This window comes from Acomys minous, assembly GCF_964271855.1.
Source record: "Acomys minous genome assembly, chromosome: 7".
In the NCBI taxonomy this organism is placed as follows: Eukaryota; Metazoa; Chordata; class Mammalia; order Rodentia; family Muridae; genus Acomys; species Acomys minous.
The window spans coordinates 41,468,052-41,579,907 of NC_140488.1; the positions used below are offsets into that span (position 1 = coordinate 41,468,052).

Consider the following 111,856-nt stretch of genomic DNA (forward strand, 5'->3'; position numbering starts at 1 on the left):
GTTTTTTTTTTCATTACAGAGGCTGTATGCTGAAAGTTGCCAACTTAGCATATTCAAAGAATAAATGAGAAAACAATGATAAAATGCCTCATGAATCCATTGATTAAAAGTAAGACCTGCTACCATATTTTCTTGCAGGTTTTTAAAAATTATTTTTCTTTTTTACATATACATTTATATTATTACACATATATGCAATAAACTACCTACAACAAAAAGAACCATAAATCAGGAATTATGTAAATATTACATTCATAGTGTTTTGACTATTTGTATTTGGCAACATTGAAGAAAACATGTTGGTAAATCTTGGTAAAACGAAAATTCTGAATGTAAATAAATATCTATCATATCTCATCTCAATCAACTTAAAACATCTACCTATCCCTAAAAACATATTAACCCCTGAACAACTAAGCTTAATTGTAAAACTAAACTATCTGGTCTTCAACCCATCAGAGACTTGAGAAGGAATATAATTAATTACCTGAGTAAACAGGAAGTGCAGGTTAGCAGCTTCCCAAGTGAAAAAAATTACCTAGACAGTTTGCTGCCTGAACAGTCACCCAAAACGCTCTGTGTGGGACAGTCTGAATTGCTGGACCAATTGGCATTGGAAGCGTTCTCTGAAGCTGTCCTGTTCTGATGGGGAACAGCAACTGAAGCATTTGATGCTGGAACATGAAGGATGCAGGATTGTTAGTGTCCAGCATGTTGAGAGGAATGAATCCTGTCAGGTTTGATCTGGTGTCAATGTCCGCTTCTTTTGTTCTAAAAACAAGCGTTATACAGTCCTAAAATTATAAATACATGAGGTGTTCATGATGCACTGAACAATTAAGGCTGGTTCTCTGCTCTTTCTATGAGCAGAAGAAAGACATCTGCAAAACTTCATTCATGCCACACGAAGAATGGCATCTAGTAATAAATCACAGGGTTTGTGTAACCAATGCACAGGCATTCATGTCTCAGCCAGTCTCAGAGCTATTCCCATGCAGTGGGATCAGGAATATAAATTACCTGCTTGTTCTGCAGTTTGAATTGTTCACATCCTGATTGTAGCCAACTCCCTCATTGCCTCCCGATCCCCCTTCCCGCCCTCATCCCCTCTCTCTCCTCCCCTAGAAAGGTGAGCCCTCCTCCCCTAACATCTGACCTCATCTGTACTACCTATATCCTCTTCCACTGTGGCCTGGCAAGGCTGCCCTGCCAGGGGGAAGTGATCAATGCTGGGGTGCCAAAGTCCATGTAAGAAGTAGTCCCTACTCCCCATATTGTTGCCCACAATATTCTAATGTTTATGTTATTGCCTCTTTAGGTGAATAGGCTTGGACCTTCCTAATTCTCTACTTGCTGCTGTCACGGACTCATTCCTTTAACGTATCTGTATCTATATGAGTTTTGTGTATGCAAAATGGAGTTGGGATTTGATTTTACATTTACTCTGATAGTGTCTATCCTTATTGTACATAAATCATTTACATTCTAAATGAATGTAGTTATAATCATATCTCCGATATTTGTAACTGTCCACCCATTGTCCTCAAATTTATGATTATTTTGCATCAGCTTTCCAAGTACTAAAATTATAGGTATGCCTCACTACACCCAGATTCTGGGATTGTTTATTTATTTTTATTTAAAAATTATTCATTTAGTATTGTTGTGCATGTCCACAATGCGGGGTGTGTGTTTTCCAGGGTGTCCATGTGGAAGTCAGAGGACAATTTTGTAGAGAATGTTCTCTCCATTCATCTTTATGTGGCTTCTGGGCATCAAACTCTGGTGGCTAGGTTTATACAGAAAACATCTTTACAACTGCTGGCTTCCAATATTCCAAACATCTCATTTTCTTCTTCCTAGTTATCTAACAATTAGCTTATTGTTATGTTTGAGTCTCAGTACCACTTTAATTCAACAGTTTTAGGATATTGCTCTACTTATTCCCACATCTGGTGTTGCTAATGTCAGAAGGATTCTTTTTTTTTTTTTTTTAAGATTTACTTATTTATTAAGTATACACAGTATTTTGTCTGCAAGTGCACCTGCATGCTAGAAGAAGGCACCAGATTTCATTATAGATGGTTGTGAGCCACCATGTGGTTGCTGGGAATTGAACTCAGGACCTTTGGAAGAGCAGCCAGTGCTCTTATCCACTGAGCCATTTCTCCAGCCTATCAGAAGGATTCTTATTCCATTGTTGGTGGTATTTATTTTTTCTCTCTGAAATTCTTTACTATTTTCATATAGTCTTGACAGTCTAAAGTTCCACTGAGGTGTGCATATTTTTGTCTTTCTTTTTCTTAGAAAATAACAATTGTTGAATAAAGAAGAGAAATAAATAACCTGACTTTAATTTATGGAATGTGTGTGTGTGTGTGTGTGTGTGTGTGTGTGTGTGTGTGTATCTGTGTATGTGTATCTGTGTATGTGTGTTTGTGTGTGTGTGTCTGTGTGTGTTCAATTTAGCCTTTACAACCTAGCTAAAAGACAATTAACTATGATTCTGGCATTAAAAACAGCAAAGAAGTAAATATTGCCCATTAAGAATTCAAAGACACTGGAAGCTTTGCTCCGTTGAAACAGGGAAGCAAATGAATGAAGAAGACAGAGGATTCAGGAAGAAGGGATCCGGTAAGGAAGAACTATGAAAGGGTGTACCAGGACTAGGGCTGTTTATCAGGTCTGTAGATTATATACTTGGAGTCTTTGGGAGAATGCTGTTAGGTTTGGGAAATATGCGTATCAACTTGAGAAAAGAAGCATGATTTTCTTTCTTTCTTTGTTTCTTTCTTTGTTTGTTTCTTTCTTTCTTTATTAGAAGCATGATTTTTTAATACATGCACATGAGGATGATTTTTTAAAATAAAAAACCAGACACTTGCTAACTACAATAAAAAACAATTTACTAAATTAAGAAATGTTTATGTACTATGTTAATGGTAAATATATACTAGAATAATTGGATATGTCTGAGTGTGAAGAGTAATACTTTGAGCAAACAGTATGCTACTTATATAAATAAAATTTATATTTTAAAAACTATATATACCCATATATGTTTGATTTAACACATTTAAATGAAAATAGAAATAAAGTACCAATATTCCATTCAGTGGTGGAAATGTATTTTAAAAACCTTTTGGTAATATTACTATACATTCACTGTAATTTTTACATAATTTTATTGTCATATTAATTACATATACTATGTTCATTATATTTTCACATATGTATTTAATGCACTTTGATCATATTCATGCCCAATATCTTCTCTGCTCTCCCTCTCACTATTGTAGATCTACTTGTTCTGCACAATTAGGTCTTCTTTGTGTGTGTGTATCCCATGAGTTTATTAAGATTGGTTAATAGGAGCATGGCCAAGGGCTTCTTTATAGGCACATAAGCAATTTATTAATGGCTACATCAGTGAAGAAAATGTTTCTCCCTCCCCTAACAACCAGTAACTGTCTGTAGATCTTTAAAAAGGGATAGGATCTAATGAACTCCTCCTTCTTAGCATCTGTAGGAAGGCATTGGGCCTCATAGGGCCCTCCCCCTCAACTTTTGGTTACCTATATAAATCCTCAAGCAGCAGTTGAGTCCCACCTCCTAGTATCTGTTAACTGGCTATAGCTCTTCAGGGAACTGTGGGGCTTCATGAGCCTCTATTCTCTTCCTCCCAGCATTTGTTAACTGCCTATAAAAATCCTCAGGGAAAGAAGGGCCTCCTGAGTTATATTAGCTTACAACTGAGAACATCTTCCATCCCCATGGGAAAGACAAGGCAATAAGAGCTTGGAGCAGCTGGTCACATCACACCTATAGTCAAGAAATGAAGAGCAATGAATGTATACTCTTGCCTGATTCCCTCCCTCTATTCAATCAACCCAGTATCCTAACCAGAGAGTGATGTCACCCAAAATGGGAGGATCTTTCCAAGTCAGCCAGTGTGATGAAGGTAATCCTCACAGGCATGCCCATATAGGCCCATCTCCCAGGTGATTCCTAGTTCTGTTAAGTTGATGACACTGACCTATAAATGTCTTATATATGGTGTGGAAAACTCAGGTTAGTAAATCTTCCATATAGGCTTGATAAGGGTCTTATAAAATGTGAGAATTTTTATATTATTATAATACATGGTATGGGAAATCAGAAGACCAATAACAGCTAAAATAATTTTGAAAATTAAAATGAGAACAATCAGTCACTTGATATCCAGACAGTGAACAGACACTGTAATCAAAACTGTTTGATAGTGGTGAAGGCATATGCTAACAGAATAGAGAAACCAGAAATAAACCTGCACCAATACACATGAGTTGACACATAGCAATTATATTTATTTATGGGATATGGTATATTATTTAATCCATACATAATGCACATTGATCTAATCTGGATATTAGCATTTCAACTGCCTCAAAGATTTATCAATTTTATGGGGAGCTGGTTACCATAACATTCCCTTTTAGTTATTTAAAAGGTTATATGAACTTGTTGAGCCTGTAAGATGTCTCTGCAAGTAAAATAGCAAAAATGCTGCCAAACAAGACTAGCTGAGTTCAATTCCTGCAATTCACTTAGTAGAAGAAAAGAAGCACCTCCTCTGACCTCCAGATGCGCGCGCGCGCGCGCACACACACACACACACACACACACACACACACACACATACACACACACACACACACATGAAAAGGAGCAAGCCTCACAAATTAACAGTGAGGAGGAAGAAAGGAGTAAAGAGATTATACAAAATGTCAAGGAAACAAATTAAATGACAGGAAGAAGTTCTTGGTTATTTATTAATAATAACCTTGAAAGAAAGCATGCTAACTTTCAAAAAACTAGGGCCAGGATGCTCTTGTATTATCAAAACTATAATCTGAATAACCCTTTTTTTCTTTATCTTACTTGAATGTGTTTTTTAAAATCATCAAATATATTCTGCTTATGAGAAACATACTGCACTGGTAAGAAGATACAGGCTAAAAGTGAAGGGATGGAAAAAGATACTTCATACAAATGGAAAACAAAAGTAAGTAGGAACACTTGCCAAAGTAAGTATCACGTACTCGTATCAGATAAAATAGACTTTAAGTCATACACTGTAAAAAGAGAAAATATATGACAAAAGCAGCGATTCAGCAAGAGGACACTACAAGCATAAATATATCATGTCCAAACCAGACCACCCAAGCACATAACACAAATATTGTAAGAGCCAAGAGAGATAGATTCCAGTACAATAACAGCTCAAGACTTCTACTCTGCAATTCAATAAACGGGCAGATTATCTAGCTAAGAAGAAAAGAAAACAGAGTTAAATTATACTATAGGCCAAATGGACTGAACGCACATGTATTGAACATTTCTTACAAGAACTATAAAGTGAACCCTACTAAAATCAGCACAAGAAATACTTGTTTGGTTTATATCTTTGAAAAGTCATAGGTTAGGCCAAAAGAGAACTCTCACGAATTTCAAAACATCCTAATTGTCTTAGTCATTGTTCTATTGCTATGAAGAGACAACATGAAGCAGTAGCTGAAAGCTTTACATCCTCATTCACATGCAGCGAGCAGGCAGGGAGCAGGGAGAGAAATGGTGAGGAGAGAGAGACAGAGAAACAGAGAGAGAGAGGGAGAGAGAGAGAGAGACAGAGAGACAGAGAGACAGAGACAGAGAGAAAGAGAGAGAGAGAGAGAGAGAGGGAGAGAGAGAGAGAGAGAGAGAGAGAGAGAGAGAGAGAGAGAGACAGACAGACAGACAGACAGACAGAGAGACAGAGACAGAGAGAAAGAGAGACAGAGAGAAAGAGAGACAGAGACAGAGACAGAGACAGACAGAGAGAGACAGAGACAGAGACACAGAGAGACAGAGAGAGGGAGAAAGTGTGGCTTGGTCTTTTGAAACCTCAAATCCCACCCCCTCCCCAGTGATATATATCCTTCAAAGAGGCCACATCTACTCCAATGAGACCACACCTGCTAATTCTTTCCAAGCAGTTCTACTAACTGGAGGCCAAGCACTCAAATGCACAAACCTATGGGAACCCTCGTCTTTCAAACCATCACCCTAATCGTGTTCCTTATCTTCCTTGATTACAAGATAGAAAACAGAAGATCAATTACAAAAGGAACTTTAGAAATTGAACAAGTATAAGGAAACAACATGTTGTGGAATGACCCATGAGGTGGTAAGAAATTAAAAGGGAGATATGAGAAATTCTCTTTTGTTTGTTTGTTTGTTTGTTTGTTTGTTTTCAAGACAGGGTTTCTCTGTGTAGCCTTGGCTGTCCTGGACCCACTTTGTAGACCAGGCTGGTCTTGAACTCACAGCGATCCACCTGCCTCTGCCTCTCAAGTGCTGGCAACAAATAAAAGTGTTAGTACAACCTACCAAACTGTATATATGACTTGAATCTGTTCTCCAGGGCCTGTGGAAGTCGGGCCATCAGTGTGGGGAGAACAGGAAGAGGTGGAACTTTCAGGAAGTAATGCTTGCTCTAGGGTGGTTAGGTCATTGGATATGCTATCCTCAGGAAAGATTAGCATTAGTCATGGAATTAATTTATTCTCATGGAAGTGGGTTATAAAAAGAGCAAGTTGGGCTCTTGAATCCCTCTCACACTCGCGTGCTTTCCCTTCTGCACTTACTTTAAGATGCCATCAACCAGGCTGTGCTTTATAAAGCTGGATGCCTCACTAGGGCCAAAATGCTCTTGTATTATCAAAACTATATTCTGAATATCCCTTTTTTTATACATATCAAGGGTCAGGTATCTTATTAATAACAAAGTGGACTAATGTAGTTTGAAATATAGCAAAAGCAGTACCAAGGAAGGAAATTAATATTAATAAATTTCTACATAAAACTAGATTGCAAAAATAATATAGCAATAACTTAAGGGCCCAAATTTAGCAGAAGAAATGAAGTAACAAAAGAAAGGGCAAATTTAAATAGAATTGAACCTAAAAATACAAAATACCAGCAAAACAGCAAGTTGTTTGTTTGCAATGATGTGCAAACTTAAGAAATTCTTGGTTAGATTAAGAAAACAAGAGGAAAACCTCAAGTAAATAAAACAGGAGCTGAACAAGGAGATGGAAAACAAGTACTACAAAATTACAAAGGATGATTATGAGAAGAAAGAATAAACCCCTGAATCCATTTATCCCACCAAGATTGAATCATGAAGAAATAGAAAACTCTGACCCATAACAAATAACAAAACTGAGTCACTAATAAAAAGTTTCCCAACAAAGAAAAGCCCAATATTGAACGTCTTCACAACTGTGAGAGAAGAATCACCACCAATTCTCTTTTATTTTGAACTAATAAAAGTAAATTCTTCTGAGTTTATTCTAGATGCCCAGCATTATTCAATTACTAAAACCAGAGAAAGAGACACACACCGCCACATGCACGCACATGGATACATGGGTATATGACAAGGTAGGGATTACAGAACTTATTGAACACAGATATAAAATATTTCAACAAAATACTAGCAAACCAAATCCAGTTGTATATATGAAATGTTTCATGGCATGAGAATGAAACTTATCCCAAGAATGGAAGGGTGGTCCAGCATGTATGAATCAATAAGCACAAAACATCACATCAGCACAATGAAGAACACAAACCACAAGATCACCTCAACAGGTATAGAAAAGCATTTAATAAGATCAATACTTCTTTGTGATTTAAAAACCTCACAAACTAAATATAGAAAGACCTCACCCACAGTCAGTATCGTACTGGAGGAGAAAAACCAAACTATTTCATCTAAGATCTAGAAAGAGAGAAGGTGCCTTCTGTGACTTGTATTTAACATTGTATGGGAAGTCCTAGCCATCTGAGCCATAGCAATTATGCAGGAGAAAGAAATAAAAGGTATTCCAATTGTAAGGGAAGAAGCTAAACTTGTCCTCTGTTTTCAGATGCCATAACATTTGCATAGAAAAACCTAATGCTACAAACAATAGAAATAAATGATAAGCAAGCATAGCAGAGCTTCAGAATATAAGATAAGTACAACGACTTTATATTAATACTTTGTTGAAGAATAAGTGAGAAACAGTCCCATTCATCACAACTTCAAAGACACCTGGGGAAATACTAACTAAAGTGGTAAATGATTACTACAATTTGAAAAGTATAAAATATTTTTTTAGAAGAGACGGTGTAAAGGACTAAGAAGTACAGATGTGCCTTGTTATATTCTGCTTCCTGTCACTGCTCTTAGCAGATATTGCAATGTTTACGAGTTGAAGTTTCATGACTACTTTGCACTGAAAATTCTGTCAATGTCATTGCCCAACAGCACTTGCTTCCTTTTGTGTCTTTGGGTCACATTTCAATGATAATCCTAACTTTTCAAAGAATTTTTTTGTTATATCTTTTATGGTGATCTGTGACTGGGGAATGTTGCTGTTTATATTTCAAATCTTCTGGAAGACCCACAAAAACTGTGCCTGTATAAGAGAGTGATCTTAACTGATGAACATTGACTGTGTTCATATTGTCCCATCGACTACCTGTTCACATACCATTCTGCCTTTCCTCTGGCCTTCCTATTCTCAAAGATATTGACCCTAGGTCAATTATCACACAATGTAATTATCATACAATGGCCTCTAAGTGCTCAAGCAAAAAAAGATACTTCTATATAAGTCAGTTCCTTTACCAACATTTTCATCTGGTAAATTTAGAACCACTAAGTACTAATGAGTCTGTTGTGTGTATAGTCAATTTTTATAATTGGGTGAATGTATGTATGTGTTTCATATAATTTTCCCTGTCACAGCCTGTGTTGCTATGGTAACTTTGACCACTTACTCCTCTTACTGAGTCACAAAGCCTGAGTGGCAAGCTGACTTGAAGCAGGTGGGCCTGGTCAGTGCTGTGCCTCCTTCAGTGGGGTGCAGACTGATGAACCTGCCAAGAAAGTTATGGTAGCCAGATTCATCACTGATGTACTTCTGAACTAATAGGTAAGAGCTTATCGATTAAGGGATAAAGAAACGTGTTGTATGAACAAAACGGGCCACTGATAATCCATACAAATAATGAAATCTTGTTGTTTGTACTAACAGCGAGATGGGACCAGAAGAGATTAGGTTAAATGAAATAATTCAGGGACAGAAGGATATATATTGCATGGTGTTATTGATGTGTAAAAATTAGAATTTCATTTCACAGAAGAATAGAGTACCACAAGCTCAGAGGTGTGTGTGCCCGCGCACGCATGCGCGTGCACTGGGGGTTGTGGGGGCAGATGGGAATAGAGAAATGCTAGCTAATGGATTCAAGTGTATTTGGATATGTGTTCTACAGCACTATGATGGTTAAAGTTGACAAAATTAACTACATACTTTTAAAATATAAGTAGAATTTTGAATGTCTCCTACACAAAGCAGTAATAAATGTTTAAGGCTGTGAATATGCCATTTACCCTGACCTGATGTCCCCTTCCCTCCAAGTCTCTCTCAGTCTCACCCCCTACAACCTACTTATTTGCCATCCTGTCTCTTCCCTTTTACTCTCCCCACCCCCTTCCGCTGCCACCTCTTATTCTCCCCTCCTCCTCTTCCACTCTTCCTTTCTTTAGTCTCCTCTTGCCCTCCCTTCACTTCTGCCCCTCCATCCCTTCTCCCCTACTTTCCTCCCCTCTCCTTTCCTCTCTACTCAACTTCTCACCACACCTCCTCCTTACCTTCTCCCTTCCCCTTCTCCATCTTGCCTCCCCCCTTCTCCCTCATCTTCTCTCCTCCATTCCTCCCCTTCCCTTCCCTTTTACTCTCTTCTTTCCCTTCCCGCATACCCCTCTCCCATTTTCATACCTTCTTTCCTTTCCTCCCCTTTCCCCTTCTCCCCTCTTCCTCTTACTTTTCCCCTTTCCCCTCAGCTCCTCTTACTTTCTCCCTTCCTTCCATTCCCTCCTCCACTTTCTTTCCCTTCTATATTTCCTGCACACCTCTCTTCCCTTCTCTTCATCTTCTGCTCCCTTCACTCTCCCCTCTTCCCCTCTCCCTCCCATTCTTCCCTCTCTACCTCGTCTCCATTATTCCATTCCCTCCTCTCTTTCTCTTCTCCCTCCTTCCTAACCTTCCCTTCTTCCCTTCCTTCTCTCCACTTCTACTCCCCTTCTTTCTTCTTTGCATTCCTACTTTCTCCTCCTGTGCTCCGCTTTCCACTGGCTTACCCTCCTTTCATTCTCTTTCTTTCCTTCTCTCCTCCTCCTATATCCCCTCCCCTCTTCCTTTCCCCTCCCCTTCCTTTGCTACTCACTTCATGCCCTCATCTCATCCTCTCCTTCCCTCTTCCTTGTTCCTACACTCTTCCCTTTCTTTCCCCCTGTTCTCTCCCTGTTTTCCCTCCTCCCATCCCTCCTTTCCTCCTTCTTCCCCTTCCTCCTCTCTTCCCTTTCTTCCCTCTTCCCCCTCTCTTCCTCCTCTCCTCCTTCCTCCCCTCCATCCTCTTATCTCTCCTCCCCTCAGTCCTCTTCTCCCTCCTCTTTTCCCTCTTCCCCTACCTTCTTCTTTTCCTCCTCTTATCTCTCCTCCCCTCCTTCCTCTCTTCCCTCCACCCTTTCCTCTTGCCCTGCTTCTTCCCCTTCTTCCTCCCTTCCTTTTCCTTCCTCCCCTCCCTCTTTTCCCCTCTACTATCTCCTTTATTTCCTCCTCCCCTTCTCCTCCTCCCTCCTTCCCTCCCTCCTCTCTCCTCTTCTCCCCTTCATCCTTCCCTCTACCCCCCTCTCTAACCTCTCTTTTCTCCCCTCCCTCCTTTCTTCCCTCCTCTCCTCTCTTCCCTTCCCCCTTTCATCCTCTCCCTTCTTCCCCCTCCTCTCTTTCCTCTTCCCCTCACTCTTTTCCTCTCTTTTTCTTCTTTCTCCCTCCCTTTCCCTCCTCCCCATTCCCCTTTTCACGCTTCAGTTCCTCTCCTTCCTATTGCCATGTCTCCACTTGTCTTCACTCCCTTCTCTGTTACTCCCCTCCTCCTTTCTCCTTCTACTCCTCTTGTCCCCCCCTTCCCTAACCTCCTCTACTACTATTAACCTCCACTCCCCTCCTTCCTCCCACTATCTTCATTCCTGCGTCTCCTTTCCTTCCCCCTATTGGTACTTGCAATCACCTGTACCACAGCCTGGGTTGCTATGGATACCATGGCTTTGTTGACTTATAAAGCCCTAGAGGGAAAGACCTGAACTAGCCAGGTCCTGTCATACTGTAGCTGCTTGCTGTGGAGGTGTACAGATCAAGGTCTCCTGGAAGGCACTATGATAGAGATCCAGAGCTTCTGAAATAGGAGGGTAAGAGTGTGTTGGTGAGAGAAGGGTATACTTAGGGTGTAGAGTGACCATAAATGAATAAAATTAAGATATTTGACATTTCTAGCTGCTGGGATAAAGGCTCTAAGTGTATATCAGGTTCTAGGAATTGTGTTTATTTGTTGTAGCAACATTTGAATATATACTTGACAAACAGTGCTGAGATCTCAGCCTTGTTATAAGTCTGGGAGACATTAGGCTAGTGAAAAAGGAAATGAAGAGAACTAACATCTATTTATACAGCATCTGCTTTGATAAACTTATTACCTTGTGTTTTTATCAAGGTAAAACCAACTTCATCAGATATGAGAAGGGGCTGAATTGACTAGAAAGAACAGCTCAGGGCACCCAGTTTCATCCAAATAAACACAAATGTCCTCACTTTAATTCATGCAGTCTCACCAATACCTCAGTGGGAAAGTGTTCTTATTTTTACAAAAAGAGGGAAAAAAACTTACATACTAAAATAGTAGTAGGGTTTTATATGAATATTTGGGTAGAAATCTAAGTACTGTATGAATGAATACAGTCTAAGTTATAGTGGATCATAATTTTAGGTTGACAAAACGGTCTGTGTCTGCTTACCATCTAACTTCCTAATATTGACATGAGTTTTTATTTCCCTTTTATTTTTTTATTCTTTAAAATTAGCCAAGAAAGGATCAAGTTTTGTTGTTATTGTTGTATGGTTTTGTTTTGTTTTTTTGCAATGGACATCTTTAATTGTAAACCTGACATAACCAAGAATCATCTGGGAAGATTTTTACATAAGAGTGGCTTGTGGGCATGTCTGTGGGCAATTGTTTTAAGTAAATTAACTGATACTAACTTAAACTCCCGCCAAGTATATTCAGTACCACTCATTGGGCAGGGTTCCTGAACCATAGAAGTACTGAGAAATCAAGTATACAAGCAAGTGGGCATGTCTGCATTCTGTATGTTTCTTTATCTCGGGGTGTTTGATCAGAGCAACAAATATGAAATAAGTAAAGTTTCCAAACCTCAACCACTAAACTACTACCTAAGTTACAAAATATCTTCCCACGTATTTTTGCTTCCCTTTTTAAATTTTATTTTAAAATATATTCTATTAATTTATTTATATTATATTTCAATGGTTATCCCATCCCATGTATCCTCCCATTCCTCCCTCCCTCCCATTTTCCTCTTACTCTCCTCCCCTATGACTGTGCCTGAGGGGGATCTCCTCCCCCTGTATATGATCATAGGGTATCAAGTCTCTTCTTGGTAGCCTGCTATCCTTCCTCTGAGTGTCACCAGGCCTCCCCATCCAGGGGACATGGTCAAATATGGGGCACCAGAGTTCATGTGAAAGTCATACCCCACTCTCTACTCAGCTGTGGAGAATGCCCTGTCCATTGGGGAGATCTGGGTAGGGGTTCGAAGTTTACTGGACATATTGTCCTTGGCTGGTGTCATGGTTTGAGCAGGACCCCTGGACCCAGATCTGCCTATCATAATGTTCTTTTTATAGGTTTCTAGGACCCTCTGGATCCTTCTATTTCCCCATTCTCCCATGCTTCTCTCACCTAGAGTCCCAATAGGATGTCCTCCCCTCTGTCCCACTTTCCTGGTAAGTGAAGGCTTTCATGGGACATGCCCCTTGGGCTAGTGTCCAGATATAAGTGAGTATATACCATTTGACTCTTTCTGCTTCTGGGTGAACTCACTCATTATGATCATTTCTAGTTCAATCCATTGGCCACAAATTTTGGAATTTCCTTGTGTTTAATAGCTGAATAGAATTCCATAGTGTAAATGTACCACAGTTTCTTTATCCACTCTTCTACTGAGGGACACTTAAGTTGTTTTCAGGTTCTGACTATTATGAATAAGGCTGCTATGAATATGGTTGAACAAATTTTCTTGTTGTGTGCTGGAGCATCTTCTGGGTATATTCCAAGGAGTGGAATAGCTGGGTCTTGAGGAAGCCCTATTCCCATTTTTCTGAGATAGCACCTGATAGATTTCCAAAGTGGCTGTACTAGTTTGCATTCCCACCAGCAATGAAGGAGTGTTCCTCTCTCCCCACATCCTCGCCAGCATGTGGTGTCACATGAATTTTTGATCTTAGCCATTCTGATGGGTGTAAAATGGAATCTCAGAGTTGTTTTGATTTGCATTTCCCTGATGACTAAGGAAGTTGAGCATTTCTTTAAGTGTTTCTCAGCCATTCGATATTCCTCTGTTGAGAATAATCTGTTTAATTCTGAACCCCATTTCTTAATTGGGTTATTTGGGTTGGTGGTGTTTAATTTCTTGAGTTCTTTATATAGTTTGGATATTAGACAAGTAGATCATAGACCTCAACATAAAACCAGAGACACTAAATCAGTTAGAAGAAAAAGTAGGGAAGAGCCTGGAACACATTGGCACAGGAGACAACTTCCTGAAAAAAAAAAAAAACACCAACAGCCCAGTCCTTAAGGTCAACAATTAATAAACAGGAACTCATGAGGCTGAGAAGCCTCTGTAAGGCAGGAGACACTGTCAGCAGAACAAAGTGACAGCCTACAGACTAGGAAAAGATCTTCACCAACCCTACATCTGACAAGGATCAGGGTTTCTTAAGAAATTTCCATAAACATCCTCCCTGTTCTTGGTTGACAATCCCACCCCACCCCCAGCCTCTCATGCCCATCTTCCTGCTTCATTACTCCCCTCTACTGCTTCCACTCCTGGTATTCATCTCCCCTCTCCTTTCCTTAAAATCCATGTTCCTTATGGGCTCCTTTGTAGTTTCATGACCACCACACAAACATATGCACAGGCGCGCATGCACACGCCCGCGCCCGCGTACACACACACACACACACACACACACACACACACACACACACACTATAAGCTACGCGTTGCATGTGAGAGAAAACAAATACCTTTGTCTCTCTCTGCCTAGGACACCTCGCTCAGTATAATATTTTCAGTTTATCTACTTTCTTACAAATCTCATTTCACTTTTTTTCCAGACTGATTTTTATTTTTAATTATTTTTAGTTTTCATTTTACTTTTTAACCTATAGATTACTAGAGTTGTGTATACGCATTGCATTTTCATTAATTCATTGATTGATAGAAATCTAAACTGATTTCATTTCTTTGCTTTGTGAAAAGGGCAGCAATAAAATGAGGTGCAAATATCTCTATAGTATAGTATAGTTTCTTTTGGATTTATTCCCAGGAGTGGAATCAATTAGATATATAGTAGTTTGATTTGTGGTTTTTTTTTTTTGAGGCATAGCTGAATCAAGTTCTATAAAGTTTACATCAGATTATACTGCCAACATCAGTATATAGGATTCCCATATCCCCACATTCTCATGAGCATTTGCCTGTTTTCTTGGTGATAATTATTCTAACAGAAGTTCTGATGAAATCTTACAGTAGTTTTAAAAAATATATTTTATTAATTTATTCATATTACATCTCAGTTGTTATCCCATCCCTTGTATCCTCCCATTTCTCCCTTCCTCTCATTTCCCCCTTACTCCCCTCCCCTATGACTGTGCCTGAGGGGGACCTCCTCCCCCTGTATATGATCATAGGGTATCAAGTCTCTTCTTGGTAGCCTTCTAGCCTTCCTCTGAGTGCCACCAGGCCTCCCCATCCATGGGAAGTGCTCAAATATGGGGCACCAGAGTTCATGTGAAAGTCACACCCCACTCTCCACACAACTGTGGAGAATGCCCTGTCCATTGGATAGATCTGGGTAGGGGTTCGAAGTTTACTGCACGTATTGTCCGTGGCTGGTGCCATGGTTTGAGCAGTACCCCTGGACCCAGATCTGCCCATCATAATGTTCTTTTTATAGGTTTCTAGGACCCTCTGGATCCTTCTATTTCCCCATTCTCCCATGCTTCTCTCACCTAGAGTCCCAATAGGATGTCCTCCCCTCTGTCCCCTGGTAAGTGAAGACTTTCATGGGACATGCCCCTTGGGCTAGTGTCCAAATATAAGTGAGTATATACCATTTGAGTCTTTCTGCTTCTGGGTGAACTCACTCATTATGATCATTTCTAGTTCAATCCATTGGCCACAAATTTTGGAATTTCCTTGTGTTTAATAGCTGAATAGTATTCCATAGTGTAAATGTACCACAGTTTCTTTATCCACTCTTCTACTGAGGGACACTTAAGTTGTTTTCAGGTTCTGACTATTATGAATAAGGCTGCTATGAATATGGCTGAGCAAATTTTCTTGTTGTGTGCTGGAGCATCTTCTGGGTATATTCCAAGGAATGGAATAGCTGGGTCTTGAGGAAGCCCTATTCCCATTTTTCTGAGATAGCAGCAGATAGATTTCCAAAGTGGCTGTACTAGTTTGCATTCCCACCAGCAATGAAGGAGTGTTCCTCTCTCCCCACATCCTCGCCAGCATGTGGTGTTGCTTGAATTTTTGATCTTAGCCATTCTGATGGGTGTAAAATGGAATCTCAGAGTTGTTTTGATTTGCATTTCCCTGGTGACTAAGGAGGTTGAGCATTTCTTTAAGTGTTTCTCAGCCATTTGATAGTCCTCTGTTGAGAATTCTCTGTTTAGTTCTGAGGCTCACTATTTGGTTTGGTGGTGTTTAATTTCTTGAGTTCTTTATATAGTTCGGATATTAGAACTTTGTCCAATGTAGGGTTGGTGAAGATCTTTTCCTAGTCTGTAAGCTGTCACTTTGTTCTGTTGACAGTGTTTTCTGCCTTACAGAAGCTTCTCAAGCCTCATGAGGTCTTATATATTAATTGTTGACCTTAAGGCCTGGGCTGTTGGTGTTTTGTTCAGGAAGTTGTCTCCTGTGCCAATGTGTTCCAGGCTCTTCCCCACTTTTTCTTCTAACTGACTTAGTGTCTCTGGTTTTATGTTGAGGTCTTTGATCCACTTGGATTTGAATTTTGTGCATGGTGACAAATATGGGTTCAATTTCATTTTTTTACATGTAGACATCCAGTTAGACCAGCACCATTTGTTGAAGATGCTATCGCTTTCCCATTTAATAGATTTGGCTTCTTTGTCAAAAATCAGGTGACCATATGTACGTGGACTCATATCTAGGTCTTCAGTTCAATTCCACTGATCAACCAGCCTATTGCTGTGTCAGTACCATGCTGTTTTAATTACTATTGCTTTATAGTATAGCTTGAGATCAGGTATGGAGTCTCCTCTGGTGGATCTTTTATTGTACAAGACTGTTTTAGCTATTCTGGGTTTTTTGTTTTTCCATATGAAGTTGAGAATTGAACTTTCAATGTCTTTAAAAAATTGTGTAGGTGTTTTGAAAGGGATTGTATTGAATCTGTAAATTGCTTTTGGTAAGATGGCTAGTTTTACTATGTTAATTTTCCTGATCCACGAGCAAGGAAGATCATTCCATTTTCTCATGTCATCTTCAATCTCTTTCTTCAGAGTTTTGAAAATTTTTTCAAACAAGTCCTTCACTTGCTTGGTTAGAGTAACTCCTAGATATTTATTGCCTGTGGCTAACGTGAAAGGTGTAGTTTTCCTAATTTCTTCCTCTGCATGACTGTCATTTATATATAGAAAGGCTACTGACTTTTTTGAGTTAATTTTGTATCCACCCAATTTGCTGAAGGTGTTTATCAGCTGTAGGAGTTCTCTGGTGGAATTTTGGGGGTCACTTATGTACACTATCATATCATCTGCAAATAGGGGTAATTTGACTTCCTCCTTTCCCATTTGGATACCCTTGATCTCCTTTTGTTGTCCTATTGCTCTGGCTAAAACTTCTAGTACTATCTTGAAGAGATATGGAGAGAGTGGGCAGCCTTGCCTTGTTCCCGATTTTAGAGGAATTTCCATAAGTATCTCACCATTACATAGCCTTTATTATGTTGGGGTATATGCTTTGTATCCCTGATCTCTCCAAAAATTTAAACACGAATGGGTATTGAATTTTATCAAATGCTTTCTCTGCATCTAAGGAGATGATCATGTGGTTTTTTTATTTTCAGTTTGTTTATATGGTGGATTACTTTGATGGATTTCTGTATATTAAACCATCCCTGCATACCTGGAATGAAGCCTTTCTGGTCATGGTGAATGATATCTTTGATATGTTCTTGTATTATTGAGTATTTTTGCATCAATGTTCATAAGAGAAATTGGTCTGAAATTCTCTTTCTTTGTTGGATCTTTGTGAGGTTTAGGTATCAATGTGACTATGGCCTCATAGAATGAATTTGGTAATGTTCCATCCATTTCTATCTTTTGAAGTAGCTTGTCTTACCGTAGTTTTAATTTGCATTTCTTTGATAGCTAAGAGTGTTTGAGCACATACAAACTATTTATTGGCTATTTGTATTTATTTGAACATGTCCATTTAGTTATTAAGTACATGTATACATTGGTCATTTTGTGGTGTTTAATGTTTGTAATATAGTAGTTTAGAAATTAACCTCCCCTGCACTGAAATATTACAGGAAAAGAGTTTCTCCCATTTTGTAAACTGTATGTTCTCTCTGAAGATAATTTCATAGAAGCATTTGCAAGGGATTGAAATCCAACTTAGGTTGTAATTCAATCAATCACAAAATTAAACTTAGACTCTGACTTTAAGCTAACCACTATATAACTAAAATTTTATAAGATTATCTTAGGCCAATTAACAAAAATGCGGAGAGCTAAGGATTTGAACACTTGACCTTGTCATGTTAACTCTCGTGTGTAGTTGGTAACATCCTGTGGTTATCATTCTAGCATAAAGCTATGTTGAAGCAACCACTTGTCATGTTAAAACTTTGCCTTCAACCACAAGTACTTGGATACCAAATCCCAAAGCTCCACCTTTAGTGATCTGGTGGTGCTGATCACTTCGGTCATAATCATCTTGTGAGGCCAGGATTGGAAGGTCAGGAGCTCTTGACCAGCCTCAGATATATAGGAAGATTGAGAACAGCCTGGGCTACATGAAAACCTATAGTAATAGCAGGAGTAGTGGAGGAGGAGGGCGAGGAGATGGAAAGAAAGGAGGAGGAGGAGGAAGAGGAGGCAGAGGAAGTAGAGGAGGAGAGAAGACAAGGGGAAGGGGAACTTAATCCAGGAAATAAGATACTTATAAAATTGATAGAAGTGTTGAAGGTGTAGGCACTTTTTGTCGTTGGTATTCTAAGGATTTGTCATCTTTATTACGTTAAGGAAGGAACACTACTGGAGCCAACAAGAACAATGGCATACTTCCTGACATCAGAGACCCACTGGTGTTACAGCAATGACCTTGGATACTCAGAGAGTTGCTAATTGGACGTTGTAATACTGCTAAAGCAAGATTCTGCCCATGTATTGCTTTGGTTGCTAGGGAGAATAATCAAATCAGCAGGAAGACAGTCTCAATCTTGCTTTCCCATTCTAGATCTAATGCAAATGTGTATAATGGGAGGAATCTAAGTTGCTTAACAAATAGTCTTCATCTTCCAAACCTCTGCAATTCCAGCTGGTGAAACTTAAAAGGGGATTTGAGTGGATGCCGAGAAGCAACTTTACCATACTTCAACTTAATTTAGCTCATCTTTATTCTATTTCATTGTCTATGGTATCTCATATTGAAAAAAACCATCAGATTAGTGTACTAACTGTTGGTATTTGGGTTGCTTTCAGAGATTGAAGATGAATATTTTAATGGACATAGTTGTAGCTATTCCTTCAACATGTGTGTGAAAGGTTTTCTTGGACAGTTGCTCAGTCTGTCATTGCTACTATCACAAAATATAACAGAATGAGTAATTTGGAAATCACAGAAATTCATTTTTATGGTTCTAATGAGAAGGGAGTACAAGATATAGGTACCTATGGACTTAGTAGATGGGTTAAAAAAATACTGTGTAGCTCCCTTCAGTATATTTTGTAAGAGCACTCATTCCAGTTAGGAGTGGTGGTTGATACCTGTAATTTCAGCATTTGGGAGGCTGAGGCAGGAAAATCATAGTTTTGTGGCTAGCTCAGATTATTATAGTGAGTTCCAGGTCACCCAGGGCTAAAGAACAAAATCTTATCTCAAAAAAAGTGAAAAGGGAGAGACTTAATCTCATTCAAGTGGAGAATACTCAAGACCCTATCACTTCATGAAAGGACTCACATCTTAATGTTTTCACCTAAGGCTACCACCTAAATATTAGTAGAATCAGAATCTGAAGCCAGGTAGTCTGGATCCAAAGCCCTTACTCTCACCATTACACTTTCATATTCTAAGTTCCTATTGATGCTCGCATCTGTTTGGTTCCCAAGATCTGTTTTCCAAGCAATTGCTATAACTGTACAATAGTCATTTCCCCATAGTTTTATAACAAATCTTGGTAGGCTAAATCATGATTTAGAATCAATCTCTCTAATTTTAAGCTATTCTTCAAGCTTTGTATTCCTTTATGACAAATTTAACATCTTTTTTGGATTTCAGAACAATTCTTTTATTGGACTTTTTCTTGAAATTGATATTCGTATGGCATATCTTTGATTCTTACTGTGAGCATAGTGTGAGTCCTTTTCTCACAGCAAACATTAACTTCCAAAAACTCCTATTCCCCCCCCCCCCCATAATGGTATGTTGAGGTCCTGATCTTATACTGGTCTTGCTCAGTTAACAACAGCTACTGTGAGTTCATCAGTGCCATATCTGGAAAAAGAAACCTCTTTATCTTACTCCAGCTTTTACATTCTTTCATCATCCATCCTGCTCCCCACCCATGCTTCAATAATGTATCTGAACATCAGAGGGAATGACAAAATGTCCCATTTATGGCTAGGTACTCAACATTCACTTATTCTCAGCACATAGGCCAGTTATGAGTTTCTGTGTCAACTGTTGTCACTGCAGGCAGAAATTTCTTTGACTATGACTAAACAGCTCTAATCTGCAATTAATCTTTAATCTAGTAGATGGAAACACAAACACTTGGAAGGCAGTTTGACACCATGTCCATTGAACAAAACAATAAAACAATAGCCTATAACTTCCACAGACATAATAGGCTTTTGACCAGTTTTAAAGAAGCAGATGATTCCATTATATGGACTAAAGCTCAATCTCCATTCCTTAAAACCCATTTCTCTTCTTATGGTCTCAGTGATGTTTTATTACTTCTACACACAGACACACAGACACACAGACACACACACACACACACACACACACACACACACACATACACACACACACACACAAAGCTAGAGTCACATGTGAGACCATACAAATCCTTTTGCCTCTCTCAGTCTAGGATACCTGACTCAGTATAACATTTACAGTTACACACCATTTCTTGCAAATCTCATAATTTCACCTTTTACCTATGTATGATTAAAATTGTGCATATATCTTGTATTTTCATCACCCATTCATCTGTTCATGGATGTCTGGTCTGTTTCCGTTTTCTGACTTTTATGAACAGAGCAGCAATAAACACGGATACGCAAGTGTCTCTATGGTAGGGTTTAGTCTCCTCTGGGTATATGCCCAGGAGTGGGTAGGTGAAATATTAACCAATACTTTACGTCAGCCTAACATGTTTTGGAGAGATGCAGGGCTTGGTGCCCTAAGTACTGTCAACTTCTAATAATCAGGAAGCAAAACAGAATCCAAAATTATAGCAAGTTAGAGGCCAGCCTGGGCTACATGGTGAGTTCCAGGTCAGCAATGACTACAATACCGGACCCTGTCTCAATAAAACAACTGAACAAAAACTGGGAGGCGTGCCACTTTTCCACTCTGGCCTTCTTGATTTCTGCAACTATTTTCCTTTGTATTGTCCATTTCCTATCTCTGCTAACTTCACTTAGAAAACAGTGTTGGAGGGATGAGCTCAAATGTTTAAAGAATTTACAGATTTTATTTTCTTTGAAGAATGTCAAAGGAAGAGAGCCATAATTTCTAAGAAACTTGTTTTGGCTTGCTGAGTCCAGCCATTAGGCAGATTAGGCCAAGGTTTTAGCCAAGTAAAATTGCCAAATTTTCTAAGAGAAAGGGCTAGCACATTGCTCATTAAAGCTTTCTGAGCTTGCCTGTGCAATCTTTTTTTTTCCTACCCTGCAATTTCCTGTGGGCTATAAATGAAACCTTTCTAGCTGTTAATGCAGGCTGCGAATCGAAGAAAAAAAAGCATGTAATTAATCATAGGAGGTTGGGGGGTGTTCGCTAAGCTTGAGTTACAGGGGAGAAGCTGGACAAGGCACTAGGACCTAGAAGGCAACTATCCACCCTGGCAGGAATTTCTTGCTTGGAGCTCAGACAACAAAGGCATAGAGAGATTGGTTTTCTTTCTCTCAGCATCTCCACCCAACCAGCAGAAAACCGGTGAGTGGAGCTTTCGAGTGATTTTCAAGCAGAATGTAACAGATGTCAAACGGGGAAAGCACAGGCACACAGCTCTTTTTCTCTTGTGTGTCTCTCTTTCTTCTCCTCTTTTATTTGCTTTATTCTCTAGGATTTTGATCCTCTAAGATTCTACCTGGGATTTTCCTTTGGAAAAGTGAGTTTGTTGTTCTTTTGTTTTCACTAGGATGTTATTTTAGAATAATAGCATTTCTGATTCTAAAGCATAGCTTTATTTGCTCAGCCCGCCTGAGGGAAATGCTTGCCGCTTGTCTTGAGGAGGTGGGGTCTTACTACTGCAGGTTGTCTGACAGAGACAATGCTGAGCTCAGCATAGGTCATGGTGACACTGGGAAAAAAAGGGGGGAACTGAGCTTGGCAAATACACCAGCTACCAGTCCCCCCTTTATCTCCTGTCTCCCTGGGTCCTTGCAAATCTTTATGTGGCAGTATGTAGCAGCTGAGCCCTCTTGCTTTGTGAGTCTTTTTCCCCCATCTGTGAGATGAATGTTAATAGTTTGGTTTCTTGGATGTCACATTACCTTTGTAAGCGGTCAGGGCTTCGGTTGTGCTATTTGGTTGCATGTTTTCATTGTTTTGGGGTTTTTTTCTTCTGCTGGGGAGGGGTTCAACTGATGGGGTGTGTGTGAAATTGAAGCTTGACAAACGACTTTTTTTTTTTTGGCCTCCCCGAATGCACCTAGGCAATAGACAAATTTGAAGTGAATTGTCTGCTGTAAGGGCAAATTTCTTTCTGTCAGGGGAGAACCCCAGAACAATGAAAGGTGTACTTGCTTGTTAAGGTCCCATACGTTATTCAGGGATGCATGTGGGAATCTTTCCACAATTAAATTATTTCATTAAGAGGTGTCACTGCATTGGTGGTGGGGGTGGTGGGGTGGGGAAATGAAACACCTGAAAGGAGAAAAAGGATTCTGTGACCAAATGGAAAACAAGAGAAAAACCTAGCTAATGAATAGCTTGCTAAATAACTGGTTTTCCGACATCCCCACCCCTTTTAGACCCCAGCTTATTTCTTATGGATGCTGTATAGCAGCACCAGCTTGATGGGGAGAGGGTTTGATGAATAGCACAAAGACACTGGGTATTCCCTGGAGGCTGTCCCTTTAAAAGAGAATCCTAGTTTATTCTGGGGGAGGGGATACACACATTAGAGTAGGAAAAAAAGGATTTGGAATAAAATTAACACACCCCTCTTCGCAGTCATTGTACTGAGATGCAAAGAATGCTTTCTAAGCTGGAGATGCTAACCTTGGCTAGTTCCCTGTTTTGTCAGGCTATGGGTTCATTTACAACTGTTAGTCATGTGAAGTAGCAGATGCCAGTTTTAATGTATTTTGCCCCAAGTTACAATTTGATAGGAGCCACTGTCAGTAAGTTCCAGGTTTTTAAGCTATTTCAACAATCCCTTCCAAATTTGGAACAGTGCCAAAAGTGCCACCCCCTTTTTTTATCTCTTGCTCCTTTCCCCCTCCCCATCATCCAGTCCTCAGCCTACTGCCCAGCCCCCTCCTTCTCCTCTATTAAGATCAATATTCCTGCAGGTCAGGGACAAGCAGCAGATGGGTCACAGGCTTTTTTTTTCAACCAGTTCTTTTCACAGGCAGCAGATTACAGCCCTGGATCTGGCTAATATTTTAATTCTTTTCTCTCTCTCTCTCTCTCTCTCTCTCTCTCTCTCTCTCTCTCTCTCTCTCTCTCTCTCTTACCCTTCCTTATTCTTTGCCTCTCTTTTCCCCCACCCCTTTCTCTAACAATCAGGTTGCTGTGGTTCCACAAGAATATGGAACTCGATTTTGGACATTTTGATGAAAGAGACAAAACATCTAGAAACATGAGAGGGTCACGAATGAATGGGCTACCAAGCCCTACTCACAGTGCCCACTGTAGCTTCTATAGAACCAGAACATTGCAGGCACTAAGTAATGAGAAGAAGGCGAAGAAGGTACGTTTTTACCGCAACGGGGACAGGTACTTCAAGGGGATTGTGTACGCTGTCTCTTCTGACCGTTTCCGTAGTTTTGACGCATTGCTGGCTGACCTGACCCGATCCTTGTCCGACAACATCAATCTGCCTCAAGGAGTGCGCTATATCTACACCATTGACGGATCCAGGAAGATTGGAAGCATGGATGAACTAGAGGAAGGTAATTCAAGTAGTGGGTGGTGGCTCCTGGAGAGAACGGGCATCCTTGCTTACAGTTACATTTTTAGTCTACCTTGAAAGAAACGAGGCTATTTGTTTGCCAAAACATCAGGTTGACTCATGCTCAGGCTTCTTATTCCAAAGTCACCAACAGGACCCTTAACTCTTCATGGGGTTCCAGATTCTGCTGAGGTTGAAATAGAGATGGGTTTGCTAAAGCTAAATGCGCCTATCTGCCTGGGTATACAAAGGAAAATCTCAATTGTGGCATTCACTCCAAACCTTGTTTATAGTTAACTCTGTTGGAGTACCATGTAGGCCATGAAATCATTAGGGAAAGGAAGACTGGTTGGTTTAACAGATACAAAATTGTGCCCACATTCCCTATGAACTACTGAGAAATCATTTGGGAATTACCATTCATTAGGAATTCGTGCCCCAATGCAGGACTTCTTGGGTATGTTCACAGAGGATTAGACTTTTAGGTAAGTGGTTGCTGCTCAGCTGTTGCTTTTAAAAAGCTCACTTCAGGGTGTGTCCATGAGGCTGAGATCATTGGGAGAAATATGAAAGAAAGCTGTAGGTCTATCTGGTATTTAAGGAACACCATTTCTATTAGAGTAAGGATGAGTCAATCTACCCACATCTTTTCAGATCCTCTCTAGATTTTGGAATTGCAACTGATTTTTTGAGTTGATTGCTGAAAACCTTGACAACCTGTATACCCATGGGACAATAGAAAAAAGCCCAGACCCTTTTTTTAATGGATATTTAGAAAATAGATCAAACTGTAAAGATAGCCTCAAGGAATAGTGACAATGAAAATGTTCTTCCAGCATCTCTTATGTTATTCAGAGCTCCCTCCCTCCCTCCCTCTCTCCCTCCCTCCCCCCTCCCCACTGCCTGCAATCTCTGAGCAAAGGTGAATTCAGTGCAAACAGACCTCTAGGGAATCCAGATTATAAGTAGCCAGCAGAGAAAGAGAAAGAGCACATTTGGTGACCTAGTAGGAGTACCGCAGCTTGGAGGTTTCCTATGTTCCTAGACAAAGGACCATGAAGGGTTCCTTTATGCAAGGTCTTATTTTCCTCATGTAGTTGTGGTTTTCAAAGTATCTATGAAAAGTGCTTTGGGCAAGCAACTAAGAAGAGACAATGCCCACATAGTGGCTCTATCTGAGTCTCAGGATTTGAACTGAAGAGTTTTCTTCATAGCTGGCCTTGAAAATCCGTGCGGAGAAGGCCTAGATGATTTGATTATATATGGAGTGGATAGGCAAACATTAATCCTAGCCTTATCAGATCATTAAAGGGTTAATCATTTTAGTGCATATCTTAAAATAAAAGGAGACCAGCTGGGGTCAATGCCAAAACCTTGGTGGCTCAGTTGAGGGAGCTGTCCAACAGAGTGGTCAATAATATGGTCATGTGTCTTCAGCTGCCGTAGAATACAGATTTTACAGCATCTTAGTTGAGGGATTTCTCTGCAATACCTTTTACAAACAAAGCACACTGACTCTCCCAGTTTGCCTTAATTCCCATCATCTGTGAACATCTGAAGGCCACAATACATGATAGATCACAATTCTGAACCAACTGGCATAGTTTTCTGCGTTGAGAGCGAAAATGTTATATTTAGTAACTGTCTTTCATATATTTCTCTCATTTTTTTCAAACTTACTCCCATCCATGTGTATATGTGTGTCTGTATATGTGTGTATTGAGAAAAAGATGATTATAAACCATCTCACTTTAATCTGCATAGGTGATCAGTGTGGGTTTTAAAAACAGATGTGAGCTTTCTTCTCATCTGTGTTTTCTTATTTCCTGCTAAATTGGACCTATCTACCATTTTCTGGGGCAATGGTGTTTTCTGATATGTTCCTGAATAGTATAGAATCTGGATGGGGATCAATTAAATGTACCCACATTGTCTTCTACAAGCCCAAGTGACTGTGGGTGCCAATGCTTTTTCAGTTGTATGTTGAGAAAATCCAGAGGTATTTTTGGGAGAGTGTTGATAATGTGATAATTTTTCCCTCTGCCATAGAGCTAAGTGGGAAAGGGCACTGGGGCAAGAAACATAAAGAAAGGATTTTCTTTTATCTCATTTTGTTAGTTGGAGCTACTTATCTAGGAACAGGGTCAGAAATCCCTTTATTTTGTTTATTTCTAGAAGATAAAAAATTATAAACGCACAGCTTCCTTTTAATCTCAAAATTGGGGATGTTAGGAAAGATTCCTGGTGAATAATCAGTTCACAGGATTACAGGAGCAGATTACAATGGGAAATAAAATATTAGGAATAAGATTTGTTTCAAATTATCATCTGTTAGCATCTAGCCTATAGAAACGTGAGGAAATTAGAAAAAAACCCAAGCTTCAGGTTTTTGAGTCTATAAAACAAAAACAATTGTATTGAGAATTAAGTAATAATATGAAGTGCTTTCTCGAACACATTCAGGTTAACTGAGGCTGGACTTCCAAGTTTAGGGCCTCTAAATTTATTTTTACAGACTATATTGATACAATTTTGAGTATTAAGACCTGAAGAGTATTAGATGAAGTGATTTTGATGAGTCCCTCCCATTAGCAACTGTGATGCAGAGAGTTCTTAACTGTAGGAACCCTCATTTCTGTTCCCTTTCACTTTGTAGATCTCAGAGGAACGAATCATACAACCCACTATGTTTCCAAATGATCAGAATTGTAAATACTTAGCCTAAAATTAGATAAAGTAAAAAGAAACTGCTAATCACTCTGGCCTTATGGCACTGATGGCACTCCTTTTGTCTGGTGACTCTAGTCAACTGTCTGCTGCTAGATTAGGATGGCATCAAGGGAAACATTTTGAATCGAAATCTCATTTTTCATGTCAGCCTTTCCACAGCTTCTTGCATGCACCAAGGGTCTTGGCAAAACCACAGAGGATGTGGCCCTCATTAACTGTATCCCCAGCTGGTCAATGAAGGAGATCCATTGGTGGCATTTCCTTTTGTCTTGCCTTTTCTTTATCTTTCATTAGAGCGCCACTCTCCATCTTCTTCATATTTAATCATTCCCTCACTTTCATGTCTATGTACACTCATCAATTTAAGGAGCATATTTGTGACTAGCCAGCTTTTGTGTATTAAGACAATTTTAAGCACTATTAATTGTCCAGAACATTGGAAGAATACTTAAACATTGGACAAACTTGTATAATTTGAGCTATATAGTGACACTGTGTTATCCTTTACTATAGCTCACTTGTTCCAATGAAATGAAACCATCTTTTCACTCATTTATTCTCTAATCACTAAAACAAGTGCATTACCCATATCAGTGGTCTTAAAATACTCTGGAGTGATGCATTGATGGGTATGATAATACAACATTAATATTTTAATGTAATAATGCAATAAAGTATCATTCAATATTTTCTTTCTTGAGTTAGGAATCCCCAGAAAAGAAGAGAAAGCCCAGGGAAAAGTGTTTCTTCATTCAGAGATTATAAATGTATACAATTCTTTGAAAAATGAGGCCTTCTTAAAGATGAAAAAGGATACAGATTGGATCATTTTGAACCTAATGGCTTCTCTTTCTGCCATTTTAGTTGTATTTCCACCATTTCATTTCCCTCACTCCTCATCCCAAAGCAGGTTCATTCCAGAAAATTGTCACCTTGCTTGGCTGAGAAACAGCTTTCTTTCTAGGTTCCCAGAGGGTGGAAAATAGCCTTTGGTGGCTGTGACAGGGTGGAGACTCAGCCGTGGAAAGTGGCAATATGCCTCACCAAACCCAAAGTGCTAGGTAACTGCTTGGCTAGAAAGCACCAGGCTCTGAAAATAGACATGGGAAATGTTCGCAACTTCGGAACAAGGAAACCTTATGTACTCCTCACCCTATAGCCTCTCTCTCTCTCTCTCTCTCTCTCTCTCTCTCTCTCTCTCTCTCTCTCTCTCTCTCTCTCTCAGCTTTTACTTCTTCCCTTTTCTCTTTACAGTTTTCCCCCCTAGTTATCTCTTCCTTCAGATGAGGGGCTTAAAGATAATAATGACTACTTAGGAAGTGCTTAGTATGCCCCAGCCTTTGTGCTCAGCACTTCATCACTGGACTTGTGCCCCACAGCGACCCTATAAGGTAGGGCTTATTATTAACACCCTCGCTTTGCAGACAAGTGACTGCTGCCAAGGAAGTCAGGTAATTTGCCAAAGGTCATGAAACTAGAAAGTATTAGGGATAGCAATCTGACTGACATCATACCAGCTGTTCTTTTTCCACTGCTATGTATTCAGGCCAAGAGTAGAGAGAGGAGTGATTAAAATGTACCTTCAGAAGGTACTCAACATAGATTTGGCTGAGGGCTGAGCCCTGTGGAAAGTTCTCGGGTGCCATATGATACTCTAATTATTTGCCATCGTATTCATTTTCATCTGGGGGTAGTTAATGATACTTCTACTTCAGAGGCTTAGAGGTTTAACAGGGAGAAGTAAAAAAAGGTCCAGAGCCCTAATAGGGCTACACAGCTGACTCTTCTGAAGAGCCTGTGGATGAGTGAAATCATAAATATAAGCCCTGAACATTTCTACTCCACCAGTTGTCTGACAGAGTTGAAAGTGTATGGCAAATTATGGAAAATGTCTTGGAGAGATGTCCGTGAATATGATAAAGTGCAGAGGCAAGAGTCCATTTCTAGTGTGTGTGTGCAGGGCGGGGGGTGAGGCTTGGCTAGGAATAGACCCCTTTATTTGAGTCAGGATCTCTTTTAGCTTGTGTTCCCAACACCTGGACATGTGTGCACCAAGCAGGGGCAGGGCCAATGCTTTCCTATGATCCATCTCTTGGGTTCCCTATTGCATCAGACCATTATGAGATTAAGCTTTCTTGTGTGCTACCCTCCCACTACACAAGCATCCTTGTCCCCCCAAAGCTGTCCTGGAGATTGCCACTGAATCTTAGCACTGACCCAGAAATTGCCAATTCACATGACTTAAAGGATTTGGTACAATCAATATTTGCAAAGAGAATGAGTTGCCATTTTGTTGTTTCTGGATGTCTCTGTGTAATTATCTTGCTGAGACCAAAGGCAGCAGATGATCCATGAGACTTTGATTATGTTTAATTTTTTTCTCATTGGCTAGGGATTATACATTTGTCTATGTACTTAGTTTTATCACTGGTGACGGAAAACTTGATCAAATCGCTGTTTTTTGCAGCTCAACCTCTGGATGAACTTCTGTATACCTCGAGGCTAATGTGTTTTACTCAGCAAATTCAGCTTGTGCTTCCTCCCTCCGCCCTTCTCTCTCTAATATTCTTCTCCTTCAGGCTGAGCATAACTCTCTTCCAAGTTTCTTCAGTTTCTACTACTAGGCATCTAATGTCCTCCTTTTGCCTCTGGCTGCTCCATTTCTTCCACCATATTAGTCATTTCCCCCAGCCCACAGTAAATGTAAAACTTATACTAGACCTTTTCAATTCAATCAGGCTGCAGAATGCAGCCATCTCCCACTCATTAATGGGGGCAGCTGAAAGCAATTGATGGCAGTGGCGCCAAATACACAGATGTAGTGTGCAATATTTAGGAGAATGGAGAAAATATAAAGAGGGTAGTAGAAAAAGCAACCTATTTTCCAATGCTTTGAGTGTGTGTGTATGTATGTGTGTGTATGTTATTAAGATACTTTCTTCATTTAGATGGGATACACAGTAGATAACACAATTATACATTCATTTAGACATTCAGTTTATGAGCACACACTCAAACACATACCCATAACCTTTCAATTCTACCAATAGCTCAATAGTCTGTGCAAAGAATGGGTTGGCTTTTGACCAAGTGTCTACTGATGCCTGATATGAAAGGGCTTTTTTGTTGTGTGTGGTTTTTTTTTTGTTCACATCATTTTGAAATAAAAATAAATTAACTTTCCCTTGGTTCATAATATAACAAAAAGAGTGCAATATATATGAGACAATGAGTGCAAACATAGCACAGGAATATTAGGAAATAGAGACAAGTTGAACATGCTCAAGTAGTGCATGGAAGTTAATGAGCATCACAGAAATTAAAATGCATTTGCATTCCAATAGCATCATATTGATTGTGGGAACACCACTTACTGAATCATGCATAGAAGTGTTTTTTTTTAATAACCGTTAGATTTACATGGTTCTTCAGCTAGCTCTGCCATTGTATTGAAGAATGTTTAGCTGCTTTCTTTTGAATTTGAATGAGTCAAGTTGTCAGAGGACTCATTTAGAAACTGAATGTAAGGTTGGTTATTATCTCAACCCTTCACCAAAACCCTTATTTCAGTATGAGTATACTATTTCCTGTAGTAGGTTGATCTGCATCTGCACATCTACTACTGAACTAATCACCTAACCATTTACTTCTTCCCTTAGGGGAGAGCTATGTCTGTTCTTCAGACAACTTCTTTAAAAAGGTTGAGTACACCAAGAACGTCAATCCCAATTGGTCAGTCAACGTAAAGACATCTGCCAACATGAAAGCCCCTCAATCCTTGGCTAGTAGCAACAGTGCTCAGGCCAGAGAGAATAAGGACTTTGTTCGCCCCAAACTTGTGACCATCATCCGCAGTGGAGTGAAGCCTCGGAAAGCAGTGCGTGTGCTCCTTAACAAGAAAACAGCCCACTCTTTCGAGCAGGTCCTTACTGACATCACAGAAGCGATCAAATTGGAAACCGGAGTCGTCAAAAAACTTTACACCCTCGATGGCAAGCAGGTCAGCGTCCATACTTCTTTCATTTTCCCAACTGATAATCATCTTATACCTAAGCCATTACTCATGGTTGAGGGTCTGTCCCTCTATAGCCCTTCATCCTTAACTGACACTATTTAACTCATTTGGGAGAAAGATCTCAAGGACAAAGGAATGAACCAGAAGTTGGTTGCTTTGGAATTCATTCTACTTTTGATTGATCAGGCATAGTGATCAGTTAGCCCCCAAGTTCTTTATTTGCTAAGAAAAAATTATTTTAAAACTAAATTTTACAAATTGATATGACTTTATATGCATTACGATGCAACCTTTATTATTCAATGCATAAGACTGAAGATATGGCTTGTCCCCCTTATTTTTTAAAGATACTCCCAAGTTGCTGTTTTACTTCCATTTGGATGAAAGGAAGTTGAAATGACCTTAATATTTATATGAAAGAAGGCAAACAAGGAGAACACACTGAGACTTCTGGTTCATTGTCTTTGCCTTACACTATATATATATATATATATATATATATATATATATATATATATATATATATATCCCTTTTCCATGTGACATAGCTGTTTTAATTTGGTTCCATGGATGGTTTGTGTGAGAAAAGAACTATTTCAGGATTCTAAAATTAGCCCAAGAAAGATGCTACCATCTGTTCCACTCCAAATCAGGTTCTTCATGTCATTGGTTACACTACTGAAGTGCCACCTATATTAGTATCTGGGAAGGAATGCAGCCAGGCGTCTCCATAAAACAGATGCACCATTCTCTTGAGCATAGAGATGTGTAAATATGTAACAAAAATGTCCCAAGGGAGTTGGAACACTGGCTGGTTCTATTGGCTCAAAAGATCATTTTGGCCACCCATCTAGAAGACAAGTGCGGATTTTTTCAGTCCATAATCCTACCTCTTAAAGTATCTTTGATAACTGAACTGTAGATTTCTGTACATCAAAATGACTGATGGATGTTTAAAAATAGAAGTATGCCTCTCCTCATAATTACTGATATATATTGCAGGCTACAGGATTTCAAGTTTCATGAAATGTTACTTATATGCTATGCACTTGACAATTTTGATAAATCTGTCTTCTTTCTACTTCTATTTCTTCTGTCTTAAGGGAATAGACAGAGAGTAGCAGAGCAGGACACCTATTGTCCTATTTTCTACTCAAGCATGGTCAGATAAATCACATGCATCACATCATACATACACATAGCTCAAACATTCACACACACACACATACACATACCATACAAACATTCATACATACATACAAAACCCACATCCCACAAGCATTCACACACAACACCATAATAATCACACAAATATTACAAGGATTCACTCACACCACAAGTACTCACATACACACAAGCCACACTCACAAGTATTCACACATATCACAAACAGACACACACACACACACACACACACACACACACACACACACTACTAAAAACAAAGCTTAACCCTTCACATTGGCAGTCAGTTCATAATTAAATAAATTTATTGATAGTCACATACCTCTTAATAAGCATTCGTGCTCTTACTCTACCTCTACTATTCTTAGTATGGGTTTCCAGTGCTGTGTGAAAATGAATCATTCCTTGGCATTCTTGATTGTTCCTGATAATGTGTAAAAGGTAATGTACAACTCTTAAGCAAGCAACCATCTGTCCAATGATGAGTAGATTTTCACCTCTGCAGGCCAGTTCTTTAGGGAAGACGCAACAAAATACCAGGGTATGGCAATAGTATGTAAGTACAGAAACATGAGTGAGGTGCAATGGACAGTAATAGAGTCAGAAATCAGTCAAATCAACCAAAAGATTAGGAGAGGTATTCTAATCTCCCATAGTGACAAATCATTTTCTGACATCCATCAACTGGAAAGAAGCCTAGAGAGGAATTCAAAGACTCAAAATCTAGCTTTTCGCTTTTTCTCCACTATGTGGCATGGAGCCAGTCATGTCACTTTTCTGAGCCTCAGGTTTTGTTTTTTTGTTGTTGTTGTTGTTGTTGTTTTGTTTTGTTTTTTTTTTGCTTGTTCTGTTTTTTCGAAACAGTATCTCTTTATGTAGTCCTGGAGGTTAAACTGGCCTTGAGCCTCACAGAGATCCTCCTGCCTCTGCCTCCTGAGTGCTGGGATTAAAGGTGAGCACCCCCTTAGTGGATCTGCTGTTGTGTGAGATGGTCTCTAGATGGTATTCGCACTGATCTTATACTAAGCTCCTTCTTGCTATCTGAAATGGCATGATAAAAGGCAATTTTCAAACTTGTAATTTTTATTTGTCTTCACTAAGGAGTAGAAAGAAGAAGATTTACAGACAAAAGCAAGGGAACAGGCCGACTATTAGACTGGTGACAGTGCCGCAGAAGCATGGTGCTGGGCAAGGATGATCAATATATGTGGGTGGTTAGTGTCTGAGACAGCATCACTATTTGTTTTATTTTTGAAGACACTTATGGGTGTTCTTCTTTGTTGTACAAGAGATGTGTTTCACAATGACATTTTTGTGCCTGTATATCTTTGCAGTTTGACCACATTCACCACCACCACTTTACTACCTTTCCCTCTCCTTTTCACGAATATCTGATTTTTCCAGTACCAATTGTTGAGAAGAAAAAGCAGAATCGGTATGTCTATCTGCATTAAGGAGATTAGCTTGCAGTCGTCTCTTTGTTGCATCTTTATGTGCTTTTGTCATAAAGGTAATATTAGCTTTATGAAAAGAGCCGTCTCGTTCCCTCCTTTTCTAATGGACATCATGGTTTCTGAAACATTGTTGTTCTTTGTTTAAAGGTCTAGTGGACCAAGGTCTGGGTCTGACATTTTTATTTGTTTATTTTTAACTTTGGAGATTTTTAATTGCTGTTTCCATCTTGTTGCTTGTTATAGATATGTTTAAAAATGGTAGGTTATATGCAGGCAGAAAAACACTTTTGTTAGTTTTTTAAGGTATAACCTAATTGTTTTCTAGATTTCATTGTTATGATAGCTCTGTGTTGACTGTGATTTTATTAATTTGTTTTTTTTCTCCTTTTCTGTTACTTTGCCTGAGGGTTTGTCCAGTTCCTTTGCTTCACCAACTTAGTGTTTTCATATTTCTATCTCATTAATTTCTGCCCTGATATTACTTCCTCTTTGATTAATGAAATGTCAACTAATTAGTAACCTTAATAAAACCATAAAATGTTTTGTCACGTAACACCAAATGATGACATCTCGCCACACTGGTAATTCGAGAAAAGGAAATTATGCAAAGGTAAGCATCACTGAGGTGGTCATTCTTGGATTTTTTTTTTTAATCATCGGTGAAGGAGAAAGAAGAGGGCTCAGTGAGAACTCGAAGGTAACGGGGCAGAAATAGCCACAGTTGTGTGAGACTGTAAGAAACAGGGTTTCCTGGCAACACCTTATGCTGTGGGTTCATCACAACTTATCTGTCCACTGTTTTATAGGTCCTCTTCCTGTTCTTCTGGTATATGCAGTTGGTTGCTGAAACACCATTCCTATATACCTCGTGCCCTATATTCACTTTAACATGCAAAGCTAGCCCTTAGTCCAGCTGTAGTTTTGATCTATATTATCAATTAATGCCCTACAGCTTCATGTATCAGACTCTTCTTTGGTCTGATTTTTTCAGGCCCTTGATTTCAGCACACTGATTTAGTCAGTAAGACTCTAACAATTTAACTGTTAACACAAGATCAGCACTGACCAATTTAGATGACATTTTTAAAATTGTTCTATGCAATATTAGTTAGAGTGTTCTATAGTCAAATAAAGTAGCATTGCATAGTATATTATTTTATTATATAAAGATTCAAAGAAGATCTTTAAAGAGACCTACTTGATTTTGTTTAGGCCAGTATTCTTCAAACTACTTTGAACAATAATGCCTAAAAATAGGTGACAATATGGTAGAATGCATATGGGGAATCACTGGTCTCTGTGCTGGGTATTTATATTTGCATTTTAATTGGAGTATCATGAAAAAGAAGAACCTTAGGCCCAGAGAAATAATTACATGGAAAGGAAACAGCATGAGTGCATTTTGGCAGGGCTTAAAATCTGGAGCAAGAAGGCTTTCTTAGCTAGAACACTGATAATCACAGAGGTAAAAGCTACCGTCCCAACCAGGCATAGCAGTGCATGCTTGTAATCCCAGTACTCTGGGAGGCAGAAGCAGGTGGATCTCTGTGAGTTTGAGGACAGCCTGGTCTACAAAGCAAGTCTAGGACAGCCAGGGCTACAACAGAGAAACCCTGTCTCAAAAAATCAAAACAAGACAAAACAAAAACAAAAAAACAAAAACAAACAAACAAAAAAAAAACAAAAAACCAAAAAAAAAAAAAAGGAAAGGAAAGAAAAAAAAAAGAAAAAAAAATCCAGAGACCAGAAAAAGCTTGAGAGCACTCATCCTTGACACAGCATCACAGCATCTAGAAGCATAAAGAGAGACTAAACAAAGGGTAGTTTTTCCAGATGATATCTTGAAAGCCCTCTAAAGTCAAAAGACATTAGGAAAATTCTTTAGTCCTGGGCCTCAAAGTTGGTCTTCTCTAGGCACAGTGGTAAAGAGGTAGTAATGCCAATTGCTAGGTTTTGAACTTCCACATTAGATTTAGTTCTATACAGACCCCCTTCTATAAGCCCATGTGCAGTTTGTGAGGAAGTCAAATAGGCTTAATAGTGATAACTTCCATAGGTGGTGCTATTTAACTAGACTGCAGTTTCCTTGCCCCTAGTCCAGATTTCTCCAGGTGGCAACAGTTTGGCAAACTGTACAAGTCTGAACCATTTGCCCAGCAAGGTAACAATTTTTTTTTACAAGGTTTAGGGCCAGAGACCAGTACCCTGTGAGGTCAGTCTGTGTCTATATGTCCTTAAAAAAAAAAAACAGATTTATTATGTATACAATGATCTGCTTGCATGTACGCCTTCCTGCCAGAAGAGGGCAAGATCTCATCATAGATGGTTGTGAGCCACCATGTGGTTGCTGGGACTTGAACTCAGGTCTTCTGGAACAGCAGCCAGTGCTCTTAACCTCTGAGCCATCTCTCCAGCCATCTCACCAGACTGTCCTGTTTCTTTTAAATGTTGGCTGCCTCATCCAATGATCTCAAATGTAAATATTTGTAAGTCTGGACAGTTTTGGTCTTATTCGCCTAAGTCATTCCAGCCTTGCTTGATGAGCTAAAATATCCGCCTTCACAGTTTATGTACTATGGCAGTTGATAGGTGAGCTTCCTCTCACTTTCCCAAGGTTTCACATACTAGATAAGCACTCTATCAACTAAGCTGTAGCCTCAGTTTTCATCTGTTTCTAATCTGAAAAAAAAATCAGATATATTTTTATTGGCCCATAAAAATATCGTGAACCCCAGGCACCATGCTGTTCCTAATGGATAATTAGCTCTAGGCTAGCTGATGCCTAGACTCATATTGTGATCTCACTTGCACCTATGTAGCGAGTGAGAATTCTAGCCTGAAAAATCAATACAAAATAGTGGTAGCTTCTTGGATCTACCAGTTGGTAAGTAAGAATTAGCAAGAAAGACTGTTCTCTTTCTCCAGCTCTAACATATTTTACCCAGTGTACAAATCATGGTAAGATGTCATTGCTAGTAGGCATTTTCTATGGCTTGTTTGACTCAAGGTAGGGAATAGAGATCTGCTTCCTCAGCATCTTCCACAAAGGGCTTCTGGGACTGATGGATGGCACTATCCATTTCCAGGCTGGATATGCTTCTGTCATTTAGGCTGCAGTTCTGGACAAGGCATCTCTGAAGGTGGAGTGAAAGTTGATTAGCAATAAGACGATTATAGCAGCTTATCCAGAGAGAAGTGGATAGGTTATTATATTTTTTCTCATGTCTGTATTTAGTGGCAATTAATGTGCTTTAATCTCAACTCCAACCATAAATTTCCTGAGCAGCAGCCACCCAGCCTTGTATGAGATTCTGAATGCTACATGGCTGTTATATTGTGTAAAGAGTTTGTTGGCTTTATTTATTTACCAATAAACCCCATCTGGAAGCTGGTGGAAATTGAGGTTGGGGATGAACTAATATGGGAAATAAGAATTTAAATGGGATTCTCTGATGGGAATTTGCTTTACATAGCCATACTTGATTTAAATTTTTCCTTAATCAGGACTCTAAAGGAAATTACTATAATCTAGCAGGAAAAAAAAGTCACACACCCACCTTCAACCAGCTTAGCAGCCCTGGCTCTGGTTCAGTTCAATGGGTAGTATCGACTTAGGCTATTCTACAGGGACCTTGTTGGAGACCTTGAGGTCAGACAGCAATCACCCCCCTCCCTTCTTGTAGAGCAAAAAAATCTGTTTAAATCAATAGGCTCCTATTCCCCCAGCTGAATGTGGCTTTTAGGAATGACAGCATCTGTTCCATATTGCCCTTGCCCTTGTCAAACCCCAGCATGAAATAGAACAGAATGGTATGGAGTAGCTGGGTTTGTGTATGTAATACATACAGCATAAGTGTAAAGGATATGGGCCCTGGAAGTCTTCATATAAAAGGTTGAGCTAGTGGGAATATAAAACGAGAGTAATCAGACTGAATATAATTAGAAAGAATCAAGGTTGAGCAGAATTTGCAGTCTCTAAGAAATGTCTCTTTGGAATATTTAGAAGGACTTGATTTTTTCATTATTCAAAATACAATATATTAGAGGTCATCGAATGCTAGATTTTAAAAGAAAGTGATAGAAAATATGTGACCGAGACCATTCATCATTGCAAAATCAAAATTTGTATTGTTACATTATTGTATGTATTTATGGTATAAAACATTTTGCCATGTGTGTACATTGTGCAGTGATCAAAACATTTTGATATGTGCACATTGTAAAGTCATCAAATTGTGGGTGATAAGTGTTCCTATCAACCGAAACAGTTTGGATTCACTTTGTGCTGAGTATACTCAACGTCCTCATGTAGCACTTTGGAAGTGGTTACAATGCACTATTGTTAGCTACAGAGCCACAGAACTTAATCTTCCTCTCCAACATGTTTATTACATTAACTGTGTTAATCAGAGTTCTGTAGAGGAGCAGACTCCATAGGCTACATTGATATGCAGACATTTTATTTTATAGAATTGGACCATGTGATTAGGGAGACTAATAGGGTTGAAATAAGTAGAGCAAGCTGGCAAGCTAGAGACCCAGAGAAGAATTTTCAGTTTGGAGTCTAAAGCCATAGACAGTGCTGGCAGATAACATGAGCCAAGACTTAAAGTTCAGTATGAAATAGCAAAAAGGGCTCTAGACAAGGGACCCAGAGATGCTTGTTCTGCAACCAAAGAGCTGGACCAAATGTAAACCAATCTACTGCCACTCACTTTACTTTCATCTGTTGCTGTCTATAAAATAGACTCCCCAAACTTCCTTCCACAGTGGAATAATTCTACACATTCAATTCCCTGTACACTTAAAGTTCTGTGATTCCAAACCTCAGCTTTGGAAGAATAGCAAACAGCCCAGCTGAATGTACCTCCTGGCAATGTCTAGAGGTAACGACACGCTCATAACAGTTCTGACAATCAATCAATTTTAATTATCTTTAACTAAGGAATAAGCAAAATGCCTCATTTTCCCAATTTGTTCATGTCGTTCTCAATAGTAGACTTCATTAATGAGAACTGCCTCCGACAGTTCTTCAAGACTCCTGAGCACAGCACAATTTTACTCTATAAAGGCAGCAGGAGGAAAAATACTCAGACTTGAGGTGTTCTCAGGGAGAAAATGGCAGGGCTAAAGCACAGTGGTTAGTGTTTTAGGTTTACCTACATACTGCTATTGGGGACATTGGCATTGCCCTTGCTCATGAATGTTTCCTCAGAACCTTGAGCATTGTCTAGAAGCTGGCATATGTCCAATGTGTACTGCGTGTTGAATGGATGAATGAAAGAGCTGAGGGCAAATTGTGAGTAGTATGTACTGAGGGGACTGTCAGGACCACAAAGAGCAATCTTAGATCATAGAACTTCAGAGATAAAAGTGACCTTAGATATAAAAGTATCCATAAAAGTCGTTTGAGTAGCATGAAATTCATATGTAAGGGATCAGCATAGCAACGGAATTAGAAAATATTAATTAGCAAGTAGTTCTAAGTCACTAAATGGAATAAAAACTGTGGACAAAGTCTTAATTTTCTTCCCATTTTCCTGGTCCCCCTGACTTAGCAACAAATGCTCTCTTTCAGTTGCCAGAATTATGGACTATTGGATTAGAGTCCCAGTAAATAAAGATGGCATATATTGCCCAGGAAAAAATAAGATGACACAAATCCATAGCAGAGGATGTTATTTAGTCCATTTTACCATATTTTAGTCTAATTATCTATTTGGACCATAATCATGCTTGCAAGCAGAGTGAGGCTCAGAAATTTTAGCCTAGTGTGAGGCATTGTTTCCTGGGGGAGAGGGGACTTCCCTTGCTCCAGGTTCATGACATCTTGCATTGAGTTTGTAGGTACCACACTGCAGAGCCTTGGAAGCCAGGATAATTATTACTAAAGATGCTTCCCGATGTCCAACTGTTCTGTATTTAATTAAATCCACTCTTTGTAGCTCATACTTCTGTTCTGGAGTGACAACTGTAGTTAGTGGATTTTTTGGTTTCCTTAGTTTCATGTTGCTGTGCCGTATTTGTCACTGTCTGAAAGATCATTTTTGTTGTGCGATTCCGTAGGGGCAAAATGACACCATGTAAAATGCAAAAACTTGATGTACGCTTATCTCGTTTGTGAAGTTTCTCGATTCGCAAGCCTTCTTTTCGTATCAGTTATACTGAGAGTCTCAGAGAGCTTCTCATGCCCTTGTTGGGTTATTTCCATGTATTCTGGATCTGTCTTCCCAGCTTATCCACCACTCTTCCTGATCGTTGGTTTTCCATCTGTAAAATGCGGAGAGGAAATAGTATACACCAATTTAACAAACATTTATTCTGCCTGGCATTTTGCTATGTGCTGGGAATATATTAAGATGTGTGAGCTGCAATCCCATTTTCTGACTTTGAGGAAGCCACTGCTACCCCCACTGAATGCAGAAGAGTACTCGAGATCTTATATAAGATTATGTATGTAAAAATGATCCGTGCTATGTAAAGCATTTTGCAAATGTCATGATTTGGATTAATTAAGCTTGTTCCCATCTCTGACATTGGATCCAGTGGTTCTCTGTAGGACTTGAGCTTTGGCAAACATTCCATTGATAACAGCTGGAAGAAGGAGATTGAGCCATGGTAACAGGTTTTCTGCTTGTTTTATATACTTCATACTTTTATTCCCTATCGATTGTCACAGCAACTCAAGTGGCATTGAGTAAATATAATCCTCTCCATTTGCCAGATGCAGAATCTGATATTTCATGACATGACTTCACCCAGTATCACAGTGTTGATCCATAGCAGGGCCAGAACTAGAATTCATATCTCTTGACCCCCTAGGTCAGTGTTCTTTCACCATGGTAATCTTACTGGAGGAGCAAACTCCAGCTCCAAAGTTCACCCCGTGCTAATTAGGTTTCTGCAAACACAGATGTGAAGCAAGCTGTAATCTTTTGGAAACATCTTAAACCTGTCCAGCTTTTCTTCATCTCCTTGAGTTAATGCACACAGCAGCTGTCAGAGAGGCAGGGCTAAATTCTTCTGTTTTGAATTTCTATGTATCAGAAACCTTATCAACCACTGGCAGGCAGTTGGATTACATGTACATTTCAAGAATCAAAGGCTTGCATTTGAGAGCTGCATTAGGAAATCAGAATAATATTCTTGCATCTCCCAAAGCCCTTTAGAGTAGATTAGAAATAAGAACCTCTATCTTTCAGAACAGGCTAAAACTGGAGGCCTCCTGTGTTCTGTTGGATTTCCTTGCTTGACACATAGCCTAATTTTCAGAGCAAATAGGTGCTGAAGAATTTCAGCTTTGGACAACCACAGACACTAGGACTTATGGCTTATTACAGATATTTCCCATTTGAAAGTAAGCACTACAGAATGACATATTCTTCTTGAATATACAAAATATATTTTTTCCAAAAAGAGAATTTCTTTGCTAAAAATAAGTTCTGGATAGAGCCATCTTCAGAAAATAGACACAACGACTAGCTATCTGCTTGGAGCTCGAGGCCAATGCTGCATTACTTTATGCCAGTCTCTTTATTCCCTCCTACAAAACCATGACATCCAAACTAGTACACAAGGTAATTTTCTATTACACTAAATTCCATTTAAAGTTCCTCCAGAAGATACATGTGTTTCCAAGGTTTCCTATGCCATGAACCATTCACTGGCACTATCATTTGACATTATACACCCTGTTCAAATCTTTGTATTACAGTTTGGGTTGTCCAAGTATACTGACCCAGGAACAAATGCTACATAAATGTTTAGAGCACGATAACTTCAGATACAATAAACATAGCACAAAAATATTAGGACATCAAATAGGCTCAGTCAAACTTACTGAGAATATAGGAAAGAGGGCTTGTTTTCCAAGCACAGAACTAACAGAATGTTTTCAAGAATATCTTTTCCATAAAATCTTTATTTTCACAGTGCTATGTGCATGCTTTTAAATCCAACACTTACACGGGTAGTTGAAGGCAATATGATAATGCGTTTGAGGACTGCCTGAGCTATATAGTAAACCCAAGGTAAGCCTGGGGTAATTCAAACCTAAAGTAAAGCAAGCCAATATAAAAAAAGATAAAAACCCAAACCCAAAACCAGAACAAAACAAAAAACAAACAAACAAACAAAAACCCAAAAAACAAAAAAACCCTTTTCAGGAACAAAGCGTAGGGCATCTAGGGGAAACACCACTGATGCTGAGTGAGAAAGGCAAGAGTTTACATTGCAATTCAACTGTTAAGCTGCTGTTCAACCGATTAGGCAGCCATTTAGTCTCTTAGAATGTGAGTTTCCACATCAATGATAAGAGGTAAATAAGCTAGCATTAATGAAATTATATAGTTATTTTTCAAAAAAGATAAAATCATAACTCATATGTAGAGATAAAAATCATATTTTACCTGACAATGAGAAAACTAGAGAGATGTTATAAAAAGCTCCAAAGTGAATCTACAGTACTGTTAAGGTGATAGTCTTCCCAAAAATTGGTCTATCGATTCAATGATGTATTTCAAAATACTATCTGGTTTTATTTATAAAAATTGATAAGCTAATCTTAAAATTTAAAATAGAGGAACAAAGCAGGACACAGCCTGGGTATATTAGGAAATGGGATATTTTGGAGTTAACTTGTGACGTGAAGAATATTGTTTGGTTGTATTCAGAAAATCTGTGTTAAGAAAAATCCTAAGCCAATATTTTGTACTGTTGCACCTAGGCCGCATACATCAGGAAGCACATGGGAATCTTACTGAAAATGTTAGGTAAAAATGAACTCTAGGGCCAGGTGTGGTATCCCACATCTTTAATCCCAGCACTTAAGAAGCAGAAGCAGGCAGAGGCAGGCAGATCTCTATGAATTCAAGGCTAGCTTGCTTTATGTAGAATGTCCTAGGCCACCACTCAGAAACATAGTGAGGCCCTGTCTCAAAAAAAAAATGGATTTACCCCAGGCCTGCTAAGTCACATTTGAGTGCTGCATTCTTGCATGACTTTTTCTGGAACCCTGACTAGGGGTGATGAAGAAATGGCAGACACACAATACAGAAAAGTTGGGGTCGGGTGGTCTGGGCTCTGAGATAGAGAAGCCACAGCACCCTGGAAGCTCAGTGGGCTTATGATGAACAGAGATGCAAGGTTATTGTATGCAGATAAATGAGCAGGGAGAGTTATTATATACAGCTGTAGACAGGGTTAGCAAATCTCAGTAGGAGCAGGTTCTGTAAGGGAACAGTCATAAATATCAGGGGGGAGAGGAGAGCAGAGAGGAGGACAGGAGAGGGGAGAGGAGGGGAGGGGAGGACGGGAGAGGGGAAGGGAGGACAGGAGAGGGGAAGGGAGGACAGTAGAGGGGAAGGGAGGACAGGAGAGGGGAAGGGAGGGGAAAGGAGGGGAGGGGAGGACAGGAGAGGGGAGGGGAAAGGAGGGGAGGGGAGGACAGGAGAGGGGAGGGGAAAGGAGGGGAGGGGAGGGGAAGACAGGAGAGGGGAGGAGAGGAGAAGGAAGGGGAGGTGAAGAGAGGGAAGGGAGAGAAGAAGAAGGGAGGGGAGAGAAGAGGAGATAGAGGTGTCTAATCATCAAATAGGGAAGATGAACATCATTGTTATAAAAGAAAAGCCATGTGCACCACACAGAGTATTTGACATTATTGGGAAACATCTTCACTCTCACACACCTTCCTGTAACCCTCTCATTTTCACACCTAGGGGTGATTGCTAGAGCAGGTGGAGGTGACAGAAAGCTGAGCCCAAGCAGTCTGGTTTGGCATTGATTCACAACAGGAAGGGCCTTCAATTCCTGCTTATCTTGCACTCTAGCATAGTATTAGACTCTAAGACAAAGCTCAGATTGATGCAAGCCCCACCCCACCCTTTTTCTCCTGGCTTCCTTTCCATAAGTCATGCTTTCAGTGTTTGGAGTCTGGCAGCTGCAAGGCCTGGTTGCTAGGAAACAATTTCTCAGCACAAAGAACCCTCAGCTGGGAAGGTCAGGGCTGTCAGTATGAAACAGCTGTACAGAATTTTTATTTGTCTTCCTCTTGTTTTGGTTAATCACAGGGCATGAAACCAGAATCAAACTTTTCATAGAAATAAAAACTGCTGGAGAGTACCAGTTCAGCTGCTGCTGCTTTGGTTCTTTTTTTTTTTTTTTTTTTTTTTTTTTTTTTTTTTGCCCCCTTTTCTTTTTGCTGATCTTCAAATTACAGCCTTTGTCCTCTGCCTCAAAACAGCCCCAACAAGCTGAGCAGGCCAGAAGTGAAGGCTAGAGGGGAGAGGTCAGGTGTTCTTTAGTCTTTGCCTGCCTGCCCAAGGCAGCAAAAGCACAGCTGAACTGTGAGCTAAGTTGACTCCCTTTTTTTTTAAACTAACCATTTCCTCAGGATTTGAGCTGGATGCCCTTAGATTTTTAGATTCAAGCTTTGTGTGTAGTGATTTACGCTTAAAAATGTCAGGTCTTATGAGGAAGAGGCAAAGACATTATGAAGTTGGAGGCAAGTCTGTGCTACATAGCAAGTTCCTGTCTTAAAAATTACCTTTATGTAAATAAGGAGGCATTCAAGTTAAACAGCATCTTGTGTTTGACTTGATACATATGTCAGCCCTAACCTGGATGAAGTAAATTTGGTATGAAGGTTACATGGACTTGATACAAAGATAATAAAAGTTAAGAAAGGGATGGTTCTGGGGCTGTTTTGTCTAGTATGGTGGGAGCAGAGGTCAAAGGTTGTAGCAGTAGTGTAATGGTAGATTGCTTGCAGGGCCTGTGAGTTCATTGTCTAGTACTGCTGAAAACTGTAGGCTGAAGCCAGAGGGAGATTTTTTTAAAAATAGAGCCACATAAAGAAAAAAGGCAGCATCCATTTTTAGTTATTCATCATGTACTAGTCAAGTGATTAACTTAAATGTTGTACAATGTGAGCAGCATGAGATTACAAACCAGGAAGCATGAATTATAGGACTGCATGCATGGAGGCAATGAATTGAGTGATCTTGGGTAAATCATTGGTCTTTTAGGAGTCAGTTGCCTTTCCTAATCCATGAAAGATTTGAAAGAGTGCTTTCTCAGATGTGTTTCCCCTTCAACCAGCAGTGTGAGCAAAGCTGGGGATTCGTTAGAAATAGGGAACGTTGGTGTATGCATCTGACCTTCAGAATGAGAAACTGGGTGCTAAACCATATTATCTATTTTCCACAACTATCTTGGTGGTTTGAGACAAACACATTTGAGAACCACTGTGTGAGAGGACTGTGGAGGAGCACTTAAGCTCTTGCCTTCATTGGCTCAAGCTCCAGTGTTTGGTGGGTTATTTTTAAATGTCTTTGTCTTATTCCCATTCTAAGGAATTTGTTCTAAATTAGGTTGCAGGGTAAGTTTTATGTCACAGCATAGATTTTTCCATTATATTTATAGCTTCATTTGTCCGTGTAGCTTCTCTTATTTTCAGAAAACTCCTGTTCTTCTTACACAGTTTCGGCAAGGTCTTCTAAGACCTGTTCTGCCAGAAGGCCAGTGTGAAGGTTTCTGTAAAGATCAGCAAGGCCTCTGACTGCTATGTGTGTGTTTCATATTGTTGCTGGACAAAAGATGGTGTTGAATGAGGATGATGTTGTATAGGACAAATTGGCTAAGGACGCGCCTCAGCTTAAGTTCATTTGACCAATGAACTTAACCAATTTTTAAGACAGGATGACCAATGAACTTCATTTCTGTTTGTGTTTTCTTTTAAAACCTAATGTTTTCCAAAAGCACTTTCTGTCTTCAATCTTGATTCTTCCTACAATGTGGTATAAAAATATCCCTTCACTGTGTTTATAAGTAGCTTATTACTAAAGGAAGGGAAGATGATTCAAAAGGGGCAACTCATGAAGCTAATGACTGCCTGCTTACCATGGTAGCTGGCACCCAGTGTGTTGTCCATGGTGCTGAATGTAATTGTTTATGTCTTAAAACACAGCAATCGTTGTGAGAAATATAGATAGGCAAAGGAAGAGATGCTGGATTGCCCTAATAGTCTGTCCCTTTCCTGTTTCATTTCCCAATGGAGACAACCTAATGAATTTGGCAATCAAATCATGCCACTTAGCCAAGATGATCAGAGTAATTATGCCTTTTATAGAATGTTGCCTTCATTCTGAGCTTTTCTATTGGAGGAGCAGGCAAACAGTACTCATAGTTTGAGTAGCTCTATTTTATTCTAACAAAGAGGATTTGATGTAAAGTGTGTATTTACTTAAGAACAAAGAATTATCTTCCAAGTACCTCACTGTCAATGTGAATGAATATGAAAGGAGAGTTGCAAAAGAAAGCCATCAAAAGCACAAGACTAGAGTAATGCTCACAAATTGTCTTATCAAGCACACAAGCATGCTACAGTACCTTAAGTACTAGAACCTGGCCCTTTTTTTGCTTATCTTGGGATTCTTAACATATTGACTCTAAATTTCTTATCTACTAGGAAAAGGACAAACTAGGGAAACCCATACCTATTCTTGGCTTGAGTATGACAGAAAAAAGTAGAAGGAATCTAGTACCAAACTAGTTTAGAGTGTTATATTTAGGCATATATTGTGGCCCTAAATAAATTACTAAGTCTTTTAGAACCTCAGTGTTATAATCTGTAAATTAGGCGCAGTGGTACTGACTGAGTATTGTATATTTAGTGATTCCTACATTCAAGCAATGATTCTTAAGTCACAAGACACTTATGATAATTATATAGCACTGCTGTAAATTACCTAGTGGCATAGCAGATACTCAAAAAATAAAGTTTATCGATCTTATTGGCAAGTACTTTACTTCTAAGGAGACCTGGATTCACCCTGGCCATGCATGGTGAATCAGGATTTTTTTTCATGGCCAGGGGATGATTCTGCCTAATGTTAGTTCTTAGCATGTCTAGCAAATATGACCACAAACACACAATTATTCCTGAAGAAAAGAGTAATACAATTAATCCTTGGATCAGCAAGCATCATTTTTATGTACTAATAACATTGAATGAAGACCAGAACCATTCCTAAAATATGTGCTGTTACAGATTGAAAAACAAAACATACAGGTGAAATGTCATAATAAAAGTCTAAGCCATTAATTTTTGATAATTATTTACATAAATATCTTTTACCTCTTCTGTAGAATTACAGACCTGGGAAGGGGGTTCTTGTGACTTAATCTTGATCCCTCTTTTATCCAGTTTTATATTTAGATGGACTGATCAATTCTTATGCTAGAAGAGTAATTAGAGAAAGGGCACTTTTACTGTATTTTGACCACAAGTCCAGTAGCTGGAAATATAAAAGTCAGGACAGAGATTCTGCATAGGGATATTAACTCCATGAATTCTGTGATAATGAAATATTGACTTCCCTAAGAGAACTACATTTCATTGCATTGGGTTATTGCCATTCTTCTATTGAAATGCATCCTTTAATTGCTGACTATCATAATCCCATGCACTTAGTAGCTAAGACGTCATCTAGTTCCTTTTGTGGATAGAAGGATATGCAATAATCCTTTGCACTATTGAAAGAAGCCTGAAAATCCACAGGAGCCACTGAGCTAGAAAATGTGCAGCTCCTATTTATTCTTGTCTCACTTCTTGCTGCTTGCTTACAGAAATGAGACTCCAAAGCTTTGATTTTTGATTTACCAACCCATTGGTAGGTGGCTGTTGGTAATAAAAGAAGTTCTGCTCTTTTTCCAGTTGTAACCATGTTTCCTCTTTATACTTCAGCTCTAGAGTTTTCTAGCAAATATTCATCTACTACCCTTCCCAGAGCAGGTCCTTCTCTTCCCCATGCCAACTGAGTAACATCATTCAGGCTGTGAGGGCAGACTGATAGGCTGAATGAGCCATTCGGGGACACTGAGTGATAAGATGCTTCCGTGGGATGCTGCCTTTCTTAGCAAGAAATGGCCCCCGATGTGCATAAACAGCCACCTCAGACAGAGTATGAATAATTGTCCGACTTAATGGGATATTCATTAAGCAGACTGATAGCATAATGTAGTTTGTGTAAGTCCCAGCCCTGCCCATTCTCTAGTTCTGTGGAGATGTTAATCACACTGCTCCTGGCAAGTCTGTCAGTGCTGAAGCTGATGATGTAACCAGTTTTGCAGCAGGCCCTTTGTCTGAGTGACTGCAGCACAGCTGCAGAACAGAGCACCAGGGAGCTGAATGTGTTAAAGGGGAAAGATGCCTTTTCCACTTCTTCCTTCCAGTATGGTGTTGTCACTGAGTGCTTTGTGTGTCAGGCAGCACAACCCTGTCCATGTATGTATCAGTGGACAGTCTTATTGCAGTGTTTCTCAAAGTGATGATGCCAAGGGCATTATTGGGAACACAATAGCTCTCAAAACTCATGCTAGGATTTGGACCGGCAACGTTTATATGAATACATCAATATAAAATACAAGATGCATATAATAAACATGACGATGGGAAGGCCATTATTAGGAACACAATAGCTCTCAAAGCGCTCAAAGCTCATGCCAGGATTTGGACCAGCAGCATTGGATTGTTGAGGTTTCTAGGCTTTTGTGTGGGTGTTGGTTACAACTATCTTGTTTTCATTTAGATGCTTCACCTGAACAGATTGTGTACATAGCAGGCAAATTTATATGCATACATGAGTATAAAATACAAGGTGCATATAATAAGTATACAGTATTTTTATATCATTTTTGTCATGCAGAGGGAAGAAAGTATGATGGTTAACTGTGGGAATGTGGCCCTTAGAGTCATACCACTTTTGAGTTGTGTTTTAGGCCTTCTAGTTGTTAGTAGTTGATTTGGGAAACTACTCATTCTGAATCTTTTCCCCTATGCTATGGAAATCATAACAGTAGGAATGTGTAGATGAAATAAGACTTGTCATTACCTTGATGTTTAACAAATTGTAATTCTCTCATAAGCACCATCCTTCTTACCAATTGATTTACTTATTTGAATGAAGTCTCTCAGTTGTCTTTCTGGGCTAGGTACTATCGTTATTTTTACTTCTTGGGGGGAGAAATTGGGGAGTATGCACATGTGATCTTGCCTGAGACCTCTCACAGATATTGTTGTATGAGTTAGATTTGGCTTCAGGATTGCAAATGACAGAGCTGTTCACTTAAGAGAAAACTCAGTTATTGAGTGCTAGGAAATTTAAATATGAATTTCCCCAAATGGGTTTCCCTCCATAGCTATGAATAAGAATCACCTTGAAAAACTTAGCCCAGAATGCTGGTTGTCCCTTAGGGAAAAAGGTGAATGCTTACTGTAAAGAAGAGTGAAGGAATTTGCTGTCTTGATAAGGCTTTTATATTATATCTTTATGCATTTGTCAAAACTCATCAAATGGTGCACTTATAATTTTTGTATTTCACTGTGTATAAAAGTCATGTAGCAAAGTGAACTCCAAACAAATGTTGCAGAAGTTTTGAAGGATGACGTGTACTTGCTAGACTAATATGTTTTATTGTATCAAAAATAAGACATATTGATAAAGGTGTAAGTAAAACAAACATACCAAATGTTAATTGTAGAAATAAGTGAGACAAATTTTATTATATGTTAAGAAGTTTTATAAAGCATTCAAAGAAGAAACTAGAATCACTTTGAATTAGTGTTGCTTTTTATTTTGTTTTATTTTAATATTATTGATATTATTGCCTGGAGATCCCTCCAAATTTAAGAGTATGGCACACTTACAAGATTCCCAGAGTTTTTTGTTTTGTTTTTGTTTTGTTTTTACTATTTTTGAAGTTCCCAGGTAACCCTAACACATACTGAAAGTTGAAAACAACTTCCAAGGTAAGTGCTGTTTTGCTGTGTTACTTTTACAACAAATTGCAGGCATTCAAAACCAGGCCATAATAAGTACACCTGGGCTCCTAACAGGGAAGTGGGAGAAAGGGCCCTGACAGACCTAATAGCTTTGTGACTCTGATTTGTAATATGCATACAGCTGATCCATCCATTCCCTAAAGGATTGTTCAGCCTGAACTGTTAGTAGAGGAATATTCTACAGAGCCATATCTCACAGACTGAAAAGTGCATAACACCCACAAAGAAATTAAAAAAATAAATTAAAACATGTATTTAATTCATGAAATGTGAGGTAAGGTATGAGAATTTGTCTCTTTCTGACGAGCCACTAAGTGATGGCCATGTTGTCAATGTACAGATCTATACATTGAGGATCCAGGACCTATAGCTATCTTCTTTATATTTGTAACAAACAGCCTATTTGAAATCCTCATTCTTCCTTGGATATATTCTAAGACTGACGACTATGAAGAAGCAAGGGGGTTATTAAATGGAAGAATATAGATTAATGGTGGGATCTTTGATGTCTGAAACCAAAGGCTAATATCACTGAGAGTTTGAGGAATTGAGTCTAAATAAATAGATATTTGGTTCTGGGGTATGTTTTATGGAGATATAACAACATTTTAAAGCAGAATTTTTCACAGAGTCTAGATGTGCCCAGACTGGATTGATGTATGCAGTATTGTGTAATTTCATATCCCCGTTTCCCTGCACAACGCCTGGCTCAGAATAGATGCCCAAAACATTCCTGTTGAAACCATTACAAAGAGGATGCTACAAGAGTAAACACGGGCCCTCAGGAAAGCAAGTTATGGGTGTGGGTAACCAAGAAAAGCATGCAAGTCAGCAATTCCCCCACTTGAAACAATAGCTGTGAGATGGATCCATCCTTGGGAGTGCACCTTTCCCCTTAACCCTTGGATTGAGTAAGAACAATTAAAATAGTTACATGTTTTGTTTTGTTTTTTTATTTTTTATTTTTGTCTCCCATGTTGTAAGTTAGAGAAATACACAGCACGATGAGTTCGGCAGGGGGAATACTTTGCCTGTTCTCTTTCTTTTGGGAGTAGGACATAAAACTCAGACTCTGGGAGAAGGAGCTGGGTTGCTGAAGAGAGGTATAACCTAGCAGTGCTGGCTTCTTTTCCTTGATTTCTGTGCCTTTTGACCCCATACCTTTGCCTCTTGGAACAGTGTGCTAATAGATATGATTTGTTGTGCAACAGCTGGAGGAACATCTTTGTTTATCCTTAACCGTGCTGTGGGTCTGTCATGGCACCCAAAAAATAACTTCTTTGAGATTATCTCCCTGGATAATGTGTGTTTTCTAATGGTTTGTACTAAAATAGATGGGTTTGAGGCTGCGGTTTTGTCTTAAAGGTAGGGCACACACTTAGCATGCATGAGACTATGTATTTATTACCTGTCAATTGAGTTAGCTCATTAATTAAATATATAAATTACCATGGAAAGAGAAAGTTAATTGATTGTCTTCTTTGGCATCAAGAGAATAAAAAGAAAGGGACAAGAGATATTTTTGGAGCCATAAGCTCATGCTAAAATTGATCGTTGTGATAGTTACCCAAATCTATGAGCACATCAGAACTAAATTGTACACTTTGAGGGAACTGCACAGTAAATTAAATATATTCTGTAAAGCTGTTATATATGTATATGTGAATAACTGAAGGAAATCTGGAGTTCCACATGGTAGTCGAGAAGAGATGATTTTACAGTCAGGAGGGTAAACACTGATACAATACTTAATTTTTCAACTTTCCATAAACCTACTTCTATTCTGATTGAAAATAATCCCAACTGTTACCAAATTATTCAATTTCATTTGCTTAGAAAAATATCTAGGAAATACTTGAATACAGTGAACAAAGCAAGCCAGATATCCTACAAAAGACAGCATCATTAATAAAGGATGAGATTAGACACTCAGGCTTCTGCAAGCTCTTGAAATGGATCAGGCCACTTAAATCACTATCATTTTCTCCAAAGAGCTACAGTATCTGAATTGTCTCTTGTCTCTTTAGTCTCATGGCCAAAGACTTCAAAGCCAGGGCAAGACCCTCTTTCTCTCCACATATAGCATCCCATGAAGCCACTGCAACTTAGCATAAGCATGGCACAATGGGAGCACAGAAAGCAGGTTCGATTCACTAAAGTATTTATACTATAAAGAGGGAAGAATCTAGGACCCCAAAAACTTCCATTTTTAGTTCTGAGCCAATGCTAGTTGGCTATAGAGGAAGCATGTTTTCAACCATGGTAGAAAGTAGTTCCTCCCTCCATTTTGTAATTTGTAATGCCTTGGAAATGAAATAGTAGCATGTTTAGGTACCATCAGCATTTGTATCTTGTGATGAATAAGGCTTCTATGGAGTAAGTTAGGATGGCTTGCATAAAGACATGTCATGAAGGGGGAAGTAGGTAGAAAAACAAGACATCAGGGGAATAAGAGAATAGCATTGTGGTTGCTTTTGCTCTAGGATTTCCTTGTGTGCATGGCTAGTGAATTCTGGATATAAAAATGCACATTGAGACAGGGCTTTCACAGAGACCCACAATTACAACTTGACCGCCAAAGGATCACTGGGCATACCATTATATAGTACAATATCCAAATTTTATCGCTTCTTTAAATTTTCCCTAGACATGCAAGACAAAGGGAAACTACAGAAGACAAAGGGAATGGACATGTGGCTGAGTTCTTACATATTGTGCCTCACAGCAAAGCATTATCTCCACTGAATGCCAGCTGGAAATAGTCCAGCACTTGGCCAGTGACTGACCCTACGTACAAAAACGTCCTCATTTTCAAGAAACTATTGTGGAAGCTTCACTGCCTGAACTTATCTCGCTTTTCAGAGGAGCATGGGTTATTTACAAGGCATAATGATATCCTCCAACACCCCCTTTTCTGCTAGGAAGAGATTTTTATCAACTCTTTAGATTTCACACCAGGGTCAGGCTCACTTGGCTCAATTTCATTATGTCTGTAGACTTCAAATAACCAGGGAACATCTTGTCAAGAAAGGCCAGATGGGCAGACAGGGAAGCAATCCAGCCCCTGAGGAAATTAAGTGTTCAACCTGTCCCTGCTTCCCCACGGTGCTGGTACATGAGCCAGGCAGCTAGATAGACAGACGTGTAGACAGACATTCACACTACCTCAGACCTGGGGAATCCAGGCAGGGGCACACTGGGGGAGTTTGGGGAGCTAGAAATTCAAATTCCCATGTTGTAAGCTCACACAATGAAATCTGATAACTACCCTCCCTGTGCTCTGGAAATGAACTCAGGCCCTCTCCTTGAACTGGGAGTCTGAGGCCCAGAACCAGGCAGTACAATTCTCCATCTCTACACCTTCTGGGAGTGTGAGAGGCAAAGTCAAATGTTGAAGAGAGAGGCAGGGAGGTGTGCATGGTCTATGTCAGTATTCAAAATAAGGGGGTATTGTCACTACTTTTTCAGTTTATGTTCCTGAGCAATTTCCCTAGATATTAGGTGATAAATAGACTTTGGAGTATGAAATTCCAGAGCCACATTTGCATCCCTAACTCCTTGGGTAGTGTTGGGACTGTGGTGGTTTTAAAAATTCTCTTAAAGAATGGGTCTCACATCTGGCAGTAAGCTCCCCAGCTGTATTGGATTTCTTGATTACTAGCCTTACTCTTTGACCCACGATCTGAACATTAGTCCACAGATGTCAGGGGAAGAAGCTTGGGGCTTACTGCTTAATTGCTTTGGTAGTGAGGAGCCAGAGTACACTACTAGATTATGAAATCCCAAACCAGCTCATTTAAAGAAGGTAATGTCAGGAAGCATTTGTCAAATTTAGGCTGAATATATATATATATAGGTGAGGATCTCTCAGGCAAGTGAGAGATACCATATTGGCATTATGGTTGAAAACATGGGCTAGATTGTGAAGATTAATACCATGACATTATACTAACTCTACTCTGAATCAATAATTCTTGACCAGGAGTTATTTTGTTCAACTAATGAAATATAACAATGCCCTAAGACATTATTGATTACCTTGACTGTGGGTGCACTACTGGCATGTAATAGATAGAGGCCTGGAATGCTGGTCAACATCCTATAGAAGTGTGCACAGCTACCCACAGCACAAAATTAGCTGACTCAAAATGTCAGTAGTGCTATGGCGGAGAAGCCTTGCAATAAGCAACAATGCAAGATCCAAATTATAGGTAACAATTATTAACAAGTACACGGGAGGAAATAAGACTAGAAAAATAAAGTGCCAAACTAACGTTAGTGGATATGGCTAGATGGCAGAATTATGCATCCTTTGAACTTTTTCTCTGGCTTACACAGTTTCTATTACAACTAGGGTGCCTTTAAATTGAACAACAGATACATGTGAATGTATGTCCTGTTTATTAAGTGGTACATGTAAGATAGAAGTTTTTTCCCACTTGTGTCCCTTTCCCAGAGATACCAGAATTTATGATTTTGGCCTCTAAGAACTTAATCCATATGTTTATACATATATTATGTGCAGCTATATAAGAAATATGTAGATTTTTTTTCAATTTTTAACAGCTGCATTGTACGTGCCTCCTTGAATGTACTTGCAAAGGCATCTTAAAGTGGGTATGGGGATATGAACTTGCTGGGCTATAAAAAAGGCATATGTAAATTTTTGTTAGCTAATTGCCTTCCAAATCACCCCATAAATTCAATTTTCTGACATCCTCATCAACACTCGGCGCTTATCTACCTTGTATACAATTTGCCAATCAGATAGATAAAAATAACATTTTGTTGTAGTTTGCATCTTTCTTGTCACTGAAATGAGATCCTCTTTATGTATTTATTGAACCTGTCTGTCCTATGAATAATATTACTCACAGGTTTTGCTTACATTTGTATTATAATCCACTTCTTAATCTTTATGAGCTAGCAGGAACAGGTTTGCAAAGAAAACACCAAAGTCAGCTTATCCAGGTAGATCCTGAGTCTGTCTCAAACCAAAGTGACTCTTTTGCCATTACTAAGGGCCCCAAACAAAGCAGCTATATTATGAACCAAAATATCTAGGCCTGTTCCCGCCACTTTTGCCTGCTTCTCTGGACTGAGCCTTTGCTGGGCCAGCATTTCAACAAAGAGCAGCCAGCAGTTACTGCCAGTCAGATTCGCTCCAGCCACATACACATGCGTTATGTGGTAAAGCATAAAAGAGCATGAGAGGCAGCGTGTGAACTGGATGCTATCTGTGGCCCGTGCAAATGGCAATTAGGACCATTAAAGTTCAGTTAATCTTCATTAAGAACATCTGTTGTCTAGCGAGCATGAGAAAGTGAAAGATGGGATTGGGCGATCATGACCTCTACAAATAGTTTTATTCACTGGTTTTTCCACCATGTTAGGCATTAAATTGAAAGAGATGTAGCCATAAAATATATAATGTATAATGTATAATAACATGTAATAAGTAGTGGCCAAAGACTAAAACTAGATGGAACACTTGTTTAGGATGCTAAGATAAGCCAGGTGTATATTCCTGCAATCCCAACATTTGAGAGGTAGAGGCAGATGTATCAGCAATACAGAATCACCTTGGGCTACATAATAAGTATTAGAGACCCTGACTCTACATAGATAGATAGATAGATAGATAGATAGATAGACAGACAGACAGACAGATAGATATTGTTAATATTTTTTTAACTAGATAGCTTGTAGGTTTTGTCTCTGAGTGGGAAAGCTCCAAGGAATCAACCAAAATTTGTCTTTGAGATTGAGTATGTTTGAATTGGGCCATATAAAATCTAACTTTTATGGTCCCGTCCATCCCTTTGGTTTACCTTGTCCCATACATCTTCCTAGTCAATGCCCTTGGAGCTATGTTGTCTGCCACAGAACTCTGGAGTTGAGGCTTTTCAGAGCTCTCTAAACTTGCTAGCTATCTACTCCCCCCTTTCCATATCTGCTTACATTTCCCTTTTTGCCTCTGTTTTGTTGTGGAGATCAGAGAGCTATCCACATTAGGTCCAGAAGAAATGCTGGAGAAGGGCAGGGCTTCCTGCATTTTAGCTAGAGCACACACAGGTTAGGCTTTCCCTAACTATCCACTCCTGTGATGGTACTCTGCCTTTCTAATTGAGAAAAGCTTCTTTTGGGGGCTAGATGAGTAGGTAAATGATTCTCTTGTTATATGTGTCCAAAACCTTACTTTCGTGACTTTACTGGTTTTAACTTTACATTGTTTTGATCAATGTAACTTTTGGGTCACATGTCAGTTTTCACTATCAGTCTGTCAACACGGTGGGAACAGGGACCACATCTTTTTTGTTCCACATCACTTATCACAAATGTCTGTCACATGCTAACAGCTAAGCAGAATTTGGTGAAGAAATAATTTAAGTAAATGTTTGTGGCCCTGAGGTTCTATGAACCGAGAAAAGCTAGGTATTCTGGCAGGGGAATGGTGGAAATGCACGTTTGAGGAGCAAAGTGTCTCACCATTTCTCTACTCTCATCACAAAGAGCACATCGCATTTCATGACTCCACAATTCAGATTTGAATTCTGCTGTCCCCAGGCATAGTCATCACTCAACTCTGATAGTAGTACAACATTACCTAGACAGTTTGGGAATGGCTGAAGGTGAAGGCTTCCTTTGACAGTTTACTATGTCCCTTTTATTCCAAATCCACTCTCTTCTCTAGGCCAGGCATCCATTAGCAGGCACAAATCCATCTTGCCCCTTGGAGCTTAAGAAAACTATACAAGTGAGTTGTAAAGATGGAATGGCAGGGGAAGGGAATGACTTGGGGAATACAATTTTATTACATTTGAAACTCAGACATACTAGTACCTTTATCGGGTCAGAATTGTCCTGAGAATCTGCCAGGGCATCACTCCTCTGACCCTGAAAGAAAATGACATGGAAGATGAAGTGGAGGAAGGGCTCTGCAGAGAAGCCAGAAATGGAAGAGAGCGTTCTCAGGGAACTTGACTAAAGCTGAAGTGAGGATGCTTCCTAAACTCTTCCCATCATTCCTTTTTGCTTATTTCTCTACCCTTGATTTCCACCCACAACACAGTTCTTCTACTTATTTCTTAATCATTTTCCTGAATTCTTTCAAGGCTTTATTGTTAACAACAATAACAACAGCAGAAATGGGATTCTTTCACACGTGGCTCAAGTTCTGATACACAGGACCAAGAGCCAAAACCTCGAATGCTTTAACCATATCACCTCAACAGTTGCCACTAATCAGAATAATGCTTATTCCCAGAGCCAGCAATTTCCAGTGAGACCATGCTAATCTCATAAACTCGGGCACTGGATAAAGCAGCTGGCTTCAGTATTACTAATTTCATTTTCATGCTTATGTTTGCCATCACTCACTGAGAGACAAGAACAAGTCAGCTATGATAAGGGCAGATTCTGCCTTAGCATTGTGCACTGCAGCAGTAAATTTTTACCATAAATGAAATGCAGCAACGATTTAGAGTCATTACAGAGGAAACACAATGCTACAAATGAGCCTGTGATGGAAGATAACTTGGTTATTTGCTTTGTTGGGGTCTTTGGATTGGTTTATTTTTCACAGTTTGAAGGAGATAGTTCCCCACAGGCCTGAATATTGGATTTATAATATCAGTTTAGGAGCTTAATGTAGTTGATAAAAATCAAACTTCAAATGTACTGAAAGAGAGTACATTCTAGAAGCATAAAACATATTAGGACACAAGAGTAAATTTTGGGGGTCATCTAGTCTCACCTCCCATGTAAAACAAAAACTTCATAAAGTGTGATCATTTCTAGGGACAGGAACCTATTCACACACACAAACACACACACACACACACACACACACACACACACACACACACACACAATATTATCAAGTTTGGTAAACTAATTTACACATAGATATAAAAGTATATCTTCTTAAACAGGGTCATCATTCTGTGATCTACTTATGTTGACATAAAATCTATTCTGACAATTTCCCTCCAGTAGTTCTAGACCACCTTTAAAGAGCTCAAGAGAGCAATGTAAATCCTCTTTTACAGGATCACCCTTCAGATATTTGGATATTCCTTAAATATATGATATGAATACCCACATTATTTTCCATGCTAATCATTTTTCCCTAAGCACACTCAATTTTTTTGAATATCCCTCCCAACACATAGTGTCTGATTAGAAGAAAATTCAGGTATTTTCCAACCTTTGGGAATATATAGAGATTAATTTTAATAACTTTATTAATTTTCACAAGTCCAAGATTTCAATGTTACATTAAAATGCTTCAAACTATTATCTAATGCAATGTACTTTTAAAGTGATATCTTAGCCAGAATCTCAGTTCTTAAACTGATTAAGAGTAGGATTTCCCTCATTGAAATGAAAAGAGGATGAGAAATGACAGAATCTTTATTTCAGCTTCCTTCATGTCCCACAAAGTAGCCTAACAGGAATCTTAAGGATCTGGATAACATAGCTTGAAAACCACTAATGGAGTTCAGCTTCTTCAGGGTATGCCTCAGAGACGCAAAATGACATACCTAGGGCATACTGCTCCTTGCTAGAATAGATGGAACTGAAGTTTGGCTTCCTTCCTCACATTTCAGAGTCCTTTTCACTATTAACCTCTTATATTTATGATTCTTACTAGCCTGAAGATAAGTTAGTTTCCAAGGGCTTCTGTTAATAATCATTTTAGTTTGTCTTATGGAACTGTATTTTGAAAATATAAGTGTGGGTGTTTATATTTATTAAATGTATTCAAGAATATAAAGAGAGGGGTAGCATCTTTTACTTTGCTCTGCCTGCCCTGTTCTTGTAAAACTTTCTAAGTCTTGATTTTCCTTTCATCTAACATCAGTAACTTGGGTGGGTTTTATTTTTCTGGCAAGATTGTTCAAGTACAATTAATTCATTGTACTAAAATTCCTTGCTTTGCCAAGAAATATATAACCGAGATATCATTTCTGAAACCCAGGTTTCATATTTCACGGCATTTTTCCTTTACATGGGGAACTCTTCTTCAGCCATTGAAGCTTGTTTCCAATGTCACTTTCTTTGTGAAGCACATATAAACTAATAGTTCCGAATCTCAAAATAAAGCACACAGGTTGCATTTCTATTCTAGCCCAAGAATAACGCCTAACAATATTTCCTCTACTACATTTTAAATTCCTTAAATATCTTCTCCAGTCATTGTATTCCCAGGCCCTGAGCTGATGAACCAAGTGGACTGTTCAGAAAAACTGTGACATAGGGTTGGAACTTAGTGGCAAAGATTGAACTTGGGGCCCAGTATTTTGCTAGAGCATAGTCAGTAGTGTATTTCTCAACAGACTTTCCCCCCACAACTAGATGTCATTTTATCAATAGAGAAGTTTGTTCCGTGTGCCTTTCCCCAGTTCTTGTTTGTATCCACCAACAATAATTTCTAATGAGTGCTGAAAAGTTCTACTCTAATAATAAATTTCTGTCCTTTTTGGGTATTAGAATTAAGTTAAGTATTGATTTATATTTTCTAAGATATATGTTTTCCTTTTCGCAAAAATTAGGAAAATATTTCCTTGTCTTTAGCCTCTTGGCTTCTCTTCCATTTTCCAAGAACTTTCCAGGTGGTGGTGACTCATTTGGAGAAAATGGCCTCTTTCACTTGGACCTTTCAACAGCATTGTTTGTAATGGTCAACAGCCATGATTAGGAGAGCTGTTTCTTGGAAAAAGTGTATTTGAATTGGGCAAATCAGAGGCTGAAAGTTAGGATGGCCAATAAATGTGTTATTGACAGAGGCCTGGCTTAAAAAGAGAGCCAAGTCTAGGAAGGCAGTTTTCTCTGAACTGTGTCCCAACAAACATTTCAGATGGCCCTTCTGTCTTTCTTCCCTCTCCCCTTTATTTTGGCTCTATGTTCTCCTCACTGCTGAGCTGTGACTCCTCTGAGCTGAGCTTAGATGGCTACAGCCTCAGCACCAAAGTGACCAGAAAAATGGACAGCTGCCTCTGAGTTTCCAATCAGGTCCTCGGTCAGGAGCTGTTCATGACTGAGATAGTAAGCAAAACAGGAAATGATTTCAAGAAAATCACAAAGCATATTAATAATCAATATACTTTAGAAAATATATGTATATACATATATATTTGAAAAAGAGGAGTCATCTCTTACATAGATAATAGACAAAATACCTCAAAGCAGCAATTCATTGCAATCCTAAATATAACATTTCTTTGGGAACCTACTATATATCGTGTCCTGTATTAGATATTAGGATACAGAGACATGATATTAAACATGTTGCAATTATTAAAATATTTTCTACCTTTAGTAAAAGAATGATTGACTATTTTTATAGCATTTTCTTTAACAACATTTGAAACCAAAACACAAATGAATTTTTTATAAAGGTTAGCCTCCAATGACTGGAAAGGAAATTCATCCAAACTCTGTTGCAACTATATGTTAGTCAAATGACCCTTATTCTACTATGAATGTGAGGAAAACAAATTTGAAAAGCCTACAGTTTGTCTCCTGATCTAATCCTATGGGGTGGCTGTGCAGCAATGCAATAGGCCTGATTGTTACTGAGACTGAGAAATCAGATCATTCACAGTCAGTGTAGCTAAGGTTCATTTCCCTTCAGCATAGATCTCACTACTTACTTGGGGGTAAGTCCTGCAGTGAAAAGCTGCCTGTGGTCCTCTAAGGGGTTGGTTTGCTACTGTAAGCCTGAAAGCTGGACTCCTGATCCCAGCAGCCCATTCAAAGGGGCAAATGTACACAACACTCCTTTGCTCAAAGTGGAAAGGTTTGAGTTGAGCGCCTTCCAGGTGATCAGACTGGTGGCCATTTTATGAAGTCTATTTCTGTCTTGTACACATCCCTCAATTTGCATTCCTGCTGAAACTTGCCACTGGGTCTGCTTCTCTGTGTGGGAGGTAGCATGGATTTAGAGGGCAGAAAAGAAAGGCCCTTTTGTGAAGGGGGCGGGTGGGAAGAAGACAGAACTTTCACTGAGCATCACTTGTAGGTGTCCTATGGCCTCTTTGAAGGTTGTTGGGGAAACTCTTTTAGTATGGACATTAGCCATCGTCCCTCAAGCATTTGACATTCTCCCCCTGAATTTAAATGAAATTGACTCATTAGATTGAGAGAATGTGAAGATGATCTAACAGAAGTGGAAATAGTTCTAAAGATGGTTTATATGCAAAGGGTGAGGAACAAGCAATGCTCTTCAAAATCTTCTACCAGATTTTAGGGGATGAAAGATGTTTGCTATGATAATTTTATTACATCAGGCTCAGGTGTGCTCCTCTCTGGGGGTCTGCCTCCTGTCCAGGGATCTGAGATTACCTAGAGAGGATGACCACTGAACATTCCAGCATGAATGAGCTAATCAGAGTTCTTCAACCAAGTAACCATTTCCTAGCCACAAGTCCTTGGCCATTGTCAATGCACTGAGCTCAGGCACCTCCTTTTGGTGGGGATGAATTTAATTGCTTAAGTATGCAATCTAAAAAGGCTCAAAAAGCAACTGCTTTGAGTCAAAACTTGGAATAGCCAAGCAATTTGGATGATTGTATAAACAATGTCCAAAGTTTAATTTTGGGGGGGAGATTAAATGTAGGTTGTACTCAAGAAGAGAATTAAGTTGTAAAAGGAGCAAGTCAAAAGAGAACATTCTACCAGAAGAAGGGACACCTGGAGGACAAGAACCATTTCTTTGTTCTTTCTTAATAAGTAGCATAGTGAGTGAAACATCATGGGCACTAAGTGAACAAATTTAGAATAAAATGTTGATTACAGGATTAATTAAGTATGTTGGAAGTACATTAGGAATATCCATAGATATTTCATAAAATAATAGTTTTAAAAAGTACTACTAAGTAGAGAAGCCAAGTGCTCCATAGGGACAAAGAGAAATAAAATAGATAGCTCTCGCTCATGAGCTATCTCATTTCATTCCTCACTCCCTCCCCTTTCCTCTCTCTGAAAAATAGCCTTCAGATGCTTCACTTGATGACTGTGATTCCATTCAGGTGTTTTTCCAAGTAGCTATAATTTGTCATAAAATACTGATGATTTTCAAGGTATAGACAGAGTTAATATCTCTTTATGTTCCCTTCTGAAAGACAAAAAATTAAAAAAAAATCATAGGTAATCAAAGTGCATTTACATCACTCACTACATAAAGAATCTGTGATGTCTCACTTAAGGAACATGTCCCAGATCACACGGCAGGATGTGACTGAGCTGCCTGTGTTTCACAATTCTGGAAGAGAGGTTTGTGAGGGAAACAGGAGTTACTTCTTGTACATTCATGATAAGTCTTTTGGGAATTGTTGAAGGTACTTCACCATTCCACTTTCCAGGCACATGAGGCTGACACATGAAGTATAGCCAAACTAGACATTGTCCCAATATATACTCCCAGCTTTCTTCAACTGGGAAACAGTTGCTTATCTTGCCCTAAAGTTCTATTGCATAGGACAGCACTCTTTCTCTGCTTATGGTCAGCAGACATTGAAGTCTTTTGAAATGTGCTGTTTCAGGATGTCTCCTCAACACCTCTGTCTGTCTTGTACCAGTGATAGTTCATCAACTTGTTTCCTTCCTAGAACAGGCACCTTATTCACAGAGATTCAAGAGGAAGCAATTACCAACCCCAGGCCCTATTGTTCTCTCAGATTAGAATGAGTAAAGCAGGATTGCAGTGAAACCATGAACCTCAGAAGGATACCTAGACTAGAAGAGTTTCCAAAACCAGACCGAGGCAGGCGGAGTCATGAACCAGCCAAAGCAGTTGGAAACTAGGAAATAAGCTTTTATGAGGTTTGAAGTAAGGCCAAGGGTCAAAAAGTACATAGCAACCAACAACCAGAACAGCTGTAGGGAGATGCCCTGTGAAGTGTGGTGCATGCACGTCTTTTACAGACTAAATGCCAAACAGCACCCGCCCTGAGATTTTTACAACCAAAATGTTCAACTGTTGCACAACGTCACTTTTCTAGAAACCTTAAATTTTGAAAGATTATTGCTCTTGAGGCTTTTAGAATGACCATCTTTTAAAATCGTTCTCTAAGCAGCAGTCATGGAATAATAAGCATAGGTACCTAACGTTTCACTCTTTCCAAATGTTCTTTCACATTGACTCATCACTTCCATTACAGTCAATGGAACTGCCAGAAATTTCTCATATGCCATCTAAGTCCAAACTCAAGTCCTGCTCCTGGTTTTCAGTTTTGAATACTCTAGGGTTTACATCTGAACTGAAGGCAATTGTGAACACCCTTTTGCCCTGTTACCAAAAGGTAACTGCACTCTAAAACATATGAATACACTCTTTGCTCTTGTTGCTTACCTGTCATTTCTTCATTTCCCTTTCTTTCCCTGCTTCCATTCAACCATATCCTTTATAGTGGAAGTAATAATGGATGGAATGACATATGTAAAGGCCAGAGAAGAAAAAGTGGGAAAGAAACTTTGGCCAGAGCAGTTTAACTGACTACATGGACCATGGCTGAAAAAAAGAAAGGAAGGAATTATCATATTCTGAAACATAGAAGAAGTGAGAATAGCATGTGCAAAACAACATTAATATTGCTGAAATGCTACTCACACCTCTTCTCTGTTTCACGGTACAACAATTCTTTCCTCTTTTCTACAATAGTACACGCATGCTCCAAGCTATCCCTTCTTCACTGCTATATGGCCTTGGAAGCTAAACCTAATGAGTAGGCTCCCTTTTCACTACAGTGGTGCTTGGAAAAGATGAGCATAAGCCAGGAGGAGAAAAATGAGTGAAATTAGACTGTGTGTTCCCTGGCACCACGTCTGAGAGTTCACTAGCTATTGCTACTAAGGGTCACAACCCCTGACAGTGAATCCTCCTCATATAACTGTCATTCTCTGTTCTCTGAGTTCTGGCAGCTGCCCCTTTTTTTTAGGCCTAAAGAAGGTAATGGGCTCTACTCTAGGTGTCCCTGTGATAATACAGTACCTCCCCTGATTTCTCTGTATCCTTATTCCATTTCTGTAATATGCTCTTTTGCTAAACTGTACTTAGTGTAGCCACTCTCTGTTTCATATGTTTTCAGAAACTCTGAAATTCCTATCCAACTTCCTGATTTGTTTCTTTCCGACGTTTTAGGGCAGGGAAAGTAAATTACTAAGTCGCAAAGGAGAAGATAATATGTACGGAAACGTAGCAGATTTATGGTCATTGTTCTGCTGTCTGGTCACAATAAGAAAAAAAAAGCTCCTAAGAGAAATCTCAGAACATTTATGATAGCGCCTGTATACTCTTTACCAACTGAACAGTCAAGCTTTTTGTGCTGTCTGTAATCAGCCATGAGAGGCCATGACTCTTTTGCCTACTTACTCCTGCAAAGTCAGTCTCCCCCAGCAAGCTGGGAGGCAGTGGCCTGAGGCACATTCAGGTCTCTGCTTTGCTGTAAATCAGTTTGCACTCCTTTGCTTCCCTTGGACTTAGTTTGCAGAGAATGAGTTTATATCCTTTTGCTTCCCTTGGAATAGAGTCTCAGGAAGCCTGGGAAGGGGGGTACAGTTAAGCCTCTGGGATTCCACAACAGCTGCCAGCGTTCTGGCTAGAGTGTATCTGCTCATTAACTGTGTCCAACCTGGAATGTTTCATGCTGTCAGAGCTAGAAGCGTCCTCGGGAAACCAACTACTACAGAGACTCAGAATCTCTTGATGGGCTTCAGGGAAATTCTTTACAACCCGCCCCCACATCACATCCCCAGTTATATTGAAACTTATATTGATAGTTATCTAGGCATACTTTTTTTTTCCTGGGGAGAAGACAGCTTTTGTCAAATTCTCCAAAGGACTCACGACACAAAGAAAACTTAAATCTTGAAAGATCAGCATCTTTACTTTACAACAGACAAAGCTAGGTCCAGAGAGAAAGCAGTGGGGCCAGTAGCCAATTTTAATTTTCAATATAGGTAGACAGACACTTTCTATAAAAAGTATAGATTTTTCCCCTCTCTATTAGATTCTAAAACTTTGCCTTTACCATGCTGTGAACATAACTGGCAACAAATAACAGTTGTACGTAATAGATAAGTGCAATAGGTCCTATAAATGCACTCTCTCTTAATTCACCTTACTAAACAGAACCTGGAATTGTGTGGGGCCCAGGGCCAATCTTGGAGTTTAATGGTGCCAAGGGATCAGGCAGGGTGTTTCCACCCCAGTTCCCTCTGATGAATGGAGTTCTGTCTCTTCCCTGTTTCTCTGAGCCAACTTGTCCCCAGGGCCCCATGGAAGGGCAGGTGTCAGTTCTGAGCATGGCCTCAAGCACTTCAACTCCAGCACCTCTGCAGCTGCTCTCATGCCCCAGAGCTCTCCAGTGGGAGCTGATAAAGACTGCTGGGAAAACAGCAAAACTAAGGAAAAGAGACCTGTCAGTACTGACGGGTTACCATGGCTTCCAAGAAGCAATCATGACCTAAGATCATGTGGTTAAATCACCCAACAAAGTACAGTAGAATGTCTTCTTCCTGTTTCCTCTTTGTGCTTCGTCTTTCTTAAAGCAGTCCTCTCCCAAGTCTCTTACTGTATTTTCCTAGCAAGGACTCTTCTCTCCAGTAGAGAAAGGGCCTTTGCTGCACGCCTCAGGCACTCTGTGCGTCAGACTGGAATAAGTGTCAGCTGTGTCACTAGCTAGAAATGTGACCTGTAAAAATCACTTAAACTTGATGGCCCTTCTTTTTGCTTTATTTATTTAAAAGGAAGCTAATGAACTAAGTGAGGTAATGGAAGTGCAAGCACTTGGCAAATGTAAACTAGCAGCAGCTACATAGAGAAACTGTGGCCTTTCACCACGCAAAGACAATTGCTGTGAAGAGTGGACAAAGGATTAGTTTGAGTGCCAGTGTCTCGACTGAATTCTGACATCCTAGATTTCAGTCTTGAGGGTGTTCAACAATGGGGTAAACAGAGTCATGGTTGGCTGTTAGACTAGGACCAGTGGAAAGATCAATTGACCTGAAACCCAATGTATTCTTACATTTTCCCACAGTATTTTACTGCCTGAGTACCTATGAAAATGTTTTCTGCTCTAGTGTCAAAGGATCAGACTGAGATGGTTCAGTATTATTTGTCATAAAAATGATTAAATCTGCAACAGAAGGGTTAAGAATTTCTGGAGAATGATACAAATAGTGCAAAGGGAGTATAAATTCCCTCCTCCACAGTCAGCCATCAAGATCATTTTCTAAAGCCATGGGATGGGTCACAAACTAAAACCTACCACCATCAGGAGGTAAAACAAGGGACATGAGAGACTAGACAGACAGTGTTCTCAGGATGTAGTTGAAAGAGGGAGAAAGGGAAACAACCCATGGAAATCTTAAGATGCTTTTTAAAAAAGTCTTTAGTTGAGAAAAGGATTGCATTTTTTTTTAAGCAAGTGGTTGGAAAACTGACCCAGAAATTGATTTTTTAAAATCCAAATCTTTGTGTCATACAACTTTCTCCAAAACTAGGCCTTCCCTGGAATCCAAATGATTTAGTTCAATCACATATAAACTCACAATAAAATATACTAAGCACACAAAGAAAAAATCACCAAATGAGAGAATTAAGGGAAACACTATTTAGACTTCAAGTGGTTTGAACATTCCAACTATCAAAGACACAGGAGAAATGACTTGGTTATGAATTGGTTAAAGAAATAAAGATACTATCAACTAAGGAGCATTCTAGAAGCTGGGAAGGGAAAGTGTTCAGGGAAGCCTTATTCACCTTCTGACCATTAGACGTGTTTAGATGAGTCCAGAAGGTGGAACTGGATCTGACAACATGCAAGTTGTTGATCTGGACAAGAGCAGCCTTGCTGGAACCGGGTGTAGATCAAATCCTGATTGCACTGGGTTGGGAGAAGAATTAGAGGTGGGGAAAAGAATATAACATAGATAAATCCAGAAGGGGTTTCAATTTACTTTTTATTATATTAAGTCATGAAGCAAAATGCTGAATTCTATTATATTTTCACGTGTGTATGTGTATTTAATATTCTTTGGCCATAGTCAACCCCTATGATTATCTTTTGTTCCCTTCTCAACCTTGTTTACTGAGCACTTTCCTTTTCCTAAAGAGTCTCCCTCCTAGAAAGGTTTCAAAAGCAGTAAAAAAAAATGTAGAAATACAAGTATTATTGTTTTTATTTCCTCAAAGGCTTTAGGGAAGGCAGATATTGAATAAAAAGATTTGTGCCAAAAAAGGCACTGCAGAATTAAGGAGCTGTTTGCTCTGGCCAAAAAAAAAAAAAAAATGTCCTTATGAAAAACCCACAAGCAGAACTTCAAGATAACTCAAAGAAAAAAAGAGTTTGATAAGAAAACCAGGGTCACCTAGAAACACTGCACAGCTTAAGAAAGCCAAGAAAACCGGGGTCACCTAGAAACGTTGCACAGTTTAACAAGCCAAGTCAGTGTCAAGCCCTGACTGGAGGCAGTCCAGAGCTGGCAGGCAGGAAACGTTCCAGAATGAAAGTGGCAGGAACTTCTAGAAAGCCTCCATGGTAATGTTTACTGAATCTTTCATTAACTCACTTTGCAAAGCTTGCCAGCCACACTCTATGGCCAGGGCACATTGTTGGCAAGACTGGGAAATCAATGTGGTTTGTCTGCTTTGCCACAAGGGTTCCCTCGTCCTCACCACTGGGACCAGCCCTCCCCATAGACGTTCTTTGCCCTTCCCTGAACTCTGAATTCTACCAGGAGGCGATTAATTGGACGTTTTGTCTGTGTAGCAGGTTAGCATATGGATTTAGGCAATTGTGCTGTGTAGCATTTGGGGAGGGGGTAAAATTGTTTGCTATAGCCAGTAAGATGTAGCTCTGTTTCTCCAAGGCTGTTAAGAAAATGGCATACTCCAGCCTCTTGTCCTTTGTTCACACAGTTACCTCTACCTAGGCCACCTCCTGTTTCCATTAACCTATATCCGGTCTGTGCTTCCAGATTCAGTTTTTGCGTTTTCTTCTGTGTCAAGTCTTCCTCAGCTCTCTGCAAAAACAAATTTTTATTGACATATGCATTTATGAGTTTCATAAAGACATTTTATTCATTCTAGCTTCTTGTGTACTTTGACCATCTTTGTCTTCACTATCCCCTGACTAGTCCCATTCTTTGTCCCTGGTAGTCTCACTTTTTCATGTCATGTATATAAACGATTGTGGGAGGCCACAGTGATCTTTATTTTTGTTGCTTCCTTTGTCTTCTGTGTCTCTTCGTGTTCTTTCTGCCCCCTACAGCAGTGCTAACAACAGCCTGTGTTGTATTCTAATTATTTGTGTAGTTCACACATGCTTATTAGGCTGTCAACCGTGAAGGCAGGAGCCTTTTATTGTTCGTCTCTGTAGTTTTCACATAGTTCCTTTGCCATAGAAAGTGTTTAATGATCAATATGCGAGAGATAAGCTTTCACTAAAAAAATTATACATGCCAAAATGAGTGTCATAGATTAATAAATATTCCTGAAAAACATTTCTTTCTGAGGAATTAGGTAAGTGAATTATAGAATATAGTAGCAGCAGGCACATGCAAGAATAGCCATTATCTGTAATATGTGGATGGAGAATCTAATCAACCTTAAATCAAGTCATAGAGTGGATTTTCCATTTACAGCTAATAAACTCAAACTGCTTCCACACAGTGATTTGTTGCCTTCATTTATCCACATGTCCTTCGGCATTTGAGACACTGGACAATCCAAATAATTTATTGCTCATGCTAATGTACAACCATGTTGGCATCCCTCTCTCTACACCTGCTTTCTTTTTTTTTTTTAAAGCAAGAGCTTTGAGGTAATGGGTCAATATTAATGCTAATTAATTTTATTGATTTTGTGGTGGCAGTTGATTATAAAGATAGATGTTGTGCTTATGTGTTCTCTCCTCTGCCTTAAATATTCAAGTATGACTCATACTTGAGCTGATGTCAGCAAGACCTTTATTCTTTGAGGATGTAGTGATATCACCATGAGTATTCTCTTACTAAATGTGTTTTCACTTTACTTTAAAAAAGATTGCCTCAGAAAGCTAATTAGAAAATTATGCATCTGAAGATTTGAAGTGGGAGGCAAGGTGGACTTTGTGTCACGGTAAAAAATTTAAAAGCAGGCATCAATTACTTCATTTGAGATTTGCTTCTTACACTCCTTATTATTATCCATTTCTTTCTTTTTCTTATTTCCTTCTTTCTCTTCTTTTTTGTTTTTCCTTTTGATTGTTTGTTTTGTTTTGTTTTGAGACAGGGTTTCTCTGTGTAGCCTTGGCTGTTGTGGACTTGCTTTGTAGACCAGGCTGGCCTCGAACTCAGAGATCTGACTGCCTCTGCGTCTCTGAGTGTGCACCACCACACCTGGCCTTTCTCTTCTTCAAATTTGTCCTTCTCTTTGTCCCTCTCTTCCACCACATACTCACTCTTTATGGATGGATATGATTTTTCTTGTCCATACATTAAAAATATGGTTAACAAAACTTGATTTTTTTCAACACAACAATCTAATGTGTATTGGACATTGAATGCGACTAGAGTTCCCTGTCTAGAGTTTTAGGGAGTCACGTTCTCTCAAGCGATCCAATTGTTTTGTTTTGAATTGAAGCAAGGTAGTGAGTGCTGGTCCCAACTGTGTATCCTTGGGAAGCTTTAATACCTTGTGTCTGTGGATCCTCTTTTTAATATGGAAAATGTTCTATTTTCTCATCACATAATAAAGATGGGGGCTGCTGTGCCTCAACACGAAAGTATTTGTAAATGCTGGGTATACACACACACACAAGATGTGTTTGTCTACATTTTGAAGCCAGTAAAATAGGGTGCAGGATCACACAAGAAACCTAATGCTGAACAGCTGGATTGCAACATGAATGTGTTGGAAGCCAGAACACCATTGTGAGTTTGTCAAAAGCATAGGGAACATTGCCTTTCTTATAAGTTCCCCAAAGGGAGGGCTATCCAAAAGCTTTTTGCTAAGCCCTAGAGGAGGGGGAGGGACTTGGGCTTGGCAGAGAATGGGTAGTTGTAACAGTAAGTACTCTTGAAATCTGTACTGCTTTGTTATCTAAGAATAAAATCTCATGGCATGTGATTGAGCGGAAAAAAATCATCCATTAAATATTACATTTGAACAATTATGGTATCTCTGTGAAAACAATGAATCTGTAGACATTTCTCCTTTCTTATTTTTAAGTTTGTGCTTTAGTTGCTTTTCAAAGTCTCTGAATGTTAATGTCTGTTTCCATCCACAACTGATGTTTTCTTCTTACTTTTCTTTTATATCCATTAAAATTCTTGGAATGTTTTGCTGTCCTCTCTTCTTTGTATGCAGTCTAAACAGAAATGGCCTAAGCTAAATTCTTTAGTAGGCCATAAACTCTTAATCGGGGTCCACAAGGAAATAGAGAGGGAGGGATGAGCCTGACCTGTGGTCCCAGTGGGATGATCTAGGTAAGTGTCCATGAAAGCACAGTCAGGGCTCGAAAGAACATGCTAGTTCCCAGAGACAACCAGGGAAGTTCATGGGTAAAGTATTGCCCACTCATGAATAAAAATGAAGGCAGCTAGTCAGGTCAAGGGCAGCATCAATCAAGAAAACAAGGCCGACCCATTTGGTGTACAAAAGTTAAAAGCATCAGACTGTATTGATTCAGTGTCGAAGACATTGGCAGGTGGTCTAGAGTAGATCTCTAAGCATCTAACTGACCTCTTTTATTGGAATCAATTCCCAGACTACATGAAGAATGCCCCTTGAACTAACTTCGTCAGCCAGGGACTGGGTCACTTGGTTATGATTGTTAATCAATAGCTTCCGTGACACTTCTAGGTCCTCTTGTCCATGAAACTAAGTTGAAATGTGTTCTTTTTCAATGTGTGTCATACCATCAGACTGTGAGCTCTGGGATGTGATATCTGTGAGTCTTATTCTTCTGTCCCTCAGTTTCTGTGATATATGTAAGTGTCCGTATTACTGCGTGGTTAAAGGCACATTGGATAGATCTGTTCACTTAGATTTATCACTTTGTACCTGAGTAATTTACTTACAAATTCTCACTCTTGGGTTTCTCATCTCTAAAATAGTGAATACAATAGTGTTTTCTAAGCTTAAAATGAGGTGACAGATTGGGAAGTATTCAGACCAATCTAGGTCTTATCTCAAGAGTAAGAATTCAATCAGTTGTAGCTCTGATTGTCATTGCAAAGGGACATGGGGGTATTTGATGAGGATGAGGCTGAAAATTTGGGAAAAAAAGCTTAATAGGAGTGACCCTGGCAGTGTTCCAACTGTCCCTTCCTTCCTGTAGCATCTTGCAGATGATTGGGAGACTCAAACAGTAAGAGATAATCTTTAAATATCTCTCTCTTTGTGTAAGGCTTGCAATCATCTTGGCTGGGGAAACAAAGATTGAATAGATCTTGGGTGGGGGATGATATTATTTTTATAAACATTTTTTCAAGTGTAGTATACTGCTTTCTGCACATAGCAAGCTGTTGTTAGTTTGTGAGGCCTGTGCCTTTGGAAAACCATCGCTGGCAGCTTGAATGAGATTCTTAGAACAATTAGAGGCTTTGAACACTTACAAGCCAAGGATGGTTTTGACTCCATGGCTCCTACTGGGATTTGCCTGATGTGCTGGGATGATTATCAGATATAATTAGGAAAGCTGACAAGTGAGGAGCTTCAGGGATAAGGATACTTTCCCAGGGACCTTCATTTCTCTGCTCAGAAAGGATCTGGAAGACTGTCTCCACTGTTAAAAAAAAAGTAGCAATGTGTATCACACACAGAGGCAAGAAAAGTCCATGGAACATGACTTTAGGGTACTCGTTAGTTGCCATTGATAGGTTTAAAGTGGTCAACATAGATTTCCTCTGTTAGCTTTTCAGTGTGGAATAAAACTCTCGTGCATTATTGCACTAGGTATCTGTATCCAGTATCCAGTATCTGTAATTTAAAAAATTGATAATAGTCTACTTTTAGAACATATGAATATAAAGAGAGGATTTTCCAACTTTGGGTCTGCTACAAGGTCTATACATCAGAAGCTGCAGACAATCTTTCTCACTTCCTTGGCATAGACCTAAATTTGCCTAGACCACGAGTGTTTTGGGACATATGCTTGCTGACTTTCCTTTAGAGGGAACCATTCCATTTGAGCATCATCTCAATCTTAGTCTTGATTATGTGGAGACAATGTGACAATACATAAAACATAGAAAGGTAATGATCCTTTTATGCTCACTAGCTAGGGATCATAGTGCAGACCGTGACGGTGGTTAGTATTTTGACAAAAAGAAATGCCTGAGAATTAGTGATGATGACTTAGATGTGAAGTTACATCTCTTGTCAACATGACATGAAATTATTGTTATAAGGACTTCAAGTACTAATCCAGTAGTCCTGCTTTCTCCTATAGGTTACCTGTCTGCACGATTTCTTTGGTGATGATGATGTGTTCATTGCTTGCGGTCCTGAAAAATTCCGCTATGCTCAAGATGATTTTTCTTTGGATGAGAATGGTAAGTATGATCACTGGGCTTTGTTTTGCTTTCGTTCTTCTCATTTCTATTCCTTAAGACTTTCATGAGCTTATGTGGCCTGGAGAATATTTAAAAATGTTACCTCACGGGCTGATATTGTTAGTATTCCTCTTTTGTATCTGTGTGCATGACACACTAAGTGAAAGGTCAACTGGATCTCCCAAATGTGAAGCCTTCATACTACATGAAACTTACCATTTACCCCAAATAACAAGCACATTTATTGAACCACATACTATATCAACTGCACCATCAAGAAAGAACTTTTGTAGTAAGAACTACACACATATTGTACATACACGTTTTTCCTAGTCATTTTCCTTTAGCTTTTTGGTATATGGTAATGATTTCATTTTTAGAAAGTTTTTTTCCATATTATTCTTAGTGTCAAACCCAATTTCTACTTCTGAGCATACTACCCCATTCTCTCTGCTATGATTCAGGAGGAAAATTTGAGCAAACTAAAAAGAGTCTCACTAACAGACAACCCACAAACAACTCAAGGCATTTTTACAGCTTTTCTTTTAGAAAAGGTAAATGACTGTGAGATAGTTAACCAGACTCAAACACTATCCGATTTTTCATTCCTTATGCCTCTGCAGCTCTTGATCGTGATCACTAAAGTTCATCAACCAAAATATTATGTGAAACAAACAAAAATGAGCTATCCACTCAATTCAGTTTCCTAAAAAGTTCAGTTGGCCAAAAATTTGTCCTCTGTCATGTTGTTTGATTCTACCTTTCACATCATAAAACAAAAGTAAGAAGCTATGGCCAGTGAGCTGGAAAAATGGCTCAGTAGTCAAGTTCACTTACTGCTCTTGCTCTTAGACTTTATTTCCAGAACCCACACACTGGTTCATGATTGTGCATGAATCCAGTTCCAGGGGGATCCAGTACCACCTTCTGATTTCTACTGGCACTTGTCACATATATAGCGTGCACGCACGCGCACACGCACATACACACACAAACACACACACACACACACACACACACACACACACAGACACACACACACACACGGGCACACACAGATACATACAAAAATGAAGGACACCTTGTAGTCCTGAGTCACTTAAGTGCTTTGGCCTGGGGGATATTCCTGTTTTGAGATTCTGGTAGGGGGCTTCTCCCTTCTCCTAAGCTGCCTGTTTCCTTTTGCTTCTCAGAATGCAGGGTCATGAAGGGTACTCCATCAGCCACAGCTGGCCCAAAAGCTTCCCCAACCCCTCAAAAGACATCGGCCAAAAGCCCAGGCCCAATGCGTCGTAGCAAATCTCCAGCTGATTCAGGTAACGACCAAGACGGTGAGTGTTCTTCTCCTATGTTGACTTCTGCATGAGACAAATGATTTCTTTCATGGTCACCAGTGTTCCCATGAGCACGAATTGTACCATTTCAGAAACATAAAACTTTTGTTTGTAGACAAATATATATGTTCCTCAGGAGCTGTCCACCTTGTTTTTTGACATAGGGTTCTCACTGGAATTAGGGGCTTGCTGATTGAGCTAGAATGCCCAGCATGTTCCAGGAATCATTCTATGTCGCTCCAGTGCTAATATTACAGGTGCATGCACCACACGCTGGCTTTTAAATATGTAACACTCTCTTTAGCTTTTGGGTCGAGGGACACAAAACAGTAAGATTCTAGGAAAGAAGTATAATCAGTGGACTGTCCTTTGTTAAACCTAAGCAGCCTTTTCCCGTTGTTCTGATCTTCCTGACAGACTAATGCTGTTTAATAAAATTTAATAATCATAGTGCAAGCTTTGCATATTATATGCTTTTTGAAAGCTGTATTATTAATTACATAAAATATTGGATTTCTTATGACATCATCAGATATTGTTTAATTTAAATATTTAGTTGTCATATTTAAAAATTAAAAGAAAATGAACTTAATATACATTTTATTTACTAATCCATTCAAAGGTAACTATTTTACCACATGATTAGTATAAGAAAGTAGTGATGACTTACTCTATTAAGCAACATAAGAATGTCTTTCTTTAGCTGAGAGAGGTTAGACTCAGGGAGCCATTCTTCACATGAATTAAACATTTCCATCATTTCTGTTGTTCATCATAATAGCAGTATGAATTAAGTTACAAACGAATAATTATCTATGTTGTTTTTTTAACATTGAGAACCTGAGGTGTAGTTCAGATTCTGATGGTCTCCCCAGTGTCACACAATTATTGAGTATCCAAGGACCAGAACCAGGACTCCTTACCTCTTAGAAGGCTTTCTTTGTACTGTTTTATGTACAAGAGGCAGGGTGTGGGATTCCCAGTGTGTTGAAGAAAGATGTCTTGTGGAAGGTCCTTGCTTCTCAATGTCCTTCACCCTGGCTTCACCTCCAGGCCAGGGATGTGGGTAGGCCAAAAAATGTGGGAGTGCTTTCTGGGTCATTACCTCATGCTGAGTTGAATACAATGACACAGGTAAGTTGACTTTGGTGCCTCTGTAGCTGATGGTTTGCTGTGAACAGACTCTATTAGTTCCCCTAAAGTCACTTTAAGATGAACTGAAATCCTTGGCAGAGATACAAGAAGTTGAGAACCGCCCCCCCCCCCACACACACACCAAGATTTCTCCTCTTTGAGGAGAACTCATTTATATTATGATATTGCAAGATTGACTATGGATATATTTCAGTTGTAGGCACTTGTCTAATGTAAGTGAAATGCTAGGTTCCACCCACAAATATTGCAAGGATGGGTAAACAAATCTGTTTTCCAACAGGGAAGACTCATCTCCATTTTATTTAAAGGATCACAACTGTATAATTTCCAAGATATAGATATAGGTTTAAAAATTCACATTTCATCTTGTAAACCTACAGCATCTCACAATCTATGTCTGAATTTAGCTTGAGAAATAGCTCAATGAACAAATTCCAGAACTGTTTCTGGGCTCTCAGTTCTTGCTTTCTTGATGGATTAGTCTGGGAAGAGGAACAAAAGCATTTTTATTTAGCAGAAACAATTAACCGGAGCAGTCAAGACACAGCACCCAAGGGCACATTGGAATGGATGTGTGACAACCATAGGTCTGTCTCTTGGCTTTGTTACGAAGTAAGTCTTAGCTACCTTGGCTCCTCTTGGATAGGCTTCCAGAGAAAGTCTCTGTGCAAGTACAGAGGAAACAGAATATTTAGACTAGAACAAAAGAAAGCCTAGAGCATCTCGATATGAGAAAACGTGGAACTGACTGACTTATGAGTTGAGATCTCCCTGTGTAAGGCATTAAGAAGATAACAAACACAAGGCTGAGAGTAAATCATACAAGCATCACAGTAGGAGATAAGAGGGAAATTGTGAAATAGAGACTGTGACCAAATTCTGAAACCTTCCTCCATAAAGGAGAGGAAGAGCTACCTACTTTAAACTAGGCCAAATTTCCCGAATCTCCATCTCTGTGGTTAAAGAGATGTTAGTAACCAGAAGAATCATGTGAGATAACATATAAAATGTTTCAAAAATAACCATACATACAAAAAATAATAATGGGGGAGCTAGAATTTTTGGATTTGGGGGGAGGTAGGCTGAGATTACTTTTGGTGAGTCCTTTAGAATAAACACCATATCAAAACAAGCAGGCTTGATTTTTGAGTGTGTCTCAATATTGATATTACAATGGGGTGATCAGGTCAGGATGAAGTGAATGAGCATTAAAGTCAGCTTGGTAGCCAATTGTCATGGGTTGGAAACAAGACACATGCTGAGAGCCTTCTTTTTTTTCTGGGCCATTCTGGCCAAGTGAACTTGAATTAAGAATGTATACTACCACCTGTATTACTCACTACCTAGACATCTCTTTAATCAGTACACTTGGGACCACTTAGACACATCTTAGTCTTTGGGGATGTATGCATCCTGCAGACAAGGGAGCATACAACTTGGAGAGTCAGGATCAACTCTACCTGGCTGGTGACACTGTTAACCCTTTTTTGACTACCCATACTTGAAAGTGGACTCTTTCTCTGTTCCTTGAAAACTAGGACCCTAGGCCACTCATTTTATTGTAATATATTTAAATCCCTGTAAATCCAGGTAGGTCAGCCTACTAACCTCACCAGCCATCCTGTTTGGGCATGCCCTGCTCCATTTAGACAGGAAACACTGACAAGGCCAAGGAACTAAACATGAGAGCAGGAGCGAGGACAGGCATAGCCACCACCACACCATCCCTCGCAAAAAAAAAAAAAAAAAAAAAAAAAAAAAAAAAAAAAAAAAAAAAAAAAAAAAAAAACAACAACAACCAAAAAAACCCTGTGAGACAAGACCATGTGGAGTTGAGCTTGGCAATTGTGCCACACAGCCGATGACTGCCAACTAAGGGAATTGGCACACAGAACATAGATACCATCTTCTCAGAGAGTTCTGTGACATGAGGGCAGTTATGCCATGCTGTCGCTCTTTCAATGTTCTATTGTTTTGTGACATTGTGTATGTGCCCAGCTGATTTGCTTTATTTAAAGGAAGCGCTTACTAACCACTTTCTACTTTGAACTAGATCATATGCCTTCTTGAAGATGAGTCCCAGGTCTGGTGACTACTCTTACTTTCTTCTTGCCCCCCACCCACCATTTTCCTGATTTCCCCTAGTCCCTGTGAGAAAATTGTCAGAGGAAGATCTAGGAGTACTTGTTTTTAAAAGGAAAGGTCTATGTCACAAAAGATGAAAACAAAGAGAAAAGAGTATCCATGAACTTTGGAGTCACAAATCCCTACACCCAAATTCTGCCTCGGTTCCTCTACCTCGATTAAATCTGGGGATTGAGTTGCGGGTGATGAGAGCAGATCATCATAGGCTCTCAGTAAATGAATAATCCTGTTTTTATTTTCTTAAATATTGATAAGGTGGCCAAAGAGGTTGGAATGAGTTTAACACTCCTTTTGCAATGGAGCAAAAGGAACTGCATTAAAAGAAAAGAAAGGAGATTTGGTCTGTGGATAAAGCTGAGAACAGTGAGACAGTTTTTGTGATTCTCAGGTAGAACAGGAGTGACAAGAGTCAGTGAGGGAAACGAGTCCTTCCCAAGATACTCCCCAATTACTAGAGAGCTAAGGATTACAAAGGGAGGTAAGGGAAAAGGAAGCCTGTCAGTCAGTGGCGCCACTTCCATTCACTCCCAAGGTGGAATGTAACAAGGTGCTCTTTCTTTAACAGAGGTCTCAAGGTTCCTAATGATGTGACCCAGTAATACAGTTACTCGTGTTGTGCTGACCCCAACTGTAAAATTATTTCGTTGCTACTTCACAGCTGTAATTTTGCCACTGTTATGAATCACAATGCAAATATCTAATATCTTCAGGGCTTGTAATGTGTGACCCCCGGAGGGGTTGGGGCCCACAGGTGGAGAACTAACTACTGCTTTATAAGGATTTGCCAGTCCAAAAGCATACACAGGGTTCACCAGTCACTATTTATACCACATCCTGCTTCTTTTATTTGATATTTACAAAGATTTGCTCCGGAATCCATACCAAATGGTATTACTTCAACGTTTTTCTCCCATAATCTGAATGTAAAGTGTGTGTATAAATACATTTTGATCTAGGGTGCAAGTGCAGGGGTTCCTTCAATTTGCCAGCTCATGTCTACAGGTTTCTCCATCTCTCCATTATCATCTTCAGATTTCATCCCTTCAGCAGCCTCTGAGAAAGTATGAGAGAATGTCTTCCTTTCTTCCACAATGTAGTACAGGACAACAAAATTATGAAAAACTGGTGTCCAAGCTTGGAGAATGTCAATGAGAAAGTAAAGGGCTTTATTTACAGATAACTTAATATTGGTCCAGTACGCTAGGGACATAAAATATAAGCATTTAAATATATGTAAAAGATGTAGAAAAATGAATATATGGGAGGGATATTTCTACCTCTGAAGTCATTTGGTTGAAAAGAGTTTCTGAGGGTACAGAGAAAATGATCTGGAAGTTGAAGCAGAGCCCCAAAACTCAAATCTGTAGCTGGCTGATGAAAACTGATGCATGCACATACTTGTGGCTGGCAATATTCCATCTTCGGGCATAGCCACTGAGCTCATTCTCAGATAAGCATGCAAAGAAATGAGGACAATTTTGATATTGGATCTAGAGGAGTCACCTCTTGTAGTTAAAATGTCTCATATCTCGAGTAGGAACATTTTTTGGGGGGGAGGGACTCTGCTGTGTCTGTTTACATAGGTCTCTATGATTGCTTCTTATTCTGGAAGCTTTTGCCACGTTTTGCTGGGAAAGCCCTTGGGCACTGCAGCTAGTCTATTAACTCCTTTAACTATTAACTCCTTTATTTCCTTCCTACTGAGAGTAAATGATTGTTCTGCCTCAGTGAGGCACCTCAGCCTCTTGCCTTGCTTTAGAGTATGTCATTTAATTACCAGAGAGCAAAGTCTTGTACTTAAGCACTGTGCATCAAAATGTACAGCGAGCACAGGTAGCATTATTTATTTGGGGGGCATGGCTTACAAGCTAAATGAACACAATACTCTTTGTCTGTCATCTAAAGCCCTATCTACCCAAGGGTCCTTTCTTTCTTTCCATATTACCTTAGTTGGAGTGATCAACACAAATTGGCTACAGCTATATCTTTGAAGTTATGTCTACTTCTACTCTGAATTCATTACATGCCATCCTGGTCTTATTTCAGAGGCTGGCGTAAGTTTTAAATCTAAATCTAAATCTGGCCTCATACATTTCAGTTTAAAATGCTCCGGAGACTTTCCTTAGGCAATCAAACCCAAACTTTTATTGTATAAACTGAAAAATAAGCCCTAGAACTACTGAGTTCCTTTCCCAAGTCTTAAATTGCTGAAAAAGCCCCGAGGCACTGCTAAATTGCCCACGTTGTCCTTAAATTCGCAATCTTTCTGCTTCAGACTATCAAGTGCTAGGATTATAGGTCTATCCCCCTACCCCAGCTCCACCCTAAATGCCTTACTGGGTCACACAAGAGACCCACCAAAATATGGGTCATATCCTTAGTCTTGTGCTATGTTGTTTGAATGTCCCTCCTGCCACTCTCCTCTCAAAGCTTTGTGAGCTATTTGCACTTTGGAAACACATTGTATCCTCTCACACCTTGTCTGGTGCAATTCTAATGTCTAGAATACTTCCCTCCCCCCTCCTCTTTGCTTAGCTAGTTTCAATTTATTTTCTTAAACGTAGCTTTATTGGTATGAATTAATTAAAAACACACAGTAGGTTTTAGCTAGCTACAGAGTTTGCCACAGTCATCATGATTTAATGTCAGAATAATTGTGACTCCAAAGCAAAGCTCCCAACCGTTAGCAAAAAACATTCCACTTCCATCCACCTCTTTCAGTCCCTGGACACTTGCCTGTCCAGATTCGGTTTTCAAAATACTCAGTGTTGCTTCTTATTTACTTCCAAGTCCCCTTATTTCATATTCTGTCTTTTGGGCTAGAAGAATATGAAGGCCTTTATCCTCATACTTACTTTACCTAATCCTTCCTTTCCTCTCCCCAGGAAGTTATGCATTTATTTCTCAAACCCAATATCTAATCTTTGCCTGCCTCACGGCTAGTGCTCCATAGCTATTGCTAATGGTATGAATGACAGGGCAGATGCCCAAGTAGTTATTTTTCAGCTCATTTGAACATGGATTATCTCAGCAATCACCACAAGGGAGCAACTTCTGTGCTTCTGTTTCTTCCCTTGATGGGTGTGTTTTTGAAAGTAGGGAAACATTATTGTAAGTGGTGGAGAGGAGGCATATCCTCAGGGAATATTCAGGATACAGAACTTTAAACCATATCTGTGGAACTAACACAATATTCTTACACTACCTTTTACTTGAGTGTTTACTATCCTTCTGCCTCACTCAACTATATACCTCGAAGCCACTTCCCTCTGTTTTAGTAGCATACTTCAGAATATCTTTCTAGTAATATAGGTCCTATGATTAAAACATATTTCAGCATAAGAAAGCAGAACATCTCATGAGTAACCACTTAGTTATTCCATTTTGTTGTAACACCTTTCTTTTTACATATTAAAAGTGCTCCTTATCAAGGGGACAGAAAACAGTTTGAAACTGCTATGGAGTTAGCAAGATGTTCAAAACTCAGTTGTCTCATTTCTATTCTGTTCTTGACTGAACACAGGTTGGGTTTGTACCATGATGCTGTTCACAATTATCTAGAACAGATTTCTGTTTCTCTATGCCTTTTCACTCTGTTCTTGGTCTTCTATTCTAACCTCTTTATCTTTCTTGCCTCCATGCCAGATCTTCTACTATCCCTCTTCACTCTTCTGTGACATTTTTTCCCATGTGAGCTCTTCTTTAAAATTTACTTTCTGCTTCTCCAATGGATTTCATTCTCCTTTCTGATAAGTCTACTTTCTGTTTCCTTCTGTTGTTTTCACCTTGGACATGGTAGTAAGGGAAGAGGAGGTGGGAAAGAAAGGGTAGAGATTGGTAGTAGGTGTGTTCTACACCAACCTCATTCAATTGACTCCAACGGGGATATGTCCTAGCCAAAGTAATCATATTTCTTACCCTTAATATAAGGCACATACATTCTCTGTATCTTATCTTAGCTACAAAATTAAGGTAAAATAATACTTTCTCAAGCTGCCTCCCATAGATGTGAGGATCAAACCTGGTAAGTAATATGAAAAAGTTTTGAAAAGAAACAGATCCCTGTTACTGAGAAGCACTGGGCAGGGTGAGGATTCCGGATGGCTTTCACTGTGTGGGACCACATTAACCAAGGGCGGAAGTTTTTAGGACATTTGAAGAATGTGTTTCTTTTCGTTTTGGTTGGATTCCATCAAATCATTTGGTTGATTTTGTACCTTGTTTGAATGGTCTTAGTGTCTTAGGAGAAGAGAACCTGCTCTTTTATATGCTGTTGGTTTTTATTCTGTCTTTTTCTCTTGCCTCGGGTTAGCAAATGGTACTTCCAGCAGCCAGCTTTCAACACCCAAGTCGAAGCAGTCTCCCATCTCTACACCAACAAGCCCGGGAAGTCTGCGGAAGCACAAGGTATTATGTCTCTTATACCTTACTAAACCCCTTTGCACTTAGAGTTTCTTAAAAGGCTGGGTGGGGGTGTGAGCAACCATTGTACTTCAACAACACAGGGAAGCCAGAAGTCCCTCGATTGACTCCATTAAGTTGAAGTCCCAAGAATCCCAGCAGGGAACAAACCTTGAGTCAGTTGAATTGATTTCCCTAGCCCTTGTTTTTAAAAATTTCAGTTAAATTTTAGCATTTCCCCCAAAGCAGTACCAAGATTTTCTTTCTGAAGCAATGATAGAAATCAAACCATAAGCATTTGCCTCACCAATTCCATCATATAGTAAAGGGGATGCTAACGGCAACTTACGTCACTGGGTGTCAGTCAATGGATGTACTGTAAATATAGCAGTTAAAAGTTTCACTGAGTTGGGCCTGGATAAATGTCTTAACAGTTTAAGAACACATACTGCTCTTCAAGAGGATCTAGGTACAGTTCCCAAAACCCACACCATCTAGCTCACAGCCACCTATTAATTCTAGTTCTGGGGAATCTTCTGCCCTCTTCTGTTCTGCACAAGTTCTGCACACATGTGATACACATACTTATGCCGAGACACAAACAAACATTACACAATTTTAAAAGTTGCAATGGGTTACTTTCTTTAGATTTGCTGGACATCAATGAATATTTGGACCCTAGTTTCACTGTGTGTATTCTTCCTAACTAGGGAGACTCTTGTTCAGTGAATACATAAAGGAAACTCATTTTGCCAGTGGCACTGGGAATCATTTTGACCCTTTAGCTAGCCCAAAGAAATACATCATTAAATCATGGCAGTATAGGAGCTGGAGATGTAGTTCCATGATTATTTGCCTGCTATGCCCAAAACTTTATATTTAATAAATACTGTAAATATTTCCCTAGGATCAATTTCCAAAAATATTCCTTCTCAGAAATATCTCCTATGTAGAGAATATGGCATGTTCACTGTTTTAAGTCTCTTATACCTTAGATCGTAAGGATGTGGGGTTCTTTTTTCCTCTGATTATCACTCTGGAGAGCAGGTTCCACTAGGGCTTTTTGTCTACTGGCCCAAAAGTCTTGATGTGACATGCAAACTGGCAAAGTCTCACCAGGATGTTCAGTTCCATCATACAGTGACCAGAACAGAAGATTTTTAGATTGAAATATTTTATAGGACTACTTCAGTAATACTATGAAGTTTTACATAGACAAGGAAATTAAAACCAATCCAGTTAGCTAAATGACTTACTAGGGCAACAAAATTAGCAATGGACCTAGAATGCAAGTCATGCTAGAGTCAGTTAACACTAGTTCGTGTTTTTTAATGTGGAAGTGGGAAGCTCATGAGGCCTCAACCTTAGACAAAGAACTACAGGCAACTAAGGAATGCCAAGAGCAGGAGAACCAGTCTTCCCTGGGGAAGAGCACACCAACTGATTACCCAATACCAAGTGGTCATCCCTGAAAACATACAGACAAGTAACATTATATAGACTGAGCATGTTGCTATTTATGTATTTAGAAACACACACACACACACACACACACACACACACAGAGCTTTTTTTTTTACCTCTATGTGTAATGACATCATGCTATTAGCCTTAACTTGGTCACAGAATGAATATTTGGACCATGGAAATGAGCAAATGAATCAAGATTATCATTTTCCCCACAGAAAGTCAATTGCTAAATACTTAACAGCAGGGCTGGAGAGAGACTCAGTGGGAAAGGCACTTGTCAGGAAGCCTGACAACTTCACCGCAATCCCCAGAAATCTACCCAAGGTTGACCTCTGACTTCCATATGTGTGCTGTAGTGTAGGAAAGTATAAACACACACACACACACACACACACACACACACACACACACACACACACACCCCACTCGATGTAACTTTAAAAACATTTCATAGCATACCACTATCCAATACATTATTATCTTTCTCTACAGCACTCCTTTAGTTTCCTGATTAATTTGGCCTTTGCCTTCCCTGTTATTGATGATGCCTGCTCCTTTCCTGTAATCACCCCCTTTATTTCTGGTATTGATGAACTCAACTGTCTCTGTAATCTTTTTTACCCGGAGGTTGTGAGAGGTGTGACAATCACTTTACACTTTTGGTTATCTGTTAAGTAGCAAAGTTTGTGAATATAGACATTTCAAATGGAAACGACCCATCTCTGATGATGCAGCTTCCATGAAGATCCTTCTAGACTTCATTGCTTCTTAGTGTCCTTTCACTCTATGACTTTCTGAGACAACCTTTCTCTCTGGGAAGTGTGCTCTATGCCAGCACTTTCCTGTGAACTTTCCCAGGGTGCCAGGACTGCTTGGGCATTTTCTCTGCACACACATTTCATTCAGCCTCTCCCTGGCATGTACACCCAGTTCATTTAGGTTGAGAACCAGTTCTGTGTAAATCATTCAGGTGAGTTTTGGTATTGTCAAATTGGTTCCTCATGGTTGGATTTGTAGACACTTGTAGCTTGTTTATTTTTTACTGTATTGTATAAACCCTTTCTGTCACTGAAGAACTAGACAAAGATCATGAGTTGCAGCATTGCCAGAGCTGGACTCTTCTCTTTGTGGAATTCTCAGTGTATTGTGTTCTTTATTTTTTAATTTATTCAATTTTAAATTTTTATTAATTTATTCAGATTACATCTCAGTTGTTATCCCTTCATTTATATCCTCCCATTCCTCCCTCACTCCCTCTTTCACCCTATTCTGCTACCCTAGGTCTGTGACAAAAAGGGAAGTCCTCCCCCACCACAAGGTCAAAGCCTACCAAGTCTTATTCTGGTAGGTGTATTGTATTGTTAAGGTTAATTTGTACGACAGAAAAACATAATAAGTTATATCATACTTTTCTAGTCAAGCTGTTAAATAAAACATATATTTAGATTTTGGCATAATATACTATTTAAAACACTTTTTATCACTTCAAACTTACAGAGGATTTGTAGTAATACTCTGTTATTTCCATTTTGTCCCATTTATCTTGTTTTCTATGCTCTCATTTTCTAGTTGTTTATGGATATAAACCTTTATTTTTTACTGTTTTTCTGGGACATTTGAGATTAAGTTGCAAGTATAATGCTCTATTATACTGAAACATCCAATGTATGCTTCCTAAGAACAAAGAGGTTTATAACCATCACACAATTTTCAACAGCATGAGATTTAATCAACAAAGATTGTTATAGTCTGTGTTCAAATTTTATCAATTTTCTTGGTGACATTCTTTTTCTGGTCTAGGATTTAATATAGGATCAAGCCTTCCATTCATCAGACAGTAGTTTTTTTTTTTGTTTTTTTGGGTTTTTTTTTTTTTGCATTTTTTTAAAAATCTGGAAGGGTTCCTGAAATGTTATCTTTCAGGACAGTACATTCTAGAAATGAAGCTGTGTATCCCTTTCTGTGTATCCCACCAGGAAGCAATGGCTTCACAATTACATGGCCAGAAATGGTAACTGAGTTTACTTTTTTTGCAATAAGCTAAACGATGGTTGTAACCTTGGCTCAGTCATTCCAGTTCTGAGCTTTGCATCATCCCTTCACCCTGCTTGCTACCTGAGCCTCAGGACCAACAGTGTCCCTAGGCAGTGTCCAGAGCAGATCTCATCTGAACTTCTATCCAAGTGGACCTGAAAGGTGTGAGTCACGGTGGAGACAGGAAGCAGGTGGCTGAGGCAATCACTTTCCTTCTGTGGGACTGGAAACAATCTTGAAGTCCTAGCATCCCCTTGTTGACTTTTGATGGCTGTCCTGGGGCTCTAAGCTGTAATCAGATGTTTGGCTTCTCTTAGGCAGCTCATGGAGAATCCTCTAATGCAGCTGCAATGGGGTTAGCCAAAGTCCGCATACTCAAGTGCCGCAATATGGACACACAGTACATCTTAAGGTTGTTAATGAGAACAACATTTCATTTTGTATTGCTATACTGCTTTAACCTTTCACAAGCCACATTCTTGCTTATCCTTGCACTATCCTTGTCAAAGAGAAAGGACAAGTTAGCCTTCCCACTTTACAGAGGAGGGCAAATGTTACAGAGAGTAATGACAGACTCAGTACGATTTGACAAATATTTATTGAAGACTGCTTTTGGAGATAATACCCTGTTAAAGATGTTTTAAAATATAAAAATATAGGGAAGCTCTTTGATTTAATTAAAATCATTTTCAGTTTAGTGATTTCACCAATAGTTATAAACTTGAAGAATTTTCTGCAAAATGGAAATGAAAGGAAAATATACCTGACGTAGTACCTGAACATATCTCTATAACATCATTTAAATATGCACTTTTTTCTACTTGCATATTTCTTTGGCCCTTCTAGGAGTGGTCAAAAAGACAGTTTGATGAATAAAGTCAGGTCCTTACCCTAAAATCACAGGCATAATTAACTCGAATATAAATGGCTTTGGATAATAGAAGCAAGAGTACAAAACAGGGTGGGAAGGACATTTGATGGGGACTCAAGGAAGGTGGGAGCTGGCATAGACTTCACAGATGTGCTACTTACCTTGGGTCTTGAATAAGCTTTGCAAAGGCTGGTGAGGCAAACAGATGTGCAAACCATAAAACATCAGTAAGAGCAGGGTTTGTTTGAAAAAACTAGCAGACCCTAACTAGAAGCCAGGTTTCTCCAACGTCCTTCCTGAATTCTTTTGGACTATAAGCTTCTTGGACCAAAGACCAACTTTTTGTTTTCTCTAATGCGATAGTATTGCCAGCACAGCTGTATTTGTTACAAACATTTTGTTCTGTAGGGCTCCAAGGGACTAAGCAAATGAATTTCAGGTGCAAATTATTTGTATTGTTAAGCAATATGTGTGTTTCTGTATTTCTACCTATCAATCAACAAAAATGGAATGTTGAGGTAATTACATTTTCTGAACATTGTTCTTCCCTTACAAAACCCCTCAGGCTTTAAATATGAAATGAATTGATAGAAATATAAAAGCAGTTCATACCTAGCTTTATTCCTACAGATTCTTTCCATAGCCCAAATCTTAACTCTTTCCAAGTCACAGCAATTGCAAGAAGAGTTTGACAATTCTACACTTAGACCTCTTGTCATTTTTTATGAGATAAAGTCTTCAATAGTCTGATGTGATTATCTCTGCCAAACAAGCAAACAATTAGAATTATATTAACATTTTAAAATAACTCAAGATAAATTTAGTTAAAAACAATCAACAATGAAATTATATACCAGACAATATGCATTTACCTCAAAACCAAGAATTGAATACTGAGCAAAAGAGACAAGACATAAAAGAGCTAGACCTCCGATATAATTCTTATTTACTAGAAACTACTTTAAATATTAGTAGATTAAGTGTTTAAATCAAAAGCGATGATTAGCAGAATAGTTTTTTTTGAAGTCACGACTCATCTTTATGCTGTCCAAAACAGAAGCAATATAGACCGAAAGACATAAATGTGTTGAGAGTAAAATCATAGGGGAAAAAATCTATTAAGAAAATGGGAAGATAGAAGTAAAAAGATACAAATTAGCAGATAAGTTAGATGAACAAATAAATCTAACATACAAAGTAGATCTAACACACTAAAGCTATGGTGGATATACAAACATTAGGAAAAAGTGAACTTAAAGGAAGCTTGTTACTAGGGAAAAATACAAAATATTGATGGTGAAAGGGTTAATTCTTCCAGAAAAATAGATTTATAAATATCTGTGTGCCCCTTAAGAACATTGCACCAGTATACATGTAACTGAAACTAAGATAGATAATCCAACTGTATTAACTGAAAAATCCAATACCCCAAATTGAAAAATGAGCATTATCATGAGATAGAAGACCAATAAGTAAGCCCTTTTAAGGCCTTGCTATGGACTACAAAATCTTTAACTGTCCTAGTCCTAAAATCTTATGAACTATGAGCCCAGTAACTGCATTTTGTTTTCCCCAGTTGCATAAAAAGACAAGAAATGAGATGGATACTGAAATTTAATGAACTGTCTGGGTGTTTCTCAGGAAGTACATAAAGACTTTGAGTAATATAAAGGCCACTTGGAGACTTTTACCCCACTGAAGCACTGGGCCTCAACATTCATCTCTATATTCAATTGTTTAATTCTTATCTTAATACAATTTAAGTTAATACTAACTTCATTTAAATTCTGTCTAAAATTTTTGCTACAGGGTAGCCCTATTTTTTTCTCTCCTTTGGCTTCTTAGAAACATACAAATTGTGTCTTTATACACAAAATGTCCATCAACACATTTTTGTAATTACCAGATCATACAGTTGTCTTTTGAAATAAACCAGACACAGAAAGAGAACTATTGTATGATCTCATTTGTGTGTGGATTTTTTTTTTGAAAAAAAAAAAAAGTTCAAGTAACTAGAGATGGAGAACAGAACAGAGGATACCAGAGGGACTAGAGGGGTGGAGGAAATGGGGCATGTATATCAAAGATACATAACAGAAAAACTGTATGAACATATCAGGCAAGCCATGTGAACCAATATACAAATCTAATCTACAAAGGGACTGAATTTAATAAAACTATTAGGAAGGAAGTGGATTTAATTGCTCTTCTTGTACAAGAAAAGCACTGTGAATCCATAGACATTATTTTCTTTTCTATAGTAACTATTTTTATTATCTATATATATCCCATAGCCTCATGTTATAAACCTAAAATATATAAAATAAAAATATAAGCATATTTTCAATCAGCATGAAAGAAAACATTTACAAAAGCTAGTGTATATAGTCTCTAAAAGGTATTTACAACTTTACCCTACTGATTTTTTATTAATGTAAATCTGAATTATTACCATAGTTCTTTGAGAGACCTCTCTTTAGTACTTGTAGTAGGACAAATATGCCAGTGGGAAAACTATTCGAAAGGATTTGAGTTCCTTAAATGTTTCCAGTAAGCCTTTGCTGTTGATTGGCTCTGTGAATGTTGGGTCATGATTTCAATAGTCTATCAGGCAGTTAACAACTGTAGCCTTTATTGCTGCTTTCACACAGCCCTAAAGTCATCTGAGGCTGAAAGATTAGGAGCATCTCAGGTTTTCACTGAGCATATACTAAGTCATCAACATGTAGCTAGACACTTAGAGTCCCTAGTATATATATATATATATATTTAGAGAGTTTCAAAGCTCACCATGGACAGATAATTTTACAGTTTTCCTTATATGGTTTTTACACATTTTATTTTCCCCAAGTTTTATCCATGTACACACAGATGCACTTTATGGAAAGCTTTATTTTTATTTTTATTCTTTTTTAGAGACAAGGTATTGCCATATAGCTCTGGCTATCCTAGCACCTACTGTACAGACCAGGCTAGCCTCAAACCCACAAATATCTGCCTACCTTTGACTCCCAAGTGCTGGGGTTAAAGGTGTGGTCCACCACACTGAGCATGACTAAAAAGATGAATGCCTCCTGAAAGTGCTGATTGCAACAAGTGTTCTGTGGATCAAATCAAATAAAGGAGAACTCTGTGAGAAGGCTCCCACACAGGTCAACGTGACAATTCTTTGGAAATAAGACATTAGGGGTTCTTCAAATGCAACTGCATTACTCAGTGCCTTCTAAGTTGCAGTTTTGTGGATATTGGACGTTGCTGGTTTTCAAAGATACTGTGGAGCTTGACAAAGGGAAAATGGAAACAGGGCAAGCCAAGACACCAAAACTCTTAGTAGTTTTATTTAAACTCAGTTGTCTTTCTTGAATAAATACTTCTCATTTTGTTATAAGTATTTGATTCATTTCCAACCATTTCAAAGCTCACGGTACCTAGTAAAGGAGAGTTAACTTTTTTTCTTCTTTTCTTACAGGACCTGTATCTGCCACTGTCGCTGGATGATTCCGATTCACTCGGAGATTCCATGTGAAAGGTGATAGGCTACATTAAAGCCTACCATTAAAGCAAAATGCTTCCTTTCAAGTGACCAACAAGGCTACTGGTGCTTAAATATTTTTGTTGTTGTTGTTCTTGTTGTTATTTTTCAAAACACTCTGTAGTATGTAGGGTTTATTTTCATGTGACTTCTCTTCTGGGCCACTAATTCACAATTACCAATTCTGAGAGATCGATTGATAACCATCCTTTTGAGTGATTTTCCAGAACTGCAAAATGTGCTTGTTTATGACCTCTCTACTGAATGCTTAGGGGCCTTTGTATTTCCCTCACTCAATTCGTTCGGATACTAGTCTTTCTTCTGTGGAAGGCTGTTTACATACATATCACTTGTGTGTGGGAAAGCATTCGTATGCAGATCAAAAAGTGAAAAACCCAAGTGTCCCTTGCCTCTGTATCTTCAGAATGCTGGAGGATCTCAGGAGAGTGGCAAGTCAGATCCTTGGCCTTACTCATTGCTCTTAATTGAGCCCCCAGTGTATTGTCTAGCATTAATCCTGGCTGTTGAGAGGGAGAAACACCAGCTAGTTATAATGTGACACCATGTGCTTAGGGCTATGGTATAGGGCTAGCTGAAAGAGATGAGGCAGAATTGGGGGCAAAAACTGCCCAAGTTTCAGTAGGATGTATATAAAGCACAGTGGATTCCTGGTTAACCCCTCTATTGGGGAAAATTGGAGTCAATAAATAATCAATGAGTTTGGGGTACATGATGTCACATATATGATTCTTCCAGGAGGTTTTCTAACATACAAAGTCAGTACATGAATGGTATGGTATCCATCTAGCTCTGTTCTATTGAATGCCTTGTAAACAACCAACAATACAAACACTGTGAGAATTTGTTTTCAGGTCTGATACCTTTTGGTCGCTTTTTATAGCAAGAAACCATATCCTTTTTATAAAAACTCAAGTCTGTATTTCAGGAGCAAAACTCTTCAGGCTCCTTTTTTATAAGCTGGTAATTTTTTTCCTTTGTCTAAAAAACACAAGTAGAAAATTTACCAAAAAAATGCAGAAGAATACTGTAGTTTAGAAATCATGCTCTCACTGCCAAACAGAAAGCTCCAGGAGAAAACAATAACTAGAGGCCACTTCAATAGAATCAGTCTTTTGATACCTTTTTAACAGTTACACTTACAGTAATAATTTCAATGTGGACCAGACATTCTAATTATATTTTAAATGAAATGTTATGGCATATTTTAAGTAACTCTTTTTTATCTATAATATTTCATACTTAAGATGCAGAGACCTTTCACTTGTCTTTAACATTAGAAAGGATTTCTCTTTATTAAGGATTGATCACTTGAAATAACTCTCAATCTTTGAGGTACAGGTTTATAACACTGTTTTTTTTGTCTGTAGTCATAGCCCATAATAGCCAAGACAGCTAAATTTAGGTGAAAGCCATGCATGCCAATTCTGTGTTTGATTTTAATAGATAGGAAGATTTCCTTTATTTCTTTGTAATTGTTCAAATAATTTGAAAGATGCTGCATTCAAAGCCAAGATGTGTTTGGCTGCTGAATGACATGCAGTTGTCCCTCCATTCTAAGTAGAATGAGTATGGGGATTGTGTGTGTGTGTGTGTGTGTGTGTGTGTGTGTGTCTAGGCTGCTTCATAATTAGGAAATACTGCAGGACAGCTCAACATGAATTGATGGCAACTTGGTGGCATTGCTGATGTTCAGGGGATGGGAGGATGGAAGGGATAACTAGAGCCCCCTTGATAATTTTCAGATGTCCTTAATTACAAGATTACAAGAATCATTTTCTTTTTTGGTTCAGGAGAAGTGGGATGAGGAGAGTTCTGGCTTCTGGTTAAACTGGTCATTGAAGAAGCAAAATGATGAGGTTTTGCTCTTGTTCCCCCTTTATTTGTATATCCACATGAAACGATTAAGAAGCCCATTTTACTCAGCCCCTATTCCTTTCTAGAAGCTCAGTAATTTCTTAGTGCCTCCAAGAACATTTGAGTTAAGTATGGAAAATTGGTTTTTTGAGATGGATAGAAATTGTGGTGGGAGGTCTATTTTTAACCCCTGGCCAGGACCTCCAACACATTCTAAGTGGGTCTTTCAACACATTCCATGTAGCTCTCAGTATTCATTTAAGATGAAACATGGAAATCCCATTGAAAGAGTAGGGGGAGAGAAAATTTAAAGTTCCCCAGGACCAGGCTTCTTGGTAGTTCTTTGAGCGTTCCCATACTTGTAGCATATATACCACTAGAAAATACTAGGGGCATATCTTTTTTAGAATGTTCTTGGAACAGACATTTGCCTACTCTGTCTTTCTTGAAATGAACTACAGGTAAACATTTAACAAATACTTTTTATTTATATACAGGCATATATGAAAGGAAACAGTCTTTTGTTTCTTTTTGTTTTTGTTTTAACTGCTGGTTCATGTGACAGGGCTTGGTATAGTTGAAAACTCCAATAATTTCCATTGAAATTGGCTCATATTCAAGTATTTTTTTTTATACAATTGAGTTTCTACATCCCTCCTACTCATTCTCATTTTTACCTAATCCAGTTTTACCACTTTAGTCCCATTGAGTTAGGTATGCATGGTCAGCAAGCATTTGCCACTGCTTCCCATAACGTCTCTCCCCCCCACCCTCTCTCTCTCTCTCTCTCTCTCTCTCTCTCTCTCTCTCTCTCTCTCTCTCTCTCTCTCTCACACACACACACACACACACACACACACACACAGTCCATGTTGCTTGTTCCTACCTCCTGACTTTTCTTCCCCACTGAAATAGAAATAGGGGCAAAAAAAAAAAAGGGAAATGTATATATGGGGGCTGGGTTGAACAACTAACTTCATAAATAGTGCTAACTAGAATTAAAGAGAAAAGTTTCTTTTCTCATAACTGTTTTGGAAAGGATAGCCATTAGCATGACTTCTTTGTGTCCTTATGAACTTTAGTATTAGCCTAGTCAGAAGCATAACATTTTCTAGCTGGAAGGAAGCTTAAGATCACATCATCTGCTCCAAATTCTTCTTTTTCTTAAGGCCAGGAAACAGATAAAGGAGTAAAGTGATTTTCCCCTAAGGTCACACAGCTGCCCACTGGCAGTGCTGGCATTAGAACCTACACCTCTTGGCTCTTATGCCATGGTCTTTTCTAACTAGCCAGTATTGTCTTCTGTGAGGCTCCTGAAAATTCTTTCCCAGGGTCATGTTGCATCCTGGATCCATATGCTATTTTGTTGATCTCAGCAAGAAATCCACTTAGCAACCTAATCTGGCTGGTCCTCCTCACTTTTACATTATTTTGTCCACATGTGTTGCAGATGGCCCCAAAGAGAAGGAGGCATTGAGGTATTGAGCACCAGAGGCCCATCTTGATAGATCTTCTGAATAGCCCCCTGAACTGCTCTAAGTAGAATAGGAGATGCCTACTTTCCCCCTTACCAGCTTCCTTCAGTGCCATCTCACACTGGTGGTTCCTTCCAGGACAAGGGGGAGTGGTTGCTTGTTTCCAGAGCAGAGAAAATAAGAAATGAAAAATAGCTCTGTTTATCCTGGGTTGCTCAGATGACTCTTTTATCATGTAAAAAACTAGTCCGGCTACCATTTCAACTAACAGCAATTTCATTTAAAATATGTAGTGAGCTAAGCAAGAGAAAGATAATCAAGTCTTAAGTTTGTTCTCAATCTCAATGTCCCCATAGTCATGCTGCCTGATGCAAATAATTTTCAGGTATAAGCAAGTGGTTTTGTCACTAAATTGTGCCCTGGATGACATTAAATACTTACATTTGTACCAAAATAGCACACAGTGACTTTACACACTATATCCTATCTCTTTGTGTAGCCTCTTTCTGTGGCTTCCCATGACAGAAATTAGGGCAACATAATCTGTACGTGTGGGTTTCTTTGCAGCAAGGCTCTCTGGAAACTAACGAATATTAATTGAATTCTAATCGCCCTCTTACTGAGTTTACCCAAGATCAGGAACTTCTCTATCCTTTCTTCTCCTCGCTAGCTGAGAGTGACCAAGGAATCCTAAAGTGGGCATGTGGCTTCTCTATTCTAGATACTTCTTAGAATCATCCAGCCTAATTTTAAGTCAAGTAACTCGGTTGATTTCTATAAAAATGTGTCTCTATGCCCAGTCTCTTCAATATTCTAGGTAGAGGTTCCCCCATTTCCTCTCATGTTTGATTCCAAATGCATTTCACTTTTAGAAAATGGAGAAGTAAATAGGCCCCATCTCCTTGGGATAGGAGAAGCAGCATGTCCATGTGTCCTGAATGAGCTTCTGCAGTGGTGAGATGACACTGCCTCAGGAACAACTGTGTCAAGAGAGTTCTCTCCCAGAAGCCCCATATGACAACATAGATTTCCCAACTTCCTTCATGGTGGTCTAGTTTGCTATGGAAATAAGGGGCATTAGATATTTCTCTTTTCTTTCTTTCTTTCTTTTTAAAATGGTGATTGGAGTCTACTCTTGGGTTCATGGAGCCACTTGGACACATATCTAGGCCTTAGTTATATATTGCCTTTACTATATTCAGAAGTTTAGCTTCTAGGCTCAAACTGGTTTTCTAAGTAGGGCATGGATGTTCTGAAGTGCATTTGGGGAGCAAGAATAGTTCACTGACTTTTTTGTGTTTTCTTTTTGGTTAGAGAGCCATCTTCCCTGGGTTGAAAATAGGGTTTCTTTAGCCATCACACTAAAGGCCTCTTTCTTTCCATGTAGCCTCTTTGTGTTGATTTGCACACCCCCTCTTTAAGGACTGACCAAGCTGCTGTGAGATCGGCTATGATTGGCAAAGTGTGAAGTGTTTCTTACATTACCTGTGTCAAAATCCTCTGGAATTAGAAGCAATTTTTCCCCCTAGCTGCCGTACCTGGGCTAGGGGAGTAGAGAATTCTCATTGGAAAGTAAGGCACTCTCCTGCTTGGCTTAGAAGAGCAGGTGAGTTGAAAAGGTCAACAAGAGAGCAAAGAAGTCAGGGGAAAAAAATCTTGTAAACTAAAGCAAAGACCCGAAGGCTTCTAGGCAAAACCTCAAGGAAATAAGTGGCTTTTTGTCATTCTACTTCCCATTTTCTTTGTAGATGCCTATATTTGTTCTTAGTTTAAACTCTGTTACCAAGTGCTCATTCCATAGGAAAAACATGCATTCTTTGACTTCTGGAGTCCTTTGCTTCTTCCCACCTCTTCATAGCCTATAAGCTTTGCCTTGGGGTTGAAGAGAAATTATTTTCAGTCTCAATTCCTGGTCCTACCGCTGTTCAGTCACAAGTAGGTTGATAGAAATCGACCTGATCCTGGCCCCTTCTTTTCTGTTTTAGTCTCAGCAGATCTTTTCTAGCATCATCCTTTACAGCTCCTAGATGTTAGGTCTTTACCTTCTAAGCAAACATTGTACAGAACGCTTTGTGCTTTTTTGGTTTTAGTCTGCCATTTTGTACAACAGTGCAGTGTGCTCTGATAAATAATCAGCTAAACAGGAAAAAATTTTACCCATCCATTCAACGTGGCAAAATATTCTTAGTTGATTTTGTGTGATTTGCTCTCTGCAATACAATATCATAGGAGACCACAGATTATTGCTCCTGTCATTTGGTTGGGCTGAGTGGGGTAGAACAGGAACAATTTGCCTAAACTTTTACCACTCCTTATTAAGCTCTCTGTTATAACATTATGATCTGTGTGTGCTGCCTGTTGAATTGCTTAAGCTAAACTGGTAGGCAATTGAAGTTAACTTAAGTTAAAAGAGTATTTAACAAATCTAGGCTAGAGAAGAAAAATATTTAGTTGAAATGTATTTGTTCTTCTGATACTAGATTTACCTAACCATTTTCCTTTTAACAACAATTGTTTGTAATCCAGCACTGTCTGTCCACGTATAAAAAATTATCAGGCTTCTAATTAAGTCAACAGAGTGCACAACCCCTGGGAATGTCAGTGTCACTGCTTGAAAATACCAGATGCATTGTCTAATTTTCTAGTGACTTTTCTTTCTAAGTTCTCTTAAAGGGGTTTGAGAAAGTAAGAGGTTATGCTAAAATATATCCAATGTTTGGTAGTGTATTATATTGCAGCATTAAGTCAACAACCCCTTATGAATTATACACAGCTAATGCATGGTTAGAGACTGGGTTTTGCATTTTTCATGTGCAGTAAATTATTTAAAATGTTTTTGGTCACCTTCTTTTGTGCCATTAAACTTGTACAGAAAATGCTTTTATGGCCATTTTCAAAGGGAGAAAGTTTAAGATGGAAACAGCCCACCCTTTCTGCCCTATAGCTGTAGTTAGGATTGAGTAAACTGTAGCAAAACAGCTGTAATTGGTGGTTGTAGTGTTAGAGTTGTTAGCTTGCTAGTGACTACCTTTGGAGAGTAAATGCATGGTCTTGTACATCACATTTCTTAAATAACTCATTTTAACCTCTGAAAAGAATATATTATTCTATGTGGCCCTCTTCCCTCCCTCCACCGCCTGCTCCCCAGTATCTTACAATTAACTGTAAATAACTGATTTAGGGGCCAAGAATTCCTGCCAAGTAAAGTCAGCAAAGAGCAAATAAACCAAAAAGGTGGGATGAAAATTTTACAGTTTCTCAGAATTTATTAACCATTTCTCAAGAAATTGTGTGGTGATCAAAGGCAACTCTCTTTTACATAAAAATCAGAGGCAAATTAGGAATGTCTTTGGCTGCCGGATTACATTACAGAATTGGATAATTCTTAGAATCACACAACACAATGATGTCCTTGATCCCTGCATTGTGAGGTATTTGGAGACATCAGAAGCCTGGTGACCAATAGTTATGTGCGGGTGGGGTGGGGGTGGGGCGGGAAGGAAAGCAAAACTGAGATAGACCTGAAACACATGTTCAGGGGTTTCAGCTACCCCTTAGTCAGCAAAAGCAAGGACATGGGTTTAGGTGCATTGATGTCTGTTTCCCAGGCAATGCTTAGCACACTCTTAGACTGTGAGTGATGCAAAGGCAGTGTTTCAAGAAGACAGTCTTTTTGGTTTACTGTCATCTCTTGGACTGTTATGTTTGGCAAGGCCAATGTAAGCTGGTTGGAGCAGGCTCTTTATATTTCCTGTGACCTTTAACCTCCCCCACCATAATTTGATGAGGGTTCTTTGGTTTGAGGACTTCAAGGTTGTCTAGAGAAGTTCCCCCGTGTGTGTGAGGTGTTGTGAACTGTGAACACTGTGCATCTTCAGTGTTCAATACTGGGCAGCCAAAGAGCTGCTCTTGCAATCTTTTTTGGCTCTCAAGCTCTGTTCTCCATCGAATTCTCATTTCTGTGTATATTTGCAAGATGTGTGTAATGTCCTTTTCCAAAAATAAAATTTGATTTCAATATTTCTGGCTGACATTCTCTTTTTTCAATCATTGAACCAATGATCATATAACCACAAAATGTCCAAGCTGGCAGGAAAGTTAGACATTAGATTGTTCAACCCCTCAATTTTATAGATGAGGAAGCTGAGAATCAATGTATGATGGAAATGCCATAATTAACAGCACAGCATGTCTGCAGCATATAACATCTTGGATCACTCTCTATAGTTGAGTAGGAATCAAATCTTCTTTTATGCATAAAATATTTTGGCTAAGGTAAGTCTGTGTCACCAAATAAGAGGCAATTTCTATTGCTGTGCTTTCTGAAAAAGTAGAATAAGCTTTTCACAATTCTTGAAAATATCTTTATGTTTATGAAAATATCTTTAGGAGGGTTCTGGCACAGCCACTCAGGGAGAAGGGACACATAGATGTTGAACTCATTAATGATTGAAACTGTTTTTTGTTTGTTTGTTTTTCAAAAATTGGGCAGGGAAGTAAATAGGTATTTTTTTCACTATCCTAATCAAGCAAAATTTAAGGCCACTAATCCTCCAAGGGTTTCAAGTCAAATCTATCTCTTTTCTTTTAAATTCCAGTCTGTGGCAAACACCGGTTTAGCTTAAAATGAAAAAGAAATAGAGAAATGGATATGGGCTAAGTTTTAGAAATCAGGTATTTGATATTTGAAGGGAGTTTTTCCTGTGAGTACCCAATCTCCTCCCTCTTCCCCCTCACCTTTAATCATCTTGGCCACACATTGAGGAACAACCAGCACCACCTAAGAAGTTTGTGGGTAATGTTCAGCCTCAGGGTCCTCGCTCCAGACACGGCATCAGGAACTCTGAGAGCAGGACCTGGGGATTATGGGTGAACTAGTACTACAAGAGGGCTCTGAAGCCCTCCCTTGCTTGGCAACTCCATGAATTGGTGAATTCCATTTCTTCTTACTTAACACTTAGCTAGAATGAATGATGCCATGAGCTATTTGGGTTCAGTGTTTGCATCTCTACCTAAAAATCAGACCGAAGAGACTTTTTTCATAGGATTTCTATTATCCTAGGATTTTTTTCTTTTCTCTCTCTCTCTCTCTCTCTCTCTTTTTTTTTTTTTTTTTTTTTTTTTTTTTTTTTTTTTTTGGAGAGAACTGTGGTTTTTACAACTCAACACCAAAACTTAACTAAATATAGAAGAGTTCTTCCCCGCTATTGCAAGGGGCCAGGACGGGGACTTGAGATGAAGAGCAGAGATGTGGTGATTAGAGACTATGAATAGAAAAATGTCAGAAATTGGTGGGCCAATTGGAATAGGAAAGGAATGGGAATCAGGAAAGAGAGAAAGCCTAGGCTTGATCAGTTTGGCCTGAACACGCCCTGTTCCTGACAGCCCAGTAGCCTCTTAAATGCCCCTTCCCCTGACTTTAGCCCTGGCGCTAAAATGCTCACTCACACTTCACGCTTGCTGACACAGTCTACCCTTCTTTCCTTGCCTGGAAAAATACCCTCTGAATGCCCTTCCACATTTCTCCACCTGTCTAAATGTCAGATGTAGCCAAAACCTACCAGCAACGGAACTTAGGCATATTTATAATAAAAACAAACCCAAACATGGAGGAAAACTGGCAAGTTTCTATCCTGGAGTTTCCAGAGCAGGCCTGATCTTATGTAATCCCCACCCCCCTTTCCAAACAAAGGTGATTTGTTAAACATTTAACTGAATGTGATTTTGTTTTTATACATTTCTAAAAAAGAATTGCCATAAATACACTCCCAAATTGGAAAACATCCCTTGTCAGGCCACACATCTGCACTGATGGTGTGGAAAGTGGGGTTCCTTTAGGAGAGAGGCTTTTCCCAGGTTTCCTCATCAGCTTGTCTGTCCTCCCCCATTTCCATGACAGTATGGGAGAACTGTCACCCTTCATGTCTAGTCTCTTGTTTTCTGTCCACTGCGACACTAAGAAAGTCTTTCAGGTGGCTTGCTTGAGACAACCCTGACTGCTTCAGGGAGACAGCCTTGAGTGAGAAAATAATTTCTCCTTGAAACATCCAGGCTGCCGATTTTCTCCAACCAAGACTAGTCAGTCGGTTTACATTCTTACCAGCCTTTTCTTTTCCCTGCCTGTGTGCTTCTGAATAGTTTTGAGAATGTTTTCATGGACCAAGAGTGGGGTGAGTCCTGCATTTCTGAATTAAGGGCCATGACCTTCCCCCAGCATGAAATGAACCAAGGCATAATAGAATTGCAGACTGTCACAGGTGGCCAGGCCTTTATAAACCACGTGTCCAGTGTTTTCCTAAGTTTCCTGGTTTGGGGGGGGGTGGTGGAATGACATGGAGAAGTCATTACAAAGGCCAGTTTCAGGATCCTGTCTCAAGCCAACTTTGTTAGACTGTCCAGCAGGCTGGGAAGCTGTACAGAGTGATTCAGTGATTATTTCATCTGTGAATTTTAGCACTCTCTAAGCTTTGCTGTGGATAGTATCATCTTGTGAGAATGTAAAGCCTGGTTTAGATGCTGTGGGGAAATCAGGCTCTGTGATTTTCCTGAGATACTCATGAATTGCTCTAAGCTTTGTGCAGAAAAGAAAGAAATGGAGGCCTAGGGAATAAAAATAATATACTCATGTTCAGACACAGAGGCAGAGATGGCTAGCACTGAGGGCTCCTGTCTCCAGAAAAAGTGCTCTTTCCATAAGACCAGGTTGCCTATCATCAACAGGTCCTTAAAGCAGCCCGGCTGAAATAGCACTGTTTCCAATCAAGGGCTAATTGGGAAAATGATGTTTCCTGAAAGAGAAGCAGCCCTGGCTTGTCTCAGTAATGAGTGGGCACACTGGCAGGAAAAAGACAAAGGGTGGGGGAAGGGGCAGAATTTATGTCTCACTTTAATTGAAGAAATGAGCCAAAGCTCCCTTACAAAGAGCCAGTGGTGAGAGAGGAATTATGGTCATCCAATGCCCTCCTACATTATCTAGGGGAGGGAGAAACTGAAACATACACACAGACACACACACACACACAGCCCTAAAACCTTGTGGAAACACTGTGATGGGAGTGCTGCAAGGAGCTGAAAGCACTCAAAAGACTGTTGAAGTAGCGTGATGAAGGCTGCAAGATATAAGCATTAGTATACTAAAGCATTAATGATGAAAAATGAGCTAAGAATTACTTGGACTAGAATAAATCTTTACTTTAATGGTTCCTTTCTAGTACAGGCTTCACTCAGGAGGTGAAACTTGAGCCGAGGCTTAAAAAAAAAGTTGAAGTTTGTTAGGCAAGGGTGAGGTGGGATACTTCTGACTTCAAGAAATGCCAGTATGAGCAAAGGCAAAGAAGTCTGATCTATATTTAATATGTTTGGAGATCAGAAAGGCCTTTAGTCGAGTAGAGCAGCCAGCAATATGCAGTGTAGGAGAATGAGTAGTTGGACACCATGTTGGAAAGGCCAATTGGGATGCATTCCCTTGAAAAATATGCAAAAAAATGTTGCTAGGCCCCATGCTAGGCCATAGGAGGTAAATAGACATGGTTACATACAACACAGAACTCCAAATATTTCTAAGGTGACAATAATTGTGACACAGTGTGTCAAGTGCTGAGACATGAGCATAACATGACAGATGAATCACACAGGATACCCGATCTACCCGATCAGGGCTGGGAGAGTCTTTCCAAAAGAAGTAGCAAGTTAGCTGAACCCCAAAGGTGAGTAGGTTAGCTCAGGGGAAGACACTATTTTAGGTGAGGAGAGAGGAGTATGTAAAAATCCTTGAGGGGAAATGTGCTCAGCATTGGAGGAGCTGAAGGAAGAGCAGCATTGCTCAGCTGTGTGTCACGATAGAGGAAAGGTGGTGACAGATGACATCAAGGAGGCAGACAGGCCAGACCATGTGGGGCCGATTTGCCCAGTGATGGAATTTGGATCCTCTTCCCCCGAAAAGCACTCAGGGAGTCATTAAAGAGTTTTAAGCAGAAGGATAAGATGAACAGATAAAAATGTAGTTAAAAATCTCTCCTACTGCTGCCATTTGGAGGCTGGGCCTCAGGGACATGGGAACACGAGACAAGAAGTTCATTGGGGCCTTAGACAAGAGTAGTAGGCATATAGACCAAAAAGGAGGGGAAGTAGTAGAGATTTAGGTAGAATCAACAAGGCTTAATGAAGAACAACATATGAGTGGGGACTAGGAAGGAAAATTTTACCTTCTGGCTGGAAGACGTGAATTATGACAGGAGGAACTCTGAGGCACTCTGAAGGACAGTAGGACATTTGGGGGCTTCCTGCTGGCCAGAGGCAAGCTCTCACAGAATCCAGGCCACAGGCATTCAAGGAACAGGGATGGGTGCTGAGGAGGGAGTCCTGTTCCCATGTAAGTGGCTGCCTCTCCGAGCAGTGGAATCCAGTCTCAGGGGCTCAGGCTGCATTACAGCTGGGCTGCACAAGTGCGCAGGGCTACCAGTTACCCAGCGGGATCGACCTTTCCTGCTGAGCCAGGTGCAGTGCCCCACCCCCTCATTCCCTATCCAGATGCAACTTCACCGAAGCGGGGGGAGGGTGAGATTGCTCTCAGCCTTAGACATGGGAGGACAGGCGCAGAGAAGGGGAGTGGCCTGCCTATAGTCACAAATCCAGAAAATGACTATCGAATGGCCTTTCCATTAGACTCTGACCAGTTTGCATAATTTTAAATGATACACCACCTCTCCAATAGCTCCTAGCCTATGACTGGCATGAAAGTAGAGTGGTGAATCCTTTCTAGTGTAATGACAAAGAGGTTACAATATTTGAGGCTACCATCTCCATTTTGTGTTGTCACTTAATAAGGTAGACGATATGGGAATGTAAAAGACCAATAAAGATGTGGGTATTCAAGGAAGATGATACTAAACACTTCTTTCCAGAAACCCAAAACTAATAGGAAAAGACAAAGAAATGCTCCCAAAAGCTTAAGACAAGGCTCATCTCCAAGAGAGCTGGAATACAAATATATTGAGCTCAAAGGAGTTTGAAGAACTCATTTAATTAGACCTATGGCTTATAGGCCTCATACTTGTTTGGTTAATTTTCCACTTTCGATACATTTTCTTTGTCTTTAAGAAAGGTCAGCTGGGTACAGTGGTGCATGCTTGCAATCCCAGCACTCTGGGAGGCAGAGGCAGGACGATCTTTATGAGTTCGAGGCCAGCTGGGTCTACAAAGCCAGTCCAGGACATCCAAGGCTACACAGAGAGACCCTGTCTTGAAAACACAAAAACCATCCCTCCAAATATGTCAGCAGTGGTGGTGGGGGGTGGGCAGGGAAGACTGGTGAGATAGCTTAGTGGTTAGGGCTGCCTGCTGTTCCTTCAGGAGACCCGAGCTCAGTTCCTAGCCACCATGTATGGTGGCTTACAACTGCCTGCAACTCCAGCTTCAGGTGATTTGATAGCCTCTGTCAGTACCCAATGTACATGACTACACACACAGAGACACCCAGACATGCACCCAAGTAAAAACAAGAGACTCTTTTAGAAGAACATTTAGACCGTCAAATGATGCTCTTAGCACAAAAAGATACTTGGAACTCACTATTTAGACCAGGCTGGCTTTGAACCCCCAAAGATAAGCCTGTTTCTACCTCTTGAATGCTGGGATTAAAGGTATGTTCTACCATGCATGCCTGGTTTCTGATTATGTGAAGACGTGACTATTCATAGTTTGCGACTTCGTATTGTATATATCGTACATTACACATTCAGAGCTACCAATTTTCCTGTTATGTAGATTTTATCATAATTGCATTTCCCCAAAGTTGTTTAAAACTGTAGGCTGAGGTCAGTGTTTCCTTGGGAGGGCTTTCTCTCTGTAGAAACCTCGGTCCCTCCCTTTCTTAAAGTTTCCTTAGGGTTCCTTCTAAGTCTCCTTCAGAACTTTCCTCGGGCTATGGAAAGGAGAGAAAGTACTCTCTGATTAGCCTCCTTCAAATCACTCTATCTTCTCAGTTTACAGAGTTCCAACTCCCTTCCCTTGTATCCAGCATTTATTCTGAGTCTATTGTGCATGTGTAAATGGAACAAGCCTGCTCAGAGGTACGAGATGAATGCTGTTGATGAGAAGGGGAATGGTGTGGACAGCTTGTCCCAGCTCTGTAAGTTATAAGCAGCCCTGTGCTTGTCCGGCAATAGCAAAGCTTTGTAGACCTGAGGCAAGCCGTGCTTCCTCTGAAATGTTCTTTCACTGCAGGCACAAAAACACAGTAAACCGCGATCCAAAAAAAACCTGTCCACCCGTGAATGGAGCTTTGTAAGCACGTTAATGTATAACACTTTAGAATGCTGGGGACAGAGCATGTTTACTTTTCCAACAGGAACCACATCAGGAGTGTCAGATGCCAAGAATCCCAGGAGTCTGTGGTCATACACTTTGAATCTGCAGCCAAATTGTGGCATCCAGACGAGAAGGCTAGTGATTTCCACCCTCTTCCCCACCAAGGATCATTTTCTTTATTATTTTTTCCCCTGTGAGCCCCACATTTGGAAAGATTTGTATCTGGTAAAGCTACACTTATTACAGAATAATTCATTTTCCCAACCTTTTACTCACTCAGCTTCTAATCCATATGAGATAACCGCACAGAACTAATACAATTTCAGTCAAGAGCAAAGAAACATGATATCTCAGTGAGGCCTCCGTGGCTTTGTCTTGGCTGAGTATAGGATTCTATTAAATTTCCCTAACAGTCAGAAACAGCTTGAGAGCACTACTCACTACCCTCAGAGACACCAGATCGAGGGCTGCCAAGACAAGGTGACAGCAAATTGAAAGGATGACTATCAGCTTAAGAAAGTCCAAAGCTCATAAACCACACGAACAACAGACTAGGTCGCGGACTCCCTGCTTCATTTCACTAAAATTTCAGTATCTTGAGTTCTTTTTTTTCCCCTATGTGAATGGCATTTTGAAAAGGAGAACTCTTCAAAGAAAAATAACTTGTGTTTACCAGGCACATATGAACTGCTTCCTACTGCTACGGGAAGAGTCTCATATGTGAGGGTCTCCTTCATCCTCAGACTTGGACCTCTTCAAAATCTGAGCCATTGACCCTCTAGATCATGGATAAGTCAGACATTGTCTAGAAGCACATCTAAGTCAAATATCCCTAAATCACACCAAGTACAAGAGAATATGCATCCATCTATGCCACTCTACTAGCAGTGTTTGAGGCAAGGGATCTTGTCGGATTTTTCTCTGTAGCCAGTACAGTGCAGTGTCCGGCGTCGACGAAATCTAGTGGAATGAATCACAGTGACATCTAGACAAGATGACTAATTCAATTTCTAGGAATAGGAAATAGATTGTGAACTCCTGGAAAGAAAAGCATCTTCTCCATTTCCGTTTTTTCAGTGTGTTTGACACAGAGTGGCCCCTCAGCCATGCTTGAGTGAATCAATGGTGCAGTCAGTACATTACTGAAGAGCTGGAGAACAGTGGTTGCAGGAATATAGGTTACAAACGACAGGTAGAAGAACTTTCTCACCATTTCTTATCAGCTGTCACTCAGACCTGCTCTGTCATTGGGTATTAATTGATCACCACAAGCTCACCTGTGAGACTCAATAGGACCTTCCCCCCCCCCCCCAATTTGCTCACTTTCATACATTACCATTGTTTCCACACATAAAGCCACAGGCACTAGTGTGATAAAAAAGGACATGGGTCAGAACCCTTGGCATACTATTGTGGAAAGGCTGCTGCTCCTCGCTCTAAAAGCAGCTTGGAAAGGACTGAAAATGAATGCAGCCTAGACATGTCTCTCTCCCTGTGGTGTCACTGGGTGTAATTTAAGCAGAGACATTCTTGCAGTTGTTACACCCAGGCAAGTGTGGGGAATGAAACAGTTGTCTGTGACTGATTTAAACTGTGGGTTTGGACAACTGTGCCCCTGATTGAAGTGTCCCATCTGTTAATTTTAGTGTCCAAGGGAGCTGTGAAATGAGCCCCAACAGCAGCAGGATCCATTCTGTGGGGCCCTTGACAGCACGGGAAGATTTTTTTCTATTCCCAAACCAAACTGAACAGTTTCTCTACATGGAAGTGCTGTGTACTCAAGATAGTTCTTTCTGGCAGGGTCCCGGAATGAAGGGACAAGGTGGGCAAAATATGGAGTGGTGGTAAACGGGGTAGCCTTGGGAGAAGGCTCTTAAAATTGTTCATAAATAAGCAAGGCTGTACTTATGCAAAGGTCACCAAAAGGTCCACCGTCTCAGATTTCCACCCCTACCCTCTTGCTCACCCTATCCTTACCAACCCCCCGCCCCGTCTCTAATCTTCAAGTCTCCCATCAGCCTTCACTTCCAACAAACTCATCACATGCTCCCATTTCAGATTTCAGCATTATTTGGCCATGAACAACCATTGCCATTTACTGAGGCGCTGTCTCTTTACATGAGTAAAAAAAAAAAAAAAAAAAAAAAAAAAAAAAAAAAAGATGATGTTGTGTGAGTAGAAGGAGAAAAAGGACAAGTGGCTGAGAGAAAAAAAATGCTTCCTGTGAAAAGTTGCTTGAAGAAATAGTTGGACAAAATGCAAAATGCAAGGGGTCTGTGTCTGGAAGGACAGAATGGAGATAGAGAATTAAGCAATGAGGACAGTAAATAGAGAGGAAGGAACCCAAGGTACACAATTTGGCTTTGGGTGGATCTTGCTTACCATGTCTATTCCAGAAGAACTCAACAGAAACGTTTAAATTCTACTCCCCCACCCCCAGGCAGTGGCGGGATTCCCAGATGCCCAGCCAACGAATCTATGGCTGTCCTTACAGCTATATTTGGCCAAACAGGCTCCTGCCTCCACATACCAGCTTGCAGAACACATGTGAACTTGCTCCACATCTAGACTCTCTCACTGGATCTCCCATTGTTTGCCAGCATGGACTCTGGAACCCATCCCGAACAACACCACATTTCCTCATTAATTCAAACCTGAAAAGTTCTACAGCTATCCTTTCTATGTGCCTCCAGTGCCCCCTTTTCTCTAAAAAAATGCTCTGTTATTCTTCTAGTCCCAGCTCAAACTCACCTATTCCACCAAGAGATGTTCCTGGCAAGTAAGGAATTTTCAGGTAAATAACCACACAAATCTCAAAAGCACTTGTGGAGGCCATTTTACTGTGGGCATGTATCTATGCTCTTACGAATGGGATGTCTCAGGAATTAGAGCCTCTAGAGAGAGACAAATGGAATATATGAAAGAAAGAGAAAGTTTGCTTTGAAAGACTAGACATCCCAAACCCAGACCCAGGTAACCACAGCAGCATAAAACAAGTATTGAGGCCCTGCCATGAGAAAATTTGGATTTGAAGGTTAACTCTGCCCCCAAAGAGATCTAGCTTATTGAGGTGACAACTAAGCAAGCTAGACAATAGTGAAGAAACCTATTGCCTGTGAGAGATGTGCAATTTAAGTAAGATTAATCAACAGTGCTAAGGAAAAGTTTTCTTCTTTTGTTTGGAGTATCAGATCAGGTAGTACAGGGGCTACTCTTCACCCAATGATGCTCTCAGCTGTCTAAAGGTGTCATCACATTTGTAATCCTTTATCTTTGCTCTCTCTTGAAAGAAGCCTAATTAAGAGCTCAGAGTGGGTATCACTAGGCAGATATCAAATCTGCACTGTCTGGGTTCTGCTTTATTTATTGTGTGCTAGGTGTCACCTGTCTCATGATCTTCTCCTACTCCCATTCGTCTTTCCATGCTTTTCCTCCACCCATAGTCTACTGTTTTTTTTTAACGTACCCTGTAGATACTCACACGATTCTACTATGAAGTGACTTGTATAAAATAAAAACATTGCATTTGCTTTTTTCATTGCTCCCAAGCCAAATGGAAGTAATCCCAGGGCTAAGAAACATCATCCCTTCTATCTTTTCTATGTTTTGTTTGGGATCAGGAAGAAATTGTGTGTGTGTTAGGGTCATTCCTTCAATCTTGAGCAGTGGAGCTACAAAGATGAATGTGACATAGTCCCTGCCTTCAAAATGAAGACAAACATCAAATACAGATCTAAATTGAGCACTGCACCTTTGAGGCATTTGACAAGGGAAAGGTATTCAGGGTAGAGAAAGGGCACCTGGAAAAGGAAAGGGCACACTACATTATGAGATAATTCAGTACAATATAGTGTGAGCTTCAGCCAGGTAGCATAAATTAAGGCTGAAAGTTAAGGAAAGCTAGCTCTGAAGGGATTGTGGAAGCAATGAGGAGTCAAAGGAGTTTCCTCCATCAAAGCAGTCCTCATATTCTGTCAGTTTATCTTAAGATAGTGATTCTCAATTGCAAACCTTCTTCCCCAGATGACATTTGGCCAGATATATGGATACTTTTGGCTGTCAAGACTCAGAGAAGTCAACTTTGTCATAGATAAAGTTCAAAATTAGGACTATTTTACAAAGCACATAATAGACCTGGAAAATGATAGAAAATCCTATTCTATATGTGAGTAGCTATGAGTTGAAAAGTTCTATATTTAAATACTGTTGGGGTACTGAGATGGCTCAGTAGATAAAGACACTTTCCACCAAGCCTGAGGACCTGAGTTTGACCCCTGGGACCCACATGGTAGAAGAAGAGAACTGATCTCCACACACCGGTTTCCCTTTTTTCGTGCATGTTTTGTCATGGCCCAATGCCTCCCCAGTTAACTTAATTAATTAATTAAAATTAAAACAAAAAGGGGCTCAATGGTTAAGAATGCTCACTGTTCTTTTTTGAATTATTTATTAACTGTTTATTCTAGCCATAGCCCCCCCCTCTTCTCCCGGTCCCATCCTGCCTTCCCCTTTCCCCTCCCCAACTCCTCAACCCCCTCAACTCCCCTACCCATCCACCCTAGCTCACCAAGTGACATCAGGATTGAGTTCCTCCACTTTCCCTGTGGCTTGGCAAGGCACTCCTGCCAGGGAGAAGGGATCAATAAGCAAGCAACAGAGTCCATATCAGAGACAGCGCCTGCGCTCCTTACTAGTGGACCCGCATGAAGCCTGAACTGTTCATCAGCTACATCTATGTAGAGGACCTAGGTCCTGTCCAAGAATGGTCCTTGGTTGGTGCTTCAGATTCCACAGGCTTCTCTGGGCCCTGGTTAGTTGGCTCTGCTGGTCTTCTTGTGGAGCTCCTGTCACCTCCCGATCATTTTCTCCTTCCCTCCATTATTCTACGAGACTCCCTATGCATTGCCCAATGTTTGGCTGTGAGTCTCAGTGTCTGTTTCAAACCACTGCTCAATGGATCCTCTCAAAGGACAACAACGCTAGGCTGCTTTCTGAAAGCATAGCAGAGTGTTGTTAATAGTGTCAGGGATTGGCTCGCTTCCATGGGGTGGGTCTTGGATTGGACCAGTCATTGGTTGGACAGTGCCTCAATCTTTCCTCTACCTTTATCCCTGCACATCTTGCAGGCAGGATAAATTTTAGATAAAAGATTTTGTAGGTGGGTCGGGGCTCTCCTTCCTTCACTAGAAGTCTTGTCTAGTTAGAGGATGTCCTCTTCAGTCTCTATGGACTCTGATACTAGGATTCTCAGCTAGAGTCTCCCTCATATCATCCCAGAGGCCTATTCTGACTCAGGTCTCCAGCTTGTCACAGGGCTGCCCCTGATCACAGTTTCTCTTTTCTCTTCAGCCCTTCAGTCCCCCCTTCCCTGCTTTCCCAAGGTCTGATCTCCAACCTTATTTCTCTTTGCATTCCCTCTCTTACCTTGTTCTCTCTCTTCAAATACATCCCTTGTCTATTCTATTTCTCTATCTTAGGGAGGTTTAAATATCCTCCCCTGGGTCCTCCTTGTCACTTATCTTCTTTGGGTCTGTGAATTGTAATATGTTTATCCTGTAATAAGTGGCTAAAATCCACTTACAAGTGAGTATATACTGTGTGTGTCTTTCTGGGTCTGGTTTACCTCATTCAGGATGATCTTTTTCCAGTTATATTCATTTGCCTGCAAATTTTGTGATTTCCTTGTTTTCAATGGCTGTGTAGTATTCCATTGTGTAAACGTACCACGGTTTCTTTATCCATTCTTCAGTTGAGGGACATGTACGCTGTTTCTAGATTCTGGCTATTACAAATAAAGTTGCTTTGAACATAGTTGAGAAAATGTCCTTGTTGTATGGTGGACCATCTTTTGGGAGTATACCCAAGAGTGGTATAGCCAGGTTTTTAGGTAGAGCTACTCCAATTTTTCTGAGAAAGCGTCATATTGATTTCCACAGGGGTTGTACAAGTTTGCACTCCCAACAGCAATGGAGAGTTGTTCCCTTTCTCCACATCCTTGACAGCATGTGCTGTCAACTATAAGTTTTTGTTTAAATCTTAGTCATTCTGACAGTTGTAAGATGGAATATCAGAGTTGTTTTATTTGCATTTCCCTAATGACTAAGGACTTTGAATATTTCTTTAAGTGCTTCTCAGCTACAAGAGATTCTTCTGTTGAGAATTCTGTTTAGCTCTGTGTCCCATTTTTCATTGGGTTATTTTGTTTGTTGGTGTTTAATTTTTTGAGTTCTTTATATATTTTGGATATTAGCCCTTTGTCAGATATAGGATTGGTAAAGATCTTTTCCCGATCTGTAGATTGACTTTTAGTTCTATTTGACAGTGTCCTTTCCAATTTCATAAGGTACTATTTATTAATTGTTGATCTTAGGGCCTGGGCCCTTGGTGTTCTGTTTAGCAAATTGTCCTCTGTGCCAATGATTTCAAGATTCTTTTTCTTTTTCTTCTAATAGACTTAGTGTATCTGGCTTTATGTTGATGTCTTTGATCCACATGGACTTGAATTTGTGCAGGGTGATAAATATGGATCTATTTGCATTTTTTACATATAAACATACAATTAGACCAGTGCCATTGTTGACAATGCTGTCTTTTTTTCCATTGTACGGTTTTGGGTCTTTTGTCAAAAATCAACTGTCTGTAGGTGTGTGGGTTTATTTCTGTGTCTTCAATTTCATATCATTGATTAACCAAGCTATTTCTATGCCAGTACCATGCAGTTTTTATTACTATTTCTCTGTAGTATAGATTGAAATCAGAGATGGAGATACCTCAAGAAGTTCTATTGTTATATAAGATTGGTTTAGCTATTCCAGTTTTTGTTTTGTTTTGTTTTTTTATATGCAGTTTAGAATTGTTCTCTCAAGTTCTGAAAATAACTGTTTTGGTATTTTTCTGGGGGTTGCATTGAATCTGCTGCTTTTGGTAAGATGGCCATTAATACTATGTTAATCCTACTGACCCATGAACATGGGATATCTTTCCATCTTCTCATAGCTTCTTCAGTTTCTTTCTTCAGAGACGTGAAATTCTTGTCATCCATGACTTTGAATTTCTTGGTTGGCGTTACACCAAGATACTTTATATTATTTGTGGCTATTGTGAAGGGTATGGTTTTCTTGATTTCATTCTCAGCCCATTTCTGTTTGTATATAGGAAGGCTACTGATTTGTTTAAATTAGTCTTGTATCCAGCCACTTTACTGAAGGTATTTATCAGCTGTAAAAGTTCTCTGGTGGAACTTCTGTGTCTCTTATGTATACTATCCTATCCACTACAAATAGCAATAGTTTGACTTCTTTCCAATTTGTATCCCTTTGATCTCCTTTTGTTGTGTCATTGCTCTAGATAGAACTTCTAGTACTATACTGAAGAGATATGGAGTGAGCAGCCTTGTCTGGTCCCTGATTTCATTGGAATTGCTTTGAGTTTCTCTCCGCTTAGTTTGATGTTGGCTATGGGCTTGATGTATATAGCCTTTATTGTGTTAGGTATGGGCCTTGTATCTCCGATCTCTGCAAGACATTCATTATGAAGAAGTGTTGGATTTTGCCAGAGGCTTTTTTATGCAATTAGATGATCATGTGTTTTTGTTATTTCAGTTTGTTTATATGGTGGATAACATTGATGGAATTTTCATATGTTGAACCATCCCTGCATCTGGGATGAAATCTACTTGATCATGGTGGATGTATTTGATCTGTTCTCAGATTTGGTTTACAAGTATTTTATTGAGTGTTTTTGCATCAGTGTTCATAAGAGAAATTGGTCTGAAGTTCTTTTTCTTTGTTGAGTCTTTGTGTGGTTTAGTTACGAAGGTGAGTGTGGCCTCATAGAATGAGTTTGGCAATGTTTCTTCTGTTTCTATCTTGTGGAATAGTTTGAGGAGTATTGAAGGTCTGGTAGAATTCTATACTGAAACTGTGTGGCCCAGGGCTTCCTTTGGTTGGGACACTTTTGATGACTGCTTCAATTTCTTTACAGGAATGTTTAAACTGTTTACCTGACCTTGATTCAACTTTGGTAAGTGAAATCAATTTTTAAAAATCATCCATTTCCTATAGATTTTCAATTTTGTGGAGTATAGGCTTCTGAAATACAATCTAATGATTCCTTGGATTTCCTCAGTATCTGTTATGTCCCCCTTTTCTTTTCTGATTTTGTTAATTTGGGTACTGTCTCTCTGCCTTTTAGTTAGTTTTGCTAGGGCTTTGTCTATCTTGTTGATTTTCTCAAAGAACCAGCTCTTAGTTTTTTGTTCATTCTTTGTATTATTCTCTTTGTTTCTACTATACTGATTTCAGCCCTGAGTTTGATGATTTCCTTTGTCTACTCCTCTTGGGTGTATTTCCTTTTTTTCCTGGATCTTTAAGGTAAGCTATTAAGTGGCTAGTATGGTATCTCTCCAATGTCTTTCTGAAGTTACTCACTGCTGTGAACTTTCCTCTTAGCACTGCTTTCATGGTATCCCATAAATTTGGGTGTGTTGTGCCTTCTTTTTCGTTTAATGTTATGATGTCTTAATTTCTTTCTTTATTTCTCCCATGACCCAGCAATCATTGAGCAGGAAGTTGTTCAGTTTTCATCAGTGTGTAGGCTTTTTGGTTATTTCTGTTGTTATTGCTGAAGTTCAGCTTTAATCCATGGTAATCTGATAAAGTACACTGGGTTAATTCAATTTTCTTGTATCTGTTGTTGCTTGCTTTGTGACTCACTATACGGTCAGTTTTGCAGAAGGTTACATGTGGTGCTGAGAAGAAGGTATTATATGTGTTTGAGTGAGAGGTTCTGTAGATATCTATTAAGTCCATTTGATTCATGACATCTGTTAGTTTCATTATTTCTCTATTTAGTTTCTGTTTCTATGATTTGTCCATTGGTGAAAGTTGGGTGTTAAAGTCTCCATTATTAATGTGTGGGATTCAATGTGTGATTTAAGCTTTAATGTTTTACAAATGTGGGTGCCCTTGTATTTGGTCCATAGATGTTCAGGATTGAGATTTCCTCTTGGTAGATTTTTCCTTTAATGAGAATGTAGAGTTCTCATCTCTCTTTATTAATTTTGATTGAAAGTCTATTTTTTAGATAATAGGATGACTATTCCAGCTTGCTTCTTGGGTCCATTTGCTTGGAAAGCCTTTTTCCAGTCCTTTACTCTCAGGTGATGTCTATCTTTGTTGCTGAAGTGTGTTTCTTGTATGCAGCAGAATGTTGGATCCTGCTCACACTTCCATTCTGTTAACCTGTGTGTTTTTATTGGAGAGTTGATTCCATTGATGTTGATAGATAATAGTAACTGTTTGTTAATTCCCTTTTTGTGGTATTGGTGGTAAGAGTGTGTTTGTGTGCTTGTCTTCTATTGGTTTTACTATTGTGAAGTTATCTATATCCTCATTGGGCTGGAGTTTTCCTTCTAGTATCTTATGTAGAGCTGGATTGATGCACAGATATTGTTTACATTTGGTTTTGTCATGGAATGTATTTTTTTCTCCATCTATGGTAATTAAAACCTCTGCCAGTATAGTAGTTTGGGCTGGAATCTGTGGTCTCTTAGTGTCTGCATGACATCTGCCCAGGCTTTTCTGGCTTTCATAGTCTCTCTGGAGAAGTCAAGGGTGATTCTGATAGGTCTGTCTTTATACATTACTTGGCCTTTTAC

The 111,856-nt window shown here is 39.4% G+C and overlaps 1 protein-coding gene across 8 annotated transcripts; it reads left to right on the forward strand.

The window, feature by feature from the left end:
* The first annotated feature begins 8,880 nt into the window (after positions 1-8,880).
* DCX (doublecortin) lies at positions 8,881-95,910 on the forward strand. Of its 8 annotated transcripts, none has more exons than XM_084789230.1 (8): positions 8,881-9,005; positions 23,447-23,832; positions 30,221-30,561; positions 71,496-71,598; positions 72,792-72,929; positions 80,545-80,642; positions 83,385-83,447; positions 88,478-95,910. In XM_084789230.1, exons 2-8 carry the CDS (start codon positions 23,469-23,471, stop codon positions 88,532-88,534), a joined length of 1,164 nt encoding a protein of 387 aa, XP_084645356.1. In that variant the 5' UTR covers positions 8,881-9,005; positions 23,447-23,468; the 3' UTR covers positions 88,535-95,910. The 8 variants fall into 8 exon arrangements, with proteins under 8 accessions (XP_084645356.1, XP_084645360.1, XP_084645361.1 ...); XM_084789234.1 differs by having other exon boundaries at positions 80,545-80,639; XM_084789235.1 differs by having other exon boundaries at positions 72,792-72,914.
* The last annotated feature ends 15,946 nt before the right edge of the window (positions 95,911-111,856 follow it).

What these genes read in the sequence shown, in the direction of transcription:
- DCX (XM_084789230.1), top strand. Translation starts at nt 23,469, where the DNA reads ATGGAACTCGATTTTGGACATTTTGATGAAAGAGACAAAACATCTAGA. An exon ending in ACACCCTCGATGGCAAGCAG is followed by an intron (nt 30,562 to 71,495) that starts GTCAGCGTCCAT and finishes TTTCTCCTATAG; the next exon opens with GTTACCTGTCTGCACGATTT. An exon ending in TTTTTCTTTGGATGAGAATG is followed by an intron (nt 71,599 to 72,791) that starts GTAAGTATGATC and finishes TTTGCTTCTCAG; the next exon opens with AATGCAGGGTCATGAAGGGT.